The sequence below is a fragment of the Rattus rattus genome, chromosome 12 (genome assembly GCF_011064425.1).
Source record: "Rattus rattus isolate New Zealand chromosome 12, Rrattus_CSIRO_v1, whole genome shotgun sequence".
NCBI classification, from domain to species: Eukaryota; Metazoa; Chordata; class Mammalia; order Rodentia; family Muridae; genus Rattus; species Rattus rattus.
In genome coordinates, this window is record NC_046165.1 from 5,573,767 (window position 1) to 5,717,945 (window position 144,179).

Sequence of the window (144,179 nt, forward strand, 5' to 3'; positions counted from 1 at the left end):
CAACAAAAATATACACTATTTGGCAGGTGCAATTCTTAATAATTTGTAAATATAAATTCACTTGAATTGTACCTAGTTTGTGTGTGAGGAAAGTGATGTATATAGTAGTTAAATCAATTATGTGGAGTTGTTTTATTGCTAAGTTATAATTGGAATTTGAAGTCGACATCTGGCTCATTAGGGCTCCTTTCTATTACAACTTTAGGTTAGACCTGCTATGCCTTAAGATGCAGGGTGGTTGGAGAAAGTTATATGATACTTTTTCAGGGAAAAATGAAGGAACTTGGAATGCAAATGAGTGAGGAAAACACAAATATAGTATCACCTAAAAACAAATATTAGAATTTAATATAGTAGGCCACCCAGAGAGTGATGTCTCCACTAGTTTTTCAAGCAGGTATTCTTTTTCTCTTTTCAAATATTGTCATTTCTAAGAGTTTTGTAGTCAAACTGCATGTCCGAATCTTCCATCTTGTAACTCAAGAACAACAAGGTCTGTAAAAATCTACTTCAGGGGCAAGGGAAAACTAATTCCAAGGATCCATCCTCAAACTCCAGGTGAGGGATCCAGCATCCCCTGCTTAGGTATTCAGCCCAAGCAAACTCTGGCACCAGAGGAAGGACCAGGCTTCCTCACTTAGGCTTCACCTAGACATCCCCTGGAACCTTTCTGTAGATGTATGGCCAATGGCTCTCTGCACCAGACACTCAACATTTAGACAGACTTAAACAGAGGAGACTCTCTTTCCAGTCAACTTTTATAAAGATTTATGGTAGCACTGGGTCCCAAGAATAAAGACAGTTGAGTGCTCATCACTTAAAAACGACATTTATCTGGGTTGGAGAAGGGGAAGAGAGGGGTGTGTGTAAAGTGTGGAGTGGGAGGAGGAGGGCTGCAATCGGGATGTGAAATGAATACATTAATGGAAAAATGACATTTATATCTTTCTCTTAGAGGCTTAAGAAACATTGAAGAAGAAACGTGTGTAAGAACCAGGGATAAGGATGAAGGGCTGTGAAATTTCATCTTCCAAGCAACACTAACTTCAATTGACAGCAACACTGGATGACTGAACTGGGTCTTTATAAGAATGAGCCCATCAACAAACAGGCATGAATGGAGAAAGCACTCACAGATCATGTTCTTTCATGAAAGAACCATTGCTTAGGGACGGATTGAAGGGAAGGCAATCTCTATGTTTAGTTGTGGACCTGCTGCTTACCCCACCTTCTAGGGAGTACAAGAGCCTTGGATGTGAGGGAATGTATATTGTTGAGATGGACACAGCCATGCCGAGGATTACAAGAGGCTCAGAAGGAAGACAAAGCTTTCCACTGGAGTCCAAGTGTCAGTAAGTTATCTGTGTGCTCAAACACTAGACCTGCAGCTTCCTCTCCCTGGGTGTTTATGGTCTGAGACTGCCACCTACAGAGACCTTACTGTTCCCTCTGTGCTGTGCTGTTTAAGCTGAGGTTCTGGATTGCAGTAGAGCAGATGCCACCTGACCCAAGTTTTACTGAATGTGTGTCTGTCCTTTACTCCCTCTCTGCAGCCAGTTAGGGGTCCAGGACCCAAACTCAAGTGTCATAGCATCCTCCAGGATGCAAGTCTAAGGGCCACATGGATGTCTCTGATTAAATTAAATAAGACACACACACACACACACACACACACACACACACACAGTCACAAATCTGCAAAAGAGACAGGGAGAGATCAGGGGTATGGTTGACAGTGGTGGAAATGATTCCATCATGGCAAGGTTGTCTTGAATTGCAGGAATGGGTTCTTTTTCTCTTCAAATTTAAAGAGTAAAAAGACAAGAGAGGCACGGTCTCAGTACTCAGATGAGGTTTATTGAAACTACATGCAGGGTTTGGGGGTGGAGGGAGAGGGAGAGGGAGGACAGAGAGAGGGGGAGATAGATCCAAGATGGGAAGAGGACCCAAAGATAGTGTCTGGGTTTTGTCTGTGAAACTTTTTGGAGGAGGAATAGGTTGATTTTTTCCATCAGAATTGGGTAGTTTGGTCTGTCACTGGTAACTGGATAATTCAAAGATCACTACTCCCAACACACAGGGAGATTTGAAAGTCCTGCCAAACAATTCTTTGGTGGGAAAAAACCTACCCAGACTTTATCTTGGAGAGAGTGAAGAATGAAGAATTCGACAGTCTGAACTGTTGAGGTGAAAAAAAAATACATGAATATAACGAGAGCCTCTTTTGTCTGCCAAAGAATTGAACTTGTGGCTAGTATCTTGTTTCACCCTCTCAGAGGTCACCATAACTGTTGTTGTCAGTTTGGGGTGATGACCTCTCTGGCATCACAGAAAGAATGATGCTGGGGGACAGTAAGTCAGTATTCTCCCAGACTGTGTTCGTCTAAGGGTTGTAGTAAAACATGGTTACTGAGACTGGGGATCCAGGATGAGGAACAGTCATTAGTTGGTGCCATTGTTTTTTTGCATTTTTTTTTTTTTTTTGGCATTTCTTATCCCAGGGCCTGGCGCCTTAGGCAAGCCTACCACTGAGCATCTTCAAAATACATATAATAATGACTGAAGATCTGCCACCCCATGTCCACCCCCGCCCCCCCCCCCGCCCCTGGTATCTAGGCCTGTTGTGCCCTGAGCTGTACTAGAGGGGGAAGCTTAGCCCTGTGAAGGTGAGTGCAGTCACAGGTAATAAACACATTCAGGAACAGCTTAGGAGAACTGGTGCAGTTTATTGTGGGGAAAGGGGATATTTTATGTCCCTGGGAAGGTGGCCAAGGTCTCTGGGGCAGATTTGTGTGGCCCACACCATTGGCTAGGGCATGAATGTTGAAAGATGCTTCATCTCCATACATAGGTTGTAGGGTGGTTATGTTGGGGGGAACTTTAAGTTCAAACAAGGAGTGAAGTCTGATAACTGTCAGGGTAATGAATTCTTACTAGTGTTGATGGTGGGGTAGCCAGCTTTATGGCGCCAGCTTGGGAGTGGGGAGGTAGCCAACTCCTGCCATCCTCATGTTTGAGGTATTTGGGGTTGAAGCTCCCTCGACCATTTCTCTGTAACCCTGGGCCATTATGGTTCTACACAGATCTAACAATTTCTTTCCTTTCTCCTGGAAGCTTAGCCAGAGCCGGCAACACAAAGGAGTCAACCAAAATCCTTCATACATTCAAGAAAAGAAATATTTTACCACACCTATCTTTAATAATATATTTCATGAAGTAACTCACTGGTATGGTTCAGGAGTTTGAGGAGCTATAAAAAGCTCCTGAATTGAGCCTGAATTGAGAATGACTATTGGCTTTCAATAACTCTAACCTCACAGGGGACATCAAGAGATAGGATTAGACAAGTGGTTTCTCTATCTCTAGGTTGACAAATCAAGAGTAACACTTTGTTACACCAGACTTTTGTATATGGGGATGGATGCCTGGAAACTCTACAAGGGAAGTCACTTAAAGGTGAGGCACAACCAGAAATTCATATGTCAATCTTAGAGGTAAATATAATTCTATTGGATTCATGAGCGCCTTACAAGTATCACCTCGAATGATCCCCGCTAAACCTGTGAGTTTGACAACAGATCATCTGGTAACTTCGTTTAATGTTGGGACGTGGCTGGTTAGGTTGTAGAACCGCACATGGCAGCTGTGAGAAGTAATCTTCCAGAGAGTGTTTATTGTTGGATTTCCTCAGATACTGGTAAGCGCTTCAGTGTTAAGTCGAGTCAAGGTCAATATGTCTTATATCTGGAAAGTCTTTTCCTTATCAAGAAGAAAACCATTGCTCAGAAATTGTTGTCTATATAGCATCGCATATGGACTGAATTCTAGTATCTGGTGAGTGAGGTCCCTTGAGCTGTGAACGTATCGACAATTTTAAATTTTGTTTAAATTTTCATGTTTATTATTTAAGAGAGTGCAGGAAGCACAAATATGCCATTTTTATTAGTTATGAAATTGAAGATCTGGCCCTCAGGGATAAGTTGGGTTCTGTTGGGGAGCCTCTAGTTCCTTTATCATCCTTTTACTGGTTGTTACGCCGATGTGAAGGCAAGCCAAAGGCTATTTTAATTTGGACCCTGATTTACTAGGAAGAATAAAGAAAACTTTTCTTCTGTGTTGCTCCTCCTCTTCATAAACTGGACACTGATTAGCGTCCATGTGGCTGAATACCCATGGTTTCTCTGAATGAGAGGACAGGCAGCTCATTAGGGCTCCAAGACTTCTTGATATGTCCCACCGTTTACTGGCACCAAGTTGACTTTGGATTTTACTGTCCAATCATGGCTAACTTGTACCAACCCTCACCTGTATATAGACATAACCTACAGATAAAGGGCAAAATATTTTTCCTTTTAATTGTTCTGGCCTCATTTATATAGACCTCCAAATATGCTTATTGCACGTCAGAGGGCTAGTTACACCAGTCTGGTACTTTTAACTGCTGTGTAATATTTAGAGAAAGCTTAGGCAGAAATCAAATACTTTTAAATGAAACTTAATTAGCACACATTTTTTTGTTCTTTTAATTAAGTACTTGTGTTATCAAGAGCCAACTAATAATGTAAGAAACTTCATTAATTTAAATGGAAATTTGATATTTATGAATTGTAATTCTGACCTTAGAAATTTTAACACCACAACCTTGGTAGTGTGTTTAGACTTTTAATCTTTCTTTCCTATTTACAAGAAACAGCCACATCCTAATCATGATACACAAATCCTTTACTAAAATATATCTATTCTTACATGTTTTTACATTTTTTACTTAGTCTCACCTTTTATTTTACTTGATTTTTAATACCATGAGACATAGGAATATTAAAGAACAGTTTTATTATTTTATTTAAAGAGAGTTAAATACAAACAATATATGTAGCATAATTATTAGAAATAGAATCTTTGTTTTAATATCCAGCATAAATAAACCAAGGAATCCCTATTAAAACTTTATATTGGAGTTACTGGTTGAGGAATTTTTAAGCAGAGATCCTTTCTATCCTCACCATGGATGAGCTTCCCATTAGCTGTCATTTTGACATCTTTATACTCTGAGATGATGAATAATAGCTTCTGTTGGAAATATTCTGCCTGTATCTGTCCCTAAGGTCACAATGGCTTTACTCACAGGCCATTTTGTTGTCCTTTCTTCCTGTCACAGAGTCAGAGAATTGGCATGACTCAGGACAAGATGCATTGGAGGACACTTTGGGACAAACGTGCTTGAATCTGAACTGGGAAGGCAAAATCTGTCTCTAGAGCCAGCTTCTGAGGGAGCTTGCACAGCATGGACAATTTACCAACATAACATACACACAAAACATGGTTCTCTTGTATATGCTGGGCAGGAGACTTGCTGTTGAGTTCAATGTTAATAGGCTAATGTTCAACTCATCTGTCTTATAACCTACATAGATATGTCCAGATAAATCTTGTCATCCACTGGGTCAGGCATTGGTAACCAGGATTGACAGAATTCAGATTTTTATCAGAGACAGAACACTTGATTTGGAAGAGTCATCCTCTCATATTGCTAAATGTTATAATGCCATGAGTTAGTGGCAGCCATCACCTATAATCAAAGAGGATTATTTTGTTAGAAGTGTCTGCCTTTATCAGGGACTTAACTGAGATAGTCCCTGGTTATACTTGGGGTAATTACCTTCTAGAAAACCTATACCTACAATCACGGTGTGTGTGTGTGTGTGTGTGTGTGTGTGTGTGTGTGTGTGTGTGTGTGTAAATAGAAATGAAAAACTTAATAAAGACAAGTACTACGCTTCCTATTTAAAAAAATCTATTTCCTTTGTGCTATGAAGACCTACTTCCCTCCTCTCCCCTACTCAGCTTCCAGTTCTTCAAGAGGTAGGACTCCTTAGGGACAATCATAGAAGCATTGATTTCCATCTTTTGGAAAAAATCAAGTGAGAGAGTTTGGTAGAGTGTCTTTTTATCCCTCTATTTGTAAGCCTGTTGTTAAGAAGGGCATTTCTGGCCATGGGGGAGAGAGATGTCAACATGGCTTCATCTGAGACTGGGACTCACCTTCCTTGGTTGACGAAAAGAGTCAGTACTTCCCTATGGCCCACAATATTGTCCTAATAGCTTTTTAAAAAATGCCCTAGACACCTCTGATCCCTTATGTAATACAAAAACGAGTTTGTGAAAGAGATCGATGGAGGGTCATCTGTTCATCCTGTAACCTTACAGCTCTATGTGCAGAGACATAATCCATGTGCACACAGAGCACAATCTGATTGAATGTCCCTGAGACTGGTTCCTAGGATGCAGTGGCTCGTGCTAACTGAACCACATTGTTCAAGTCCCTGATGTGTTCCCTTTTGATCTGCTTATCTCTTATGCTTCCATTCCCGGAGGTATATGAGCTTCCTCTTAACCCCTTTAGTGAAAGGACAGATAATGTAAGGAGAGCCTGATGCTTGAGAGATAGACCTTCTTATCTTCTTTTGGAGTTTTTTTATGGTGGCTTAGGATCCTATAATTTGGGACAATGTAGACTAAAGTAGACACCCATCCCATGCAGAGGGGTATGGGGGCTCCAGTACACCTCAAATAGTAGCCCGAAAAGTGATGGGTGAATAATAAAGTACTGGACTTCTTAGCCAGAGAGGACCTGGCTGATCTAGAGGGGTAGGGAATTGCTGCCATGGCAAGAGTCACAAAGCAAGACATGAGATTCCTCTGCGTTAGCATCTCCTTGATCCCAGCTGCTCTTTCAGGGTTGCAGAAGGGACAGGGGAAGGATGATAACTTAAATAGGCAGTGTAAACAGAACTAAATATTTGTCTGTCTCTGGGTTAAGAATGACTTAACACATGTCCCGAAAGGATGCAACTGCTCCAATGCTGCTGGGCACAGTATGTCCGTCATTCATTTGACAAACCTCCCCTGATCATTTATTATGAGCACCTGTCATGGTGCTGATAATGTGCCTTCTCGACCCACCAGCCTTTGGTCTTTGATCCAAATGTAATGGAGGCTTTACTCCTTGTAGAACTTAAGTCAGGATTGACCCTAGACAGTGTGAGATTATTCAGCAGTGTGAGGCTGGCCTTAGGACAACAATGTGGCAAGATTTAGTGTTTGTTCAAAGTCTTTGGTATAAGTATCGAGTTCCACCAATAACAGTAAGAGAAAAATTTCACATTCTAAATACCCTGTTGTGGTAGTGTCACATTGAAGAGGAACTTCCTCTTGGGATAATTTAGACTAAGTGCAATCAGATGTGACAAGGTATCACTGTGTCTTCCATTTTGTCCTCTAACAAGGGCTGTTTTCGTTATTTATTGAACAACAGCTAAAACACAGTATTGGAAGGGAATGAGGAATCTTTCTCTAAGGAATATTGATTGCTGTGACAGAAGCAAAAAGTGGAAGTAGAATGGCTGGGCCTAGAAAAGAGCAGGAAAGACAGACAGACAGACAGATCTGGAGGAGTAAAAATCTCCCCAATTCCCCCCTGCCTTTTGTCTGGTCACTACTAGGGTGGCCAAATTCTCTGTTTTCTGGGACGGTCCTAGAATTCAATCTTTGTGATTTTAGGAAGAAGTCAGTCCTCAAACTGGGCACCAGCTGTGCAGTGGTGTATTAAGCTAAAGTCTTCTCAGGTTGTTAAAGCCAAGAGCAAACCTACTCTGAAGTGACCAACTCTCTGTCCCATGTGTCCCTCTGACAAGGGTAATACGTATTTACTGAGTAGCACAAGAAACATGGTTTAGTAAAAGAATAAGGAATCAGTGAATTATTTTAATCAGTTTTCCAAGGTAAGAAGTGACTTTACTGACCCCTACTGACCCAGAATAGCACATACAACTGCAAACTGATGTTACCAATACACCTGTAGCTGACATTTATAGTAATTCATTATTTTAAAAATCTTTTCTAATAGCCAGCACACTTAAGAACCAAATTATCTCTCATCTCAAGATACAACTTTTAAAATTCCAAGTGAGATTAACTTGGACTTGAAGAAACAAAGAAATTTTAAGACAACCTTTGCCAAACCAGAAAAAGAAGACCTTTATGAACATTGTCATTGTTTTAGGCTTGGTCTGTTAATATTTCCATAGTTATGAAAGTACATTTCTTCTTCAAAACTAAATGGAATTACTGCCTCGTGTATGGTACTGATGAAGTAAGGTAAATATGAGTCCTTTAAAAAATTATTCTTTATCGTGTGTTGACTTTTTTATTAAATATTTTATTCATTTACATTTCAAATGCTATCCTGTTTTCCAGTTTCCCCTCCACAAACCCCCTATCGTATTCCCCCTTCCCCTGCTTCTATGAGGGTGCTCCCCCTCTCACCCACCCACTCCTGCCTCGCCGCCCTGGCATTCCCCCTACACTGCAGCATCAAGCCTTCACAGGACCAAGAACCTCTCCTCCCATTGATGCTCGACAATGCCATCCTCTGCTACAAATGCAGTTGAAGCCATGGTACTCATTGGTTGGTTGTTTAGTCCCTGGGAGCTCTGGGTGGTCTGGTTGGCTGGTATTGTTCTTATGGAGTTGCAAACAGTTTAATCTTCCTATTCTAATATCTCCATTATCTCTCCACAACACTATAGCTTTTCATCTTGTTTTGCTACCATAATTTGCTCATTTATCCATTGATTTTTAAATATTTGTTCACTTATTTTAGGAAGGAAATGGATATGCAATTGTGTATATGTGGAGACGAGAAGACATCAGCTGGCGTTTGTCTTATTTTCTATCATGTAGGTTTCGGGGATCAAATTTGGGTCGTCAGGATTGGCTAAAAATGCTCGTACTCACTAAGCATAGCTAGGCTTCATTTGGTCTCCGAGTAAAAGATTTCTAAACTGACTTAATATATTTTTAAAATTCACATTTTTGAGAATTTCCTGAGTATAATATTGACATCATTTTTATCTTTCTCTTCCCCCTCCTATTCCTCTTATGCTCCTTATTCTGACTCAAATTCATGATTCATTCTTTAAATATTATTGCTGTAACTGATGTTGTAAATAATTAATACTAAGAAATTATATGTATGGGTGTTTGGCCTGCAAACATATCTGTGTACCACTTGTTTTTCTGGTACCTACAGAGGCCAGAAGAAGGTCAGATCCTTGAAATTGCATTTGCAGACAATTGTAAGCCACCATGTGGGTTCTGGGATTCAAACGTTGGTCCTCTGGAAGAGCATCTAGTGCGATGAACTGCTGAGCCATCTCTGTAGCCTCTAACACAAGTTTTTAAAACCCTATGCGGCCATTTGTAATTGCACAAGTGTTTTCAAATGCTCCCCAATTTTTTATTCCTAAAATGTTTATTGAGTTTTTTTTACTCTTGAATATTATTTTTCCAGTCTTCCAATCATAAAGTATGAAGAAATTATCCAATATTTAAGTTTTTATAAACAAAATCAACCATGCTTATCAGCTAAGGCATTTAGTTTCAAACACCAGACTCTACTCTGGTCAATTTACATAAAAAAGAAAGAAAGTATTAAATGCTGCTTAGTATTTCAGAGAAACTTCAAATGGGTTGGAAAGACAACATATTGAGAGATTATTTCCAGGGACCAGTGCTCATGCCAAAGAAGCAGCCAACTTGTCATATAGAAAAGCAAGAAAAATACCCTATTTAGGAGCTCAAAACTGCCAAACCATATATGCATTCTCCATTTCAGGATTCCAGCTTGGCTGAACATTTTGGTATTAATAATGCCAATGAAACCTAAGCTCTCTGTAGACAGACACTGTATTGATATGTAGAAGAGTATTATATGGGTTTACCTGATTGAAGGAACTGAGGTCACACTGCTGAGCGATAGACACAAGAAGAACTGGAAAACGTGGGTTCTGTTTCCAGTTTGTGTGGGAGATGTTTACATTGAGAGTTCCACATATACAGAAAACTACTCAAAATGGTATTGGTGGTCATGACAATGATTGATTCATAAAAAGATGCTCCATAATAGAATGTGAAATTACAATAGCCACAATCATCTATTTAAATAAAATAAACATATCACGATATAAGCCAAAGAATAAACCTGCAAACAAGTTGTAATAACTGGTTCTTGCTACCCTAGAAAATAGGACTTGATTATTAAGGAAAATTATGTTCACATTTTAAGTAAACTTTGATACTATACATAATACTCTCATGTTGTAAAAATTGTTTCTGATGCTAATACTGTCTCTGTTTTTAATGATTTATTTATTTATTTTATGTGAGTACACTGTTGCTATCTTCAGACACACTAGAAGAGGACATCAGATCCCATTACAGATGGTTGTGAGCCACCATGTGGTTGCTGGGAATTGAACTCAGGATCTCTGGAAGAGCAGTCAGTGCTCTTAACCGCTGAGCCAGGGTGCTAATACTTTCTGATTATCTGGCTTTACTAGAAAAGAGTCTACATGTACCTTGTTGCAATAGAAAAATCATGGTCATGTGAAACCAAGATGTTCATTAGAAACAGCAAATGATGTCACATGGATATAAGTCACACGATCAAATCCAGATGAAGTCTTTAACTTTGTTTTACATGTAGATCATTTCAAGCCCTATTTTGTATTCACTTTGAGTTCATATTTCATAAGCAAGTACACAGTAAAAAAGTAACATGATGAACTTGAATGTCGACATTATCATTATCTTAGAAATTGGAAGATAATGAAGGATCACTTCTGAGGATTTCTGTAAATTGAATGAAGCAAAATCCTCTCAACCATGGGAGATGGTGATCATTTCAGGTAATACCTTGGAGGCAAGAGTGGAAGCGCTTGTACATGAGGAACAATTATGGCTAAGACTGCATAAGCTATGCCAGCGTCCTAATGGATGCCTTTTATACAGCTAATGGCAGCAGCTCTGTGAACGAAGGAGCAGCCCACAAAGCGACGGCGAGGAGGCGAGCATGTAAGTACAGTACTTATGTTTCTAAAAGCATCGCTTAATAAATTATAAGAAAGACTAAAAGGAAGTCGAGTGACTGAATGGGGAAGCTTGGGCTTATTCCCCTGATGGCCCTAAAAAGACTAGAAGGCAAGGAGGCTGGATATAGATTACGAATGAAATATTTACAAAACAAACCCCTCAGGCAATAATAATTGAATATTTTATGGTTTGACTTATTCAACTTTTATGATTTAATTTTGTTCTTTATTGAGTTTAATTATCTTATCCCTAGGGTCACATGCCTTGAAAACTTTGAAAAAAAAAGTTATTTTGATTACCAGGCAGGATCTCCCAGCTCTCTTTAAACTGAAATAAGTATTTTCTTGATTTCTTTTCCTCAGAGGGTTTCTGTCCAGCATTTCAAAGATGTCTTCAGTCCCATTAGAAAAAGGGTCCTTAATACTTTACCAAATACAGTGCCTTTTAAAATAAACAGTTAAAAAATTTTTATACCTCCTGGTTACTATTTATTATCAAATATGAAAAAACATCTTCATATGGGAAATACAATTATTATTTTGAATATTTTGTAACTTACAAGATCACTGTCAACATCATTCTAATTAGAGAGAAACTCACAGCATTTCCACAAAAATCAGGAATTATCCGAGTATGCTCACTCTCTATATTTATATTCAATATAGTGCTTGAAGTCTTAGCTAAAACAACAAGTCTAATGAAGGTCAGGAAGATACAAAGAGGAAAAGAAGTCAAAAGCATCCCTATTCATAGATGATGTGATTTTACCCTAAAGACTCCACCTGGAAACTTCTACAACTGATAAACACATTCAGCAAAGGGGCAGGACACAAATTAACAAACAAAGTCAGTAACTTCATATATAGAAATGGCAAACATACTGAGAAAAAACAGGGAACAACACCAGTCACAGTAGCTTCAAAAAGAAATACTTTGTAATAAATCTAAATAAGGATTGGAAGACTTGAATAATAAAAACTTCAAGATATTGAAGAAAAAAATAGAAGATACCACAAGATGTAAAGAACTCCTATGCTCATAGATTTGTGTAATCTGTATAATTAAGTTAAAATACCCATTGTATAAGTTTATTGCACATTAAACAAAATCCACATAAAAATTTCAACCTGATTCTTTATAGACATTTAATAGACAGTCTTAAGCTTCATGTAGAAACACAAAAACTCAGAATTGGTGAAATAATCTTGAATAATAGAGGAACTCCTGGGCATGCCACGCTTCCTGATTCTAAGTTATGCTACAGAGATATAGTGATCAAAATGTATGGTACTGGCACTAAAAAATAGATCAACAGAACAGAATAGGGATCAGGATATGATTCTGTTAATCTACAGACAAAGACTTCAACATAAGAGTTGAGACACTGAATCTGATAGAGGAGAAAGTAAAGAGTGTGTGTGAATTCATTGGCATAAGAATAGACTTTCTGAACACAACCCAGACAAACCATTGTCAAATTAGATCACACACATAAAAATTAAAAAATCCTGAGAGACACAGCCTCAAATGGTACCAAACCTGAGAATTGTTGAAGGAGGAACTAGAATCGAGGAAAATGTATACGATACATGGACTGGACCCTGGACTTGACTCAGGTAGGTTAAGAGCACCAGTGGAAGGGGAAACCCTGGGTCTAAGACTGAACAGTGAACAAGAATTAAAAGAAGGGAAAAAGGTTGGTGACCGGAAAGGGAATCATCAAGTTAATAAAAAAAAAATCTAAATTACCTCAAAACAAACCACCATTAGAAGGCAATTAAAATGTATACCTTTTGACAGGGTTAGTATGGAACTGAAAAAGGGGTTCCAAAAAAGGTGTGAAAACCACAAATAACTTATAAACATATGAGCATGCTCAACATCCTTAGCCATCAGGGAAATGCAAATTAAATCTACTCTGAGTCAGAATGGCTGGAAGTAGGAAAAACAATAACCATAAACAGATGACAACAGAAGCTGGCAAAGGTGCGGTGACAGGGAGACACTCATTCACTGCTGGTGAGACTCTAGGTTGGTGCAGCCCCTGTGGAAATCAGTGTGGACATCCCAGGAGAAGACGACAATAGATTTGCCAAAAGATCCAGCTATACAATTCTTGGGCGTATCCCTAAAGTACTATATATTTTGCGATAGAGATACTTGGTCTTCCGTGGTCATTGTTGCCTTATTCACAATAGCCAGAAATTGGAAAGAGCCTTTTTGTTTTTCAGCTGATAAGTGGATAACGAAAATGTGGTCCATTTATACAATAGAATATCATCTATGAAGAAAGATGAAATTTTCAGGTGCTTCATTTGGAAGACCCTAAGAGCTTGTGTAACTTGTGTAACCATGGGAGGAGGGGATTTCTAAGGAGGGGAAATATGATGCAATGTTATATAATAAAGGAAGAATTTTAAACTAAGTGGGACAGTAATGATTAAATGGGGTGGGGGATGGAAGGGCAAGATAGAAGAGACACTATGGGGAGGGATAATTAACACTGAAGACCCTTTGAAGAAAACTTATTGAAACCTATTACTATAGAAGATTCCTAAAAATAAACTACATCTATATAAAGAGTTCACATGGAGTTACCTTATAGTGGGGCGACAATACCACAATTAGGCACAATACCCTACCCAATAAAAAACCCCACTAGTAGGAATGGATAGCTCATCTTTGAGTTGCTGGCTAATAGGGTTCCATGCTCCATAAACATTGCAGAGTATTGACAATGGTTTTAGTTATCCTCCATCATAAGAGTGGGAGGACCCTATTTACGAAGACACCAGATTATTTATTAGAACATGGAAAAAATCAAGCTAGTACCAAAGAATCATCCCCAGTTAGTTTTCATAGCAAGGAAGGGGCTGTCCAAGCTACCAGAGCAGAGAAGGAATCCTTGATCTTCAGCAGCGTGAGCTCTGAGCGCTGCTTTAATACAGGTGAAAATGGTGTGGATGCTGTGTAAGAAGTCGTGCTTTGGTTGCGTTGAAGACCTGCTCCATAAGATGGAAACTATCTGGACACTGCCAATGAGGCCAAGAACCTGTGACTAGATAGGCCATGGGCACTGGGGGAGAGATGGGGTGGAGGGAGAGTGGGAGGCGTAGGGAAAGGGAGGGGGAGGGACACAGACACAGAGACACAGAGAGAGACAGAGACAGACAGTGAGACAGCACCAGAGACACAGAGAGAGACATAAAGAGCATAAAGAAGCATGAAGTGGGTGAGTAGTGAACGAGGAGGTTATAGGAGGAAGTGTTGCATATGCATGTACAGGGCAGAAAGAGGTCAACTTCTGGGGCAATTCCTCAGGAGCCAGCTACTTTGTTTTGTGAAACAAGGTCTCTCAGTGGTACTTGGGCCTGCAGGTGGTACCATGCTCAGCTTTATTTTTTAAAAGGGATGCATATGGCAAGCGTGCTATCAACAGAACTAGGAGTCCTATCATTTTTTTTGGTCACGAATAAATATAGGATGTAATTTTTTTTATAGTTGTCTACCTTTTTGTATTATTTTATTTGGATAAAATGTTTCCCAATGTATTCTTATCCTTACTCATGCTTCATCGATGAATATCTTTTAATTAAAAAGAAAAAGAAGAAATTGGGGCTGGAGTAAAGCCTCAGTGGGTAAAGCATTCACTGTGCAAGCATTCACTAAAAATCCAGATTTGCAGAACCCATGTAAAAATGGGCAGATGTGGTGGCTGCCTGTAATCAGGTCACTTTAGAGGCACAGACAGGGGATACATGGAGATAATAGAACAGCTACACTAGCCAGAAGGATGATCCTTCACTTCCACAAAAGACAATGCCTCAAAAGAGTAGAGAGTGATTGCAGAGGAAGACACTTATGTCAGCTTTAGGCCCCATACAGGAGTGCACTACCCCCACCCTGTGCTCTTACATATAGGAAAACATGCATACATCTATTCACAAATATATACAAAATTATGTTAATTAATCTACTAGTTAATACTGGGACAAAGGCAGGTCCACGGAAAGAGGTGTTTTAAATCATTGACAATGTTATAAAACTTATTACAAGAAGTTTATCTTTTATATTAATGAAGGCACACGCATGCATATATAAGAAGTATATAAGAAGTACTTAGATGAGAAATATACATGTACTTAGCACAAGCATTTCTATTTTGTGTTTTGATTCTCCAGACACATCTATTCCTGCGACTGACTTACTGAACTCTGAAAATGGACTACTACAAATAAGTCCTCACAGACGTCTTTGAGTCTTGGTTCCTTTTCTCATGTAAGCCAGCCAGCCTCTCTCTGTAGAGGCTGTTCTATAGCCTTGTACTCTAACTCTGTTGAAAAATTGCACTGGCCTGCCAAATATCTTAATGACTTTTCTCTCAGCAGTTGGTAATGGTGAAATGTTATTCTAGTAACCGTAATGTCTCCCATAAAACAATTGCATACAATATGTACTGTACTTCTATTTTAGTGAGCTCTTCTGCCAGAACTGTAGTCCTAGTAACCATTTAGCATTTCATAGCAAACCGCTTACCAGTCCTTCAAGGGTAATATTGCAGAAAGAGTGAAGAAATGTGTGATTAAAACATTCACCGTAAGTGGACCGTTTAGTGCAACCCGACATTGCAAAATAAACCAGCCTTCACATATGTAGGTACTCATCATATAAATGACAGTTCTATGTGGTCATTTAATTTTATGATCTCAATTCTCGCATATATTGCTCACATAAATATAGTGTTCTCCTGCAGGGAGGTCTGCTGGGTGTTATAAAATCAGTGAGACCTCAATAGGTTCAGAGGGACATCTTTTATAATTATTGCTATAAAATTTCTTGACAATGCATTTTGTTGTCCAATGGCAAAAAGAAAATGATTTTCCAAAAGAATAGGTTTCAACAATGAGAACCACAGAGTCTGGGAATTCGTTTCTGCATTCAGCCACATTTAAATTACTTTCCTATTCTCACCTATTGGAGGCCTTGCTACTCTTCAGGGTAAGTTTTTAAAATGAGTCTTCACTTAGAGGCCAGCCAGGTTCGGACAGTTTTTAAGTTTCACAAGGCAAGGCGGGCTACCTAGATAGAAGTGTTAATCTCTTGTTAATTAGAATTAAAATCCATTTTCAAGAAATTAAAAACAACCACATATTAGTTCTTTTGTACAGTGTGTTTTGAGCATATTCACCCTTGGAAACACTTTCCAGATCCACTCTCATTTCACGCACACTCAGCTTAGTCCTTTAAAAGAAAATCAAGCCCAATGTCCACTGGAGAATGCTTGCCTTATCAAGCTCTGTTCATAGAGAAAATTGACTGTCTCTCTTCCAGATGCTTCCAGATGTCTATAGCTGCATAGCTAGGAGTGGGAGTTCCGGTTTAATTCTCCTCTGCACACTGGGATTCCATGCGGCCTGGGCTTGGGCTGGTCTGGTGTAACTCATCACAACTGCTGTGAGTCAACACGTATACCTTCCCTTCTGTTTCCACGCAGTCATCGAGCACCTTTGGCTCTCACTCTTTCCATACCCCCTTTTCACAATAAAGATGAGGAAAAAGGATGTGGAAGGGTTTCATAATATCCGAGCTAGAAATGCTTTGAAGAAAACTCCTAGTGATCTTGAAAAGTGATACAATTAGCACTATCATTTGAAGGTTATTGTTACTCTTCTGACTTCTCAGTTGTGTATTTGTAGACCCCCAACCCCCCCTGTGCATCAGGATATCTGATGATCTCTTGGCCTTTGTATTTTTTTCCTAAGATAATAAATTGTGACTGTTGCCTTGTGTGACAAATGCTTAATAGAACACTAAAGGATCTGTGCCCTGATTGCTTTCTTTGTAACCACCCTATGAAATATTTCTTAGTGTGGATATTTAAAAATACAAGAGTTTGGCTATTTCTTGCGAAAAGGAAATGAATTGGTGAATGCATTTTGAATATGGAAATGGAAAAAAGGGAAATGAAGTGCAGGCTATGACCCCGCCATTGTGGAGAGCACAGCAGTGCTGCATGGCACAGATGGAAAAGGAGTGCCCTTGTCCTATGTCAGCACCATGATGCCCTGAAGGAGTCATCTGTCCACTGCTTCTGTTCTGTTTGGCTGGTGCAGTGGTTGAGCAGAATTTGGATGGCGGGGATGTAGCTCTCTCCCAGCCTTACATCTGAGCTCTGGGCATGCCTCCACCTCCATTTGCTGAGATGGGCATGCGGTGTGATCTCGAACCACACAGGAAATTGCATTCTGTTCAACACCATTCTTGGATTACAAGGGACACACACGCAGTCCAAGTAGCTCACAGCATATTTCAGCCATTTTGCAGGAATCAATGGAAAGTAGCAATGCCAATGTGCAAGATTCATCTTGAGGTAGACTTTGCAGGAATTATGAAAAGAGGTTCTCCTTTGCCCTGATTTCATGATGTAGTGAGGTTTGAGACAGAAACTTTCTTATATAAAGAAACAATAAAAAATTTTAAATAGAGAATAGACCATTGATCACCGTTTGAATAATTTATTTAAGAATCATTTAAAACCAAAGCTATCCCCAGAAGATTTTAGCCAAAGCAAATTAAGTTATTTAAAACTTGGCATGGAACACAGGACACATGAAACTCAAGAAGGATGGCCAAAATGTGAATGCTTCACTCCTTCTTTAAAAGAGGAACAAGAATACCCTTGGGAGGGAATAGGAAGGCAAAGTTTAGAACAGAGGCAGAAGGAACACCCATTCAGAGCCTGCCCCACACGTGGCCCATACATATACAGCCACCGAACTAGATAAGATGGATGAAGCAAAGAAGTGCAGGCCGACAGGAACCAGATGTAGATCTCTCCTGAGAGACACACCCAGATTACAGCAAATACATAGGCGAATGCCAGCAGCAAACCACTGAACTGAGAACGGGACCCCCGTTGAAGGAATCAGAGAAAGGACTGGAAGAGCTTGAAGGGGCTGGAGACCCCATATGAACAACAATGCCAACCAACCAGAGCTTCCAGGGACTAAGCTGGACTATAATGGACTATACATGGACTGACCCTGGGCTCCAACCTCATAGGTAGCAATGAATAGCCTAGTAAGAGCACCAGTGGAAGGGAAGCCCTTGGTCCTGCCAAGACTGAACCCCCAGTGAACTAGATTGTTGGGGGGAGGGCGAAAATGGGGGGAGATTGGGGAGGGGAAAACCCATATAGAATTGGAGGGGGAGGGGTTAGGGGGATGTTGCCTGGAAACCGGGAAGGGGAATAACAATCGAAATGTAAATAAGGAATACTCAAGTTAATAAAGATAAAAAAAAAAACTTGGCATGGAGAGAGACTGGATTCTACATGTTCTTAACATTACGTTTCTGATAAAATCAGCAACCATCATATTTTCTTTGCCTGGGATAGCTCAAGTTTAATTTTTGTCACTTGCGACCAAAATGATATCAGTGAATCGTTCTTGGCTAAAACAGTTTCCATCATGGTAGCTGCTGCCTTTCCTGTGTCTATATAGGCAACAAATTAGCTTTCATTCGATTAATAGTTATTCTGATACAGTGGTGTTCATTGAGTGTAGTGTCTTCATGTCCTGTGGATGTAGTCATGTAAAGACATAGGCTTTGTCTTTTTAAGGTAGAGTCTAATGAGACAGATCGTTAGGGAAGCAGTTATAAAAACTGTATGAGAGAACACAACAAGCTTTTACAGGAGACAGAGCTCTTTAACAGACGAGGAAGGGCTGAGAAAACAAGATAGATACACAAATGCCAAGGAAAAGATAAGGAGAAGGAGCTTTCAAAAGTCTGAGGTTCAGAAATAAATGAACATAACTTAGTCACCTGATGTAGAATACATACTGTCTTAGGCTTTTCATCGCTGTGAAGACACACCATGGCCAAGGCAACTTTCATAAGAACATTTAATAGGGGTTGGCTTACAGGTTCTGAGGTTTAGCCCATGGTCGTCATGGTGGGAAGCATGGTAATGTCCAGGCAGGCATGGTGCTGGGGGAGCTGAGATTTCTACATCTTGTTTCAAAGGCAAACAGGAGACCATCTTCCAGACAATTAGGAGGAGGGTCTCAAGGCCTACTCCAACAAGGCCACAACTACTCCAACAAGGCCCCACCTCCTAATAGTGCCACTCTATGGGCCAAGCATATACAAACTCTCACACATACATTGGAGAAATGAGAGCCCTTTACATGGTGCTGGGCACGTGTAGAAGGAAGAAAATGAATTCATATATCTCCTGTAAAAAAAAATCCCATTCAAACTGAATCTAATATCCCAATATAAAATCTAAAACTCTGAGTGTCTTAGGAAAAAAAAAAACAACAGGGAAAGGAATTCAAGACACAAACATAGGCGCAGATTTTGTAAAAACAGTCCCAGTAGCTCAAGGCACAACTCCATTAATTGAATAATGAGATTAAATGAAATAGAAAAGCTTCTTCACAGTCAAGGGATCACCACACCAATTTCTAAAGTGCCTACACCAGTTTGCACCCACCAGTGACTAAAGTTTCTTTTCCCCCACATCCTCACCAGTATCTGCTGTTGTTTGATTTCTTGAAGATAACTATTCTGCATGGGATAAGGCACTCTCAAAGTAGTTTCAATTTGCGTTTATCTGATAGCTGATAATGTTTAAAACTTTAACGTATCTGTTAGATAGTCACATTTTTCTTTTTAAAATGCATTTGTATTTTTAATTTTTTTAAAAAATATTTATTTTATTTATCTGAGTACACTGCATCAGAAGTGCATCAGATCCCATTACAGATGGTTGTGAGCCACCATGTGGTTGCTTGGGAATTGAACTCAGGACCTCTGGAAGAGCAGTCAGTGCTCTTAACCTCTGAGCCATCTCTCCAGTCCCTCCTTTTTTCTTGCTGTATTTTTTTAATTGGATATTTTTATTTACATTTCAAATGTTATCCCTTTTCCCCCACCCAACCACCCACCTCTTCCTGTCTCTCTGCCCTGACATTCTTCTACACTGTGGAGTCCAGCCTTGGCCAGGACCAAGGGCTTCTCTTCCCTTTGGTGCCCAAGAAGGCCATCCTCTGCTATATATGCAGCTGTAGCCAGGGGTCTGTCCATGTGTACTCTTTGGATGGTGGTTTAATCCCTAGGAACTCTGGTTGGTTGGCATTGTTGATCTTATGGGGTTGCAAACCCCTTCAGCTCCTTCAATCCTGTCTTTAACTCCTCCAATGGGGACCCTGTTCTCAGGTCAATGATTGGTTGTGAGCATTCACATCTGTATTTGTCAGGCTCTGGCAGAGCCTCCCAGGAGACAGCTATATCAGTCTCCTGACTTCTTGGCATTAGCAATATTGTCTGGGTTTGGTGGCTATATGAATACAGGTTGGATCCCCAGGAGGGGCAGGCTCTGAATGGCCATTCCTTCAGTCTCTGCTCCTCTCCATATCTCCTCCTATGAATATTTTTGTTCCCTCGTCTAAGAAGGACTGAAGCATTGCTCATTAATGTGGGCTACTTCTGTTTAAACTCCTTTTTAAAAATTATGCTTTTAATTGGCTTATAAACTAGCGGTGTTTTTTTAAATCCTCTTCAAACATCTTTGATCAAGTCACTCTCTACCCTTCTTTTCTCTTACTCCCTATCCCCATTCTTGCTTAAATCTGTGTGTTTTGTGGTACCTGCTTGATTATTTCTACTTTATATAATAGATTTTGTATCACTATTCCTCCTCATCTCTACCCCTTAGACATTTGGGTATACTTTTTTATCTCTTCCCTCTCAAGTCCTATACCATAGTGGTTTGGTTTTCATAAATCCACTCTGCCTAACAACATGGAAGATTTTTTTTCTTCTTCAATTATGATGAATAGTTTTGTCAGAAATTTTAGGTGACATCAGTTCTTTCAGAGTTTGAAGCAGGTCACTCCTAGCTCTCTCTTTTTTTTTTTTTTTTGCTTTCAAAGTTTCCATTTAGGAAGGAAATAGCAAGAGAGCTGGAAGGAATGGAAATCGAATGTCATCAAAGTATTTTATGTATTTGAATGAAGATGATTTAGGAGTGGAAAGAAATAGGATTGAAGTATAGACCATGAGATAACTTGCTTAGGGAAGGGTTTTTAAGCAAGGAAAAGTGACCCTTGCATGAAAACAAATGCGATCTAATATAACCTGAAGTTGATGTGGTGGCGTGACTAATTTTGATTCATCTAACAAGAATGAACACAGACTAAGAAAAAAGACTTTATTTAAGATGGTTGCAATACAGAGATCCAGATAATAGGGTCCAAGGTGATTAGTAGAGTAAGAAGAATTTTCTGATTACATCATTGTATGCAGGTATCTCAAACATCGGCATAAGAGTCCCCCACCCATAGATAGAAGTGAACAAGACTGTAAATCATTGACTGTGGAGAAGTCAGATGAATGATGAGAAGGGCCCCATGTAAATATTTGACTAGAGAATGTTTTATGTTGAGGTCAGACACCTCCTGGGAGAGGCTTTGTATACAGACTGCAATGATGATGGGATAAAAGTCACAAACAAAATTTTGGGGGAGTGAATTTAGTAAACATTTTTGTTCAGATTGACCAGTGGGTACAAAGAGTTTAGACTGTCACTTGTGAGTCACAGAATAAGAATTTGGAGTCTGTGTGGCAATTGTCAAATGTAAGCAAGGGAGGCCACTGTGGGTTTGATCTAAATTATATGGGAAGTGATGGTTCACCACAGGAAGAAGCCATCCTGGGTTATGAAAAGAGTGGAGACATTTCTTCATTGTCTCTGTTTTGTAGGATCATAGTCCTTGTGTAGATTAATTAGTCAAGTCTCAGAAAGAGGAATTTAGTTACATTATGGGGAAGTTGATGGAGGATGAGATGAAATGCAGAAATTACACAATAATTTAAGTATAATAGCCTTGAATCAGTTAGAGACAAGAGTGATTCAAATGTAACAGTCTGAATAAGGTAGAGACTGTAGTGATTCAAGTCTAGCAGCTCCAGACCAGCTAGAGACAATAATTATAAACAAAGAAGGATTGAAAATATTTTAAAAAATCAAATAAAAATACAATAACAAATACTTGGAGGTCTTAGTGTTTGGTTGGACCTGAGAACTGAGCATAACACATTTTTGAAGTCAAAACTCTGTTAGGAATTTAATCCTGTTAACTACAAGTTCCTCGTAAGTTCTTCAGTGGCTTCTTTAGTTTTCATTACACGTGCGATCCTTGAGTCACTGCTTTCCCAAGGCCCTTCCTATGTTTCAGAGACTTCATTTTTCTTAGTATGATTTTTAACCCCTTCATGTCCTATACTCTTGATTCATCTGATTTTTTCATTGCATAACCAAAAATAGAGTGCCATATCTCTTGTTGTTGATCGATTTCTAGTTTTAGAAAATCAATTATTTTATAATTTATCCATACATTGCAGGACAGGAGTGGGAAAGAACGTAAGAACTGGAAGAGGGGAAGAAGGACTTTCAATGTTGTCTTGGCTTGTCAATGAGGACATGGCTTTTTAAAATATAACTCACTGAAGATGAAGCTGTTTGAACCGAGCCTGTGCGCGATAGGCCTTACCAAATATCAGTCATGAATGGCGGGTCTTGAGAGGATCTACTTATTTCTCATGGATTCTGGGAGAGAGGACACCATTTCAGACAAAAATGTTGAGAGAAATTAGTAGGAAAGATAGTTATCAGGTATGGGAAGGAGCTTAGCAGGAGAGATAACAGGAGTCATAAGAATGAATTATATCTGAGTACAAACCTTTCCAACAACAGATTCAATGGATAAAAAGATTCTTTAACCCTAGATCCTTATCTGAGTTAAAATTGTAATATAAATCATGCATCCAAATTATATCAATTCTTGTCTTATTTTTTTCTTCAAAAAAATATATTCAGGGGACTGAAGTGGTTTGCTCAGTGGTTAAGAGTATTTTCTAGAACTTTCCAGCCATCACAGGGTGAGGAGTTGCCACCACATCTGAGCCTCTGCAATGGATGGTCAAGCTCCAGTTTTCTAATTAGGAGGAATACGCGGACATACAGCACCAAGCCCAGTTTTCTGAAGGCCTGAAACTCCTTCCGCAACAAGGGGCTGGTTCGCTGCAATACAGTGGGAGTGGAGCCCGTAGCGGATGGAAAAGGTCATGGTAAGTGGTCATGAAATGCACATCCGGTTAGCGAAAACCAGCCACTTCTTATGTGAGGACCACCATCAAGATTGCAGGGGCGGCCCTCAGCAGTATCCGGCACCTGATCTGCAAGAACAAGTCCCACCTTGATTTGTAATTAGCAAATTGACACCAGCAGGGCCAGTTCCACCTGGGGAAGCCAGAAGCCTGTGGTGGTGAAGATGTAATGGATCCGCTCCACCAAGAACTCCTGAGCCCCAGACCCCGGAAGCAGTAAAGAGTACACTGACTATTCAACACCGCCCTCATCCCCAGGGTTTCCAATCCTTTCAGAAGAGCACAGTTTAGATCCTAGATCCAGGGTCAGGTTGCTCATAACCTCCAGTACTCCAAGCTTCAGGTTATCCGATGCACTTACTGGCCACTGAGGAAATTTGCTCTCACATGCACATCCAGAGAGATAAAATAAATCTTATCATTGAACAGGTGTTCTGATATTCTTTATAGTAATTTAATTTCAATGATGTTTTGAAGTGAAGCCTGTATGCTCAGATCATGGAATAGAATAAATACTTAAAACACCACATTGAGTCAGTTTTGTACTACTTAAAACTACTCTCTATCTTGACATAAATCAACTCTTTGCAGTTTTTGATCTTTATAAAATCGTATAGTATGCAATCTTTTGTGTCTCATTTCTTTCTCTTATTATTACCTTAGTAACATTGTTACTTCTTATCTGTGTATTTCTGTGTATTTCATCCCATCATTTAAATACGTTGTAAATTTTTTATTCTACCATTTAGGGACATTTGGTTTGGTTGTAGTTTCAGTTGAATGAGTAGTGCTATAATAGACATTCTGTAACCATGGATTCTACTGTAGTAATTTAATTCGAAGGGCAATGTTTCATGAAATTCTTTTATGTTCTAGATATGAGAGTAACTGTTTTTGATTTTGCTGTTTTGGATATTATTACCTATTCTGGATTGTAACCATAATCCCAACAGATACTTGAGTTTAATCCCTTTGCTTCCTGATTTTATATCTGTTGTATTTATGAATGTTAACTATTGTTTTACATTACATTTACAGGGAGATTTTATCTTTAGTTGGTTTCCAAGAAGGTTTCTGGCAAAACATTCAACCGAAGGTCTGGGAATTCGATCAGTAAGATTGTAGCGTTATAATTGAAGACCTAAGTTTGAACCCCAGTACCCATTAAAGAGGAAAAATAATTCGGGCATAATTGTGCATGCTGGCAATCCTAGAATTGGGGAGATGGGGAGAGGTGCATTCTTGGGGTTTACTAATCAGCCAGCCTAGATATTTGATGAGTTATAGGCCAGAGAAACCTTGTCTCAACAAACAAACAAACAAACAAACAAACACAAAAACAAACCAACAAAACAAAAGGCAGTGGACTGCATCGTAGGACAGAATACACAGGCTGGGCTCTGGCCTCCACATGCATGTGCATTACATGCATTCTCAGGAGTATGGGTGGGGGGTTACTCACAAGAGGCAAGGGAAAACTTAAAATCAGCTGCATCACCAGAAAGCACACCCTGACATGGATAATGACTCGGAACAGCCCGCAGTTCTGAAACTCTCTACACAGGCATTCAATTACAGGACTCTCCAACCCCCAAAGCCAAGGACTAAACTGAACTCAACGTTCCAGGAAGTCGGTGACTTGGGGACTGCAGAAGAAAAGCCCCTGGCCCAGACTCCAGTCGCCCAGTGGTTTCAAAAAGAAGTAAGACATCCTGAAGTTTTAAAAACAGCTTATCTAAGGAGAACAGCTGACTTCCCCTTTCTGCCCCAACAGATTCCCCTTTCCCCTTTCCTATTCTTATCTACAAAACCCCCAGCTTGAAGCCTGCAGTCAAAATCTGGCCATTGTGTTTCTGAGTCCTCTGCCCTGATCTAGTTGTCTCCAGATCTGAAGGAGCCATCTCTCTGGCATGGGTTAGGGGTTACTTACAAGAGGCAAGGGATAACTTAAAGGCAGCTGCATCACCAGAAACCACAGAAAGTAAAGCCTGCTCCAGTTTCCCAAGTCTTCCAAATTCTCATCTTTTATTTTCTTCTTACAAACTTAATTCGTACATAGTCTTCCGTTGACAGTATTTCCCTCTCCTCCTCCCCCTCCTCCCATCTTCTCCCCCTCCTCCCCTTTCCCCATCTCCCCCTCCTCCCCTCCTCCTTCTCTTCTTTGCAGTTTTTCTTGTTAGACTCTCCACCTTCAGCAATCACCATTTACTTCTCTTTTCACCACTGGGTAGGGCTCTTCAAAAATCTAAGTTTTTCCCAATTCTAGACTTTTTGTTTACTCATAAGGCAGGAGGAACTGTTTGAGTTTAGAAGAAATATTATAATTTTGAAGAATATGGCATATCACACACACACACACACACACACACACACACACACACACACACACACACACACACACACACACCACGATTCACCTACATTGTTAAAAGACTGGCCCTGGAGCTGGAGAGATGATTCAGTGGTGAAGAGTATATGGTGCTCTGGTAGAATTCAATTTCCAGAACCCACATCAGGTTGTTAGCAACTGCCAGAAACTCCAGTGCCAGGGAATCCAACACCTCTTTTGGCCCAGTGGGCACTGTGCTTAAGCCCACACACTCTCACACACATTTACACATAGTTAAAGAATAAAAATTAAATTTTATAAAAGCTTTTCTGTTCAAATAACTTGCCTCATTATAAAATTGATCCCGACATCCTCTTAATGGTTACTTTATTTCTTTGATTTCATTTTATATATTTTGTTTTATTTTTATTCCTCTTATTGAAAATAGATTCTTTTCTTATATAGTATATCCAGATTACAGCTTCTTCTCCCTCTACTCCTCCCAGTTCCTCTCTGCTACCCCTCCCCTCTGGAGCCAACTCCCTTTCTGTCTCTCATTAGAAAAGAACTGGCTTCTGAGAAATAACAACCAAACATAACACAATAAAATATAATAAGATAAAGCGAAACCTACTATATCAAAGTTGGGCATGGCAACCCAACAGGAGGAAAAGAGTCCCAAGAATAGGCAGGCACAAGAGTCAGAGATCCACTCATTTCACAGTCAGGGGCCCCAGAAAATACTATGCCTATTATTCTTAGGTTTGGTCCCAGATTTCCTGTATGTTTTATGTCAGGAGTTTTTAAACTTAGCATTTTCTTTGACTGCTGCATCCATTTCATTTACCATATCTTCAATGCCTGAGGTTCTCTCTTCCATTTGTTGTATTCTGTAGGTTAGGCTTGCCTCTCTAGTTTTGGTTTGAATTCTAAATTTTTCTTCCTTCTGTCTTTCTTTCTTTTCTTTCTTTCTTTCTTTCTTTCTTTCTTTCTTTTCTTTCTTTCTTTTCTTTCTGTCTGTCTGTCTGTCTGTCTCTCTCCTTTCCTTCCTTTCTTCCTTCCTTCCTTCCTTCCTTTCTTTCTTTCTTTCTTTCTTTCTTTCTTTCTTTCTTTCTTTCTTCCTTCCTTCCTTAGAAGGAACGTCTTTGAGCAGCCTACCTGGTTTTCTGGCAGGTGTGGTCTGTAGTTTAGCAGGATGTGCCTGCTGGAGTTGAGGGCTGGAATATAAGCAGGGAGAGGTTAGGAGGAGATGGTGTGCGGGATCCACAAGGGATATAGGCAGAGGGGAAGGAGGGCTGCAGCTGGTGTTCTGTTGCAGAGTTAGGGATGAGACTAGGAGATTGAATTTGGAGGGGAAGAGGGATTGGGAGGGTCTTCAGCTAGACTACTTTTCCCCTGTTCTGCTTAGCGTTCCCAGTGGATGTCTTCTGCGGTTGGAGGCTGGGATAACAGAATGAGTTCGGGGAGAAGATCCTTGTGCTCCACTGGGGATAGAGTCCGAGAGGAAAGAAGACCTGACTTTGTATATTTCATGATTTCATTTTATCTTGTTAAACTCTTGACACATTAGTACTACACCAGGGCCACGTGAAGCAAGCACGACATCATGATAACAGAAGACAGGATTTTTTTTTCCAGACTGCTTGTAACAGATTGAATTGTTCCTCTTCCATAGATGTGGTGAAGACCTAACCTTCAATGTGACTGTTAACGTTGGGTTCATAAGGATGGAACTTTAATCACTTTATCTTAATTCCTTGTGAAAGGAGAAACACTAAGAATGTGTCCACATTGGGAAAAAGTATATGAGAACATAGAAAAAAAAGACAGCTATTTTGCAAGCCAATGAGAGGCCTCAAAAGAGGCACCCAGCTTAGCATCACACCATGCTAAGAGCCACAGGAGCTAATGTGGCACATGCTACAAAGTAATGTTGTCGTTGTATTCAGTGTTGGGACTGGCCTAGCTAGCCAAGTGTTCCATCACTGTGCTATACTCTACCCCAACTTTGTTGTTCTAAGAGCTCAATGCCTTAAAAAGACCTTCCATGTGTAGCATCCCCTCAGAAAGCTTAGGAACCAGGGGAGAATGAAAGTAAGTTTTTGAACCAGACACTAATCGTGTCAGATTCTCACTATTTTATACCTATTGTGCAGTTAACACTGAAAAATGATTTACAACACATCTCAAAAAACATTACATCAGTAATTAATGTCAATAACTTCTGCCTCATCAACAATTTTCCAAATCATTAATTTCCCTGGTTTGACAAAGGAATAAAATGCAAATCAGTTTTTTAACTAAAATACGCAGGTTTTTTTTTGGTAAAAGAATTCGCATGTTATGAACACACGATATTGTCCTTTTCATTTATTTCATCATTAAAGACTACATTAAAATATAGACATCTCTTTTAGCAATTCTGAGTATTGGTATGATTAATTGTTCAATTTATTTATGTTTAAGAACAAGCTTAACCAAATTGCAAACCCACAGGAAGAACAATAGTATCAACTAACTGCCCCCTTTCCCCCTGAGCTCCCAGGGACTAAACCACCAACCAAAGTGTACACATGGAGGGACCCATGGCTCCAGCTGCATATGTAGCAAAGGATGGCCTTATCTGGTATCAATGGGAGGGGAGGCCCTTGGTCCTGTGGAGGCTCGATGCCCCAGTGTAGAGAATGCCAGCACAGTGAGGTGGGAGTGGGCGGGTGGGTGAGCAAGCACCCTCATAGAGCTAGGGGGGAGGGGGATTGGAGTTGGGGGATGGGATAGGAGGTTTGTGAAGGGAATCCAGGAAGGAGACATTTGAAATTTTTTTTATAATTAAAACTTGAATTTCTTTTTTTTCTTTTTTTTTTTTTCTTTTTTTTTTTTTTTTTTTATTTTTATTTGGTTCCTTTTTTTTTTTTTTTTTTTTTTTTTTTATTAACTTGAGTATTTCTTATATACATTTCCAATGTTATTCCCTTTCCCGGTTTCCAGGCCAACATCCCCCTAACCCCTCCCCCTCCCCTTCTATATGGGTGTTCCCCTCCCCACCCTCCCCCCTTGCTTCCCTCTCCCCAACAGTCTAGTTCACTGAAATATTAATAAATAAAATAACCAATAAAAAAGAAAAAGAAATACCTTTTCTTTGAAATATTTTCTATATGGTGCTGAATAGTGACACCAGGCTTCAAGTGTGGTAGGTAATTGCTCTATCATGAGATGCTACCGCAGTTCTGCGGACTGATTTTTATGCGTGTTGGTAGATTTACTCACTTCTGATTCCAGGGAGTGTCTTAAGTCTGCCTTCCCTCAGAAACAGACTGTGAGACAAAATTTGAGTAAGTGTAATTTGTTTGGAAAATGACACAGAAAATGCTGTTGGGGGTGGGAGGATATGCCAAATACGACAGTGCTCATAGTTTTAAAGGATTGTCCATTATTGTTATGGTGGGGAGTGTGGTGGCAGGCAGACAGGCATAACACTGGAGAAATAGCTGAGAAGTCACATCTGATGCAGGTAGGCAACGGAGAGATGACTGTTTTCCATTTAATCTCTAGTCTTTGTCTTTCGGTTGAAGAACCAATACCATTAACATTCAAAGATTTTTATTAAACGACTTAAAGGTATGTGTTAATCCTTAACCCTTGCAATTAATTAATTAAAATTATTTATAAATACAAATTTGTAAATATAAACATAAATTTAAAATAATATGTTAGTATATAAAATATAATATCATTCATTTTTGATTATTATTAATCATTGTTGATTAATTAACATATTTTGCATATTATCATTTTCTGTCCTCATTTTCTCGATTACTTTTCTTTTTTTAAAAATTTTTATTATATATTTCTTTACTTACATTTCAAAGGTTATTCCCCTTCCTGGTTTCCTGCCCCCATTCCTTCCCTTCCCTCTCCCTCATACGGGTATTCCCCCTTTTTGCCTTCCCTCATATTCCCCTGCACTGGGGGTCCAACCTTGGCAAGACCAAGGGCTTTTCCTTCCACTGGTGCCCCAACATAGGCTATTCTCTGCTACATATGCAGTTGGAGCCCAGGGTCAGTCCATGTATAGTCTTTTTGGTAGTGGTTTAGTCCCTGGAAGTTCTGGTTGGTTTGCATTGTTGTTTTTATGGGGTTGCAAGTTCCTTCAACTATTTCAATACTTCCTCTAATTCCCCCCAAGGGGGTCCTATTCTCAGTTCGGTGGTTTGCTGCGAGCATTGACCTCTGTATTGGACATGCTCTGGATGTGTCTCTCAGGGGAGATCTATATCCGGTCCCTTTCAGAATGTATTTTTTAGCTTCATCAATCTTGTCTAGTTTTGGTGGTTGTATGTATATGGGCCACATGCATGTCAGGCTCTGAATGGCCATTCCTGAGTCGCTGCTCTTAACTTTGCTTCCATATCCCCTCCTATAAATATTTTTCCCCCTTTTAAGAAGGAGTGGGAACATCTGCATTTTGGTACTCCTTCTTCCTGAGCTTCCTGTGGTCTGTAGATTGCATCTTGGGTAATTTGAGCTTTTTGGCTAATATCCACTTATCAATGAGTGCATACCAAGTGTGTTTTTCTGTGATTGAGTAACCTCACTCAGGATGATATTTTCTAGTTCATTCCATTTGCCTATGAACTTCATGAAGTCATTGTTTTGGATAGCTGAGTAGTACTCCATTGTGTAGATGTACCACATTTTTTGAATCCATTCCTCTGTTGAAGGTCATCTGGGTTCTTTCCAGCTTCTGGCTATTATAAATAAGGCTGCTATGACCATAGTGGAGCATGTGTCTTTGTTGTATCTTGGGGCATCTTTTGAGTATATTATGTGCAGTAGTCTTACAAGGGTTAGCCACCAGAAATAATGCTAAGGACATTTTGCCCCACTGCTCTCCATCAGGGCCGCAGCTTTCAGATGCAGCATGTGTTCTAGTTGAACCCTAATTAATTCCTACAGGTGCCATGTGGCAGCAACCATGAGAAACTTCTCTTCATCACATGGGAAATCTTAACTCTACATTTCTTTTCGAGAATTTTACCTAGCTGTCTATGGTCCAGGTACTAGGTATGTCAGAGAGATTTCTAGCATTTCTGATATCATCCATACTCTGTGCCCTGGTTGCCCTGTTCTGTACAAACCTAAAGTTCAAGTTTGCACACATCAAGATTCTGCAGGACTAAAGAAGGGTAATCAAAATGGGTATTCTGGCTAACGTGACTAACAGACTTCTTTCCTCTTTCTTCTTTCTCTTCTTCTTCTTCTTCTTCTTCTTCTTCTTCTTCTTCTTCTTCTTCTTCTTCTTCTTCTTCTTCTTCTTCTTCTTCTTTCTCCTCCTCCTCCTTGTCCTTCCCTTCCTCATTGCTTCCCCTCCTCCTCCTCCTTGTCCTTCCCTTCCTCATTTCTTCCCCCTCCTCTTCTTCCTTCTCTTCCTCTTCATCCACCTTCTCCTTTTCTTCCTCCCTCCTCATTTCCTCCTCTTCCTTTTTCTCCTTCTTCTTCTCCCTTCTTCGTCCTCCTCCTCTTCTTTTCATCTTCTTTTTTGTCAATAAGAGAGCTAGATCTTCTGGGTGACAGTGTGTTGATTTAGCCCTGCAAGAGGGGGAAGGAATGAGAGAAGTACATGAACAGAGCTCTTGCTTCATTTCTCTATGTGTGCCGGAACACTTTGTCTCTGCTTGTATCTGTTTCTGAATGAAGATAATTTTGACATGGTCCATCTTGCTAAAGGTATTTTATTTAGTAAACAGTTAACAAACGAAAAATAATGCTCTATTTCAAAGTGAAAATATTTTTGAGATTTGTAAATTTATGGTGTTTCTAATGTATCACTATCTGAATATTTAAGTGATAACATTTTAAAGGAAAAGTCATTATATTTTACTACCTTCAGCGGCATATTTCTATTACAAACAAGGAATATATATATATTAAATATATGTTTATTTAATTTTATACTGAGCCCTGACAAATGTAAGCGAGAAGTTGATAGAACTTACAAAGGAAGAGCGGAAAAGAGGAAATGGGGATAGGGTAGCATTCATGAACGTGTACATGCAGAGAGAGAGAGAGAGAGAGAGAGAGAGAGAGAGAGAGAGAGAGAGAGAGAGAGAGAGGAGAGAGAGGGGGAAAGAGAGACAGAGGGGAGAGAGAGGAGAGAGAGGAAAGAGAGAGAGAGACACAGAGAGACACAGGGAGAGACAGAGAAAGACAGTGAGATAGAGAGACAGAAAGGGGAAAAATGGAAAGAGAGAGGGAGAGAGGTGGACAGAAAGGAAGACAGAGACACATCAAGAGACACATAGAGAGAAACACAGACATACACAGAGTATCTACCACATTAATACTTAAAATTGTCAAAGTACTAAAATGTCTGTAATACAAATATGGAACAAAAATTATTTGCAATATCAGCCAATTATTGCCAGTAACAGTGGCTTTTATGTTGGAATCTTGAGTTATATTGTTAAATATTGAGTGTGCTCTGTGTTCCTGTCTAGTTGTGTTCAACTGTGCTTTGATTTTGATGCCCTTTTCCGACACTTTTATGCCATTACTTAACATTTTGGTAATTGGAGACAAATGTATTTCCTAAGAAGCACCTGAAACAAAAGTCCCCAAGCCGTAGGAAATATGGATCATGTTCTGCATTGTAATCAGAGCTATCAAAGAAAGCCTTATTTATGCAAGAATGCAGTTGGGAGAAAAGTAACAGTCAGTCAATTGCTTTGTCCTTTTGAAAGAATCATTTGTAACAAGCCAATTTCAATCAATTATATGGACATTTTGTAAAATTAATGCTTTTTGTTAGTATTAATAATAAGTGTTCTGCCAGAGCAGGACTGGAAGACGGGAACATTGGGAGTGAGTTACCCTTGCCAAGGAGAGCTGTTGTGAGGTGCAGTGCAGGTAAATGGGCAGTGTGGGTGTTAATGCTGGGAACAAGAATAGAAGAAAGGGCAGGAAGTGAACTGTGGGGAAGGCTCATTAAGTGTTCTTTAAAATGTCAGCAGCTAGAATTTGTTCTTCCAGCTCTGTAGGTATGCACAAGGCAGGGTTTATTCTCTATCCTTGTGATTAAGGAATAATGAGGCAAAGATTATGAAGTAAAACTTTACTTTTCTGGTGATTCTTTCTTAATTTGTTTCATGCTTATTATTAAGTAGAAGATTCTTACTACCATGTTTTTCAGATCAAACACATTTAAAAAAATAACCTTATTATACATATGTGTGTGTGTGTGTGTGGGGGGGTGTTTATGTTTGGGTAAGATGAGATCTCTGTTATACTGTGCCTGGAACTCACTGTGTAGATGAGGATGGCTTCAAATTTGTTGGCAATATTCACTGCTTATGCCTAACAGCATGACTAACTTTTGTACATATGTTGACATATTACGAATTTCATCTACGGTCTTGGAAGCATTGAACAACTGAGGTATAACCTCAGCCATATTCTCATTTCTTCTGTATACTCCACTTCTATATTCTTTCTGAAATTCCAAAGTAGAATCTGTCCAATTTATTGTACTATTTAAAGGAAAGCTTCCTCCATTACTTTAATTTAGAAAGGTTAGGTAACTGCAAATTAAAGAACAATGCAGAGAATAGCAGGAAGAAAGAGAGAACTTATTTATATGCATGTGGCAATGTATAAAAGAAGTGACTCCCGGAATAGAGATTGGTATTTATAACCTGACCTAAGACAAGAGTAGAAAAGGCACTCCTATGGAAAGAATAAATGAGTTTAACAGGATAAGACAAAGGTGCTCTTAGGGAAATGAATAGAAGTTATGACAGTTTTTTTAATAATATTTCTTAATGGCAATTGGGTGCACCAAACTCTGGTGCACCCAACTTCATAAAATAGTACTCCTGGAATTAAAGATAAAGACAATAATAAGAGGTGCTTTAGACATACTGCTTCATCCACTAGACAGAATGAACTGAAAAACCTCAGAACAAATGACATCTTATATTGAGTGGACATAACACATATCTATAGACTATTTCCTCAAAGCAGCAAAGAATATCCAGTCTGTTCAGCAACCCACAGAAACGTCTCTAAAATAGACAGTATATTGGAACACAAAACAAACCTTAATAAATTCATAAAAATTCAACTGATTCTATGTTTTCTATCCATATTCATCTATTGTTACGAAATAGAGCTTAAAACCAACTGTAAACAAACCTGTAACAAGCACACACACTGATGGGGGATTAAAGAATTCATTACTGAAGGATGAATGGGTCAAATTAGAAATTGGGAAGGGAGTAAATTAACTTTCTTCAACCAAATGAAGACAAAAACACAACAAAACAAAACTTCTTGGCTGCGATAAAAGTGTTGTAGAGAGGGAACTTTGTTTCTCCAAGTGGCTATGCTAAAAAAATCAGAAAGAGCATAAATGACTTAATAATGTAAATCAAGAGTTTGGAAAAACAAGAACAAACCAAACTCAAATCCAATAGGTGGCATAAAAAGGTAGAAGTAGGGTGAGTGGGGGAGCACCCTCATAGAGGCCAAGGTAGAGGGTGGTTGGAATGGAGGGGTTGTGGAGGGGTAACTGGGAAGAAGGATCTCATTTGAGATGTAAATGAATAAAATGATTATAAAAATTAAAAAAGAAACAAACAAAAATTCAGTATAAAGTATCAAAGAGTCTAAAAACTGATTTTTTTTTGAGAATATAAAAAGGTTGACAGACCCTTGGCCCAACCAACCAAAATGAAGAATGACATGGCCCAAATGAACAGAATCAGAAATGAACAGGAAACGTTATAACCGACCCTCCCCCCAAGGAAAAAACTCAGAATATTATAAGAGAATAATTTAAAAACCTATACTTCTTTAAATTGGAACTTCTAAAAGAAATGGATGATTTTTTTTATTCACCAAAACAACCAACCAAGGAGAGACCAATACATTTTGTAAAAGTAATGCTTTTAAAAATATACTAATATTATGTGTACCACAGGAGTAGGATTTCCAGTCAGGGAACAGTGGGAGTGAGTTAGAGTAGCAACATCAAACAAATTTATAACAAAGGAGGAGACTGATTTAGTAGTAGTAGTAATAATAATAATAATAATAATAATAATAATAATAATAATAATAAATTTTTACTATTAAAAACCCAGGCCAGATGGGTTCACAGCAGAATTCTACCAAACTTTCAAAGAAAGTCTACAACTGATACTTCTAAATTATTAAAAGTGCCGCCAAACAGAAAGAAAGCCACAGCTGTACACAATGCAGAGATCAATGGATTTTGGGAAGCCCTGTCCCAAGAGACATCTACAAAACTTCTGCATCTAAGGCTCAGGGATCACCAGGCAACAAGGGGTAGAATCAGAGAGCCTGCTCTATGAATGTGTCTTCTAGAGAGAGCTGCCTAAACCCAACATATCAATAGAAGTGCTGATGCAGAGTCTGGAAATCTCAATGGGTACCAAGCCCTAGACAGAGAACTACAGGCCACACATAACTTCAGGGGAGCAACAGTCAATTACCTTGTCCCTTTGAAAGAATCAATTGTAACAAGACAAATGTAATCCATTATATTTGGACGTTTTGTAAAAGTAATGCTTTTACAAAATATATTGATAATATGTGTACCGCAGGAGTGGGATTTCCAGTCAGGGAACAGTGGGAGTGAGTTAGAGTAGCAGAAGGACCCTCTCCCAAGGAAGAGACCTCTAATTGGTTACTTAATACAAAGTGATCAGCCCTGAAATTCTATGCACACACACAATAAGAATGACCCCAGGAGATGGTTTTTTATAGATTTGTGCACAGATACACATCAATATGTATGAAAAGAAAAGAGGTCATCAATTTGAGAAGAAGCGAGAGGGGCATGGGAGAAAGGGACACAGGGAAGGTCAGATGCAGGAAAGTAAAGGGGGAAGTGATGTAATTATATTTTATTAAGAAACAAAAGAAAATGGGACTCCTTTTTTATCTGTTGAAGCTCTTGAAAACCTTCAGTTTAACACCATCATCAATTCTAAGATTCTGTTGTGTTGCCATAGTACTGGTGCAGGGATTAGCCATCTCTCAGGCTATTCAGGATGAATTACTCCACCCCACAATCAACTTTCAACCACACCTCTCATTCCTGTGGTAACTCTAGGAAGGTAAAACACCAGCTTTTCTATGCCTTAGGGTTCAAATTGCTATTCGAAAAGTAGAGGCATTTGTGCTATGTTGAAGCCCATTAAGATAAAGTTACATCCTGTTTGTCAAAAGACTGGAATCTGAGTTCTACCACCAACTCTGTGTAGCGATATGACATTTTAAGCGACCCAAAATGTGACATGCTATGGTCCATTCCTTTTAAGAATGGACAGCCCGGATTGTCAATCACTTTGCGAGGAGACCGTCCTTCAGGAAAGCTGGTTCACTTGAAGCCGTGCTAGTGAGATGAGAGGATTAATTAGCCCTCTAATAAGAGTTATCCTTCCAGAAAGCTCCTCCCCCACGCAGATGGTTTAAGAGAGTCTCTATCAAGTGGCACTCAGGAGCCTGCCCGAGTTCTTTTAAGTTACTCGGATGAACCCGACTTTTTTCCTTTTCTTTTCAGAAATCATTTATTCTTTCAGATAGTGGGCAAAAATCTAACTATGCTGACACTTTGAGCTTTCTCATTCTTTTCCTGAAACCCACCTCTTAGTGCCGCAGTGTGTTGCTTGTTGATCTCCTTTGATGAGCCTGCCTGGTTTCCTGGCCCAACTCAAAACGGCACAGCTTCTCTCTTGGACTCCACCTTGTGGTAACTGCAGAGATTTACAACCTGCCCGCCCAGTATTTGTCTTCCCAAACCCTAAGAAAAGTTGTCCTTCAGTGTTCTTGTAAATCCATTTCTAATTCTTTTATTCATGAGACCAAGAGCCAAATTGACAAGGTTTACTTGTTAACCTTAAAATGCGAGTTGTTTATATAAGACAACATCATTAGATCATTAGAGTCGTAAGATACAAGTTTCATTAAACTGTAAAATTTAATGTTAAATATTTAGAATTTGATAGGATCTCCTGCCAAAATATGTTCTAAATAAATATATATCGATAAAACTTCATTTCATTTGTATAATAGTCATAGGTACCATTAGATCATATGATCTCTTTTTCAAAATATTTTTAATATAAATAAAAATTTCTAGTATGGGTAGGCTACATGTAAAATCTGTGATACGTATGTTTGCTTGGTTTTTCAAAGCTGTCTTTTTGTATGATTATGTATTTATACACTGTTTATGTGTGATTATGTTTCGTACATCATTTAATTTGTATCAAACTGGGCTTATGAGTAAGTTCTCATATAAAATAGAGTAGTTAAATTAGCCCAGCTTCCTTTCAGCTCACAGTGAAACTCAAAGTTTTAGGGAAAAAAAATTCAACTTTAACTGCCCCTGAAAGGCCAAGCGAGCTTGGCCACATGTCCAGTGTGTCAATTAAAGGGACAGAATAATTGCAAACTGTGAAAAGAGGATATTGAGCCAATGTGATCACATTGGTAAAACAAAGACATGGCTAGTGGTCTTAGATCTTTCTTTGGGGAAATTAAAATTAACATAAGTTTTAAAATTTAAATGACAATTTTAAATATTTCTTAAAAGAAAATATATGTATCTAGTCCTGCAGTTCTGTTCAGGATAATGTCTTCTTGATCCTTGCCTCAACTCTGGTTCTCCAGCATGGCTTCTGTCCCCTGAAGGTATACATTAATTTGAAGGATGATTACTCTTGATGCAAGGTAGCATTTTTCCTATCAGAAAATTTCCTTCGTCTGAGATGACCGAGTCATTATTGCAAAGATCAAGATGGTGACTTAGAGCTGAACTTGAACTTTTTGTATGTATGCTTGCGTGCTTAAAAAACAAAATATTTGGGGTTGGGGATTTAACTCAGTGGTAGAGCACTTTTAGCAAGGGCAAGGCCCTGAGTTGGTCCTCAGCTCAAAAAAAAAAAAAAAAAAAAAAAAAAAGGAATATTTAAGGATTTTAAAGATAATTTTATACCACTATTGTCTTTCACAACAACACCACAAAAGTTTTTAAAGCACATCTTAGCCAAGATGATGTAAGCTCTAACTTGAAACATTTGAAAAAAAGACCGTTTGAAAATGTGCTTAAAAATGTACATAAGACATCTTAAAACATCTTAAAGTTTACAGATAATCTTAATGTATTCTGCCATGATAGTATATTTGGAATATTATTCATCTCCTTAAAAGAAAAGCTATTTCAAAGTTCCTGCTATGTTGACTTAAGCCTTTCACAAATAATTATTTAAATTGGTATATTTTATCCATATTATAACTGTTAGATATTTAAAATATCACCTACATGTTTTCTATGTTTTAAGTACAGCCTGTTGCATTCCAACTTAAAATTATCTTATTAAAATTTGTTTGCTAGATCTTACAAAAACAATAACATGACATTGATAAACTGACAGCAATAATATGAAAACTATTATGTTTTTGAAAAGGGGATACAAAGGTTATAGTTATGAGATATAATTGTGGCAATAGAAGTTTAAAAAATGCTTTGTGACAAGAAAGAACTTTGTACTGCAAGATACAGATGATTCCAAAATGAAAATGGATGAGGATAATGTAAGCTATGTATGTATGTTGTAGAAATACTGTGAAAATAAAACTTGAGCCAAGTGAATATGGTTAAAAGTTGAGCATAATACATAGGTTGTTAATTTTTAAGGTCAAATTTTAATATGAGACAAAAATCAATGTTTGAGTCTGTGTTTGAAGCAGTGAGATTTTCTTAAGTATTGATCTAATGTTTATATAAGAAACAGGTTTAGAACAACAAGGGCTTGGTTGTATTCTTTTACTAAAGGAGACATTTAAAACCTTTAGGTTTTTATTTTCCTGTCTTATACTGGACAAAGTTTCTGCTTGTTAGATAGCCATTACCTTATGAATATCTTGGGCAATTCCTACTACATTAACCTAACAATCATGGAACATAGTTTAGTTCACAAATACTTAATCTGTTAATGAATATTAGCCTATTAAGCAAATAATACTAATAAAATGTCAAAATTAAGTAAAGCTTTAGATTCCTCCTAAGATTTACTTTTTGATAGACATTCATAATTCTTTAAAAAGTAAATATTTGACATCTTATAAAATATTAAAATAACATTTTAAAGAAAAAACACTATTATAAAGGATTTTAAAATCTATTTTAACTATGATAACTAAAAATTCAAAATTACTTAAAAATATTTCCTAAAAAAGGGTAAAGAAAGCCAGTTTGCTTCATTAATTGAAAGAAAAGAAGAGCATTGCCTTAGAATCTGGAGGAAAGACTCTCTCCAGGTACTTCTTACTCACTTGACCACTAAAATCACAAGGAAGTGAACTTTTAAATTCATATTTCTCACCTCAGACCAGCTACCTTCAATGTGGACTAAAAGGATATTGGGAAATCTCAATCTTCAAAAACAATAATCAAATATTCCAAGTAAGTAAAAATTTCTCCTACTTATGTTTTTTAAGTCTTTTATAATTAGATGGCTTTAAAAGTGGTCATTGGCTTAGCCAGAGTTTCTAGTGCTGCAATAAAACACAATGCCCACAAAGCAAATTGGGGAGGAAAATATTTATGTGGCTTACACTTCCATATCCTTGTCCATCACCAAAGGAAGTGAGGAGAGGAACTCAAGCAGGACAGGAACATGGAACCAGAGTCCTTGGAGGGATGTTACTTACTGACTTGCTTCCCCATACTCATCCTGCTTTCTTATAGAACCTAGGACCACCAGCCCATGGATGGAACCATCCACAATCGGCTGGGCCCTCCCGCACTGATTAGTAATTAAGAAAATGCCTTACAGCTGGATCTCATGGGGATATTTCTGTAACTAAGGCTTCTTCTTTGATGATTCTAACTTGTGTCAAGTTGACAGAATAGTGATGTATGATATTTAGTATTTTATTTGGTATATTACCTAAGTTATATAGTAATGATAGTCTAGATTTTAACAAAGTTACTGATGAGGATATTAGGTCTTTAATCACACACACACACACACACACACACACACACACACACACACATGGGGAGGGGGTATCAATTGGGATGTAAAATGAATAAATACATAGACTAATGGAGAAAATGGAGAAAAAAAATAAAAACAAGATATATCCAAATTTATGGGACTCAGGGAAGGTAGTTTCAAGAGGCAAATTCATAGCACCTGTATAAGACAATTGGAGAGATATTACACTAGCAACAACATAGAAACAAATAGCAAGATAAAACAAAGCCAATACAAAGAATCACTGAAACAAAGAGTTGGCTCTGAGAAAACTCAATAAGGCAGACAAATCCTTAGCCAAATTTACTGAAAGACAGAGGGAGATTATTGAAGTAGGCAAAATTGGAGAAAAAAAGGGTGAGTTAACAACAGATGTTGAAGGAATCTAGAGAATCATGACATACATTAAAAACCTGTTCTCGACCCAAACAGAAAATCTAAAAGTTATCCTCCTTGGGTTGGAGTTTTCTTCTAGTATTTTCTTTGGGCTGAATTGGTAGACAGATATTGCTTAAATTTGAATTTGTCTTGAAATACCTTCTTTTCTCCATCTATGGTGATTAAGAGTGTTTTGCTGGGTGTAGTAGCTTAGGTTGACATCTGTGTCTTTTACAGAGGTTTTAAGATATCTGTTCAGTCCCTTCCAACTTTTAGAGTCTGTTGAGAAGTCTGGTCTAATTCCCATAGGTCTGCTTTCTCTGTTACCTGGCCTTTGTATGTTACCTCTTTGTATGTGGTAGCGCCTTCTTTTCTGGTTCAGTCTAACTGTTGTTCTTCAAGCTTCCTGTAGGTTTATGTGCATCTCTTGCTTTAAGGTTGGAAATGTTTCTTCTATGACTTTGTTGAGAATATTTTGGAGCTGTGACTGTTCATCTTCTTCTATTCCTGTTCTTCTTAGGTTAGGTCTTTTCATGTTATCCCAGAGCTCTTGGATGTTTTGTGTCTGGAATATTTTAGATTTAATATTTTCTTTGACTGATGTATCGGTTTCTTCTCTTGTGTTTTCTCCTCCTGAGATTCTCTCTCCTATCTCTTGCATTCTGCTGGTGATGCTTCTGATCTGTGGTTCCTGTTCCCTTCCCTAGGTTTTCCATCTCCAGGATCCCCTCAGCTTGTTTTTTATTTATTGCTTCTATTTCCATTTTCAGTCCTGAATAGGTTTATTAATCTCTCTGTTTAATTGTATTTTCCTGTATTTCTTTAAGATCTTTACTCATTTCCTCTTTAAAGGCCTCTATCATCTTTATAAGACTGGATTTAAGGTTATTTTGTGTTGCCGTTGTGTTAGGATATGCTGTATCCTAACTTGTGTTAAGGCATGCTATACTAGGGTAGCTGTGTTCTGATGCTGTCTTACTGCCCTGGCTTTTGTCGATTGTGTTCTTTTGTGAGACTTTATCTATCTGGATGGCTTTGTTCTCTGGATGTTCCTGTTGTAGGTATCAGAACGGGGGCCTAACCTTCGTGACACTGGTGTGGTTGGCCTCTGGTGGATACCATTGGGTTGTAAGGTTCTGGATCAGCAAGTCTGAAGAGGGTGGTCAGAGAGGTGGTGGGAGAATGGTGGTCAGGTGGGGCTAGCAGCCTGGGAAGGGTAGCTGTGCGTGCCCCAGAGGACTCAGTGGACAGGGAAGATGGGTTCAAGGAGAGAATCTAACCTGTATGGTTCTGGATTAGCAGGTCTGATGAAGGTGGGTAGATAGGCGGTATTGGTATGTTATGTCAGGTGTTATATCAAATGCAGAAAAATTTTAAAAATAAGATCTGGATCATAGTGGCTAGTAGACTTTAATGATATGATCCAGGAAAATGTCCCCAAATGTTTTACCATCTTTTTTTTCCTTTCTTGAGGACTGCCTTCTTGCCTCTGTTCAATCTCATTGACAGATGAACAATATCTAATAAATACTATGTGGTCCCTGTATAAAATGTGTTACTTGGCCAACAGGGGCAACTGTAGACAATGGTTCTCAGAAGAAACCTTGTATAAGGTGGATTAACTGATTAGAATTGCAATGTTTGTGATGTTTGTGGAGAATTTGGAATGAGGGTACAGAGTCAAATTATTTTGAGCCAACTTTTGCCTTCATAATAGCCATTTATTTAATAGCAGTGTATTGATCTCTTCTGTTTCTGACTTCACAGCTCTGCAGCTATTAGGTAAATCATTTGGAATGCACAAACAGGATCTGTTTTCCTTTGTGATGTATTAAGTTCCAATTGAAAAGCTAAGAGTGCCTGCTGAGGACTACAAGTGAGTTCTCCCAATTTTTCTGGAACCAGCCCCTCTGATGTGGTCACTGATGTATTTACAAGTGTCTTGATTTATGGCTTCTTTCTCCTTTTTGTTGCTGTTCTGTTACTATTAACAGCTTCATGGAACCATTAACATGTCAAAACATGGGATTTGTGCTAACCTACCCCTGTATTCTCAGGTCAGGATCACTGCTATTTCTCATCTCACCCTTGAGGTGTCAATTTTGTATTGTGTTGCCATTCACATTTTGCCCTGGAAAACATTCTGGACTTCTTAATGGATTACCTCTGCTAATTCTTAGTCTTTGACTCTTAATATAGTATGGTTTCCACCTAGTAGTGGTGGCGAACATTTTAAAAGCTTAAGTCTTGTTATACCCTTCTCTCATTAGAATGCAAAGAAAATTTTTGATCATGCACTCTGCCCCCCAAAACCCTGGCATTCCTTACTTCAGAGTTACTTACCTGTGACTCTCCTTATACTTCAGTTACCCATTAAGATTGTTTCCCCTCAGGTTCTTGAACTTTTCACCTCAAACTGGAACCACCTTGCCAGGCATATTTATAAAACTTTTTAAATTAAATTAAAAATTTCTTTTATTGTTATTACCCAAGTATCTGCAGAATTCCTTTTTTTGTGAGATAAGCTCTCTTGACCACTCTCCCACCATCTTTTTTAAATTTTTACACAATAGTGAAATCAGTAATGACCAATCTGTTTTCACCTAGCTATTGAATACACCACTAAAGAGTCTTTCCTGAAAGATGAAGTATTTTTCTTTTCAATATTCCTACCTTCTTTAATACTCGTTGACATCCAAATATTGTATCCAAATACAAGTATTGATTGAATTAATGAGTGATCAATAGAAACTACACTCTGTAAGAAATCCTTCATGAAGGCAGTGATGAAGAAAAGTTAGGTTTCTCTGAATTAGGACTTATTGAGAACTCATTAGTAGTCTTTGAAATTATTTGAAAACTGTTAGCCCAGAAGTAAAATTCCAGGTAGTATTTAGGCATTTTTCTTATAAGCGATTCATTGCCACTTATCTGCTAACAGATTAAAGTCGTAATTGTCTATAATTCATAGGAAAAATTACAGTGAATATGCTCTATTAGAGTAATGATAAAATGCAATGTTTTTAATTTTAGTAACTTTTCATAAATTGTTAATAAAAATTACTTAAAATGGACAATAGTGACAGCATTCACTTACTGACTACTTGAGATTGGATATTTTATCAGGAAATTCATAACATTTAATTTACTTAAATCTCATAAACAGTCAGTAATGTGTGATATTCTTTTTTTTTTTCATTTAGCCTGTAATGACATGCAGATTCAGAAAACTTAATAAGCCAACCCCAATGTTTTAATATTGTGGTTAACAGAATTATTATTCAAACTGTATTTACAGGTGAAATTACTGATTGAATTTTAACATTCAAAAATACATGTATATAGAAGTACACATGTGGTTTAAGAAGAACCAGACATTCCTGAAAAGGCTACAATCCTGATAAAAATTCTGAAGACTGATTGATTAATGATAACTCCGTAATTGTCAAGAGCCAGAACTTTGCAGATGAAAAGACAGAGTGAACTTGTGCTATCTTATTTCCCTCAAGTGAACTTGTGCTATCTTATTTCCCTCAATAGCCATTGAGCATCCATACTTGCATCTGACCTTTTGATTATTAGGCAGAAACTTTGGAATTTATCAACCCAGTAAACCAGTAGCTCCCACCAATGCAAAAGCTTAAGCATGTCATCAGACAGCCCCAGAAATTAAGAACAGATTCCTCTTTGGGCTTTATCATCTGCCTACGTGGTGTTCCCAACAATGTACTTAGTAAGTGCATTGATTTTTGGCTTTCTCTTCTCTGTGGTTTTAAAAAGTTCATGTAACTTCTTTTCACATCACTTGGGGCAACCCGAATCCCATGTTAGCAGATAATGATCAGATAATATTGGGCTTGGCATAAAATATCTTTCAATTCCTTTAGACTCAGAGCAGTACCCTTTTTCATAGAGCTTTAATTTATAGGCTCAGTAAATTCTTCAAAGGAGAACACATTTGTGTGTATAAAATATCATTTGTAATATAAATTTCATTTGTCTAACTAATGTTTCTTACATTAGACATTCTCCAAAGGCTGTTGGAGTAAAAATCAGTTATGGCAAGGCTGGAATGTTGTAGGTTGCCTTGGACTGTCTTGGGACCTTCAATATCCATTCATTAGTCCGTTATTTCCAGGCGTGACCTAATATCCTGTAGCTATTAGGTAATGTTTTTGAGTGGCAGACCAGATAAAAGGAAGTCCAATGATAAGGATGATTGGAGTTTCTCAGGGGATGCTCTGCTCAGACAGGTTAAGTGAAAATTATTTGCCTAGTTCTGATTTGAGAATAATCTACAAATGGCTACAATGGAAGATATTTAGAAGATGATAACAGAGGAAGAAGGATTTGTTAAAGTTGTTAAGGGTAGATAATGAGGTGCAATAGCCTGGAACTAGACCATTAGGTTAGACATTAGGAAAGTATTTCTAAATGTAGGGTTGATTAGATTTTAGAATAATTTGCTGAGGAGAGGGCACTAAGGTGTCATCCAGTAATACTCAAGAGTAGATTAGATGACTTACATATTGCTAGTTATGGACACAGGGACAAGATCAAACCCACAGTAAAAGAGAACAAATTCTGTGACCCAGGATGCAGTTTCCCTTCTACAATAAGCTCTGCTTGATTTTGCTAACTAGAAAGAATATCATATAATTTGTAATGTTCGTCTCAACTGAGAATGAACACAGCAAGAATATACTCCTTTTTATCTTATTTTCCTCTAATCTAGCTTTCAGAGGGTAGATGTTTACATCAATGACGAGAATGAAAACAGAGCTCATTTTACATTATATGGAATTAATTTGCAGCTGATGTGCTTATATTAACAAATTGCTATTTGGTTAGGAAATAGCCTGAGTGGTACTTTGTCTCCTTAATGGCCCTCTTTAACAATTCAGTTTAGCTGGTTTTGCTTAATTTTCATGCTAATTTTAAGCTACTTCCAGCCTTTTAAGTTTTAACAGTATTTTAAATTTAACAGTGTATTGATGTTTCCATTTAATTTTTGTTTCTGCTTTTTTTCTCCCAGTGACTTGATTGGCATTTGGTCATTTCCTGTGAGTGACAATTGGATGCAGAAAGCCTTCTTTGGTGAGAGCTGTGCTTATCTCTAGGTATGAAGATAAGTATCTAGAATGCAATTAGAAATTATATGGACTTAGCGAACTGGCAACAGCAGTATCCCTTGGACTTGCTAGCCATGAATAGTGGGTAGATTTACCACTTCAGGAGTGAATTCTCCTCTCCAGTGGGCCTTTTGTCCAATTAGACTGCTTCTGGTTACTCTCAGGATATAACCGCTACTGTTGTGTCTTCTGGAATTTCTCGCTGTTCTGAACGCTGTCATTGATCATAGGCCTTACGGCTGAGGAGGACTGTTGATTGCTTTTCTCCCTGGGCAGCTTGCATAACTCCTAGTACTGAGAGTTAGTCCTCAGGGAGGAGTCTTTCAGGCTATTCGGCTTGATCCTTCCAAGTCCTGTGTACATGGAATATTGTCTCTTCAGCTATTGAGTCTTACTTTCAATTTCTGGGAACAATCAGTGGTCATGTCAATAGCCTATAACTTCTGGTGAGATTCTCTTGGTTTCTCTTGACCAACAATTCAAAAGGAGATTAGTCATGCCTGAAAATGTGGTGTTTGTTACATAGCTTATGGATTTTGTGGAAGTATTGTCACCTCTTAATGGAGACTTCTGTCTGTGTCTATATGTCTCTCTGTTGTTCTCTCTGTCTCTCTGTTGTTCTCATTCTCTCTCTCTCTCTCTCTCTCTCTCTCTCTCTCTCACACACACACACACACTACATATATAACTAGATATAAAATAGTATGATTCCCTGTTTCTTTTTCAGACAATCTCACGGTTATTTCCATGTCCTGCATTTTTGTTTCTGTTGCCCTCTGCAGATAATTTTGTCCCATCTCCATTTTTTCCTGTTTCTCTTTCAGAGCACCTGTGTTCTACTATTCCCTTCTGTAGAGCTCCTTTCCTTGGTGGGCCTTGTCCCACCATGCTCTCTGTTTGCTGGTATTCTCAGTTACCCCAAGTTACATGCTTATCTCTAAAAGTTTGGAAGTAGGACCCACCGATAAGAGCAAGCATGCAGTTTTCCTGTGTCTGAGTTACCTCACTCAGTAGAGTTCCTAGTTCCATTCATTTGCAGGTAGGTTTTGTGATTTTATTTTATTATTTTTTAGAGCTGAACAGTATATACACCCTGTGATGGTTTAAGTAAAAGTGCACCACATAAGGTCATATATTTAAACACTTGATCCCCAACTAATGGTGCTGTTTGGGGGCATTTAGGAAGTTCAGTCTTCAGGAAGTACATCACAGGGTAAACACTTCCATGCTTCACCCACGTAAAGGATATGAATACTCAACAACTTGCTTCGGGCACCCAGGTGAATTGCTAGGCTCCCTTCTCCCAGACATAACCAAATTTTATCCCTCTGAAACTGGTCAGGGCAAAGGAACTTTCTCTTCTATGAGTTACCTTGTCCGTGGTGTTTTTATCATCGCAACAGCAAGTAACCAATGCCACGGGTTTCATTATCAGTTAATCAACTGAAGGACATTTAGGCTGTTTCCGGTTCCTGGCCATTTTTATCAGCACACGAATGAAGCTGAGCAAGTGTCTGTGGAGTGGGGTGTGGAGTCCTTGGGGAATATGCCGGGGGGTGGGATTCGAGAGCTGAATCATGTGAGGGAGGTGGAGAGGTGAGGGAGAGGAGAAGAAAAGAGAGAGAATTGTCTAAATTAACCAGTATTGTTAAGAAAAGTTAAGCAAAAATAGGGCTCATGATAAAAATCTTAGCCAACCAGGGAGTTTTCTGGGGAGATTGTTTTGGGCAGAAAGTTGCCCTGAGGAGGGAACTCATGTCGACCACTGGAGAAATAGGATTCGTAGTGGCAGGGATAGCCACGTTGAGGCCCATGAATGCTTCTCAGGCACATTTTATACATAAGAGGAAAAAAGTCCCCACTTTTGCATACCTGCTTGTACTAAGTGTACATTTACTTCCAAAGTCTCCTTCGATGTACTCCAATAACAGTCTTCTATATGTGAAAGATATTACTTTATACTCCCTCTCTACAGGGAGCAGCTCAAATGGTCTAATTTATAGTATTTAAGATGAATACATGGCTCCCTGTTACTCCACACATTCTAAATGCCTACTGTGACAAATACTGCTTGAGGTCTTTATTTAAAGTTCCTCCGAGTCCTAAGGGACTTTGTCATTGCATAAAATTTTAATTTTTCACAATATGAGTGGTTTTTAAGGTAAGCTTAAAAAAATGGATAAATTTACCTTGTGAGAACTGGTATGTGGAGAGTGTTCATTAAAAAGAGCATAGTGCTTCGTTTCAGGGGCCTCTTGCAAAATTACTCAGTGTGGTTAATCACTCGGCATCTGCTCCAGTGAGTGAGACTTCACTAGAATTCACTACTTATCCCCTTTAAATGAATCCATTTCATCTTCACTCGTCCAATTCTCTCCTCACTAGCTCTTCAGGTATTTTAATTTACTTCAATTAGAAGTGTTTAACTAAGACAGACTTACTACCTTTTAAGGGTGTTCATTGTCCATCACTTCTGTCATCCCTGCCTTGAGGTCATTTCACTTAAGCGACAACCTTATTTTCTGAGTTCAAATACGGTGAGTTTTGTGAGAACGAAGATCTATCTACCAGACTGAGACCACTTTCCGGGTTGCATGCTAAATAGAAGGTAAATACGTGCTACTCTGAGCTGAATATAAAACCTGAAATGGGTCAAGGGCTGATATAACAATGTGGGGTGATTGAGACCTTTGGGTAGCGTCAGGGTATAACGATTTCGTCCTTACACATGGGCCAGCGATGCTCTGAAATGTGCTTTGCCGGTGAAGACTCTCTTTGCTCTGCTTCTCTCCCTTGGGAGAGCACCAAGGTCATCCCTGACTTGCTCTGATGCCTGCTGCCATGTGCAGTTGTAACAAGAAGGCCCATCCCAGAGGTTGGCATCCTGATTTTGGAATTCACAGTCTCCAGAACTTTTCTGATTATAGACTTTCTTTCTGCTAACTGCCCAGTCTCTGTTATTTTGTCATAATAAAATGGACTGGTATGTATGGTTAAAATGTAGCAGAGTTAGATGTTTTACAGCAGGAAAATGTTATACGGGGGTCAAAAGGCACAATTGGCTTTTAGCAAGGAGACAAGAATTTAATTCCAAATTGTCTTTCTTTCCTTCCTTCCTTTCTTTTTTGTTGTTGCAGTTTTGTTTTCTTTATAAATTCTTTTAAAATTTAATTTTCCTTTACTAATTCCCTTTACGTCGTGCTCATTGCCCCACTCCCAGTCAGTCATTCCCCCTCACAATCCTTCCCTCCCCTTCTGCCTTTGCTAGTATACCCCTGCCCTGGGTACCCTCCTGCTCAGGCACTTCAAGTCTCTGTGAGGCTAGGCACTTCCTTTCTCATTGAGGCTAGACCAGTCAGCCCAGCTAGAAGAACATAGCCCACGAACAGGCAACAGTTTTGGGGATAGCCCCTGTTCTAGTTGTTTGGAACCCACATGAAGACCAGGCTGCACATCTTCTATATGTGTGAGGAAGCCTAGGTCTGGCCCGTGTAAAGTTCTTCTGTTGGTGGTTCAGACTCTGAGAGTTCCTAGAGTCCAGGCTACCCGAGCTGTTGGTTAAATTCTTAGTAAAATGGCAGAGCTAGTGCTTTGTAAGCTCTGAAGTTAGTCTAAGTCTACTCAAAGCTCACTTCTAGCACTCTGGGTTCGTGCCCTTGGGAAAATAACCTGAAGCTCTGTTGCTTCTGCGAAATCATTTTAAAAATATTAAAATCATATTTACAATATTAACAAGAAAGTATTTCTTCTGGTGTAATCAACTAAACAACTTTAGGAGCTTAAAAGACAAACTTTTTAAAAATTTTCTCTTGTTCTGTGATTTAGGGATTGAGGATGGGTCTAATGCATATAACTCTTGTTTTGATCACAGTGACTAATGTTGCTTTAGAAGCTTGAAATGCTGGGATGGTCTGTCAGGGTCCAGAACAAGAGGTTATTGTTCATTCCATTAATTTATTCCTCTTCAAGTTGCAGTAACAAGAAGGTTGAAACTACAGTGTTCTCCTTAGGAAAGTATTACAAACGCTTGTTCTATAGCAAGTATTGCTGGTTTGGGGTTGCTAAATCTTTAGGAGCTGTGGCCTGGTTGGCAGTAGGTCACTGGGTTCAGACCTTGAAGATTGTTAGTTTGGTTACTATCTCCTTCCTGGTACATCTCCAAATAAACTGTCCATGCTTTCTCTGCTATCATTAACCAAAATCATAAGCTAAAATGACTGTTTTTTCCTTGATGATTTTTATTAGTTACTGTGGTAGAATATCATAGAGCAACAATGTATATACATGCTGGGTCCTGGCCACATGTTTGATGCTTTGATGAAGATGTCTAGAATTATTGAGGATGGGGTAATATCCACGTTTCCTCTTTACTTGCCTTACAGGATTTCTCACAGGATGGTAACCTTCCAGAAGTCAGCTTCATTCATTGGTGCCTGATACATTGCAGGTGGACCCTTCCATGAGCCACTGATGAAACTGAGGGCATCTCATGACTTAGCTAAGATGTTTAAGAAAATTAGAAACTAGGCAAGGCTGCCTACTCTCTCCCTACTTATTCAATATAGCCAGAGCAATCAGACAACAAAAGGAGGTTAAAGGGATACAAATTGGAAAGGAAGAAGTCAAAATACCACTATTTGCAGAGGATATGATAGTATACTTATGTGACCCCCAAAATTCAACCAGAGAACTCCTACAGCTGATAAACAACTTCAGCAAAGTGGATGGACATAAAATTAACTCAAACAAATCAGTAGCCTTCTTCTACTCAAAGGATAAACAGGCTGAGAAAGAAATTAGGGAAATGACATCCTTCATAATAGTCACAAATAATATAAAATACCTCAGTGTGACTCTAACCAACAAATGAAAGATTTGTATGACAAGAACTTCAAGTCTCTGAAGAAAGGAACTGAAGAAGATCTCTGAAGATGGAAAGATCTCCCATGCTCATGGATTGTAAAAAATGGCCATCTCGCCAAAAACAATTTACAGATTCAATGCAATCCCCATCAAAATTCCCATTCAATTCTTCATGGAGGTAGAAAAAGCAATTTGCAAATTCATTTGGAATAAAAAAAAACAAAACAAAACCCAGGATAGTGAAAACTATCCTCAACAATAAAAGGACTACTGGGGGAATCACCATCCCTGACCTCAAGCAGTATTACAGAGCAATAGTGATAAAAATTGTATGGTATAGGTATAGAGACAGGGAGGTAGATCAGTGGAATAGAATTGAAGACCAAGAAATGAACCCACACACCTATGGTCACTTGATCTTTGACAAAGGAGCTAAAATTATCCGGTGAAAAAAAGATAGCATTTTCAACATAGGGTGCTGGTTCAACTGGAGGTCAGCATGTAGAAGAATGCAAATGAATTCATTCCTTTTTTTTTATTTTTTATTTTTTTTAAATGAATTCATTCTTATCACCCTGTACAAAGCTCAAGTCCAAGTGGATCAAAAACCTCCATATAAAATGAGATAAACTGAAACTAATAGAAGAAAAAGTGGGTAAGAGCCTCAAACACATGGGCACTGGGGAAAATTTCCTGAACAGAACATCAATGGCTTATGCTCTAAGACCTCATAAAATGCAAAGCTTCTGTAAAGCAAAGGACACTGTCATTAGGACAAAATGGCAACCAACAGACTGGCAAAAGATCTTTACCAATCCTCCATCTGATAGAGGGCTAATATCCAATACATACAAAGAACTCAAGAAATTAGACTCCAAAGAGCTTATTAAAAGTGGGGCATGGGGCTAAACAAAGAATTCTCAGCTGAGGAATATCGAATGGCTGCGAAGTACATAAAGAAATGTTCAACATCCTTAGTCATCAGGGAAATGCAAATCAAAACAACCCTGAGAGTTCACCTCATACTAGTCAGAATGTCTAAGATAAAAAACTCAGGTGACAACAGATGCTGGTGAAGATATGGAAAAAGAGGAACACTCCTCCATTGCTGGTGGGATTGCAAGCTGGTACAAGCACTCTGGAAATCAGTCTGGAGGTTCCTCAGAAAATTGGCCATTGTACTACCCAAGGAGCTATACCACTCCTGGGCATATATCCAAAAAAAATGCTCTAACATACAACAAGTGCACATGCTCCACTATGTTCATAACAGCCTTATTTATAATAGCCAGAAGCTGGAAAGAACCCATATGTCCTTCAATGGAGAAATGGATACAGAAAATGTGGTACATTTACACAATGGAGTACTACTCAGTTTTCAAAAACAATGACTTCATGAAATTTATAGGCAAATGGAATGAACTAGAAAATATCATCCCGAGTGAGGTAACCCCATCACAGAAAACCACGTATGTTATGCACTCCCTGATAAGTGGATAATTAGCCCAAAAGCTCAGGTTACCGAAGATACAATCCACAGACCACTGGAAGCTCAAGAAGAAGGATGACCGAAGTGTGGATGCTTCAGTCTTTCTTAGAAGGGGGAACAAAACATTCATAGTAGGTGATGTGGAGACAAAGTTTGGAGCAGAGTCTGAAGGAAAGGCCTTTCAGAGACTGCCCCACCTGCTGATCCAACCCATATACAGCCACCAAACCCAGACAATATTGCTGATGCCAAGAAGTTCATGGTGACAGGGGCCTGATATAGCTGTCTCCTGAGAGGCTCTGCCAGAGTCTGACAAATACAGAGGCAGATGCTCACAGCCAACCATTGAACTGATAATGGAATTCCCATTGGAGGAGTTAGAGAAAGGATTGAAGGAGCTGAAGGACTTTGCAACCCCATAAGAACAACAATGCCAACCAACCAGAGCTCCCAGGGACTAAACCACTACCCAAAGACTACACACGGACAGACCTATGGCTCCAACTGCATATGTAGCAGAGGATGGCCTTTTTGGGCCCCAATGGGAGGAGAAGCCCTCGGTCCTGCCAAGGATGGGCCCCCAGTGTAGGGGAATGTCAGGGTGGGGAAGCGAGGAGGGGTGGGTTGTTGGAGGGAAGATAGGATAGGGAGTTTATGGATCAAAAACTGGGAAAGGGAATAACATTTGAAATGCAAATAAAAATACCCAATTAAAAAAAAAAAGAATGTGATTTCTACCACACTGTTATTTCATCCAGTCATCCAGGACATTTCTAGTTCCAAACGAAGAGACAAATAGATAACTTTTCTTATGAAGTAAATGCCCACAAAGGGAAGAATCTTGAAGTGAATGTTAAGATGGAGCTTGCCATACTTCTAATAAAACATTGATGTATTGTCAGTTTATGTGCATTAGTGTGCTGTGTGCAAGCCTGGTGCTTGTGGTACTCAGAATGTACTGGATCCCTTGCAACTGGAGCTGGCTGTGAGCTGCCATGAGCTGACCAACATGGATCCTCTACAAGGGCAGCAAGTGCTCTTTTTTTTTTTTTTCATTTCATTAATTATTTATTTTTTTTATTAACTTGAATATTTCTTATATACATTTCGAGTGTTATTCCCTTTCCCGGTTTCCGGGCAAACATCCCCCTCCCCCCTCCCCTTCCTTATGGGTGTTCCCCTCCCGACCCTCCCCCCATTGCCGCCCTCCCCGCAACAGTCTAGTTCACTCACTGAGCCATCTCTCCAGCCCCGCCACTCCCCCAGGTTGGCCTATTTTTGACAAAATGTTTTGAGAATTGACAGAGCTGTGTAGTCTGTCATTTGTTCAGTAAATGTTGGCGATATTACTGTATGAAAGGTAGTTGTTTTTTTAATGTACTATTTGCAATATGACATTATTATTGTTTAAAGAAAATAAAAGTTTTTCTTTTTAATTCAATAAAGCATTTAATTGCTATATCTTATAACATTCAGATGATAATTATTTCAACTTTAAATGTTAACATTTGACTTCCTACTTTGCATTAGTAAATGGTCTGTCTGATTGTGAAACCAAAGACAGAAAAGAGAGGCGAGCACACCTCTTTCACGCGTCCTTAGCGCACAGAACACCATTCTGCACTAACTCGCTCTTTGGTAATTTAGCGTACTGAAGTACATGAAGAAGTGCCTGGAGGCAGCTGGCACTCAGACAGGTGTCCCTCTGTGAGACATCTGTAGACAATTAATTAATTAGACGAAGTCCAAAGCTACCGAGAACTTGTAATATGTACTACATGTTAGAACTACTACTACATGTAGAAAGATTCTAACACACATTGGAAAAGGACACGATGGAGCTTGTGTGTAAAGGCTTTGATGTTTTGTAATGACAGAACTTTGAGATCCAAGATTGGAAGTTTAGTTTAATAAAATAGAAACTAGGGATTGTCCAAGAAATAGAACCAACAAACTTACACACACACACACACAGACACACACACACACACACACACACACCTCACACACACACACACACATACACACACACCCCCCACAACACAAACAAACACACACACACACACACACACACACACACACACAAACACACACACACACACACAACACACACACACACACACACACACACACACACACACACACACACACACACACACACACACACACACAGGGCAGGCCCAACCCACACCACTGTCAAGGTGTGACAAAAAAAAGTGGCTCTGGCATGCTGGCAAACTAGAGACTCAGAGAAGAGCTCTTCAAACTCCTAACTTGGCCCATAGAGTTCTTTCCTGCAGCAAGCCACAGAGATAACCTGTGTAGGCTGTGATCCTAATCTGCTGAAGTCCACCTCATTATGGAGAGTTATGATATATTCTCAAAGTTGTCTAATTTAAGTATTTGTATTATGTAAAAACATCCTGACAGAAATATTCCAAATAAAGTTATAGCAACTGAAAGAGTCAGATGCAGACATTTCACACAACCAATGGACAGAAGCTGCTGACCTCTTTGGTTGAATTAGGGAAAAGCTGGAAGAAGCTGAGGAGGAGGTCGACCCCATAGAAAGACCAGCAGCAGTCTCAACTGACCTGGGATCTCTCAGACACTCATCCACTAACCAGGCAGCATACACCAGCTGATATGAGGCCCCCAACCCATATACAGCAGAGCACTGCTGGGTCTGGACTCAGAGAAGATGCACTTAACCCTCGAGAGACTTGGGGCCCCAGGGAGTATGGAGGTCTGGTGGGACAGAGGTAGGGTGGACATCCTCTTGGAGACAGAGGGTTCGGAGGTGTGGGATGTGGAACAGTCAGAGGGTGGACTGAGAGGGGGATGAAGTCTGCACTGTAAAAAAAGATTAAAAAATAAAAATAAAAAAAAGAAAAAAGAAAAAAGTATTAGTCATCATGGCCTAGTTGTGTTAAAATGTGAAATTAGCCACTGTAGGGAGCTGTTGGATATTTTTAATGTCAACAGTGATAAAAGGGATGGTTAAATACATTGGTACACTAGTAGTTTCCATGTTGATTTATATAAGAGAGAAGATTCAACGTAGACACATTGAGTAAAGATAGTCTAGCCATTATTTGCATAGAAGTTAAAGAGGATTTGTGCAGCAAATGCAATAGAAACCATTGTGTAGGATACATAATGGTTAATCCCACCCTCCAATTACAGGTTCATTTTTTTAAAATGGATCCTTTAAAAGTTATTTAAATAAACCTGACTAGATTTAGCTCTCTGCCCAACTATACATTTAAATACTTCACAACATTTCTAGGTTTTATGACAATATTGAATTGATTTGAATTCAAGCTTTTCCCTTATAAAGTAATTGTTGAATAGATAAGGAAATATAGTGTACTTAGCATGATAATGCAGTATCATTCTGTTTCTTGAAGTTTCATATACTTAATTATATAGTAGAGAGAGGAGGAAAAGAAGAAGGATGGGAGGGGAGGACGGAGAGAGAGAGAATGGTAACGTTAATATGTCCTTTCCTTCTTGTTTTAACTTGGACATTGGCCTTTACTACCACAGAAGAGAAATTAAAACTATAATACGAACAAAAATATGAAGCTCTTCCTTAACTTCACAAAAATCCACAGAAGTTTAAGGGTAACGGAACAGATTTAAAAAGTAATTTTGACTTGCCAAATTTTTGTTCTACTGATTTCAGAACTGATTCTAAATTTAGCTTTACAATAAATACATTGCGTAAGGTCGATCCTAAATGTTTCATAGAATACCCACTCAAGAAAAGAGACTAAATTACACGACAACCAGTATCAGCATAGTTTCTGGATATGCCTTAGGTTGGCGGTTGCTCCATGTATTCCAGGTTCCTTGATTGTGGAGATGGGCATGGGAGGTCAGCTTAGACTGCGGAAGTTATCTTATTATAGGAATCATCTTGTAGATGGGTGTGGCCATTCTATCTCCTGTTTTCCGCTAACAAACTGGGATTATCCTGCTGGCTTTTTTGTTATGGAATTCTGTTATTACTATGTGACTTATACTGAACTGACTGGCAAAAGTTTTCAAAGGTGAATAAATACCTAATATTTTATAAAGAAAATGTTATGATTAAGGATAAAATAGGTAATTTTCCAAGCCATGATGTAAAGAAATAAAAATTAATAAAATATTGTTATCAGTATTGTTACTCAGATTTAAGCACCACATTTCTCCAGTGTTAAGGTTATTCTTTTCAATACGTCATGTGATCTGGTTCTCCTGCCTTAGTTCTCTTCTGAGCTTTCTTTTTTTTTTTTTTTCTTTAGACTCAAGAGTACATTTATTATTTTTTTTTATTATAACTTGAATATTTCTTATATACATTTCGAGTGTTATTCCCTTTCCCGGTTTCCGGGCAAACATCCCCCTCCCCCCTCCCCTTCCTTATGGGTGTTCCCCTCCCCACCCTCCCCCCATTGCCGCCCTCCCCCCAACAGTCTAGTTCACTGGGGGTTCAGTATTAGCAGGACCCAGGGCTTCCCCTTCCACTGGTGCTCTTACTAGGATATTCATTGCTACCTATGAGGTCAGAGTCCAGGGTCAGTCCATGTATAGTCTTTAGGTAGTGGCTTAGTCCCTGGAAGCTCTGGTTGCTTGGCATTGTTGTACATATGGGGTCTCGAGCCCCTTCAAGCTCTTCCAGTTCTTTCTCTGATTCCTTCAACAGGGGTCCTATTCTCAGTTCAGTGGTTTGCTGCTGACATTCGCCTCTGTATTTGCTGTATTCTGGCTGTGTCTCTCAGGAGCGATCTACACTTCTGCACTTCTTTGCTTCATTCATCTTGTCTAATTGGGTGGCTGTATATATATGGGCCACATGTGGGGCAGGCTCTGAATGGGTGTTCCTTCAGTCTCTGTTTTAATCTTTGCCTCTCTCTTCCCTGCCAAGGGTATTCTTGTTCCCCTTTTAAAGAAGGAGTGAAGCATTCACATTTTGATCATCCGTCTTGAGTTTCATTTGTTCTCTGCATCTAGGGTAATTCAGGCATTTGGGCTAATAGCCACTTATCAATGAGTGCATACCATGTATGTCTTTCTGTGATTGGGTTAGCTCACTCAGGATGATATTTTCCAGTTCCAACCATTTGCCTACAAATTTCATAAACTTCGTTGTTTTTTGATAGCTGAGTAATATTCCATTGTGTAGATGTACCACATTTTCTGTATCCATTCCTCTGTTGAAGGGCATCTGGGTTCTTTCCAGCTTCTGGCTATTATAAATAAGGCTGCGATGAACATAGTGGAGCACGTGTCTTTTTTATATGTTGGGGCATCTTTTGGGTATATGCCCAAGAGAGGTATAGCTGGATCCTCAGGCAGTTCAATGTCCAATTTTCTGAGGAACCTCCAGACTGATTTCCAGAATGGTTGTACCAGTCTGCAATCCCACCAACAATGGAGGAGTGTTCCTCTTTCTCCGCATCCTCGCCAGCATTTGCTGTCACCTGAGTTTTTGATCTTAGCCATTCTCACTGGTGTGAGGTGAAATCTCAGGGTTGTTTTTGATTTGCATTTCCTGATGACTAAAGATGTTGAACATTTCTTTAGGTGTTTCTCAGCCATTCGCATTCCTCAGCTGTGAATTCTTTGTTTAGCTCTGAACCCCATTTTTAATAGGGTTATTTGTCTCCCTCTTGGTCTAACTTTTTGAGTTCTTTTATATTTTAGATATAAGGCCTCTATCTGTTGTAGGATTGGTAAAGATCTTTTCCCATTCTGTTGGTTGCCGTTTTGTCCTAACCACAGTGTCCTTTGCCTTACAGAAGCTTTGCAGTTTTATGAGATCCCATTAATCGATTCTTGATCTTAGAGCATAAGCCATTGGTGTTTTGTTCAGGAAAGTTTTTCCAGTGCCCATGTGTTCCAGATGCTTTCCTAGTTTTTCTTCTATTAGTTTGAGTGTGTCTGGTTTGATGTGGAGGTCCTTGATCCACTTGGACTTAAGCTTTGTACAGGTGATAAGCATGGATCGATCTGCATTCTTCTACATGTTGACCTCCAGTTGAACCAGCACCATTTGCTGAAAATGCTATCTTTTTCCATTGGATGGATTTGGCTCCTTTGTCAAAAATCAAGTGACCATAGGTGTGTGGGTTCATTTCTGGGTCTTCAATTCTGTTCCATTGGTCTATCTGTCTGTCTCTGTACCAATACCATGCAGTTTTTATCACTATTGCTCTGTAATACTGCTTGAGTTCAGGGATAGTGATTCCCCCTGAAGTCCTTTTATTGTTGAGGATAGTTTTAGCTATCCTGGGTTTTTTGTTATTCCAGATGAACTTGCAAATTGTTCTGTCTAACTCTTTGAAGAATTGGATTGGTATTTTGATGGGGATTGCATTGAATCTGTAGATCGCTTTTTTTGGTAAAATGGCCATTTTACTATATTAATCCTGCCAATCCATGAGCATGGAGATCTTTCCACCTTCTGAGGTCTTCTTCAATTTCTTTCTTCAGTGTCTTGAAGTTCTTATTGTACAGATCTTTTACTTGCTTGGTTAAAGTCACACGAGGTATTTTATATTATTTGGGTCTATTATGAAGGGTGTCGTTTCCCTAATTTCTTTCTCGGCTTGTTTCTCTTTTGTGTAGAGGAAGGCTACTGATTTATTTGAGTTAATTTTATACCCAGCCACTTTGCTGAAGTTGTTTATCAGCTTTAGTAGTTCTCTGGTGGAACTTTTGGGATCACTTAAATATACTATCATATCATCTGCAAATAGTGATATTTTGACTTCTTCTTTTCCGATCTGTATCCCCTTGACCTCCTTTTGTTGTCTGATTGCTCTGGCTAGAACTTCAAGAACTATATTGAATAAGTAGGGAGAGAGTGGGCAGCCTTGTCTAGTCCCTGATTTTAGTGGGATTGCTTCAAGTTTCTCTCCATTTAGTTTAATGTTAGCCACTGGTTTGCTGTATATGGCTTTTACTATGTTTAGGTATGGGCCTTGAATTCCTATTCTTTCCAGGACTTTTATCATGAAGGGGTGTTGAATTTTGTCAAATGCTTTCTCAGCATCTAATGAAATGATCATGTGGTTTTGTTCTTTCAGTTTGTTTATATAATGGATCACGTTGATGGTTTTCCGTATATTAAACCATCCTGCATGCCTGGGATGAAGCCTACTTGATCATGGTGGATGATTGTTTTGATGTGCTCTTGGATTCGGTTTGCCAGAATTTTGTTGAGTATTTTTCCGTCAATGTTCATAAGGGAAATTGGTCTGAAGTTCTCTTTCTTTGTTGGGTCTTTGTGTGGTTTAGGTATAAGAGTAATTGTGGCTTCATAGAAGGAATTCGGTAGTGCTCCATCTGTTTCAATTTTGTGGAATAGTTTGGATAATATTGGTACGAGGTCTTCTATGAAGGTCTGATAGAATTCTGCACTAAACCCGTCTGGACCTGGGCTCTGTTTGGTTGGGAGATCTTTAATGACTGCTTCTATTTCCTTAGGAGTTATGGGGTTGTTTAACTGGTTTATCTGTTCCTGATTTAACTTCGGTACCTGGTATCTGTCTAGGAAATTGTCCATTCCTGTAGATTTTCAAGTTTTGTTGAATATAGGCTTTTATAGTAAGATCTGATGATTTTTTGAATTTCCTCTGAATCTGTAGTTATGTCTCCCTTTTCATTTCTGATTTTGTTAATTTGGACACACTCTCTGCGTCCTCTCGTTAGTCTGGCTAAGGGTTTATCTATCTTGTTGATTTTCTCAAAGAACCAACTTTTGGTTCTGTTGATTCTTTCTATGGTTCTTTTTGTTTCTACTTGGTTGATTTCAGCTCTGAGTTTGATTATTTCCTGCCTTCTCCTCCTGGGTGTATTTGCTTCTTTTTGTTCTAGAGCTTTTAGGTGTGCTGTCAAGCTGCTGACATATGCTCTTTCCTGTTTCTTTCTGCAGGCACTCAAGCTATGAGTTTTCCTCTTAGCACAGCTTTCATTGTGTCCCATAAGTTTGGGTATGTTGTACCTTCATTTTCATTAAATTCTAAAAAGTTTTTAATTTCTTTCTTTATTTCTTCCTTGACCAGGTTATCATTGAGTAGAGCATTGTTTCCCTTCCACGTATATGTGGGCATTCTTCCCTTATTGTTATTGAAGACCAGCTTTAGGCCGTGGTGGTCCGACAGCACGCATGGGATTATTTCTATCTTTCTGTACCTGTTGAGGCCCGTTTTTTGACCAATTATATGGTCAATTTTGGAGAAAGTACCATGAGGAGCTGAGAAGAAGGTATATCCTTTTGCTTTAGGGTAGAACGTTCTATAAATATCCGTTAAGTCCATTTGGCTCATGACTTCTCTTAGTCTGTCTACGTCTCTGTTTAATTTCTGTTTCCATGATCTGTCCATTGATGAGAGTGGGGTGTTGAAATCTCCTAATATTATTGTGTGAGGTGCAATGTGTGTTTTGAGCTTTAGTAAGGTTTCTTTTACGTATGTAGGTGTCCTTGTGTTTGGGGCATAGATATTTAGGATTGAGAGTTCATCTTGGTGGATTTTTCCTTTGATGAATATAAAGTGTCCTTCCTTATCTTTTTTGATGACTTTTAGTTGGAAATTGATTTTATTTGATATTAGAATGGCTACTCCAGCTTGCTTCTTCTGACCATTTGCTTGGAAATTTGTTTCCCAGCCTTTCACTCTGAGGTAGTGTCTGTCTTTGTCTCTGAGGTGTGTTTCCTGTAGGCAGCAGAATGTAGGGTCCTCGTTGCGTATCCAGTTTGTTAATCTATGTCTTTTTATTGGGGAGTTGAGGCCATTGATGTTGAGAGATATTAAGGAATAGTGATTTTTGCTTCCTGTTATATTCATATTTGGATGTGAGGTTGTGTTTGTGTGCTTTTTCTTCTCTTTGTTTTGTTGCCAAGACGATTAGTTTCTTGCCTCTTCTTGGGTATAGCTTGCCTCCTTATGTTGGGCTTTACCATTTATTATCCTTTGTAGTGCTGGATTTGTAGAAAGATATTGTGTAAATTTGGTTTTGTCATGGAATATCTTGGTTTCTCCATCTATGTTAATTGAGAGTTTTGCAGGATACAGTAGCCTGGGCTGGCATTTGTGTTCTCTTAGGGTCTGTATGACATCAGTCCAGGATCTTCTGGCCTTCATAGTTTCTGGCGAGAAGTCTGGTGTGATTCTGATAGGTCTGCCTTTATATGTTACTTGACCTTTTTCCCTTACTGCTTTTAATATTCTTTCTTTATTTTGTGCGTTTAGTGTTTTGACTATTATGTGACGGGAGGTGTTTCTTTTCTGGTCCAATCTATTTGGAGTTCTGTAGGCTTCTTGTATGCCTATGGGTATCTCTTTTTTTAGGTTAGGGAAGTTTTCTTCTATGATTTTGTTGAAGATATTTACTGGTCCTTTGAGCTGGGAGTCTTCACTCTCTTCTATACCTATTATCCTTAGGTTTGATCTTCTCATTGAGTCCTGGATTTCCTGTATGTTTTGGACCAGAAGCTTTTTCTGCTTTACATTATCTTTGACAGTTGAGTCAATGATTTCTATGGAATCTTCTGCTCCTGAGATTCTCTCTTCCATCTCTTGTATTCTGTTGGTGAAGCTTGTATCTACAGCTCCTTGTCTCTTCTTTTGGTTTTCTATATCCCGGGTTATTTCCATGTGTTCTTTCTTGATTGCTTCTATTTCCATTTTTAATTCCTTCAACTGTTTGATTGTGTTTTCCTGGAATTCTTTAAGGGATTTTTGCGATTCCTCTCTGTAGGCTTCTACTTGTTCTCTAAGGGAGTTCTTCACGTCTTTCTTGAAGTCCTCCAGCATCATGATCAAATATGATTTTGAAACTAGATCTTGCTTTTCTGGTGTGTTTGGATATTCCATGTTTGATTTGGTGGGAGAATTGGGCTCCGATGATGCCATGTAGTCTTGGTTTCTGTTGCTTGTGTTCCTGCGCTTGCCTCTCGCCATCAGATTATCTCTAGTGTTACTTTGTTCTGCTAATTCTGACAGTGGCTAGACTGTCCTATAAGCCTGTGTGTCAGGAGTGCTGTAGACCTGTTTTTACTGTTTTTCTTTCAGCCAGTTATGGGGACAGAGTGTTCTGCTTTGTGTGTGTAGTTTTGCCCTCTACAGGTCTTCAGCTGTTCCTGTGGGCCTGTGTCTTGAGTTCACCAGGCAGGTCACTTGCAGCAGAAAAGTTGGTCTTACCTGTGGTCCCGAGGCTCAAGTTCGCTCACGGGGTGCTGCCCACGGGCTCTCTGCGGTGGCAGCAACCGGGAAGATCTGTGCCGCCTCTTCCAGGAGCCTCCGTGCACCAGAGTTCCAGATGGCCTCCGGTGTTTTCCTCTGGAATCAGCAATGTGTGCAGAGAGCAGTCTCTTCTGGTTTTGCAGGCGTGTCTGCCTCTCTGAAGGTTTAGCTCTCCCTCCCACGGGATTTGGGTGCAGAGAACTGTTTATCCGGTCTGTTTCCTTCAGGTTCCGGCGGTGTCTCAGGCAGGGCTCCTGCCTCTCCTGGGCCCTCTCCCACGGGAGCCCAGAGGCCTTATACAGTTTCCTCTTGGGCCAGGGATGTGGGCAGGGGTGGGCAGTGTTGGTGGTCTCTTCCGCTCTGCAGCCTCAGGAGTGCCCACCTGACCAGGCGGTAAGGTCTGTCTCCCACGGGCTCTGGGAGCAGAGAGCTGCCTCTTCTGAGCTTTCTTTGCCATTAATTAAGCCTTTACTAATTACCTGTATGCATAAAGCGTTGTAGTGAATTGAGAAAACAGAAGCTGAGCTCCCTCAAGACAGCATGGGAGTATAAATGTGTATGGGCACCTTGATAAGCCCCATCTAACCTTGAATTGTCCAGCTATTTGAGATAAATATTTTTAATTGTAAAAACTAATTGAAATAAATAAAATGCAGTGAATAGAAATGGACACTGGGGAGAAAAGAGATCAAACTAGGCTCTGTGTGGGTAGATTCACTGCTTTACTCTGCCACGGCCATTTTATTTCTCTTTATATTTTTTATTGTGCTCTTTACACAGAAAATATATGGACATCTTGATTTGCTTTGTTAGAGGCTGTAAATGAAACCACAAGCCATCTCCACACACAGTGAAGCAAGGGTGAAAAACATTTTTTTCCTTACTCATTGTTTCTTTTAGTTGAATAAATGTACATTTCTTGCTGACTGCAAAAAAAGCCATTAAAAAGCTGTTCCCAGCTAAAAGGTTCCAACACATGGGAATTATATCTCTTGCTTTACAGATGTGTTATAATAAGCAAATCAAAGAACATTTGTTTGAATGACCTGTAATCAGCACTGCTGCTGTCCGTGGAAGTTGTGAACAGTTGTACAATCATAAAACCCTGTCCCTGGACAATTGGATGCACTGCATTCAATTTAATCATAATCATTATAATGTTAATATTTCCTTAAAATAAAATGATGGGTAACTATCTCAATAATAAGTCTGTCAACTGTGAAACAGGTTCTAACGATCGCAAATGCAATCGGAACAAAAAAAAATGCTAAACGCCAATGTATGAGGAGAAAAAAGGAAAAGCTAACACACGGGAAAAAAAAAAAAAAAAAAAAAAAAGCCAAGCCAGTGAGTTTATTGGTGAACCACAGCAACCAAGACAGAAGAGGGCAGGAACTAGTAACATTGTTACACGATTTTGCCCTCCAAACTGAACAATCTTCTCCCAGAAAAATTGAAATAATATTTCTAGTTACTTTGTTGATACCACATTACCTGAGGTCTCACTTTAAAATAAGTAAAGAATTTTTAAATCAATATATTGCTGTGATAAGTCTGTTCAGCCTAAGAAACTTTAACCTTCTTTATTCTCCATCTTTAGTAAATTGGGTATTTATTTACATTTCAAAAGTTATTCCCTTTCCCGGTTTCCAGGCCAACATCACCCTAACTCCTTCCCCTCCCCTTCTATGTGGGTGTTCCTCTTCCCATCCTCCCTCATTACCGCTCTAGCCTCAACAATCCCATTTACTGGGGATTCCTTGGCAGGACCAAGGGCTTCCCCTTCCACTGGTGCTCTTACTAGGATATTCATCGCTACCTATGAGATTGGAGCCCAGGGTCAGTCCATGTATAGTCTTTGGGTAGTGGCTTAGTCCCTGGAAGCTCTGATTGGTTGGCATAGTTGTTCATATGGGGTCTCAAGCCCCTTCAGCTCTTTCAGTCCTTTCTCTGATTCCTTCAACGGGGGTCCCGTTCTCACTTCAGTAGTTTGCTGCTGGCATTCGCCTATGTATTTGCCGTATTCTGGCTGTGTCTCTCAGGAGAGATCTACATTCGGTTCCTGTCAGCCTGCACCTCTTTGCTTCATCCATTTTATCTAGTTTGGTGGCTGTATATGTATGGGCCACATGTGAGGCAGGCTCTGAATGGGTGTTCCTTCAGTCTCTGTTCTAAACTTTGCCTCCCTATCCCCTCGTAAGGGTATTCTTGTTCCCCTTTTAAAGAAGGAGTGAAGCATTCACATTTTGGTCATCCTTCTTGAGTTTCATGTGTTCTCTGCATCTAGGGTAATTCGAGCATTTGGGCTTATATCCGCTTATCAAAGAGTGCATACCATGTGTGTTTTTCTGTGATTGGGTTCCCTCACTCAGGATATTTTCCATTTCCATCCATTTGCCTATGAATTTCATAAAGTCATTGTTTTTGATAGCTGAGTAGTATTCCATTGTGTAGATGTACCACATTTTCTGTATTCATTCTTCTGTTGACGGGCATCTGGGTTCTTTCCAGCTTCTGGCTATTATAAATAAGGCTGCTATGAACATAGTGGAGCATGTGTCTCTGTTGTATGTTGTAGCATCTTTTGGGTATATGCCCAAGAGAGGTATAGCTGGGTCCTCAGGTAGTGCAATGTCCAGTTTTCTGAGGAACCTCCAGACTGATTTCCAGAATGGTTTTACCAGTCTGCAATCCCACCAACAATAGAGGAGTGTTTTTCTTTCTCCACATCCTTGCCAGCATCTGCTGTCGCTGGAGTGTTTAATCTTAGCCATTCTGACTGGTGTGAGGTAGAATCTCAGGGTTGTTTTGATTTGCATTTCCCTTGTGACTAAAGATGTTGAACATTTCTTTAGGTGCTTCTCAGCCATTCGGCATTCCTCAGCTGAGAATGTTTTGTTTAGCTCTGAACCCCCTTTTTTAATAGGGTTATTTGTCTCCCTGCAGTCTAACTTCTTGAGTTCTTTGTATATTTTGGATATAAGCCCTCTATCAGTTGTAGGATTGGTAAAGATCTTTTCCCAATCTGTTGGTTGCCATTTTGTCCTAATGACAGTGTCTTTTGGAAACTTTAAATCTTAAATGTTAAAGGGGAGACAAGTATACCATCCCCTTTTTAAGCTATTCCAGACATTGTGTTGATGTAAATTATTCTGAGAATTAATATTTACATAATTCAGAGTTTCCTAAAGTTTTTGCCTATATTATTGTTTTTTCTTCACAAAAGCTTTGTGACACGAAAGTGATGAGGCCATCGGTCATTATATTGTAAGGATTGTGTAAAATTGATTTCTATCCATATAAGCTCTCTCTCTACCGATTTGACTCTTTGGAGCCATTCTTTTTCCTAAAAGATACAGATATTCCTAGATATGAACATTCATCCAATAAGGACAGTTTCCCCTGAGGATACTTCTCTGTGTGCAGTAATTTTCATATATACATTTATCTCTTTTTAAAAAAAGGTTTATTTATTTATTTTATATATGAGTACACTGTAACTGTCTTCAGATACACCAGAAGAGGGCATCAGATCTCATTACAGATGGTTGTAAGCCACCATGTGGTTGCTGGGATTTGAGCTCAGGACCTCTGGAAAAGCAGTCAGTGCTCTTAACCACTGAACCATCTCTCCAGCCCTATACATTTCTTTATTTTTTAAAAGCCATTCTCTTTATTTTAACATGTGTTTCTCTTTTTTTTATTGAATATTTTTTAATTTACATTTCTTTTTTCCCCTTTTTTATTGGATATATTTATTTACATTTCAAATGTTATTCGTTTTCTAGGTTTCCTATACATAAGCCCTCTATCCCCTCCCCATCTCCTGTAAGGGTGTTCCCTCCTCTCCCCATCCATCCTCCCTTACCACCCCACCACCCTCCCTGACACTCCCCTGCACTGCGGTTTAATTTACATTTCAAATGTTATCCCTTTCCCAGTTTCCCCATCCATAAACTCCCTATCCCTTCCCTCCTCCCCTCCTTCTATGAGGGTGTTCCCCCATGCAACCACCCACTTCCCCACTCTGACATTCCCCTACACTGGGGTGGTCCAATCTTGGCAAGACCAAGGCCTTCTCCCCCTATTGGAGATGGCTATATCAGTGACTGGTGTGAGGTGGAATCTCAAGGTTGTTTTGATTTGCATTTCCCTGATGACTAAGGATTTTGAACATTTCTTTAAGTACTTCTCAGCCATTTGATATTCCTCAGCTGAGAATTCTTTGTTTAGCTCTATACCCCATATTTTAATAGGATTATTTGACTCTCTGGAGTCTAACTTCTTGAGTTCTTTGCTGAGGTTGTTTATCCGGCTTAGTAGTTCTCTGGTGGAATTTTTGGGGACACTTAAGTATACTATATCATCAGTAAATATAGTGATATTTTGACTTCTTCCTTTCTAATTTGTATCTTTTTGACCTCCTTTTGTTTTCTGATTGCTCTGGCTAGAACTTCAAGAACTATATTGAATAAGTAGGGAGAGAATGGGCAGCCTTGTCTAGTCCCTGATTTTAGTGGGATTGCTTCAAGTTTCTCTACATTTAGTTTGATGTTGGCTACTAGTTTGCTTTTACTATGTTTAGGTATGGGCCTTGAATTCCTGGTTTTTCCAAGACTATTATCATGAAGGGGTGTTGAATTTTTCAAATGCTTTTTTTAAATGGGATATTTTTTATTTACACTTAAAATGTTATTCCCTTTCCTGGTTTCCTGGACATAAGCCTCCTATCCCATTCCCCTCCACTTCTTCTATAAGGGTGTTCCCCTCTCCAACCACTGCTCCTTCCTGCCCCCCCCAACATTCCCCTACACTGGAGGGTCCAACCTTGGCAGTATCAAGGGCTTCTCCTTCCATTGGTGCCCAGCAAGGCCATCCTCTGCTACATATGCAGCTGGAGCCATGGGTCAATCCAGGAATAGTCTTTGGGTAGTGGTTTCATCTCTGGCAGCTCTGGTTGGTTGGCATTGTTGTTCTTATGGGGTTGCAAGTCCCTTAAGCGCTTTCAATCCTTTCTCTAATTTTTCCAACAGGGATCCCCTTCTCAGTTCAATGGTTTGCTGCTAGCTTTCACCTCTGTATTTGACATGTTCTGGCTGTGCCTCTCGGAGACAGCTATATCAGGTACCTGTCAGTATGCACTTAGCTTCATCAATCTTATCTAGTTTTGGTGGCTGGGGATATATGGGCTGTATACCAGGTGGGGCAGGTTCTGAATGGCCATTCCTTTACTCTCTGCTCCAAACTATGCCTCTATATCCCCTCCTATGAATATTTTTGTTCCCCCTTTTAAGAAGTAGTGAAGCATCTGCACTTTGGTCATCCTTCTTCTTGAGTAAAATGCTTTCTCTGCATCTAATGAGATGATCATGTGTTTTTTTTTCTTTGAGTTTGTTTATATAGTGGATTACATTGATAGATTTTCATATATTGAACCATTCTTGCATCCCTGGGATGATGTCTACTTGATCATGATGGATGATAGTTTTGATGCGTTCTTGGATTTGGTTTGCAAGAATTTTATTGAGTAATTTTGAATCAATATTTATGAAGGAAATTGGCCTGAAGTTTTCTTTGGTCTTTGTGTGGTTTAGGTATAAGAATAACGGTGGATTCATAGAAGGAATTAGGTAGTGTTCCTTTTGTTTCTTTTTTTGTGGAATAGTTTTGGAGAGTATTGGTATTAGGTCTTCTATGAAGGTCTGATAGAATTCTGCACTAAACCCATCTGGTCCTGGGCTTTTGTTGGTTTGTAGACTTTAATGACTGCTTCTATTTCTTTAGGAATTACGGGACTGTTTAGATGGTTTATCTGATCCTGATTTAACATTGGTACCTGCTATCTGTCTAGAAAATTTTCTATTTCCTCCAGATTTTCTGGTTTTGTTGAGGCTTTTGTAGTAGGATCTGATAATTTTTTGAATTTCCTCAGTTTGTTATGTCTCCCTTTTCATTCCTTTCTTTCTTTCTTTTTTTAATTTGGATCCTGTTCCTGGGCCCTCTGGCTAGTCTAGCTAAGGGTTTATCTATCTTGTTGATTTTCTCAAAGAACCAGCTCCTGGTGCTGTTCATTCTTTGTATAGTTCTTTTTGTTTCTACTTGGCTGATTTCAGCCCTGAGTTTGATTATTTCCTTCCTTCTACTACTCTTGGGCACATTTACTTCTTTTTGTTCTAGAGCTTTTAGGTGTGTTGTCAAGCTGCTAGTGTATGCTCTCTCCAGTTTCTTTTTTGGAGGCACTCAGAGCTATGAGTTTTGCTCTTAGCACTGTTTGCATTGTGTCTCCTAAGTTTGGGTATGTTGTGCCTTCATTTTCATTAAATTCTAAAAAGTCTTTAATTTCTTTCTTTATTTCTTCTTTGACCAAATTATCATTGGATGGAGCATTGTCCAGATTCCATTTGTATGTGGACTTTCTGTCATTTTTGTTGTTGATGGAGACCATCGTCTTAGTTTATGGTGATCCGATAGGATGCATGGGATCATTTCAATCTTCTTGTATCTGTTGAGGCCTGTTTGTGACTGACCATATGGTCAGTTCTGGAGAAGATACCTTGAGGTGCTGTGAAGAAGGTATATTCTTTTGTTTTAGGATGAAATGTTCTATAGATATCTATTAAATCAATTTGGTTCATAACTTCTGTTAGTTTCTCTGTGTATCAGATCTGTCCATTGCTGAGAGTGGAGTGTTGAAGTCTCCCACTATTATTGTGAGAGGTGCAATGTGTGCTTTGAGCTTTACTAAGGTTTGTTCTATGAATTTAGGTATCCTTGCATTTGAAGCATAGATATTCAGAATTGAGAGTTCATCTTGGTGGATTTTTTCTGATGAATATAAAGTGTCCTTCCTTATCTTTTTTGATATCTTTTGGTTGAAAGTCAATTTTATTCGATATTTGAATGGCTACTACAGCTTGTTTCTTAGGACCATTTGCTTGGAAAATTGTTTTCCAGTCTTTTACTCTGAGTAATATCTTTCAACATCATTGGCCCCAATAAAGAGACATAGACTAACTTATTAGATATGTAAATAGGACCTCCCATTTTGCTGCATACGTGAAACATACCTCAGTGACAAAGACAGACACTATACATTTCTCTTAACTGTAGGAAATAAAACCCAGTCATCTTGTTCACTAGGAGGAGTTGGCTAAGACTAGAACAAGGTGTATCAACTTTGTGAACTCAAGGACTGGGGCACATTTCTATGTTAGGAATTTTCTAAATTAACACATTCCAGGTCTCAGATACTTTGATGCCATTGAATTTAGAAATAGCAGTGAGTGGAGACCTCCATGTCCTTACTTTTTTAGAAAACATGTATTATTTTTTCGTACCATAAGAGTGTTTTATTAAATTATGGCATGTTTTGCAGTAATTAGCAGTAGTTTAGACTATGATTACACTCTGATGAGTCTCAAGGATTTTGTTTGCTTCTCAGGAAGTCAGAATGCTCACCACAATACTTTCCATTAAAAAAAAAGAATATTAAAAGACTGAATGGTTGTGTTGCATAGAGATTAATAATGTGTGAAATTAATGGTTTGGAATTTTTAGTTTATTTAAGCAAAATTGCTTATCTTGAGTTGGCTTACTTTGGTATTTTACATCTCCAATTTTACTACAAATTACAAAACGTTGAGTTATGTGTTCATATAACCATGTTTTCTTATATTTAAATTAATTATGAAAAAGATTAAAAATGTAAGAGGGGAAACAAAAACAGTAAGTGGATTCGTTATTCAAAACTACATCCATGGAATTATGTAGGCAAAATATGCCTCAAGTTTAGTCTGCTGTCACAGTTGTTGCAAAATGTAACATTTCTGTTGCCAAAATAACAGACAATTTTGTGAATATTTCAGAACTTATTGTAGCAGGAGAGTAGGTGTTTGGAAAAAAGAGGCATCAGAATTGACTTGTGAAGCCATTTGGCAGAGAAAACTGGAAACCCCTCTACCTGGGTTATATGTAACAAATGGAGATTGGGCTGGGAAATACACAAAAGCTGATTAGGCAGGTGTTATGCAAATAGAATATAATGCATCAGGACTCAAATGGTTCAGGGCCTTTTGAGTATGCCTTTCCTCAAATCCCCTGCTCACTAGCCCAATTAGTCTATTCAGAGTGCAGTTTCCTTTCTGATAAACTCTCGCTGCTTTTATGAATTATCTTATGATCCTGGTCCTATTTATTGTTTCCGTAATAAGACCCTGGACAGATCACCATGTTCCCACCAAACTCAGATCTGTGTTTATGTTAATGTTAAAAATTGTGAAGAGGGTAGGTAGATGTAAAGGTAGAGAAGATGGAAGTCACTGTGGTGTCTGGTTCTGCATCCCAGCATGCCACAACAGAAAGTAAGCTGAGCATGGAGCCCCCTTTCCATTTTTGTAATTTTATTGAAAATAAATTTTATTGTCATCCAAAACATCCTGACTATAGTTTCTCCTCCCTCTATTCCTCTAATTCCTTCGAGCTTCTCATCACTTCCTCTCCCCTCCAGATCTATTCCCTTCCTGTCTCTCACTAGAACAGGCTTCTAAGTGACAACAATCCAATGTGACAAAAGAAAATATGCTAAAATGAAGCAAAATCCATCATATTAAGTTTGGACATGGCAACCCAACCAGAGGAAAAAAGTTCCAAGAGCTGACACAAGAATTAGGCACCCAGTCGTTTTCAGTCAAGAGCCCAAAACAATACTGAGCTAATTGCTATAATATATATGCAGAGGACCTGGTGCAGACCCATGTAGGTCCTGTGCTTGTTGCTTCAGTCTCTGTGAACTCATAAGCGTCTTGCTTAGTTGATTCAAAGGGCATTGTTCTCCTGCTGTCCTCCTCCTCCTCTGGCTCTTATATACTTCCTGCGGGGTTCCCTGAACTCTGAGGGGAAGCAATTGATGGAGACTCTTTCTCTGTGTAGTGTTTGGCTGTGGATCTCTGCATCTGTTCTCATTTGATGCTGGAGGAAGCGGCTGTGATGATGATTGGATAAGGCAGTGATCTATGAGTATAGATCTATGATGTATGAGTATAGCGCCTCATCAAGAGTCATTTTACTCTGTGTGTGTGTGTGTGTGTGTGTGTGTGTGTGTGTGTGCGTGTGTGTGTGTGCAGGCTATTTAATCACACTCTGAACCATTTTCTGCTTATTGCAAACATGATTAAATAAAGTCAACCATAGATTAAGAGACAGAGCAAGCAAGCAGTTGGCAGGAAGTGGAACATAGCAAAAGTCACACCAAACCAACCAAACCAAACCAAAAAACAACCATAGAGAGTAAGAGGAAGTCAGGAGTATGGATAGAAAGAAGCACAGGAAGTAGAAGGGAAGGACGTTGAGTTTGGGGGTTTTCAGATGGTGTGGAGGAAGAGAACTTCCTTTTGGGATGTTAACTGAAGAGGAAGGTCAGCTGGGTGCTTTTTCTGCATCTTTGAGCTAGCAGGCTTAAACTCCAGTATCTGGTTCCCAAGTCTTTATTGGTAAAACTGAACATTTGATATTTTATTAAAAATAACAATATATTCTACTGAATGTATTATATATAACTAATACATATGTACATATGTCATATATATATACATATACATATATATAATGTCAGGTATGAGTTACTTTTTGTGGAGTGAGTCTTATCTCAAACCATACATTGGTTGGCCACTCCTACAAGTTCTGTGCTACCATTGCCCTCCCATGAAGTGGAAACTTAAGGGTTCTTTGGGAATTCAATTGGTCAAAGGGTGTTTGCTGGGACAAACATGTGAAGAAGTGTTTTCCTGAATCAGACAGGTGAAAGGATGTTTTGCTAAAGCAAACATGTGAAAGGACACATAATGAAAGGATCTTTGTTAATGACACACATGTTTTGATCTGCCTTTCACTGTGTAGTAGAGCTCCACTTGCCATGACTCACAGCAAAACTTCTGGTGGTGTGCTGGCAGCTTCTCATTGTTCCCTGGACTTAGAATGACTGACAGAGTGATGTCAGCTGATATAGACTCACATGGAGTTTTGCTAAGACAGACTCATGTGCTGAGGCAAGACACATCATGAGGCTATTCCTGTGGAGGACGCTCAATGTTTGGATCGTGTATAAATAGGACTCAGTGGACTGCAAGAGGAGCTTGGCTTGTTCACATAGCTAGCTTTGCAATGCTTCTTGGTCTAGTGTCTTACTGAGAGAGGCACAGCAAAGAACTTCTTCTGCTGACTCATGCTGATTCAGCCGATGCCTGGCTGTCTCTGCTAGGTTGTGCTACCACTGCTGATTTGTGTTTGTGAAATTGTATTAGGTTGGCCTTTGTGGGGAACTGTTTTGATTGCCTTAAGTTCTGTGAGAAAGCCCACTTATTTTTGAAGGAGGACACAGAGGAAGGAATATTGCCCCCTTACTTTCTTATCCTTCTCTTTCACAATGGAGTTAATCTACCCTGTTGTTGCTGCCACCAATATCTTTGTTGGTGTCAAAAGTGTCTGGAAGGGGTTGCAGCAGACTGACCAGTGGCTCTCCAGGAACATGCCACACTTTGGGGCCTAGCCTTGTGGACTGCGACATTACTGGGTTCTTGTCATCTGCCGTGTACAATAGCCATTGTTGGACTCCTTCACCTGCTGAGACATTCAGCCTCAAGGATGAAGTGACTATTAAGGGTTCTCAGCCTATCAGGCGAGAGACAACTGTTGTACTCTTTTGATGGTATATTATACAATGATTTAGTAAATCATTTCAAATAGACACACAGACACACACACTTATCAGTTCCTTTTCTTGAGAGAACTCTGATGAACACAGTGACCAATACATCATACAGTCACTAACTATGCCTGCACTTTATTGAGAATCTTCCAAGATTTTTATAACTTCTTTATTTTTCAATTGCTATATTGGACTCCACAATATTCATCATGCAGTACCTAGCAGCAAAGAAAGAAAGAAAGAAAGAAAGAAAGAAAGAAAGAAAGAAGGAGAGAAAGAAAGGAAGGAAGAAAGGAAGGAAGGAAAAACTAGGGAAAAAGAAGTAGGGGCAGAAGTCAGAACATTTAAAGCTTTAAAGCCAAGGTACTTTAAGGTTTTACATCAAGCATGTAAGCAATTCATTCCAGGTGTACCAAGGTAAGGTACGGGAAGCATAGCTTACGCCTGTGCATGTTTCAGTTCATGCAATGTTCATGTTAAAAAGACTAAAAATGGGCTGAAATGGTAGAGTGGATAAATAGGGGTCCTTGCTCCAGTGCCTCATGAATTGGGGGTCCACGTTCAAAGGAGAGGACCAATTCTGGTCTATGGCCTCCAAATATCACACACCACGGTACATGTGCCCACACAAACATCTACACACAAAGTGCAATCAGCTTTCTCTTTCCCGAAAAGGAAAACACGAAATTTGCCAGCACTTTCCAAAGATGTGAAGGGACCATGTGCCATTTTATGGCTGAGAGCTATAAAATTTGTAACTCAGAACTCTAGCAAATTGTTGCTTTTATTGTCAACTACTTTGTATCAATGTACTTTCAAATTACAGTTTCATTATTTATATAGACAACTGTGTATCTTTCTAATAGACTGACAATGGTCTGTAATACCACAAACTCCTGAGAAATTTGACGAGATGGTTTTCTTCTTGAAGAGTCTTCTGTAAGGCACTCCTCTTGTCCTTATATGGGATGGGATGGAATCTTTACTAAACACATGCTCTTCTGCTGAGTTACAACCAAGCACAACCTTGTCCTTTCTCAATGTGTGCGAGGTCTCTTCATGTTCTCAGTATTATTCTGGCACCATCTTATTAACTCATTATCTACAGGTGCCTCACAGAGGGAGGGAACCTGTTTGTGTCCCAGCTGCTTTTGTCCATTCCTTACCAATGAGCGAGTTAAATAGAATGGCATAGTGCGGTCACCTTTCTTTTCCTGTCTTTGATTTCACCACCAGTCAGACCATTTACTAATACAGGGTAAGAGTTTGAATATTGATCCTCTAGAATTGCAGGATACACAACAACAAAATGGATGGACTCCCACAAAAGAACGGCCCCGGGGGAACAGCAGGATGCTGTGACTCATTTTGTAATCAAAAGTAATTTATAATGTCAGAAATTGTAGTTATCTATTAGTTATTGGTGAAAGTTCTTAGTCAGAACTTGCCACAGAAGCCCTTCAGGGCCTGGTTTGTGGCTAGAGTTGTGGAAGAAGAAAATGTGAATTACTTATTAGCAGTTATTTGATTCAAATACAGGCAATACTAATAATATTACAGAAAAACGTAATTGTATTATCAGAAAGTTATCTTTTGTCACTGAAACTTTTGAACAAATTACTTAAAAAATTTTTTAGGTTATAATATAATTATATCATTTTCTCTTTCTTCACTCCAATCTGTTATGTACTCCTCAACCTCTTCTGGCTTTCCTTCAAATCCATTGCCTCTATTTTTTTTTTTTTTTTTTTTTTTACTTTTCCTCTTAATTTTTTTTTTTTAAATTTTTTTATATTTTTTTTATTATTATTAACTTGAGTATTTCTTATATACATTTGAGTGTATTTCCTTGCGGTTCGGCAAACATCCCCTCCTCCCCTTCCTTATGGGTGTTCCCCTCCCAACCCTCCCCCCTTTGCTTCCCTCTCCCCAACAGTCTAGTTCACTGGGGGTTCAGTCTTAGCAGGACCCAGGGCTTCCCCTTCCACTGGTGCTCTTACTAGGATATTCATTGCTACCTATGAGGTCAGAGTCCAGGGTCAGTCCATGTATAGTCTTTGGGTAGTGGCTTAGTCCCTGGAAGCTCTGTTTGGTTGGCATTGCTGTACATATGGGGTCTGAGCTCCTTCAAGCTCTTCCAGTTCTTTCTCTGATTCCTTCAACTGGGGGTCCTGTTCTCAGTTCAGTGGTTTCCTGCTGGCATACGCTCTGTATTTTGCTGTATTCTGGCTGTGTCTCTCAGGAGCGATTTATATGCATTCACTTTTGATCATCCGTCTTGAGTTTCATTTGTTCTAGGCATCTAGGGTAATTCGAGCATTTGGGCTAATAGCCACTTATCAATGAGTACATACCATGTATGTCTTTCTGTGATTGGGTTAGCTCACTCAGGATGATATTTTCCAGTTCCAACCATTTGCCTACGAATTTCATAAACTCATTGTTTTTGATAGCTGAGTAATATTCCATTGTGTAGATGTACCACATTTTCTGTATCCATTCCTCTGTTGAAGGGCATCTGGGTTCTTTCCAGCTTCTGGCTATTATAAATAAGGCTTCGATGAACATAGTGGAGCACGTGTCTTTTTTATATGTTGGGGCATCTTTTGGGTATATGCCCAGGAGAGGTATAGCTGGATCCTCAGGCAGTTCAGTGTCCAATTTTCTGAGGAACCTCCAGACTGATTTCCAGAATGGTTGTACTAGTCTGCAATGCTACCATCAATTGTGGAGTGTTCCTCTTTCTGCACATCCTTGCCAGCATCTGCTGTCACCTGGGTTTTTGTTCTTAGCCATTCTCACTGGTGTGAGGTGAAATCTCAGGGTTGTTTTGATTTGCATTTCCTTATGACTAAAGATGTTGAACATTTCTTTTTTTTTTTTTTTTTTTTATTAACTTGAATATTTTTTATTTTCATTTTTAGGTTTATTCCCTTTTCCGGTTTTCGGGCAAACATCCCTCCCCCCCTCCTTCCTTCTTATGGGGTGTTCCCTCTCATCCTCCCCCATTGTCCCATGACAGTCTAGTTCACTGGGGGTTCAGTATTAGCAGGACCCAGGGCTTCCCCTTCCACTGGTGCTCTTACTAGGATATTCATTGCTACCTATGAGGTCAGAGTCCAGGGTCAGTCCATGTATAGTCTTTAGGTAGTGGCTTAGTCCCTGGAAGCTCTGGTGGCTTGGCATTGTTGTACATATAGGGTCTCGAGCCCCTTCAAGCTCTTCCAGTTCTTTCTCTGATTCCTTCAACGGGGGTCCTATTCTCAGTTCAGAGGTTTGCTGCTGACATTCGCCTCTGTATTTGCTGTATTCTGGCTGTGTCTCTCAGGAGCGGAACATTTCTTTAGGTGTTTCTCGGCCATTCGGTATTCCTCAGCTGTGAATTCTTTGTTTAGCTCTGAACCCCATTTTTTAATAGGGTTATTTGTCTCCCTGCGGTCTAACTTCTTGAGTTCTTTGTATATTTTGGATATAAGCCCTCTATCTGTTGTAGGATTGGTAAAGATCTTTTCCCAATCTGTTGGTTGTCGTTTTGTCCTAACCACAGTGTCCTTTGCCTTACAGAAGCTTTGCAGTTTTATGAGATCCCATTTGTCGATTCTTGATCTTAAAGCATAAGCCATTGGTGTTTTGTTCAGGAAATTTTTTCCAGTGCCCATGTGTTCCAAATGCTTCCCTAGTTTTTCTTCTATTAGTTTGAGTGTATCTGGTTTGATGTGGAGGTCCTTTATCCACTTGGACTTAAGCTTTGTACAGGGTGATAAGCATGGATCGATCTGCATTCTTCTACATGTTGACCTCCAGTTGAACCAGCACCATTTGCTGAAAATGCTATCTTTTTTCCATTGGATGGTTTTGGCTCCTTTGTCAAAAAAAATCATGCCCATAGGTGTGTGGGTTCATTTCTGGGTCTTCAATTCTGTTCCATTGGTCTATCTGTCTGTCTCTGTACCAATACCATGCAGTTTTTATCACTATTGCTCTATAATACTGCTTGAGTTCTGGGATAGTGATTCCCCCTGAAGTCCTTTTATTGTTGAGGATAGTTTTAGCTATCCTGGGTTTTTTGTTATTCCAGATGAATTTGCAAATTGTTCTGTCTAACTCTTTGAAGAATTGGATTGGTATTTTGATGGGGATTGCATTGAATCTGTAGATCGCTTTTGGTAGAATGGCCATTTTTACTATATTAATCCTGCCAATCCATGAGCATGGGAGATCTTTCCATCTTCTGAGATCTTCTTCAATTTCTTTCTTCAGAGTCTTGAAGTTCTTATTGTACAGATCTTTCCCTTGCTTGGTTAAAGTCACACCGAGGTACTTTATATTATTTGGGTCTATTATGAAGGGTGTCATTTCCTAATTTCTTTCTCGGCCTGTTTCTTTTGTGTAGAGGAAGGCTACTTGATTTATTTGAGTTAATTTTATACCCAGCCACTTTGCTGAAGTTGTCTATCAGTAGTTCTCTGGTGGAACTTTTGGGATCACTTAAATATCATCTGGAGGTAGTGATATTTTGACTTCTTCTTTTCCGATCTGTATCCCCTTGACCTCCTTTGTTGTCTGATTGCTCTGGCTAGAACTTCAAGAACTATATTGAATAAGTAGGGAGAGGGCAGCCTTGTCTAGTCCCTGATTTTAGTAGGATTGCTTCAAGTTTCTCTCCATTTAGTTTAATGTTAGCAACTGGTTTGCTGTATATGGCTTTTACTATGTTTAGGTATGGGCCTTGAATTCCTATTCTTTCCAGGACTTTTATCATGAAGGGGTGTTGAATTTTGTCAAATGCTTTCTCAGCATCTAATGAAATGATCATGTGGTTTTGCTCTTTCAGTTTGTTTATATAATGGATCACGTTGATGGTTTTCAGATATTAAACCATCCCTGCATGCCTGGGATGAAGCCTACTTGATCATGGTGGATGATTGTTTTGATGTGCTCTTGGATTCGGTTTGCAGAATTTTATTGAGTATTTTTGCCGATATTCATAAGGGAAATTGGTCTGAAGTTCTCTTTCTTTGTTGGGTCTTTTTGTGGTTTATGTATAAGAGTAATTGTGGCTTCATAGAAGGAATTCGGTAGTGCTCCATCTGTTTCAATTTTGTGGAATAGTTTGGATAATACTGGTACGAGGTCTTCTATGAAGGTCTGATAGAATTCTGCACTAAACCTGTCTGGACCTGGGCTCTTTTTGGTTGGGAGACCTTTAATGACTTCTTCTATTTCCTTAGGAGTTATGGGGTTGTTTAACTGGTTTATCTGTTCCTGATTTAACTTCGGATTGCCTGGTATCTCTGTCTAGGAAATTGTCCATTTCCTGTAGATTTTCAAGTTTTGTTGAATATAGGCTTTTATAGTAAGATCTGATGATTTTTGAATTTCCTCTGAATCTGTAGTTATGTCTCCTTTTCATTTCTGATTTTGTTAATTTGGACACACTCTCTGTGTCCTCCTCGTTAGTCTGGCTAAGGGTTTATCTATCTTGTTGATTTTCTCAAAGAACCAACTTTTGGTTCTGTTGATTCTTTCTATGGTCCTTTTTGTTTCTACTTGGTTGATTTCAGCTCTGAGTTTGATTATTTCCTGCCTTCTACTCCTCCTGGGTGTATTTGCTTCTTTTTGTTCTAGAGCTTTTAGGTGTGCTGTCAAGCTGCTGACATATGCTCTTTCCTGTTTCTTTCTGCAGGCACTCAGCGCTTATGTGTTTTCCTCTTCTTAGCACAGCTTTCATTGTGTCCCATAAGTTTGGGTATGTTGTACCTTCATTTTCATTAAATTCTAAAAAGTTTTTAATTTCTTTCTTTTTATTTCTTCCTTGACCAGGTTATCATTGAATAGAGCATTGTTCAATTTCCACGTATATGTGGGCATTCTTCCCTTATTGTTATTGAAGACCAGTTTTAGGCCGTGGTGGTCTGATAGCAGGCATGGGATTATTTCTATCTTTCTGTACCTGTTGAGGCCCGTTTTTTGACCAATTATATGGTCAATTTTGGAGAAAGTACCATGAGGAGCTGAGAAGAAGGTATATCCTTTTGCTTTAGGATAGAATGTTCTATAAATATCCGTTAAGTCCATTTGGCTCATAACTTCTCTTAGTCTGTCTACATCTCTGTTTAATTTCTGTTTCCATGATCTGTCCATTGATGAGAGTGGGGTGTTGAAATCTCCCACTATTATTGTGTGAGGTGCAATGTGTGTTTTGAGCTTTAGTAAGGTTTCTTTTACGTATGTAGGTGCCCTTGTATTTGGGGCATAGATATTTAGGATTGAGAGTTCATCTTGGTGGATTTTTCCTTTGATGAATATGAAGTGTCCTTCCTTATCTTTTTTGATGACTTTTAGTTGAAAATTGATTTTATCTGATATTAGAATGGCTACTCCAGCTTGCTTCTTCCGACCATTTGCTTGGAAAGTTGTTTTCCAGCCTTTCACTCTGAAGTAGTGTCTGTCTTTGTCTCTGAGGTGTGTTTCCTGTAGGCAGCAGAATGCAGGGTCCTTGTTGCGTATCCAGTTTGTTAATCTATGTCTTTTTATTGGGGAGTTGAGGCCATTGATGTTGAGAGATATTAAGGAATAGTGATTATTGCTTCCGGTTGTATTCATATTTGGATGTGAGGTTATGTTTGTGTGTTTTTCTTCTCTTTGTTTTGTTGCCAAGACGATTAGTTTCTTGCCTCTTCTTGGGTATAGCTTGCCTCCTTATGTTGGGCTTTACCATTTATTATCCTTTGTAGTGCTGGATTTGTAGAAAGATATTGTGTAAATTTGGTTTTGTCATGGAATATCTTGGTTTCTCCATCTATGTTAATTGAGAGTTTTGCAGGATACAGTAACCTGGGCTGGCATTTGTGTTCTCTTAGGGTCTGTATGACATCAGTCCAGGATCTTCTGGCCTTCATAGTTTCTGGCGAAGAGTCTGGTGTGATTCTGATAGGTCTGCCTTTATATGTTACTTGGCCTTTTTCCTTACTTTTTTAATATTCTTTCTTTATTTTGTGCGTTTGGTGTTTTGACTATTATGTGACGGGAGGTGTTTCTTTTTCTGGTCCAATCTATTTGGAGTTCTGTAGGCTTCTTGTATGCCTATGGGTATCTCTTTTTTTAGGTTAGGGATGTTTTCTTCTATGATTTTGTTGAAGATATTTACTGGTCCTTTGAGCTGGGAGTCTTAACTCTCTTCTATACCTATTATCCTTAGGTTTGATCTTCTCATTGAGTCCTGGATTTCCTGTATGTTTTGGACCAGTAGCTTTTTCTGCTTTACATTATCTTTGACAGTTGAGTCAATGATTTCTATGGAATCTTCTGCTCCTGAGATTCTCTCTTCCATCTCTTGTATTCTGTTGGTAAAGCTTGTATCTACAGCTCCTTGTCTCTTCTTTTGGTTTTCTATATCCAGGGTTGTTTCCATGTGTTCTTTCTTGATTGCTTCTATTTCCATTTTTAATTCCTTCAACTGTTTGATTGTGTTTTCCTGAAATTCTTTCAGGGATTTTTGTGTCTCCTCCTATGGGCTTCTACTTGTTTATTTATGTTTTCTGGAATTCTTTCAGGGATTTTTGTGTCTCCCTCTCTGTGGGCTTCTACTTGTTTATTTATATTTTCCTGGAATTCTTTTCAGGCATTTTTACGATTCCTCTCTGTAGGCTTCTTTACTTGTTCTCTAAGGGAGTTCTTCACGTCTTTCTTGAAGTCCTCCAGCATCATGGTCAAATATGATTTTGAATCTAGATCTTGCTTTTCTGGTGTGTTTGGATATTCCATGTTTGTTTTGATGGGAGAATTGGGCTCCGATGGTGCCAGGTAGTCTTGCTTTCTGTTGCTTGGGTTCCTGCGCTTGCCTCTCGCCATCAGATTATCTCTAGTGTTACTTTGTTGTGCTATTTCTGACAGTGCCTAAACTGTCCTATAAGCCTGTGTGTCAGGAGTGCTGTAGACCTGTTTTCCTGTTTTCTTTCAGCCAGTTATGGGGACAGAGTGTTCTGCTTTTGTGTGTGTAGTTTTTCCTCTCTACAGGTCTTCAGCTGTTCCTGTGGACCTGTGTCTTGAGTTCACCAGGCAAGTCACTTGCAGCAGAAAAGTTGGTCTTACCTGTGGACCCGAGGCTCAAGTTCGCTTGCGGGGTGCTGCCCACGGGCTCTCCGCTGCGGCAGCAACCAGGAAGATCTGCGCCGCCCCTTCCGGGAGGTTCCGTGCACCAGGGTTCCAGATATCTTTTGGTGTTTTCCTCTGGGCTCAGTACTGTGTGCAGCGTGCAGTCTCTTCTGGTTTCCCAGGCGTGTCCGCCTCTCTGAAGGTTTAGCTCTCCCTCCCACGGGGTTTGGGTGCAGAGAACTGTTTATCCGGTCGGTCCCTTCAGGTGCGGTGTCTCAGACGCAGTGGACCTGCTGCTCCTGGGCCCTCCTCTACGGGTACCCAGAAGCCGTTAACAGTTTCCTCCTGGGCCAGGGATGTGGGCAGGGGTGGGCAGCGTTGGTGGTCTCCTCCGCTCTCCTGCCTCAGGAGTGCCCGCCCGACCAGGCGTCGAGAACTCCCCTCCAGGCCATTGCCTCTTTTTTATTAATTGTTATTACTTATGTATACATAAGTGCATATATTTACATAAATATAGACATACATAAATATATGTACTGCGTACACACACAGACACACACACACACACACACACACACACACACATTCCTAAATACATAAGTACAACCTGTTCAGTTTGTATGATGCTACCCGTATTGATGTTTTCAGGGATGACCATTTGGTATTGAATGGTGTACCTTGACATTTTCCCATTGGTCTGAGGCTTGGGTCCTTGATATGTCTGTGCCTGTGTCAATAACACACATTTACTCAGAGCTTCCTTTGCTCCCCACATTTCACCTAGTACATGGAAATTTAGATTGCACCGGAGACAAATAGCTTCTCTTTTGGCACCAAGAGCTATTTCTAACCTGAATCTCCTAAGACTTCAGGAATTCCTTCCAGTGGGACATATTCCTTCTGCTTTCCTCTTTACACAAGCACCACTGCATTTCCTTCCTTATTCAACCCGACCTGCTTCAGAAAAGAATGGTGACTAAGGATGCTGAACACCCAAAAAACCATTTCATAGCCATTTGTATTTCTTCTTTTGTGACTTCTGTTTTCTTCTTTGACCCAATTTTTAACTGGAATGATTGTTTTCTTTGTGATTAGTGTTTTGAGTTCCACGTTTATTCTAGACACTAATTCTCTGTCAGATAAATGCCTGGTGAAGATTTTTCCCATCCTGTACTGGATCATAAACTAATTTCACTCAGCTCACTATTTATTTTGCCATGAAAGATCTTTATTTCCACAAGTCCCCTTTTGTCGCTCATCAGCCTTATTTCCTGCACTACCTTATTTCTATTCTGAAATTACCTTACCTCTGCTTGTAAGTTGAAGGACAGTCACCATTTTCTCCTCTATCAGAGTCAGGGTATCAGGTCTTATATGATTCATTCAGAGTTGAGATTTGTGTCAGGGTGAGACAGAGAGCTCTAGTTTCATCCTTCTGTATGAAACCATCCAGTGTACTCAATATTTGTTGGCGATGCTGTCCTTTCTCCAATGTGCATTTTTGGCCTCTGTCAAAAAGCAGGTAGCTGTAGGGGCTTGGGTTTACATGTGTAATTCTATTCCAGTGATCAGTGTGTGTGTGTGTGTGTGTGTGTGTGTGTGTGTGTGTGTGTGTGTGTGTAATTATTCCAGTTTCATGCTGTTTTTATTACCGTGGATCTGTACTATAAGTTGAAATCAGGAATGGCAATATCTCCAGCAGTGTTTTTATTGTTCAGGCTGTGTCAGTTATCGTGAACCTTTTGTATTTCCATATGGATTTTAAGACTGTTTTCAACTTCTGTGAAGAATCATGCTAGAATTTTGTTAGCATGTGTATTAAGTTTGTAGATCGCTTTTGGTAGGACGTCCATTATTAACAATATTAATGCTACTAATATACGGCTCTTTCAAACACTCCGCCACTCTTTTTGTATTGATCTCCCTCTTCCCTTCCTAATTTAAGCACCTCATTATTCCTTTTTATAGATGGGATATATCCCTTGGATCCCGTTAAAATTCTCTATTGCCACCACACATGGTACCCTTTCACTTTCTTGACTTTTTCTGGTATTCTGGGTGACATACTCACATCTAGAGATTTGGAGGTAAGACCACAATGAGAGAAAACATGACACTTGTCCTTCTGGGTCTGTGATATCTCATTAAATAGACTCTTTTTCTAGTTGCGGCCATTGCGCATGTGCACCGCATCACCCATTGTCCATGGAAGGTCGCGTAGGTTGTGTTCATTTCCTAACTATTGTGAGGATCATGGCAATGATTGTGACTGAGCAAGATGCTGGGAGTAGGATGGCAACTCTTTGAGTGTCTGCCAAGGATTGGTGTAGCTGGGTCACATGCAGGTTTATTTTGAAGACCTTGCCACACTGCTTTCTACGATGATTGCATCAGTGTGCAACTACACCAAAGAAGAATGACAAAAGTCATTCATTCCTCCACACCCCCTTTCACCATTAGTTGTCCATTGTTTTGTTGATCTTAGTCATTCTGACTGGGGTAATTTCCCTAATTACTAAGGATGATGAACATTTTTTTGGGAGATATTTCTTAGTCATTTTCTTTTTCTTTTTTTCTTTTTGTCTTTGTTTTTTAAGTTCTTTATATGTTCTGAGTGTTAATCCTCAGTGTCACTTGTAGCTGGCAAAGATTTCCTCCCATACTGTGGGGTTCTTGCTCATCCAGTTGGTTGCTTCCTTAGCTGGGTGAAAGTTTTTCAGTTGTATGAGGTCCCACTTGTCAACTGTTGGTATTACTTCTAAGGCAATGCAGTCCTGTTCAGAAAGCCCTTTCCTATGTCTATATCTTGAAGGGTGCTTCCCATATTTTCTTGAAGTAGTTTTAATGTTCATGTTTCACATTTAGGTCTTTGATCCATTTGGAGTTAGTTTCTGGGAGATATGGGTCTACAGTCATTCCTCTAAATGTAGATATCATGTTTTTCCATCATCATTTGTTAACCAAGGTATCTTTCCATCTTTTCTCTGGTATATAATTTTGGTGTCTTTGTCAAATATCAGAAGGCTTAGATACCTGTACTCATGTTTGGGTCTTTTATTTTTTCCTTACATTTAATATTTAAGAATCACATAGAAAAATTGTATTTTGGTTTTTTATTCAATATTTGAAATCTATTGTTCTCCTTATATGTTTTAATATATAATTTGTTTGCTCACATCTGTAAAATAGGACTATAGTTTAATTTTTCATCATATTATGCATATTTCTGGACTTTACATTTTCTCTTTATATCATACCACTGTGTTCTTTTGTCTTTGATATGACCCCAAACTTCAATGCCCAAGACCTTCAAGTTGCCAATGCCAGTGGTCAGTTTCCACTCTTATCTGACTGATTTTACAGATGTCATTTGAAATAACTCTTCAGCCATTTTAGATTGGTTTCTTTTCTTGTGAGGTTTCACTGTCATTTTCTTTCTCCCCTCTTGACTATGCTGTGTGTGTGCCCTATGTTGGCTACTTCTCATATCCTAAATCTTAAAGTCTTAAGTGTCCCCACTTCCCTTGTTCCACCCTCAAACAGCTAGGTCTTAAAACTTTGTTCTTTTCTATTTATACTCATATCTTAGGTAATTTTTGCAGTTTATTTCTGGGAGCATTATAGTTATGATCTTTTAAAATCTACTTTCTCCAGCTTGGGCTTCACCTAAAAAATATCTAGCTTTGAGACTTCACTAGAAGCTGTAATACTTAAAATCAATCTGTTTTCATCTGCCAATCATTCAGCCCCACCCTAGTCTTGCTGCATTTACTTTTCCTGTTTTTTTTTTATAAGAACTAGTTGTTTCTGAGCAGAACAATAGGTATAGATTCAACTTTCTCTTCTTTCTCCCATTCATGTTAAATATAATTTTCCAAAACCAAAGCATAAAATACAAAGTGTAAAATGAGCATGGAATTGAAGGAGGGCCCAGTAAAACGGAAGGGCATGAACAAATAAATACCAGAAAAAGATTTCCTAGTTAGATATAGAGTTAATTAGTCTCCCAGAGAGACATAATGTAATTTCCCAGCAGACACAAATGATTGGCATCTCTACAGGAATAACTCAGCAAGTTAATATGTAGCTTTATTCAATTTAGCATCCTAGGTCTGCACCCGGATCTGACCCTATGTCACAGCTCTCTGTACCCAGATTCTGCCAGGAGAGATCTGGTCTCTTAGGAGTGTTGACAGGCCTGGAAGCACAGATGAGACCCCCACTTCTGCTCAGAGCAACCGGCCCAGAGCCCTTAGGACATATGAACCAAGAAGTCTGGGACGGGATCATTCCGATTTTTGTCTGTGCCCAGAGCTGTCCCTGTGCCACAGCTTTCAGTTCCAGGATCCTGCTAAGAGATAACTGGTGTCCCAGAAGTGCTGATGCACAGACTTACAGGAGGGTCAACCCACTGTCAGAGTCAGCAAGACTAGCTAACACCAGAGATAACCAGATGGCGAGAGATAATTGCAAGAACCTAAGCAACAGAAACCAAGGCCACTTGGCATCTTCAGAAACTAGTTCTCCCACTTCAGCAAGTTCTGGATACCCCAACACAATGGTAAAGCAAGATTCTGATTTAAAATCACATATCACGATGATGATAAAGGAATTTAAAAAGTACATAAATAACTCCCTTAGAGAAATACAACACAGGTAAACAGGTAGAAGCCCTTAAAAAGAAAACACAAAAGTCCCTTAAAGAAATACAGGAAAACACAACCAAACAGGTAAAGGAATTGAACAAAACTATCCAGGATCTAAAAATGAAATAGAAACAATAAAGAAATCACAAAGGGGGACAACCCTGAGATAGAAATCTTAGGGAAGATAGCAGGAGTCATAGACACAAGCATCACCAACAGAATACAAGAGATAGAAGAGAAAATCTCAGGTGTAGAAGATACCATAAAAACATCGACACAACCATCAAAGAAAACACAAAACACAAAAAGCTCCTAACCCAAAACATCCAGGAAATCTAGGACACAAAGATAAGATCAAACCTAAGTATAATAGTTATAGAAGTCAGCAAAGATTCCCATCTGAAAGGGCTAGTAAATATCTTCATCAAAATTATAGAAGAAAACTTCCCTAACCTAAAGAAAGAGATGCCTATGAGCATACAAGAAGTCTACAGAACTCCAAACAGATTGGACCAGAAAAGAAATTCTTCTTGTCACGTAATAGTCAAAACACCAAATGCACTAAACAAAGAAAGAATATTGAAAGCAATAAGGGAAAAAAGGTCAAGTAACATATAAAGGCAAACGTATCAGAATTACACCAGACTTCTCAACAGAGATTATTAAAGCTGGAGGATCCTGGGCAGATATCATACAGAACCTAAGAGAACACAAATGCCAGTCCAGGCTACTATATCCAGCAAAACTCTCAATTAACGTAGATGGAGAAACCAGGATATTATATGACAAAACCAAATTTACACAATATCTTTCCACAAATCCAGCCCTACAAAGGATAATAAATGGAAAACTCCAACACAAGAAGGGAAATTATACCCTAGAAAAAGTATGAAAGTAATCTTTCAATTAACCCAAAAGCAGATAGCCACACAAACATAATTCCACCTTTAACAACAAAAATAATGGGAACCAACAATCATTACTCCTTAATATCTCTCAATATCAGTGGACTCAATTCTCCATTAAAAAGACATAGACTAACAGATTGTATACTTAAACACATTCTGCTGTATACAGGAAACGCACCTCAGTGACAAAGACAGATACTTCCTCCAAGTAAAAGTCTGGGAAAAATTTTTCCAAGCAAATGATCTCAAAAAACAAGCTGGAGTTGCTATTATAATATCAAATAAAATTGACTTTCAACCAAAAGATATCAAAAAAGATAAGGCAGGACACTATATTCGTCAAAGGAAAAATCCACCAAGATGAACTCTCAATTCTGAATATCTATGCTCCAAATGCAAGGACACCCACATTAATAAAAGAAACTTTACTAAAGCTCCAAGCACACATTGCAACTCACACAATTATAGTGGGAGACTTCAACACCCCACTCATTAATGGACAGATCATGGAATCAGAAAATAAACAGAGACACAGTGAAACAAACAGAGGTCATGAACCAAATGGATTTAATAGATATCTATAGAACATTTCATCCTATCACAAAAGAATATACCTTATTTATTTATTTTTTTTGGTTCTTTTTTTCGGAGCTGGGGACCGAACCCAGGGCCTTGCGCTTCCTAGGCAAGCGCTCTACCACTGAGCTAAATCCCCAACCCCATATACCTTATTTTTAGCACCCCATGGTACCTTCTTTACAATTGACCTATAACTGTTCACAAAACAGACTTCAACAGATACAAGAAGATAGAAATAATCCCGTGAAACCTATCAAATCTCCATGGGTTAAAGCTGGTCTTCAATAACAACAAAAATGTCAGAAAGCCCACATACACGTAGAAACTGAACAGAGCTCTATTCAATGATAACTTGGTTAAGGAAAAAATAAAGAAAGAAATTAAAGACTTTTTAGAATTTAATGACAATAAAGGCACAAAATACCCAAACTTATGGGACACAATGAAAGCAATGCAAAAAGGTAAACTCATGCTCTGAGTGCCTCCAAAGAGAAACTGGAGAAAGCATAAACTAGTAGCTTGACAGCACACCTGAATGCTCTAGAACAAAAAGAAGCAAATACACCCAAGAGGAGTAGAAGGCAGGAAATAATCAAACTCAGGGCTGAAATCAACCAAGTAGAAACACAAAGAACTATACACTGTATTAACAGAACCAAAAGCTGGCTCTTTGAGAAAATCAACAAGATAGATAAATCCTTACCGGACTAAGAAGAGGGTTCAGAGACAGTACCCAAATAAATAAAATTAGAAATGAAAAGGGAGACATAGCAACAGAAACTGAGGAAATTCAAAAAATCATCAGCTCCTACTACAAAAGCCTATATTCAACAAAACTGGAAAATATGGATGAAATGGACAATTTTATAGACATATACTGGGTACAAAAGTTAAATCAGGATCAGATAAACTGTCTAAGCAGTCTCAAAACTCCTAAAGAAATAGAAGCAGTCATTAAAAGTCTCCCAACCAACAAAAGCCCAGGACCAGATGGGTTTAGTGCAGAATTCTATCAGACCTACAGAGAAGACCTCATATCAATACTATCCAAACTATTCCACAAAATAGAAACCTACCCAATTCCTTCTATGAAGCCACAGTTACACTTACACCTAAACCACACAAAACCCAATAAAGAAAGAGAACTTCAGACCAATTTCCCTTATGAATATTGCTGCCAAAATATTCAATAAGATTTTCACAAACTGAATTCAAGAACACATCAAAATGATCATCCATGATTATCAAGTAGGCTTCATTCCAGGGATGCAGGGATGGTTCAGTATATGGAAATCCATCAGTGTAGTCCACTTTATAAATGAACTCAAAGAAAAAAAACCAATGGTCATCTTATTAGATGTTGAGAAAGCATTTGACAAAATTCAACACCTCTTCATGTTAAAAGTCTTGGAAAGATCAGGAATTCAAGGTCCATACCTAAACATAGTAAAAGCCATATACAGTGAACCAGTAGCTAATGTTAAACTAAATGGAAAGTTGAAGCAATCCCACTAAAATCAGGGAGTAGACAAGACTGCCCACTCTCTCCCTACCAACTCAATATAGTACTTGAAGTCCTAGCCAGAGCAATTAGAGGTCAAATGGATACAAATTGGAAAAGAAGAAGTCAAAATATTACTATTTAGATGATAGTATACCTAAGTGACCCCAAAAGTTCTACCCAAAAACTACTAAGCCTGATAAACAACTTAAGCAAAGTGGCTGGGTATAAAATTAACTCAAACAAATCAGTAGCCTTCCTCTACACAAAGGATAAACAGGCTGAGAAAGAAATTAGCGAAAGGACACCCTTCACAATAGTCCCAAATAACATATAATACCTCTGTTTGACTCTAACCAAGCAAGCGAAAGATTTGTATGACAAGAGCTTCAAGTCTCTGAAGGAAGAAATTGAAGATCTCAGAAGATGCAAAATCATGGATTGGCAGGATTAATATATTAAAGATGGCCATTTTGCCGAAAGCAATCTACAGAGTGTATGCAATCGCCATCAAAATCTCACTCAATTCATAACAGAGTTAGAAAGAGCAATTTGCAAATTCATTTTGAATAACAAAAAACCCAGGATAGCAAAAAACTATTCTGAAGAATAAAAGAACTTCGGGGGAATCACCATCCTTGACTTCAAGCAGTATTACAGAGCAATAGTGATAAAAACTGTATGGTATTGGTAGAGAGACAGGCAGGTAGATCTATGGAATAGAATTGAAGACCCAGAAATGAACCCACACACCTATAGTCACTTGATTTTTGACAAAGGAGCTAAAACCATTCATTGGAAAAAAGACAGCATTTTCAAAAAATGGTGCTGGTTCAGCTGGAGGTCAGCATGTAGAAGAATGCAAATCAATCCATTCTCATTACCTTGTACAAAGCTTAAGTCCAAGTGGATCAAGGACCTTTACATAATACCAGATACACTCAAACTGATAGAAGAAAAAGTGGGGAAGAGTCTCAAACACATGGGCACCAGAGAAAATTGTCTGAACAAAATACCAATGGCTTATGCTCTAAGATCAAGAATCAACAAATGGGACTTCGTAAAACTGCAAAGCTTCTGTAAGGCAAAGAACACCTTTATTAAAAATGCCAACCAACAGATTGGGAAACGATCTTTACCAATCATATACCTGATAGAGAGATAATATCCAGTATTTACAAAGAACTCAAGGAGATAGACTCCACAGATTGAAATAACTTGATTAAAAATGTGGTACAGAGCTAAAGAAAAATTCTCAACTGAGGAATATTGAATGGCTGAGAAGCACCTAAAGAAATGTTCAACATCCTTAGTCATCAGGGAAATGCAAATCAAAACAACCCTGAGGTTCCACCTCACACCGGTGAGAATGGCTAAGATCAAAAACTCAGGTGACAGCAGATGCTGGCGAGGATGTGGAGAAAGAGGAACTTTCCTCTCCTTATGGTGGAATTGCATGCTGGTACAGCCACTGTGGAAATCAGTCTGGTGGTTCCTCAGAAAATTGGACATAGTACTACCTGAGGACCAGCTACACCACTCCTGGGCATATACCCAAACGATGTTCCAACATATAACAAGGACATGTGTTCCATCTACTATGTTCATAGCAGCCTTATTTATAATAACCAGAATCTGGGAAGAACCCAGATGTCCTTCAACAGAAGAATGGATTCTGAAAATGTGGTACATTTTCACAATGGAGTACTAATTAGCTATTAAAGACAATGGCTTCATGAAATTCTTAGGCAAATGGATGGAACTAGAAAGTATTATCCTGAGTGAGGTATCCCAATCACAAAATCACACAAATGGTATACACTCACTGATAAGTGAATATTAGCCCAAAAGCTTGGTATACCCAAGATATAATTCACAGACCACATGGAGCTCAAGAAGAAAACCAAAGTGTAGATGCTTCAGACCTTAAAAGGGGGAACTAAAATTCTCACAGGAGAAAATATGGAGACAAAGTGTGGAGCAGAAACTGCCTCACCTGGGGCATTCCATCCCATATACAGCCACCAAACCATTGTGGATGCCAAGAAGTGCATGCTGATAGGAGCCTGTTATAGCTGTCTCCTGAGAGGCTCTGCCAGAGCCTGACAAATACAGACGTGGATGCTTGCAGTCAACCACTGAACTGAGAATGGGTCCCCAATGGAGGTGTTAGAGAAAGGACTGAAGGAGTTGAAGGGGCTTGCAACCCCATAAGAAGAACAACAATATCAACCAACCAGACACCCCAGAGCTCCCAGGGACTAAACCACCATCCCAAGGGTAGAAAGGGATTGACCTATGGCTCCAGCAGCATATTTAGCCTTGTCAGATGGTGGCCTTGTCGGGCATCAATGGTAGGAGAGGCCCTTGGTCCTGTCAAGGTGTGTTGCCCCAGTGTAGGGTATTGTTAGGGCGGGGAGGTGGGAGGGATTGGGTAGGTGGGTGAGGGAGCCCCCTCACTGAAGCGGGGAGGTGAGATGGGATAATGGGTTTCTGGAGGGAAAACCGGAAAAGGGGATCACATTTAAAATGTAAATAAAAAATATTCAATAAAATAAAAAAACTTAAAAAAAAATAGCATCTTAAATCCAAACCAACTAGTTATTCTTAGATTAAAATTTAAGTGCTTGAGTGCTTGATTTAAAATTAAGAGCTTGAGGCTGTGAAGGTCATCAGTATTTTGCCTTAACAACAAGCTTCACATCAATTTTTGACTTTTGGTATGCAATTTATTAATAAATCTTAATAGCTCTGACAAAAATATTGTTGAGACCTGGAGAGATGTAGGACTGGTTCAGAGCAGTTATTGTTCATGCAAACCTGGGTGACTCACAACTGTCCATAACTTCAGTTCTTGGGAACGGACACCCTCTTCTGACCCCCACATCAGACTCTAGGCAAACATATGGTGCCCAGACATAAATATGAGGAAGACACCAATATACAGGAAGCAAAACAAATAAATCTAAGTCAAAAGACTATTTTTTTTAACATCTTCACCCTTATATGCCTACTGCTGCAGGCCAAGCTGCCTTCCCCTTTTGCTTGGATATTGTCACGTGTTTCTTTCTCATTCTTTTGTCCTTGTTTATTCTCTATGCTAAAAGCCAAGTGATCTTGATCTGTTCAAAGCATTCCCATCATTTCCTACCCTGTTTAGGCGAATATTCAAACTCTGTACTTTGCTCTATGACATAATTTTCTTGGTCTGGCAAATGCTCTGCCTTTGTCTCTTCTAGACCATCTCAATCGTTTGATATCCTTTATAAGACAATGTATCTGCTGTAGAAACTTAGCAGGCTGTTTGTAGTCCTAGCTTGCTGCGTGACTCACTGCTTCTCTTCACTTATGGCTCTCAAATGTTACTTATATACACGATCCATCTATTTAGTGGGCTGCTACTCTGTGTCCTGATTTATTTTTCTTTATAACATTTGTCACCATCAAAATTTCTCATGCCTTTAATTTTTAAAATATTTTGCTAGCGTTTTTAAGAATTTCATATGTGTTTTGATTAAATTTACCTTCACCCTAACTCTCTCTAGGTCCACCCCTTTCTCTATCCACACAACATTGTCCTTAAAAAAACAACGTTTGCTTCCAGAGTATTCTTGCATGTGTAGCCTTTCACTGAGAAGAGTTATCTTTTTTTTTTTTCTTCTCTTTTTTTCGGAGCTGGGGACCGAACCCAGGGCCTTGCACTTGCTAGGCAAGCGCTCTACCACTGAGCTAAATCCCCAACGCCGAGAAGAGTTATCTTAATCAGGGACTACACAATTATTAAAAACTGCCCCTTCCCAAAAGTTAACACTTGCCAATATCTCTGTGACCAGGGGAGGAAATTCACGTTCAATTCCTCTCTTCATGTTGGTATTTGGTCTGGTCTTTAGTTTAGCTATCCGTAGGTTCTTGTCCTCAGAATGGTCCCAGATGTTTGGAGCAGGACTTGGATACGTTCAGAAGGTGGATGGTAACATCCGTGATGTTGATGTCACCATTACACTGGTGAACATTTCTTGCAGTCTTTATTGTAGCTTGCAGGATTGACAGATGGGTAAATCTGCCCATTTCTTTTCTTTTTTAAGTATGTGTTTTTATTAATTAACTATTTTATTTATTTACATCCCAAATGCTGCTCCCTCCTGATACTCCCTTACAGAGTTCTTTCTTCTACCCCTCACTCCCACCCCCTTTACCTATACCCCTCTTGTATATCCTACCCGGGGGCATCAAGTCTCTATAGAATTAGGCACATCCTCTCCCACTGAGGCCAGACAAAGCAGTCCTCTGCTACACCTGTGCCAGAGGCCTGGGCCTGCCCATATGTGCTCTTTAGCTGGGTGCCCAGTCTCTGGAAGCTACTGGGGTTCATGGGATGGATCCCAAGTTGGACTGGTCACTGGTTGGCCATTTCTAAGTCTTTGCTCCATTTTTGTTCCTATTTTTTTTTTTTGTTTTTTTTTTTTAGACAGGAGCAATTTTGGGTTGACAATTTTGTAGGTGGGAAGATGTCCCTATGCCTTCACTGGGGGTCCTGTCTGTCTACGGGAGGTGGTCTATTCAGGTCCCACATCCCCATTGTTGGGCATTTCGGCTAAGGTTACCTGCAGTGAGTCCTGGGAGCCTCCCCTTCCTGGGTCTCTGGGACTCCCCCATCCTCCCCCAGCAGCTACATACCAGTAGAGTACATGGTGCCTTCCTCCAAATGATAGCTATCCAATATGGATGGAGCTTCCAGGTTAGCGGCATCATCCCTTTTCTGTTTTCACTGACTCAACTATGTACCATCAACATTTACAGAAAAATCAAGTTATTTTTGACATCAGATTATTTGCCATATATTACACATTCCATGAACACAGAGTCATGCTTTTTTTGCTATGGTCAATCCAGTTGACAGGAGTTGTAGACAATATTTATTTCACAACTTTTATTACTTATTCTATTGAGGGAATAATTGCATATGGGATGTTCTTTGGGAATGATGTAACAAAGACACTTTCATGATTTACATGATCTAACATACTAATAAGGTATTTCAAGCCTTCTAAATTCCTACAAGCCTGTTTTGTACATGTATGCTTATAATAATCATAATTATGAATTCTGTTTCCTCTCTACAAAGTTATCACATAAGAACTACATGCTTTTGTTGTCATTCTGTTTTGGAGTATGCATTGAAATCTAGAATGATATTAAGATGCTATAGTCTAGGAAGCAAGAGAAGGTGCTTTAGGAATCTTACTAGTACAAGATTCGAATGTGAACCCATGTTCATAATGTTCTTAGTGTACGTTGTATGTTAGTGTATGTTGATGCTCTTGCTTCTGTTTTTGCTGCATTTCTCTAAGCCAGTGTAGACCAGCAGTATGCAGATATGTGGAAACTCTGCTAGGAATAGGAATGTTTACCCTGAACTTAAACCTTGCTATCTCCAAAACTCCTAGATGGTCAATATTTTAAGTAGCTTTCCAGACACTCAGATACTTCCTAAGGCAGCTCTACTTCATAGCTTACGAAGCAATGGTTGAGATTGTGCTCAAGGCTTTGAGTCTCAAGTCAAAACTTTATTGTTTCTTAGCCACATGACTTTATCCATCCTACATTGCACATTATTACACTTCTCTGTGTCTCATTTTCTTTATATCAGAACTGTAGATATTAGTGGCACTAACTTTGTAGACATACTATAAACATTACATAAAGTAATAGAACTAAGAGAAACAAGACATTGCCTGGCATATAATAAAAACAATGATCAAGAGAGATATGATAGCATTATTTATCATACATTATATATAATTGTATTATATATAGACAGATATTTCTACTATGTTTTCATTAGTATGTTACAAAATCTTTGGGAGGAAATATAGTTTGTATTTCAACATCCCCATATAACTGACCACAAGGATAATATTAGTCATTTAACTGAGTTCTTACTACTCATGTACCATGGAACGTGCTAAGATCTGTAACTTATTTAATCCAGGGAGTACTATCAATTAGATTTCATTATCATTTCATAATGAGTATCTTCTAGTTTTAAATTATTCTACTGTTTTTTTCAAACTGACAGAAATTAACATTAGTGTACTGTTACTGTTTTTACATCTTTTAGAAACTTTCTTAAATATACTAGTTGCTAATGAGTCTCAACCTTAAATTATATAAAGACAAGTCGCATAATGTACATCTTTTATAGCTTCATTATTTGAATTGTATAGAAATTTTTGTGTATCCATGTATTTATATATCTCATTAGTTTGTTAGAAAGAACAAAATTTGTTAATGCTAAGTCAAATTGCCTGTAAATGACTTAAGGAATATGTTAATGATCTTGCTCCAAATGAATAATTATAAAGCAGGTGCAGTAGAGATGTGATCATTTAACTGACAGCAAACAGCTTCTAATGGCTTCAATAACCAAGGTAGTGGCAATATCAGAGAAGCCTGTTAAACACATTGTTTATACTGTCCATTTAATACAGAAGGTTTTTAAAGCTTGGGGTATCCTTACAGACCTATCTTCTTGCTTATTTAAACAGCAGTTAATTTAAATCCATGCAGATGACAAAATATAAAAATGTCATTATTTTAACACATACCTTATTTTAAAACAATTTTATTCTTCCCTCATGTATTACATCCTGAGTACAGTTTCCCCTTTCTCTCCTCTCCAATCTTTCCCCCATGTCCCCTCTTTTCCAGGTTCACCCCACATTTGCCTCCCCTCAGAAAAGAGCAGGCCTCCCAACACTGCATAACAAGCTACAATAAGATCAGGCACATACCTTCACATCAGGGCTGGAGAAGGCAATCCAGTAGGAAGAAAAGAGTCCCACAAGTAGGCACAAAAGGGTAAGGGACGGCCCTGCTCCCACTGTTAGGATTCCCACAGGAAGACCAAGCTACTGAATCATAATATGTATGCAGAGGACTTAGGTTAGACCCCCTACAAATTCCCTAATCTTTGTGAGACCCCCTGCCAAGTCCCAGTCAGTTGATTCTGTAGACTGTTAGCACATATCTTTGAATAAATTATTCTCCTCAAATAAAAGCACAATTTCTGTGTAATTTTATATATGTTTTATACCACCATTGAGGTTTATCTGCCATAAGTGTTAAAGGCACAAGAAATGTACAAAATGGATAGCATAGATTCTAACCTGAGATTCGAGGCGATGGCTGTGCATGGTCCTCAGATTTCAAAAGGCAAAGAAGCCAGTGAATATTAGCAAAGTTGATAGATTTCACTTACTGTTCTTCTGATCTATAGTCAAACATAACTAATTCTTTTAAAGCTAAACTTACCTTAGTATTAATAATTATAAATAGAAATCTATGGCTAAGTGGATGTCGGCTTATAGCTCATTTTGTTGGAACTTTGAGCTTTCTTTTCTCAGTACAATTCTGGTTATAGATGATAGAAATCGAATTAGCTAATGTAGGCTACTGATTCTAAGGTTTTAAAATCCAGGGTGTGATCTTATGTTAGCATGTCTGGACCCAGAGGCTCAACTTTGTCTTTTGCTTCTTGTCTTTTCTCCAGACAGGTGACCTCTTAATGGAGCGTGATATCCATTGTGTGCACTCTCCATCATGCCAAAGACCAGCACCAGGCAATGTCCGAACCCTCAGCTGAAAAATGGCATCTTTATTATGTATATTGAATTTCTGCTGAAGAACCTGAATCCTTAACTAATTCATACATGAAAGGATGCAGGAAGACTGGAAAATCCTTTTCAACATAAGCATGAAGTCAGTACCTTACTCAAAATATGAACTTGGTTATTGAAATAATAGAAAATGATCCTAGGTATCTCAAAAAAGCACAGTCCTTTGCAGTTTTCTGTCTATATGCACCCCTTTCTTACACATACACTTGAAAATACAAAACACATAGAAACTTCTATATAGATTCCTAGTCTTGCATGTTTCAAATTCTGCATTGTTAGAGATTGGTTCCATTGCTTTGCTTCAATCAGGAATCTGCATGTTCAAACGCTAAAGTTCCTGTCCTCAGTTGGATTTTGATCAGCCAATAAAGAAGCCAATGGTTACTGGTTGGGCACAAGGCAGGACTATTAGAGTTGCGGTGAGGACATAGAGGGGAACAGGAAAGATTCATCATGACTGGGAAAGAAGAATGGGACGCAGTAGTGGTAGGAGATTAAAGAAACCAACCCTGTGAGATTTCAGATAAGTGGCCACTGGCCACTTCCTTGGTTGGGCCTGGGGTAGCAGGGGACGTTTTAATAAGCTAGTGTGTGTGTGTGTGTGTGTGTGTGTGTGTGTGTGTGTGTGTGTGTGTGTGTGCGCGCACGTGTGCGTGTGTTTCATTCAGTGGTCCAAAGATAGTTCCTAGGTGGGTGCCCAGGTGAGATCTGTGGGTAGCAAAGTGCAGTAGCCAAAACTCACCGCTACACTGTATCTATTCTAAAGTTCTTAATTTCTCTGTTTTATGTACATGCTCTCCTCTGGCTAGGATGTGGTCTGATGAATATGCAGCCTTTGTTATCCCTGCTCTGAAGTTACGTCATTTGAACATGTTCATTTCCTATGACAGACATGTGGCTATTGACAGCTCTTACAGTTTGAGTATGACATGCTCCCCAAAATTTAAGCGTCGAGTGCTTTAGTCCCATCTGATCTCACTGTTTTGGAAGGTTCTAGAAAGCTTGGGAGGTAGGGCCTAGCAGGAGGAAGTAAGTCCCTGACAACTGGATCTACCCTACCTACCCCAACATGTTTTCTATAAGTAGCCTCCACGACATGCCTCTTGCTTTGATGTTTACTTTCATTATGGGCCAGGATTAGTGGAGTGGAGGACTCAGGTAGGCAACATTTGAGCCTGGGATAAAATGTATCTTTCCTTTTATTAAGTTTGCCTTTCGGGAAAGTGTAACCTGATGGGCCAAGTCTCACAGCTTTAAATCCTCACAAGTAGTTGAGGATTAAATGAGGTTATGCAGTCAACTGGCTAATAACAGCCACAGGGAGTATGGACTAACTTTTTATATCATAACGCCATTATTCTTTCACCATCTTTATCATGGTCATTATCATTCTCTGTTTTTGACACTCAGATCTTACAACTGGCTTGGTTCAGGCCAGTCAGACCCAGAGAATGAGTTATTTCCAAGATACTTGTACTCTAGTCATAGAACAAGAAGGAACAAATGTAGTAATGTCATATAACCGTAAGCTACATGTGCTCACCATAGCTTCCTTATCAACTACCTTGAGTATTTGCATACTTGAGAAAAGTTTTCTGTTGTCAAAATTTGAAGGTCTCAGTAAATGGCCTAGTTTGGGTTAACTTGACTATTTAAGTATTGTTATATTTATTATATGTTTTCTGTCACTATTAGGAATATTGTTGAGAGTGGCAAGAAAATTTCAATATAATGAAAGTCTGCTTTGAAGTTTGCAAGTGTTAGTTAAATTATGTATATGAATGTATTATTATCTAGAAGTCATTTTAAGATAGGAGCTTGATTTAACTTATTTAAATGTAATTTCAAATTTCAGGTAAATTAATGTGGATGATATGATCTCTCTCGATATATATCCTATTATATTTTTAGCATTTTATATTACTGAAAACTATAATACTATATGGGATGAGGAAGAAAAAAACTTGACTAGGATGAAGATGTCAGCCATGGAGCGCAATAAAACAGGTGTACCCAAACAGGTCTACTAGGAACGTTTTAGTGATTAGCATCCTTTAAATGCTTCTGTTGAGAAACCATGTTTTCATAACAAGGTCGGTGAGTTTGAAACCTGTGATACTTCCTTCTGAGATTGCTACCATTTGCAAAGACAATAAAAACCTGCTAAAAAACATTTATATGTTTTTAAATGTTGCAATCTAGAAATCCCACTGATATTTGTGGTGCAAGATTTGCCGAAGGCTGCATAACCCTGCTTGTACATTGCCAGGACTGCAATCTGTTTTATGACAGAACAGATTCATTTATCTCCAAATAAATAAATTACTTTTGTGAACATTTAGAAACATTTGCATAATTGGGCTGTAAGATCTTAGCAGTCTTTTTCATAATAATTAAACTAATCTAATCTTGGACAGGATAAACAGACTTACTAGGATGAGCGCAGCCTTCAGGCAAGGAACTTACGGGATTCTACAGAAACTGTAAGGCTGCTGATGTCTGTTAATTACGCAAGGCTTTACTCCCCAGTAATAGCGGCGTTCATATTGCCTGAAGCTCAGATAACTACTCCCAGGCACATAAAATTAGACTCTACTTTTTTTTTTGACATTCTCTTAAAATAAAAACAAAGAGATACTTCAAAATGATTACATGCTTTCAAGGAGGAGGGCACTAGCTTCCTACAGATGGATCTGGAGCTGCATACAACTGGCCCATTTTTTAGTCATGTCATCCTGATTTTCTTCAGAACTAGAGTCTTTTCAGACAGTGTACAGATACACAGAGCTGAGGCTCAATGGCAGAATGGCGAATGACTGATTACATTTCAATCCATAGAACTTCCCGGAATCCAAGATTTGAAGAATGATATGACTTTACTAAATAAGCCACTTCAGAGATGGTTCATTTGATTGTCAAATATTAAGTGGTGATAAGGTAAAAATAAATTAACATCTTCTCCTATATGTGAGGGCAGGAATCTAGCAAAACTGTCTCCTGAGAGGCATCACCCAGCAACAGCTAGAAACAGGTGCAGTGACCCACAGCCAAAGTGGTGCAGAGCTCAGGGAGTCTTGTGGAAGGGGGAAGGAAGGATTGAAGAATCCTGAGGGGTCAAGGACAACACAAAAAACTCCAAAGAATCAACTAACCTAGTCCTATAGAGACTCACAGAGCCTGAACAGCAACAAAGGAGCATGCATGGGACAAACCTAGGCCTCCTACATATATGTAACAGTTGTGCAACTTGGTCCTCATGTGGGACAAACCTAGGCCTCCTACAAATTTGTAACAGTTGTGCAGCTTGGTCCTCATGTGGGGCAGACCTAGGCCTCCTACATATATGTAACAGTTGTGCAGCTTGGTCCTCACTTGGGGCAGACCTAGGCCTCCTACATATATGTAACAGTTGTGCAGCTTGGTCCTCATGTGGGGCAGACCTAGGCCTCCTACATATATGTAACAGTTGTGTAGCTGGCCTGCCTTTGGACCCCTTTCTTCTAACTGGGTTGCCTTGTCTAGACTCTAGAGGAATCTTACTGCAACTTGATATGCTAAGGCAGATTGATATCCGTGGGAGGTCTCCCCTTCTCTGAGGAGAAAGGAGGGGGAATAGGAGGACGAGAGAAGGGAAGGAGGGGAGGGTTGGGGAGGAGAGGAGGGAGGAAATTAAAAATAAAACACACACACACACACACACACACACACACACACACACACACAACTTTTTATTAGGCAATTAGGCAGGTTGGTCCATGTAGTAGCTTTATTTGGATCTAACTAAAGAGAACCATTTTCCTGTTCATAGATAGCACATTTTCTGTAAAAATCAAAAACTTAAAAATAATCCATTGCATGGTAACAGATGAATCTCATGGATTAATAGACAAAATTGCATCTACTATTGTGGAGATCACATCCTGGATTTCCCTCAAGTTCCCAGTCTTCAGGATCACTGTCAAAACAACTCAGATGAGAAACACAGAACACAGTAGAATGGAACATTTTATTACAGAGTAAAGTGGAGTGCTCTCAAGGGGTGAGAGTGGGGATGGCCAAAAGCTTACTGCAGTTACTAAAGACTCTAAAACAAGAGCCTACTATTCCTGAGGGACTTTGAACCCTGCAAGTTATTACCAGAAGAGGAAGAGGAGGAAGATGAATAAGAGGAGGAAGAGAAGGAGAAGGAGGGGGGAAGGGGAGAAGGAGAGGAAAGGGAGGAGGAGGAGGAGAAGGAGGTGGGGAATGAGGAGGAGAACATAAATTTTGGGGGAGGCATTTGTAGAAAATACGTCAGTTAATATGACTATAAATATATGAAATACTGAAAGAATAGTTTTTAAAGTATGATCATTAAATTTTAACTAAGCTTTGGATAGATTAGGGCATCAAAATTAGTTATTATAGGGCAGGAAAGATGACTAAATAATCATGCACACTGCTTTTGCAGAGGATCAGATTTCAGTTCCTAGGGTCCTAGTACCCACATCTGTAACTCCACCTCCAGGAAATTCTTTATAGCCAAGGACCAGCCCTGACTTGGAGAGGGGTTCTGAGAAAGCTGTGTCTGGGAGCAGGAAAAAAACCATCAAATCGTGGGTCCAATCTGACAACCTGTGTTTGGTTTGGTAAAGTTTTTCCAGTCTGCTTCTCTCTGGAGATTTCTGTGTTTATCCTGCTTGTTGTGCCAGTTCTCCAAGCACGTCTCTCTTTTAATCCCCCAAATTTTTCTGGATTGCTCATCTCTTGCAGAACACAGGTCCAGTCTTTTATTTTTACATATCAATCCAGTTATTTACTCTGGGTTTCCTTTTGATTATCTTAGGAATCATTCTACTCTTCTGGAGTTCCCATTTATTAGTTGTGGATCCTGATGCTTGTGCTAAGAGTCTTCTGTTCAGAAAGTCCTGTGCTGCATCAATGAGTTCACGGCTACTCTGCTCTTTCTCTTCTGTCAGGCTCAGTGTATCTGGCTTGATGTTGATGTCTTCGATCCATTTGGATTTGAGTTTTGTGCAGAGTAATAGTTATGAATCTGCTTGCAGTCTTCTATATGCGACATCCAGTTTGACTAGCACCTTTTGTTGAAAATACCATCTTTTTCCTAGTGCATATTTCTGGCTTATTTATCAAATATCAGATGTCTATAGGTTTGTGAATTTATGTCTTGGTCTTCAGTTTGATTCTATTGATGAACATATATGTTTTTATGCCAATTCTATGGAGTTTTTGTTACTATAGCCTTGTCATAAACTTAAAATTAGGAATGGTGAGAACCCTAGCAGTTCTTTATAGGAAAGGGTTGTTTTAGCTATCCAGTTTTTTTGTTTGTTTGTTTTGTTCTGTTTTGTGGTGGTTTTTCCATATGAAACTGTAAACTGTCCTTTCAAGATCTGTGAGTAATTGTGTTGGAAATTTGGTGAGGATTGCACTGAATCTGTGGATTGCTTTTGGTTGAACCACCATCTTTACATGTCAATCCTACCAATCTACAAGCATGAAAGATCTTTCCATCTTCCGATATCCTCTTCAATTTCTTCCTTCAACAATTTGAAGCTTTTAATCATATATATCTTTCACTTGATTGGTTACAGTTACTCCAAGATACTTTATACTTTTGGGGGTATTGTGAAAGGTGTTGTTTTGCTGATTTCTTTCTCAGTCCAGTTGTCATTTATATATAGGAGAGCTACTGATTTTTGTGAGTTAATTATATTTACAACTACTTTGCTGAAAGTGTTTATCAGCTGTAGGAGTTTCCTAGTGGAATTTTTAGGGACACTTATACATACTATCTTATTATCTACAAATAATGAAGCTTTGACTTCTTCCTTTCCAACTTTTATCCTTCTGATCTCCTTCAGTTGTCTTATTGCTCTAGCTAAGACTTCTAGTACTATTTGAACAGGTACGGAGAGAGTAGACAACCTTGTCTGTTGGGAGCGATGCCCTTGAAACCCTCCATTATTAATGTTATTATTATGGTTATCGTTAAGTATGACTGGGTTCATGGAAAATCCCCAGCCAGCTGCAGAAGACTAATACAAATCTGGTGGTCAAAATGAATAATAATATGATACGTCAAGATACCCAATGTGATGACCTATAACCTTTCTGAAAGACCAACATCCTGCTGACTAATAGATATGACAAACCTATGACCTTTCTGACATCCTGTCAACATCAGCCTATTCCCTGACCACACGGATATTGTGTCCTTGGCCTGTGTAAATGTTTCTTACTTCCCCCTCCCTCTGTTACCCATGCTATGGTATAAATTCAGCCTTGGGGAAAAATAAATTTGTCGCCTCGATCAGACTCTTGTCTTGGCGTCCTTCTTCATGTCTCTTGTCCCCCATTCTCTTCCAGGTACCCTCTGCACCCCTCATTTACACTTGTCTTGTTCCTCATTTTAGTGGAGTTTGAGTTTCTCTTCATTAAGTTGGTTTTGGCTATGAAGTTGCTGTAAGCTGCTTTTATTGTGTCCCAGTGTGTTCCTAAAATCCCTTATCTCTGACAGACTTTTACCATGAAGGAGATTTGGATTTCGTCAGAGGCCTTTTTCTGTATCTTATGAAATGATCATGTGGGTTTTTTGGTCTTTCAGTTTGTTTATAAAATAGATTATATTTATTGATTTTTTTCATATTAAAACATCCCTGTATCTCGAGGAAGAAGTGTGCTAGATGATCTTTTTGATATGTTCTTAGATTCAGTTTGTAAGTATTGTGTTGAGTATTTTTGCATATTCTCTTTCCTTATTGGGTATTTATGTCGTTTGACTATCAGGGTAACTGGCTTCATAATTTAATGTAATTAAATTAAATTAAACATAAGGGTATTGTTTCTTCTGTTTCTATTTCATGAAATAATTTGTGGAATATGTCATTAACTCTTCTTTGAAAGTCTGTTAGAATTCTGTGCTAAACTTATCTAGCCCTGGGCCTTTTATTGGTTGGGAGATCTTTAACAATTGCTCCTATTTCACTGGGGTTTATAGGTCTGTTTAAATTGCTTATCTGAGCTTTATTTAGCTTTGGTAAGTGGTACTTACTGAGAAAATTATCTATTTCTTTTAGATTTTCCACTTTGGTAGAGTATAGGTTTTTAAGGTATGTTCTTATGATTCTCTGGATTTCCTCAGTGTCTATTGTTATGTCTCCCTTTTCATTTTTGATTTTGTTAATTTGGGTATTCTTTGTCCACCTTTTAGTTAATTTGGATAAGGGTTTGTCCATCTTATTGATTTTCTTAAAGAACCAACTTGTTTTATTGATTCTTTTTATTGGTCTCTTTGTTTCTATCTCATCGATTTCAGCCCTGAGTTTGGTTGTTTCTTGCTGTTTACTTCTTTTGTATGAGATTTCTTTTTGTTCTAGAGCTGTGCTGTTAAGTTGCTAGTATGAGCTCTCTTTCTTTCTCTTTTTAATGTAGGCACTCAGTGCTATGAATTTGTCTCTTAGAACCAGTTTCATTGTGTCCCATAATTTTGGGTATGCTGTATATTCATTTTCACTCAATTGTAGAAATTCTTAAATTTCTTTTTAATTTCTGCCTTGATTAATTTTGGTTTTCCTTTAGCAGAAGATAATTCAGTTTCCATGAGTTTGTGAGCTTTCTGTTGTTTCTGTTGTTGATATATATCTTTAATCTGTGGTGGTCTGATAAGATGCAAAGAGTTCTTTCAGTTTTCTTGTATTTGTTGCAAATTGCCTTGTATCCAAGTATATGGCCAACTATTGTTCCATGAGGTTCAGAGAAGAAGGTATATTCTTTTGTATTTGGGTGAAATGTTCTATAAATATCTGCTAGATCCATTTCATTTATAATGTCTGTTAGCTCCAGCATTTCTCTGTTTAGTTTTTTCTAGAGGACCTGTCTTTGGTGAATGTGGGATATTAAAGTCTCCCACTATCAGTGTATGAGGGTCATAGTGCTGTTTCTCTTACAAATTTGGTTGCCTTTGTGTTTAGGGCATAGAAGTTAAGAATTAAAATGTGTTCTTGGTGGGTTTTTCCTTTGATGAGTATGTGGTTTCTTTTCTTATCTCTTCTGATTAATTTTGGTTTGAAATCTGTTTGTTAGATATTAAAATGGCTGCACCAACTCCAGTATTTTGAACTGGATTTCTTCTCCTGCTTCTATTTCAGTTATTCTTAGATTTGTTTTTTTTTTTTTATAACATCCCAGATTTCTTGGATATTCTGTAACAGAAGGTTTTTTTTAATTTAATGTTTTCTTTGACTAGTGTATTCATTTTTTTATTTGTATCTTTAATGTCTGAGATACTTTCTGCCATCTTTTATATTCTGTTGGTGAGCCTTACCTCTGTAGTTCTTGTTTGAGTTCCCTATCATTTTTATTCAGTCTGTTTTAAGGTCTTTTTATTGGGCTTCAGTTATGTTGCAATAATCAGGACCTGAGATGGGAGGATTCTTGGGCTCCAGTAGCCTTGTGTTTTTATGCTGGTGCCTATGCATCTGGGATTGGGATGATGATGAATCTAAGTGCTGATATCTGGTTTTCTCTTTACTGGGTGATATTTTTACTTCTTGGTTTCCATCTCTCTTCGGATTTTAGAAGAGTATGATAGCTGTGTGTTGATCGGTAGGAAATTTTCTGTGGACTTGTTTGCCTTGTCACCTACTGAGCTGGGTATTACCAGGGAAGGTCTGCTGGTGGTGGAGGCTGGGATAATGGGATGAGTTGTGTTTGGGAAGGCTGGAGGAGAAGATCTGTGTGATCTGTTGGGGATGAGGTCAGAGAGGAAAAGGACACTTCAGCAGGTGTTTTGCTAGAGACCTGGTCATGAAAAGTGGTGACTGGATCAGGAGGAGTAGAGATGAGAATCTAAGTCTGCAATCAGTCTACCTTTTCCCTGCCTAGCACCATGTATTTTCAACAGGAAATCTCACCTGCTGGAACCATTCTAAGCTAATGTTTTGAGTTTGCTTTAATAATTTTTTTAAAAATTTCACTAAATGCATTTATGTGTTGAGCATTGTCTTAGAAATTGAAACTATAACAAGTGAAATGGAAAATAAATTTTTTCCTCATAAACTTATAGCAAGACATTTTTTTTATAAACTCCTTATGTTCTACTGAGGAATAGCTTTTAACAATTTAGTATGAATTAACACCGTGCACTTTAAGAGAGTATCAAGAAAATGAGACTGACAAGAATGACAAAGGCTTTTCCTTGGAGCCATGTTAATCTGACTTCCCTAGATAGTGTCTTCAAGAGCTAGGCTGGGGTTGTAGTGTGTTCTGTCAACCTATTTGATTACAGCCAGTGCTGAAGAGAAACTGCAGAGTTGGGGGAAACTGTGGACATGGCCCTGCCTAGTGCTTTTCCTTCAAGTACTCTAAGGTTTCCCTGAAGGCCAAACTCATTTGTAGATTTTATGTAATATGTCCAAGAGAAACAAGTCCTTGGTAACCCCCAAAACCAAGGCTTAAAAGCCTTCTCCTATCCTATCTCTTTTCCAAGAGTTCAAATAAAATTCAATAATGTGGTTTAGACACTAGGTAGCTACCCAAATCCTTTCAGTTAAAGTAACCCACATTATTTGTAGGAAAGAATTTATATCATAATTTACTTCTGGAATTATACATATTATAGTTGATAAACATCCAAAATATTGCTTATTACACTGTTATCCAGAGTAAAAAATACATAGAAAATCTGTTTCTGACAGATTAATAAGAATCTTGATTAAAATGATATATAATAGAGGTATTTAATTATGCTTAGCATTAATTATATTCAAATGCTGACAGGGAAGACCCCGGTTGTGTAGTTTTTAATTTGAAGAGTTTATACTATTTAGAAAAATATAGAAATGGCTAGAGAGCAAAAGTGAGGTAGGTTCAAATTTTTGTAGCGCCTAGAGATGCACAGTATATGATAGAATGGACTATGAGCAGTAGGACTTCTAATGAGGGTTCCTGAAAGCCTTGTTGTGCATTTACAGAAGAGTAACTGTGAGCCTATTTGAATGTTCATCAAAGCTACAGATAAGTAAGACCTTGGCCAAATGAAGCAAAAATTCATAGCTGGAAGTGACAAATGAGAAACCCATGGCACAAAGTTTTTCTTGAAACAAAAAGAATTCCAAAGGGTCTTTGCTTGGAAAACTCCAACACAAGGAGGGAAACTACACACTAGAAAAAGCAACAAAGTAATCTAATTTCTACTAACACAAAAGAAGGTAGCCACACAAACATAATTCCACCTCTAACAACAAAAATAACAGAAACAACTATCATTGGTCCCTAATATCTCTCAACATCAATGGATTCAATCCCCCCACAAAAAGATGTAGGGCCCAGCATTTTGCTGCATATACTCAGTGACAAAAATAGAAACTACCTCAGAGGAAAAGGCTGGAAAACAGTTTTCTAAGCAAATGGTCCCAAGAAACAAGCTGTAGTAGCCATTCTAATGTTCAATAAAATTGACATTCAACCAAAAGTTATCAAAAAAGATCAGGAAGGACACTTCATATCTATCAAAGAAAAAAAATCTACCAAGATGAACTCTCAATCCTGAATATCTATGGTCCAAATTCACGGGTACCTACATTTATAAAAGAAACCTACTACAGCACAAAGCACACATTGCACCTCATAGAATAACAGTGGGAGTCTTCAACACTCCATTCTCATCAATGGACAGATCGTGGAAACAGAAACTAAATAGAGACACAGAGAAACTAACAGAAGTTATGAATCAAATTGATTTAATAGATATCTAAAGAACATTTCATCCTAAAACAAAAGAATATACCTTCTTCTCAGCACCTCAGGGTACCTTCTCCAATATCGACCATATAATCGGTCACAAAACAAAGATCTCAGCATATACGAGAAGATTGATCCATGCATCCTATCAGGTCACCAAGGACTAAGGATGGTCTTCAATAATAACAAAAATGACAGAGATCCCACATAAACATGGAAGCTGAACAACGCTCTACTCAATGACAACCTGGTCGAGGAAGAAATAAAGAAAGAAATTAAAGACTTTAGAATATAATGAAAATGGAGGTACAACATACCCAAACTTGTGGGACACAATGAAAGCAGAGCTAAGAGGAAAACTCACAGCTTTGAGTGACTCCAAAAAGAAACTGGAGAGAGCATACACTAGCTGCTTGACAGCACACCTAAAAGCTCTAGAACAAAAAGAAGCAAATACACCCAAGAGAAGTAGACAGCAGGAAATAATCAAACTCAGGACTGAAATCAACCAAGCAGAAACAAAAAAGAAATATACAAAGAATCAACAAAACCAGGAGTTGGTTCTTTGAGAAAAATCAACAAGATAGATGAACTCTTAGCCAGACTAACCAGAGGGCACAGAGAGTGTATCCAAGTTAACAAAATCAGAAATGAAAAGGGAGACATAACAACAGAATTTGAAGAAATTAAAAAAAATCATCAGATCCTACTACAAAAGCCTATATTAACCAAAACTGGAAAATCTGGAGGAAATGGACAATTATCTAGACAGATAGCAGGTACCAAAGTTATATCAGAAACAGATAAACCTATAACAGCCCTATAACTCCTAAAGAAATAGAAGTAGTCATTAAAAGTCTCACAACCAAAAAAGTCCAGGACCAAATGGGTTTAATATAGAATTCTATCAGACCTTCATAGAAGACCTAATATCAATACTGTTCAAACTACTCCTCAAAATAGAAACAGAAGGAACATTACCCAATTCCTTCTATGAAGTCACAATTAAACTTAAAACTGAACCACACAAAGACCCAACAAAGAAAAGTAACCTCAGATCAAGTTTCCTTATGATTATCAATGCAAAAATATTCAATAAAATTCTTGCAAACCAAATCCAAGAACACATCAAAACAATCATCTATCATGATCAAGGAAGCTTCATCCCAGGGATGCAGGGATGGCTCATTATATGGAAATTCATCAATGTAATCTACTATATAAACAAACTCAAAGGAAAAAAACCCACATGACTATCTTATTAGATGCTGAAAAAGCATTTGACAAAATTCAATACCCTTTCATGTTAAAAAGTATTGGAAAGAACAACAATTCAAGGACCTTACATAAACATAGTGAAAGTAATATACAGCAAATCAGTAGCCAACATCAAACTAAAGGGAGAGAAACTTGAAGCAATCCCATTAAATTAGGGACTAGACAAATCTGCCCACTCTCTCCCTATTTATTCAATATAGTACTTGAGGTCCTAGCCAGAGCAATCAGTTAACAAAAGGAGGTCAAATGGATACAAATTGGAGAGGAAGAAGTCAATATATCACTATCTGTAGAAGATATGATAGTATTCTTATGTGACCTCAAAAATTCTACCAGAAAATTCCTACAGCTGATAAACAGCTTCAGCAAACTGGATCTATATAAAATTAACTCAAACAAATCAGTAGCCTTCCTCTACTCAAAAGATAGCAGGCTAAGAAAGAAATGAGGGAAACAACACCCTTCAAAATAGTTACAAATAATATAAAATACCTCGGTGTGACTCTAATCAAGCAAGTGAAAGATCTGTATGACAAGAATCTCAAGTCTCTGAAGAAAGAAATCAAAGAAGATCTCAGAAGTCCTCCCATGCTGATGGATTGGCAGGATTAATATAGCAAAAATGGCCATTTTCCCAAAAGCAATCTACAGATTCAATGCAATCCCCATCAAAATTCCAACTCAATTCTTCACAGACTTAGAAAGAGCAATTTGCAAATTCATTTGGAATAACAAAAACAAAACAAAACAAAACCCAGGATAGTGAAAACTATTCTTAATAATAAAAGAACTTTTGGGGGAAATCACTATCCCTGACCTTAAGTTGTATTACAGAGCAATAGTGATAAAAACTCTATGGTATTGGTACAGAAATAGACAGATAGATAAGTGGAATAGAATTGAAGAAGCAGAAATGAACCCACACACCTATGGTCACTTGATCTTTGACAAAGGAACTAAAACCATCTAGTGGAAAAAAGATAGCATTTTCAGCAAATGGTGCTGGTTCAACTGGAGGTCAGCATGTAGAAGAATGCAAGTCAATCCCTTCTAATTTCTTTGTAAAAAGCTCAAGTCCAAGTGGATCTTGGACCTCCACATACAACCAGATGTACTTAATCTAACAGAAGAGGAAGTGGGGAAGGGCCTTGAACACATTGGCACTAGGGAAAATATCCTCACAGAACACCAATGGCTTATGCTCTAAGATAAGAATTGACAAATGGGTCTTCATAAAATTGCAAATCTTCTGTAAGGCAATGGACACTGTCATTAGGACAAAATGATAATGAACAGATTGGGAAAAGATCTTTATCAATCCTACAATCGATAGTGGGTTAATATCCAATATTATATAGACTATACAAAGAACTTAAAAAGTTATACTCCAGAGAATCAAATAATTCTATTAAAAATGGGGTACAGAGCTAAACAAAGAATTCTCAACTGAGGAGTACTGAATGGCTGGAAATGTTCAACAGCCTTAGTCATCAGGGAAATGCAAATCAAAACAACCCTGAGATTCCACCTCACACCATTTAGAATGGCTAAGATCAAAAACTCAGGTTGCAACAGATGCTGGCGAGGATGTGAAGAAAGAAGAACACTCCTCCATTGTTGGTGGGATTGCATGCTGGTACAACCATTCTGGAAATCAGTCTGGAGGTTTCTCAGAAAATTGGACATAGTACTACCTGAGGACTCAGCTATACCACTCCTGAGCATGTACCCAAAAGATACATATCTCAAGGACACATGCTCCACTATGTTCATAGCAGCCTTATTTATAATAGCCAGAAGTTGGAAAGAACCCAGATGTCCTTCAACAGAGGAATGGATACAGAAAATGTGGTACATTTACACAATGAAGTACTACCCAGTTATCAAAACCAATGACTTCAGGAAATTCATAGGCAAATGGATGGAACTAAAAAATATCTTCTTGAGTGAGGTAACCCAATCACCAAAACAACAACAACAAAAAAAAAAAAAAAAAAAAAAAAAAAAAAAAAAAAAAAAAAAAAGAAAAAAAAAAAAAAAAAAAAAAAAAAAACAAAAAAAAAACAAAAAAAAAAAAAAAAAAAAACAAAACAAAAAAAAAAAAAACAAAAACAAACAAAAAACAAACAAAACAAAAAACCCAAAAAAAACAAAGAACAAAACAAGAAACAAACAAACAACCCCCCCCAAAACCCCAAAAAACAAAAAACCACACATGGTATGCCCTCACTGATAAGTGGATTTTGGCTTAAAATCTCGGATTACCCAAGATACAATACACAGACGACGTGAAGCTCAAGAAGGAGGAAGACCAAAGTGTGAATGCTTCAGTTCTTCTTAGAAGGGGAAACAAAAATATTTGTAGGAGGAGATCCAGAGACAAAGTTTGGAGCAGAGACTGAAGAAATGGCCATTCAGAGCCTGCCTCACCTGGGGATCCAGCCCATTTGCACACAGCCACCAAACCTAGTTGTTATTGGGAATGCCAAGCGATGCATGCTGTCATTAACCTAATACAGCTGTCTCCTGAGAGGCTATGTCAGAGCCTGACAAATACAGAGGCAAATGCTTGTAGGCATCCATTGAACTGAGAATGGGACCTCCATTGGAGGGGTTAGAGAAAGGATTGAAGGAGCTGAAGGGGTTTGTAACCCCATAAGAACAACAATACCAACCAACCAGAGCTCCTGCGGACTAAACCACCATCCAGAGTACACAGGGGCAGACCCTTGGCTCCAGCTGCATATGTAGCAGAGGATGGCCTTGTGGGGGAACCAATAGGAGGAGAAGTCCCTGGTCCTGTCAAGTCTGGACCCCCCTCACCCCACAGTGTAGGGGATGTCAGGGAGGGGAGGCAGGAAGGGCTGGGTGTATGGGTGATGGTGGGGAACATGCTCATAGAAGAAGGGGGGATGGGATATGGGAATTATGGATGGGAAATCGGGAAAGGGAATAACATTTGAAATGTAAATAAACAAATACCCAATAAAAAACTAAAACTATTGGACTAATGACTGGTACTGCTAATCAGGGAATTATCAGGTTAGGGTGGAATATGTGTTAATATGTCAATTCTAACTATACTATACAGATATTCTTGTTCCATGGCTAAAGGACCTTGTGATTTTCAATTCCCTTAAGGTTTATAGCCCCTAAGTGTTTCCTCATACCCTTTTACCCCACTGAGCACCTCCCCCACCTTTTGATGTATAAATTCATTTATTATCTTATTCTCATATACTTGTGGCATAAGCAAGGGAAGAATAAGAATAGGGGTTGATTCTTCCCCTGACAGTCTAGGACTAATGTCTCTGGTATTTTGAGGCTGAATAATTATATAGTGTAGGTGGATGCTATTCTGGTTCTGAATTTTAACAATGCATCAAGTTACTTGTCCAAGGTTTCTCTTAAAATCTCTTAGGTCAGTAAGGGTCATCTTTCTCCCCAGTTTTCTCTGCCTCTCTTCATTAGAGAATAAAATCCAAATGCTCTGTAGCATGCTAGTAAGTACTTTATACAAGAAATAAAGCAAACTGCATTCATGTTGTGCATGACAACAATATAATAACAATGTAAAATGACAATGGAATGAAATCAAGACGTTTAAGAAAGGTTTTTCTAATCTTACTGCCTAGTGATACTCTGATAGCATTTCTGATAGTATTTTGTTTCATTAAAATTATTTATTTATTTATGTACTTATATGTGAGAGTATATATGCAAGTATGTACGTGTGTGTATATGTGTGTGAGTGTGTGTGTCTGTGTGAGTGTGTGTGTGTACGTGTGTGTGAGCGTGTGTGTGAGTGTGTGTGTTTATCCATAGACAGAGTCCATAACAGCATTGGAGCTCTCAGTCCTGGAGTTAACAATTATGTGTGGAATGCCTGTCTTTTTATGTGGGTAATGGGATCCAAGCTCCAGTTCCCATGCTAGAGTAGCATTGCCCTTAACCAGTGAGAAATCTCTCTAGTACTTGCTTCCTTTTTTTACAAAATTGTAACTTTGCTCAGATCTTTGTAAACATACAATTTCATAATCTGCTTTTTTCAGTTATTGCAATAATATTTTCTCGTATTATCAGTATTGCAATGTAAGAGTTTAATGGTTATATTATACCAGACTTTATTAATTTATTCATTAATGGAAACTTAAATGGTTTCTCTTTCTTATACTCTAAATGATTTTGTAGTGAGCAATTGTGTGTTTCAGATGCCTACAAGCCACAGTGCATACATATTCAAACATACATATCGTAAGAACATATGAAATGCTTCTCTAAGAATAATACATGAAGAATAGTTCTTTCAGACTTGAGAACCTATTATTATAGAGTAGATATACCAAATAAAATGAATAAAACTTTTATTGCATTTTAGCATGTACTCATTTGATCACTGTTGAGGAAAAACTATCATAGGGTTTTTTTGTTTCTTCTTCTTCTTCTTCTTCTTCTTCTTCTTCTTCTTCTTCTTCTTCTTCTTCTTCTTCTTCTTCTTCTTCTTCTTCTTCTTCTTCTTCTTCTTCTTCTTCTTCCTCCTCTTCCTCTTCTTCGATGTGTACATTGCCTTTTCCTCCCAGGGCTAAACTTCAAACCCCAGGCTTTAAGGATGACGTACACATGCTCTAATACTGTACTACAGCATCAGTTCATATTTTCTGTCTTGTTAGTTGTCATATAAAGGAAGTAAGAGAATAGCCTCTGAGGAAAAAAATGCCTGTCCCGTGGTTCTTCCGTTCTGCTCTCTGTACTCATGATTGATTATTATTGTTGTTACTATGGTCTTACTGTTTTCCTGACCATTACCAGCCCAATTTTCTCCTACTATCCTCTTGGCTGGGTGGGTGGCTGATTGATTTGTCACATCTTTTCTTTTGCTGCTGCAGAAATAAAATTCTGTTTATGACCTTAACGTCCTCATGCTTTCAACCATGACTTCAAAGAAAACACTTTCTTCTTCAATTTAAAACTGCACCAGAAGACAAACACTGCATTTTCTCTCTTGTTTGAAGAACCAGGCTTCAGTTTTTTTTTCTTTTTGTGTTGTTAGCATGGGGTATGGATGGAAACTAGCAAGCTGGGAATGGGTCATTGGCAGGCAGATAGATTCATTTGGGGGGGGGAGATGGTAGAATACAGGTGAAAAAAAAGATGGGAAATATTGGGTACTGAAGGGTTTGAGTAGATGGTGGGGTAATGGGGATGTGGAAATGAGGGGTTTGGCAAGGTGTAACCAAAATGAAGTGTTACTTTGAAACCTATGATCTTGTAATTGAAGTAAAAGTATCAGTAAGGATGTTATGAATCTTGTGGTATGAAAGGATAGAATGTGAATGCAAGGAACTGAATAAAGCTCTCAGTCAGAATGCAGACTATAGTGTGTTAGCCCAAACTAAGGATGTATCATGAAATCCCACAGGTTTGTAAGTTAAAGTATAATTTATTTTTTAAAAAGTGAGTCTGACAGAAGTACCCCCACATTAATAAGTAATGATCCTATCAGAAAGAAATGGGATGTTAAATGAAAATCTCTGGCAGGCACAGGTTACACCCATACAGGTCATTTGTCAGAGTGTCCTCAGGGACACCAGATACAATTCAGGGGATTGCAATTGCTTTTGGTTGTCAGCCATAGCTACCCGGTAAGACTCTATAGCTGTAGAAACTGCACACTTTGGGTGTAGGACATAGAGGGCTATGTCTTGAACTGTTTGACAGCATTCATAGTATTAGAAGATTCTAAGTGGTTTGTAGGGGAGAAGAGACATCAATATTGCTATCCAGCATTGGAGCCTGCATGCTGTAACCCTGACTTGCTAGGTAAGATGTGACCACTGGTACAGACATGGCAAGACTGCTTATAGAAATATGTAACCACTTTATTGATTAAAATGCCTCATAGCATGACATTCATGCCTGATACTGTAAACAGGGCCAAAATCCAGAGAGAGGAAAGTTATAGTTACTAGGGAGAAACTGTTTATATATATATATATATATATATATATATATATATATAAAACATAGCATGATATGTATGTATATCATGCTATCTAGGATGTCTTCATTAACTCTCTCTCTGCAGGGCTCAAGGGATGCACAGAAGAGGAAGCAAAAAGAGTGTAGGAACTGAAAGAGATAGAGGATACTAAGAAAAGAAGGCATTCTAAGCTCAAGAGTCTGGGCCACAAACCTTCCTGATACAACCGGATAGGAGAGTAACCCCCAATTCTAGGTGAAGGGGGTTTATAAAGGAAGAAACAACAAGTGGAGGGTTTCCAAGCCTTGGCATTACGTGAAAGGGTAAAGGAATGTTGGCCTTTAAGCTAATTGGTTTATAGCACCTGGTTAAACCAGAGGAGGAAGCGTACATCCAAAAAGAGTACCTTGACCTGAGAAAGACTTATGTTTTCTTAGCCCACTCTGTTATCAGCTAACTGCAATTGCTATGTCTATTTGGCTACTGCCAGGGACATTTCATGATTTTTCTCATACCTCAAGGGTGGGGGCCATGTCTCTCTATGGGCAAGTTAACTTAGAATGGAGACTTAAAAGTAAAAGGGAATTTATTCTGCTATCTCGGTTCCCTTCACTAACTACTGGATTTTACAGCTATGTCTATTAGGTTTTGCAACATCACCAGAAGTCTTAATGGTAAAACATAGTTTTCACATTCTTGGGAGTTGGCTGAGATTTTTTTCTGGTCTGGACAGGCTGCAGTAGTATTAGAGTAGACCCAGGTCTCAGCTGGAATGAGCAACTTCCATGATGACTCCCCAACATGTTCCTTCCTTATTCATTAGGCTATCCTGTGTACCATGGAAGATTTGAGGAGAGAAGGTTGACTAATAACAATGAACAACAATTGCCAGTAAGCAGACATGATGCAATTATCTCATAATGCTCATTGAACAGATTCTGTTACACAGCCAAGCTCAGACACAGTGACCTTGAACTCAATCATAAGTCTAGGAATGACTAGAAGGAAATTGTGAGCGTATGTGTACACACATATACACATATACCTTCCATTTAAGTGAACTATAAATTACATGACTCAAATGATCATGTACAGACCTCTATCAGACCGTTCACTAGGACAAGAACAAAAAGGACACAGTTTTACACAATCATCTAATTCACATGAGCGAGTACAACTCATTCTCAAGTTAAGGGGCTGGGATCCCTGTGTGTTCATCTAAGAGGTGACTCTGGCCCACTGTGCATGCCACTCATTGCCTTTATTTACATCGTAAATGATCACACTTTAGCTTGTCTACTCCGACATCATTCTCATTGCATCTATTATTTTAATATGATATATTAAAATGAATTAGTAAATAAATGATGACGGCATTATTCATAAAATCTGAAGTGTTTGACCTCAATTTCCAGAAGCAGAGGGATTTTTTAACTGACTAAGCGTCCATCTAGACACTATGATATATGAAGTCTTTTAATTAATTGTGCATGAGATTCTGTTGTAATTGCTGTGGACAGAAATGTTGCTTTAATTCTACTCATTCTTCATGGTAGTGACTGAGTTACACTTAGGACTTCTGGGACTTCTTTTGAAGGTCTTCTTAGAGTGACAGATGCCTGAAAGATTATTGCAGCTCATTTTAAATGCAAGTATTAGAAAGGTTTCCTTAATTGGCCTCATTATATAACTATTTGTAATTTATTCCCCATGTTCACAAAACCAATACAATTTATTGTCTTCCTGTTAGTTCCTCCTGTTAGTATGTACATACACGTTAGAAGCTCCTCAGAGCAAGGGCCACATTTTTTTATGTCATTGCATTTCTTCTCACATCTACTAATCAAATAACTGTCTAGACTAATGCTAGAAGGAAACAACGTATATCATGTCACTGAGGCTACTGTAGTTGTCACCAGAAACATATTGTGCCGCAGTTATGTGAGGACCCATGTTCTCTCTGAGACATGGTGAGAAATTCCAACCTTAACTTCTATCCAATTTCCACTGATTTTTCAGTCTCTTTGCAATTACTTAGCTTCCAGCTGAACAACTCCAGTCACTGCCTTCCCCAGCAGAGGACACAATCAGTGAATCTCTTTGACTTCACACAGCTAGCTGTCTTTTCTTGTCAGGCTCCCCATCATCTTGATTAGTGTCCACCTTGTGCAGTATGAGCTCATCCCAACTATGTATAGGAGGGGTTTATTTCCAAGTGAAGTCACATTCTGAGGTGAAAGAGGTCACTACTGCAGTGCATCCTTTCAGGAAGCACACAACGCAGTCTGAGTAGTAGGTCCTCAATGAGTATTTGCAAAGTAGGAATAAAGCAGGCATTTGACTAGAGAGCTTTTTAAGAGAATAAATGAAGAAATGACATTATTTCCCTGATAATGTCAAAGTCGTGACAATGATATGCAGATTGATGTTATCACAAAGCCCAGACTTTCAAAGCACAGTGTGGAGGTCACAAAATCCCACAGACTCTCATTTTCATGCTATTTGCAGCCCACTTGAATGGCCACTTTTCTTAGGGTTATAGGTGCTTTTTTTCCCCATGGAGCCGTGTTCCCTTCTCATGGTACTTTCTATACCAATATGCACTTTTCTCCTATAAAACCTTGAGACAGTTGTATTTTTAACATTTATTTGTTGGATATTTGATTATTGGGTTGTGCTCTAGGAGGACTTTATGTTTATTCTTTCTATATGCTATGGTATAACACAAGGCCGTAGGCTCACAATAGTTATCTGTTGACAGATCTGCTGACTGATTGAACCAGTGAAATGTGCTGAAGTTCATTATGATCTCTTATAGAAATTATTTGTTTTAAAATTTGTTATAAATGGACAGATATTATTGTATTGTAGATGCACACTATTACATGTTATTGAGATGTTTGTATAAAGAAACAACTATGCTTCTTCCTGAGGCATAGATTCTGTTCTCTGCACTTATTTTTCTGTCTTATAACTCAAGCTCTTGCTTCCTGTATGACCTTGGCCCTTCACTCAATGAATATTTTTTGAGTGTCAAAAAATGCTTGTTATTTTTATTGAGATAATAGCAATGATATAAACATTGTCGCGAAGACAATGTTTACTTAGACAAGCACTATTTCAAGTACTTTGTAAGTACTTGGCTGTATGTAAACATTTAGTATGCTAATTACAATTAGTAATTTATCTATTTACTATATGAATTCTTTCGTGTGGAATCATTTAAGCAATCTAAGTTTTAAGTTAGTATATTCACTGGAAAATACACATATGTATTTTATATTTGTTCTTAGCACGTTGTCTTGTCTTCTTCACAGTCAGTCCAAGTTTTGTATTTCCTGCATACCATAAGTTATAATAGAATATATTTTACACACACACACACACACACACACACACACACACACACTCACACACACCCCTGAGACAGAGTAACACTAATTATTTCTCTTTCAATTCCAGTAAATTATATTCTCTTTAGAATTTATGAAATCACCTTGTTAATCCATGCTGCTAAAAATGAATTAACATGTTCTGATATTTTAGTGAATCTCTAATTATTTAATTATCCCCATTATGTGAATAAAGCTATAGTGAATTCCCTTCCTAGTATGCTCATGTTCCTCCTTGGGAATAAGACTCATTTGGATGTATAGTTAGTTCTTATATACACATCTACACATACACATCATTGTGATGTGTCACAAAACAATTTCAATTCAATTATTGAGAGAATGTGGCTGTTGTTGTTTTTAAAATTATTTTCCTCTGAGCATGATAAGAAGTATTTATGTGCATATTCTATTGGGAGGCCCAGTAAGTGTTAGCTTTCCGTCATTTTCCTGAGACCATGCAAGAGTTCACTGCCAGTTCCTAGCTGGGCTCTTGTGGGAATAGAAATACCATGCTCTTGGCTTGACATTAGTGCTATTTCCAAATGTTACCATGGTGATCACCTATGTAGCATCATTAACCCTTCTCACAACAGCTCAATTTGAGATTCAAGTTTCACATTTCCATGATTATGGGAGGGTAATTATTTCATTACTCCGGGGAAGAAGATTTAGGAGGTAAATAGCTCTTCATTAAATCTTAAACGATCCTACTCTTTTTAGGCTACAGAAGTGCCAAATATTAAAGTGATGAAATTTAAAAGAGTAAAACATGACTGGGAGTTGAAAAGTAAAATAAAATCAGTTTTTATGTAGCGTAACTATAAATATTTTTCTAGTAAAGATATCCGACATAACATTTAACTATTTGTCTCATTAATTCACAGCTTAAAATTATTTTCATGTAAAATAAATCACAAGAAAGTTTGACCATATGCTTGGATAGAAGGACCTCTAACATTTTTGTTGTTGTTATTGTTTGTTTTTGTGTTTTTTTTTTAATGGACCAGGCTTGGAAAGAGGTGGTGTCATGTCCTATAAGAAATATATTTTTCTATGCATTTAATCAGACTATAATTTTAAAAGAAAGGCTTTTCTTTGTATAGATGGTTGTTTTATGAAGAGTGATTTTTTTGATGTTTGAAGATGATGCAGCTGAAATTAAATATTAATGTGTAACATTCTCAAAGTATATTTGCTTTTACCTTCTTATGTGTTTCTCGTGACAAAAAGCCTACCACACGCGCTAAAGGAGAATTAAAAGATCTATGAAGCAAAGATGACTATGCTTGTGACAGGAGTGAAACTGAATATCACAGATGCGATTTGTCTTTTCTTTGGTCTCACCATTGACCGTGTGCATGTACAGAAAGGACAGAAAAGTTTGGCCATTATCATTTTTCCTAAAGAAAGGAGATCCGTTTTAAACCCATTTCCCATTCCTGGATGTTTAATACAGCATAGCTCTTCTCGATTGACAGGATCTTCATTCTTTTAGTTTAGTGGAAGCGAAATTAGTCAGAATTGATTGTTGGGAGGCTTACTGATTAAGTAATTAATTAATTAAAATTTATTCATTCATTCATAAACCTCTGGAGATATGAGATTGGAAGGTGAAGAGGCTCAGAGTGGCTGCAGTCTACAGTGCCTCTTAGCTTGTTATTTCTATCAGATGCAACGCAGTCTTCCCAAGGTGTCCTCATTTGCACAGTTCTTAGAAAATAAAGACTGGGAGATACAAAAGCAGTTAAGAGCTATTGGTTTCCAACAAACTGGCATGATCTGTAGAAACTGATCAGACAGTACATTTTAAAAGTAGATCCCATATTTTAATATCAATAGATTCCATCTGGAAAAGTTTCCTGAGTAAAGCAAGAGGGCCTCTGTGTCAGGGTTTCTTCAAATTTGTTTCAAGGTACATGAGCGCGACAAGTTAAATTTTGCTGCATAGGAAGTAATCTTAGCATCCTAACAGCAAGATTTACTTCTCACTAAGGCAAAGCCTTTTGGGGAATCTGGGTGATAGTTTGGGACAATATTCCTCCTTAGGCTAGTTGTGTGGACTTGCAGCTAATTTTTCTTCTTTCATAAGTACTGTGAAGTTGAGAGAGAGAGGAGAGAGGTCAGGGTTTTGATTGGTTCAGAATTGAAGTGCATGGGTCATTTACATATACATCTTGACAGAAACCCAAGCACATGCTTCATCTGTAGCAATAGCTTACGCTCTGGGAAGGAAATCAGAGTTGACATTCAGAAGTCTTGTGGGAATATAAAAAGCAGATAATTAATACTTAAGAAAGTGGAATGGTTTAAGCCTGAGCAAAAGATGCAATAAAACCAAACCAAACCAAACCAAACCAAACCAAACCAAACCAAACCAAACCAAACCAAACTGAAACAAAACAAACTAAAAAAAGTTTTTAAGGGCTAGAGAGTTGGCATAGTGCCTAAGAGAACTTGCTCTTGTACAGGACCGAGGTTCAATTTCCAGCATCCACACGGTAGCCCACCACCATCTGTAACTCTAGACTGAGGAGATCTGAGACCCTTTTGTGCTCTCCATGGGCATCAGGCATGCATGCGGTACACAGATCCACACATCCACAAAACACTCATAAAATAAATAAATAAAAAAAATTAATTAAAAATTTTATTAGCTATGACAGAATATCTTGCTGTGCTGTGCTTGTGAAGGATGTCACATACGGTGACAGAAAGAAAGGCTCTCTGGAAAACACACCAAGGGCAAGTTCAATGCGTTTCAGCTTGAAAAGGAAAGGGGCGAGAATACAACAATGATTTTAAACAAAGACAATACAATTTCCTGCTTTGAGGTTTTAAAAATCTAGCAAATACCAGAATGTCTACCGAACAAAACACCACAAGGAACATAACACTAATACTTGTCATTCATCCAGGGAGAGTGGATTAACGGCGTCATTTTGAGTCCATGAGCAGAAGGATGTACTTAAATAGTTTCTTAGTTTTGCTTTGTGTTAACAACTGTACCAGCTATCTTAATTAATTGCTTAAAATCTGTTAATAACCATGTCATCATAGACCATCATGTAAATGAGCTTCAAAAAGTAAAATCTGAAGAGCAATCTTGCCTTTCATTTATCTGAACTAATTATAATGTAGGAATCATTCTCTCAGCAGGTGAGAACTGAGAAAAAGCATGCTTTTGCATGAAAGCAAAACATTTTGGATTTTGACATAAAAAGTTTGAGAAGAAATTGAGAGCCTTCTTTTCTGTAAAGCTGAGTATTTTAGGTGTTATTGTTATTATATGCCGAAGATATATTTAAATGAAATATCCATGAAAAAGAAGTAACGGATACTTGCTACCCCCTTTTTATGATGATAATAATGAAATATATCCTAGTATATTAATGAAAAAATAAAGTCCTGAATTTACTAGTTATTGTATTAATAATTTACTACTTTTTAGTAGTAGTGACAACAATGTTACATTCAGGATCAGTTGGTATCAATAAACCAGTTGGTTAATTTTAAGGCCAGTGGTTTGTTACAGAATCCAATATATAATTTTATGTACTGTTTTGTGAGTAAAAGGGATTGCTTCCAAACCCCACCTCCAGATTTAGCTTGAGTTTGAGTTTCCTCCTATTTATAACCCAGAGCAACAAGAACAAGATGAATGTGGAGAGAGGCTAGTGTGGGATGTAATGGGCCCATCATGAATGGTTTTTATAGTTATCCTTTGTGATTCTCTCTCCCTCTCCCCCTCCCTCTTCCTCTCCCTCTCTCCCTCTCCCTTACCGTCCCCCCCTCAATATTTACATTTTCTTGTATTTTATTATCTTTGGTTGTGAGGGAAAACCATGTTTGGGGAAATTTGTTCACCCTACCATGTTAAAAGTGTTTTAAAATTCTTCACATTGATAAAGAAAGGGTTGGTAGTTAAATATTTGAGGAGGTCTAAGTAAGAAGGAGCCGCATAACTCTTCAGAACTAGGCAATGGCTTAAAAAGGCGGCATGCAGTGAATTTACATCTGTACATTTTAAAATTATTCTTTGAAATTTCATATATGTATACAATGTATCCCAGTCATATCCAACTTCACTTCTCCATCCAACTGTCCCCATTGCATCTCCTTCCCAACTTATGACCTTGTTTGTTTGCTTCTAAACCAATGAGTACAGTTATTGCTGTGCATATGCTTGTAGGTATGAGGTCATTCTGGGGTATGGGAACACATCCCCAAAGAGAAATGCCTTTCCTTCCTCATCATTGGGAACACCTCCTTAGTAGATGCTGGAGTGCTTAACTGCCTTGATTCTGTGCAGATCTTACATTGGTAACTACATCTGCTGTAAGGTCATATATGTGACAGCTATGCCATTTCCAGAGGACATAATTACCCAGAATTCCTCTCTGCTTCTTACATTCTTTCAGACTCTTCTTCCTCAACGCCTCATCAGTCTTAGGCTAGGTGGTCAGTACAAATCTGTGCACACAAAGGCAAATATTTAGCAGTCAATTTGATAACATGACCGTTTAAAAAAATAGCATCAATGGTTGTCCCCTAGGGTCCATGCTTCTCCTAATTGTGGGTTTAGAGCCTGTTAACAGAGCCAGGAATGAATTTTCTTCCTTGGAATAAACCTCATTTTTATTTAAGAGAGCGGTTGGCTCTCTCTGTAAACAGTCTTGCCATTACTGCTGGAGTGTGCGTATCTTCCCTGGAAGGTCAGTATTTCAGCCCTCAGAGTTCAGTGCTATATAAGACGATTCACGTCTTTTCTCTTTTAGGAGCCTGCTTATCCACTTATATCTCCTTGAAAACTGGCCAGCAGGAGAACTTCAGTCATCAGTCCAGCACTGGTTTCTTTATGTCCTTCATACAAAGCACGTTGTGTCTCCTACAATAGGGCATAGTCTGGCTCACTTTCTGTTGCAGGACAAACAAGACTAAGCAAGTTTGGAGAAAGGAATTATTTCATCTTAAAATTCTCCATCACTGGAGTGCGTCAGGGCAGGCATTAAATCAGGAACCTGGAGGTAGGTACTAGAGCATGAAGAGCATGAAGAAACACGCCATACTGGCTTGTTTGTTTATGTCTTGCTTGGCTTAATTACTTTTGTAACTCAGGACCATCTTCCCAGTGGTAGCGACTGCCCAGAGTGAGTTTTGTCCTCCTTAACTGTGGCTCTCCCACATCTCTCTTGCTTGCAGGCTAATTTGATGAAGACATTTTCCAAACTTCAGTTTCCTCTTTCCAAATGATACCGGTTTATAATCAGTTGATTATAAAAACTAACCAGGGCAGAGTCTTATCCTGTTGTTATAGCGAGCAACCAAGAGAAATAGCATAGCTTGCATTCTTTGGGCAGTACTGCGATCCATAATTTGTAGAGAGGTAACCGGGCCTGGCCATGAGATTTCTATTTAATAATCCAGATTTTCTGGGGATAATATTATTCATTAAAATGAAGCATCTCTGTTTCAACTACTTCTGAACTTACTTTTATAAATTAGCTTTTCAAGTAGTGGGTTTTCATAAAGTTTCTTCATAATCTGTATTTCGGTTACCAACCACTCATTCCTCCTTTCCCTGGCCATACACATCCCCATCCCTAGTTCAGCCTTCAGCTTTGTGTGAGTGTATATCACACATGTTTTACTATTCCTTTTCGTTACATTTTTAAAAATTTAGATCCCAAACCATAGGTTCCGAAGTAACTTCTTCTTGCACAATGCTGAGATTCTGAAAGACTGGGAACTTTTAAAGTTGGATTAAATGTATTTTTTTCTCATTATGAATAGCCATAAGCCTATGGGAGTCCAGGAAGTGGAATGTGGTTTGATTGAAGATGCTCCCCCGACCCTGCTCATATATTTGAATACTTGGTCCTTAATTGGTAGAACTTTTTGGAATGGGTCAGGAGGTATGGCCTTGCTGGAGGAAGTGTGTCAGTTAGGGGATGAGCTTTGCAGTTTCAAACGCGTACTGTAGGCTCCCCAGTCTTTCTCTTCCCCCTCTTCTGTGCAATTTGAGGACCAGATGCTAGCTCTCAATTACTGCTTTAGTGCCATGACTGCTTGTCTGTTGACATGTTTCCCATGTTGACATTGCCATCATGGAACTGTAAGCAAACCTTCCATTAAGCGCTTCCATTTTGGTCATGGTATCTCTTCACAGCAGTAGGATAGTAACTACGACACTGTGTGGGCAAAGTTGCAGAGTTAAAATAAATGAACAAAAGTCTGATGATTTTACTTTCTTTATGAGAGTATGTTCAAAACAACTTGTTAAATTTGACCAAAGGAAAATTCATGATCAGATCTAGTCTGCCCATTCTGATTTTGGATGGGTAGAAAAATAGCAGAGTATGAGGAATCATAAGGCACAGTTATTTCTCTATTTTTAATAAATAAGAAATGTTACTACTATTATGGTAAACTAGATCTTGCTTTATCTTGATTTCATCAAATGAACATTTGGGGAAAACATAGGTTCATGAATAATTTTATCCAATCCAAACACGTTTCATAAAACATTAATTTATTAAGAAAAAATATCCAAAATTTATAAGTAAGGTGGTTTATTTATAAGTAAAGTAGAGGACACTGGGTGGCTTTCCAATATTTTAATAGTATATACACATTCAACAATTACTTCATGTTACAGGTGAGTGGTCATGTATTCACTTAACAATTTGGCACTCAATTAGATCTACTGTTTCTCATTTACATGTTAATATGTGTGCTTGTGGCGGGTAGAAAAGTTTTGGATCCCTATATGTCACTAGTTGAGTTTGGACTACAGCCAGTGAATGCCAGCAAATCCATCTGAGCACTTTTCAGATAGATCATAAGCATCACTATTTCTCAGCATCTACTTTCTGTTTTTCTATTTTTAGATATTTTTTCAGCATCCACTTTCAACCAGCATTACTATCACCTGGGCTCCATCTTAGTTAACTGACCTGTTTTACCTGGCACTGTTTATTATACATATGTGACCTGTTCTACCTGGCACTGTTTATCATACATATGTGAATCATTTTTTTTTTAATTTTGAAGGTGATGCTTTAATGTCTTTCAGTTTTATGATTGTATATGGCTTTCTAAATGCAGCAAGAAAAGTTGGGATGGAGATAAAATTCTTCCAAAATGGATGGAGTCAATTCTGTTATTAAGTTTCAAAAGTGGCCATAATTTTTTGCACACATGTTGTAAGAACATCAACATCCTTTGTAAATATGTTCTCAGTTATCAAGTAATATATCAAAAAGTTTCTTCTACTCTAGTTTTATGAGATAAGAACATATTTCATAATACAACTTACGATGTGACATAATGCGTGTATGATTGTGTGGGTTACATAGTATATCATGATACACGTGTGATGGCACAGGTTACTGTAGCTGTCTTCAGACACGCCAGCAGAGGGCATCAGATCTCATTACAGATGGTTGTGAGCCACCATGTGGTTGCTGGGAATTGAACTCAGGACCTCTGGAAGAGCAGTCAGTGCTTTTAACTGCTGAGCCATCTCTCCAGCCCATACATGATATATTTTTATAAATCAACATTTTAATAAAGAAAACAGTATATAGCACAGAAAGTTTCTATACTCAAAGCTTGAATTTTCTTTGTATTAATGCTTTTCTTATTACTGTGAGAATGTTACCTGACAGAAACAGTGTGAGACAAGAATTTTTGCTCATGGTTTCAGAGGGTTTCCAGTTAGTCATGGCAGCAATGGGACCATGTGGTGCAAGGTGCTCACATGATAGTAGACAGGAAGCAGAAAGCACATGTTGGAGCCAGGTGTCAGTATTATCTTCAAAGACTTATTACTAGTTACCTGCATCCTCTAGTCAAACTCTACCTCCCAAAAGCTCTACAACCTTGGAAATACTGCTAAAGGCCTAGGATTGAGCATATACGACATGGGGCATTGGATGCTGGATTCTAGATTTAGTACTTTATAGAAATCTATAAGTAGAACTTTTAAAAAGATTTATTTATTTAATTTGTATGAGTACACTGTAGCTGTCTTCAGACACACCAGAGGAGGGCATCAGATCCTACTATAGATGGTTGTGAACCACCATGTGGTTGCTGGGAACTGAACTCGGGATCTCTGGAAGAGCAGTCAGTGCTCTTAACCTCTGAGCCATCTCTGCAGCCCTATAACTAGGACTTGAGAAAATAAAAAAAAATAGGGATAAGACAGTGATAGTCAAGCAAATGGTTGCCTTTTTTCAGAAGCTGACATATCATTTCTGGTCCACACAAGAAATAATTGAGCTGTGTAAGGTAAACCTGATAAAAAAGAAGCCATCTATAAAGTGGTGAACATAGAATATGGAAATCTATAAATGATACTGTAGCCAGTGATGCCAGATGTCTTCTACTTAGTAATGAGGCTTCTGGGAGATGCTGTGACCTTCAGGGGAAGGAGTTGACACTACAGAATGGAAACTTAAAAAAATATTATCATGCTTCTCCTTCCTCCTGTCTTCCTTTCATTTTCCCTAGATACCATAACCTGGGGAAGGCCTCTCAGAAAACAGGCCATCCATTTGGGGCAGCTTCTTCATGCAAAAATAGGCTGAAATGGTGATAGACAATTGGCCTATAGCATATGTGGAGGCTGTCCTACACTTGTAAATACTTAGCGAGTATGCTCATTGCTAGTATGTGATAGAGGAGAGGCCAGGACCAAAGTCTGGCATCGTGGTTTGTGCACTCTACATTGTTAGGTCAAAGGAAATGTAATAATAGATAAGAATGGTGCTTGTCCAGATGTGGAGGCTCCAGTCAGCAATGACAAACAAAACAAAACAAAACAAAACAAAACAAAACAAAACAAAACACCCCAAAACAAAAACCATAGAGTTCATGACTATGGACTTGGACTAAATTAATGTTCTAAGAACAACTGATTTTGTGACAGTGTACTTATCTTTTTGTTTCTTCCAGTTTTACAGCCTTTTCACATGTCAACTAAGAGCTGTAGCAGAATGAATATTTTATTTTCATATAACGTTAAGTGGATGAGCAAAAATAGGAACAAGCCTTTTCATCACTTTTTACATTTCTTACTCCTTTGCAGTGTTTCTCAGAAGAACGACTTAAGGCAGCATCTTTTATGTCCTGTATTATTAGTTATCAATGAATTCTCCCTGGAGGAGGCAATCAACACCAGATTGTTAGGGTCACTTTAATCAGAGCTGTAATGGTTTATTATATGCTATGAAGTTGATATTTACTCCCGATATAATGAGGAAGCAAGACGTGATAAAATGGTCAGCTGAAAGAATTAGGTATTTATATCCCAAATGAGAGGGGATATGCTTACTTTAATTAGATATTCCTCCTAAGTATAAAGGAAAAGGTGAGTTAGTATCTCCATTAGAAGAGAAGCAACCCAAGGTTAAACGATTTGAAAGTGTGCTACTTGACCCGGAGAGGAATGAAGGAGTTGGTGTTTAACCTGAGGCCAGGAGCACTGCTACTTTGGATGGCTTCAAGGCCCTTTCCGAGTTCTCCTGCTGAGGTTGGCTATGCGGCTCAATGCCCCTGTTAGGTAGGTGCATGGTCTGTCCCACATTCTGCAAACCTCTAGCAGCTTTAAAGTGTCCTGAGAGAAAATGAGTGCACTTGATTAATTTCCAGGTACAGTGTCAATATACCATTGATTCATCATCATTAGCACATCTTGTTTTATTTCCTGGAGGCAAGGGTGAGGTAGAGACAGATACAACTTCAAACACTGATGCAACTCACCGGATATATAATGTATACTCCATTTTGGGGTAAGATTCTGCCAAAAATACAATGCTGGAACTATTTATTCTCTCTAAAGATGAACTGTAGAGTTTACAGGCTCCATTGCAAATGGTTAATAGGTATTCTGCCTTATACTAATATTTATGTTTTCATAAAACAGCAGATAAACAAATTATAGTCCATTACATATTAAGCACTTTATTTCCGAGCCTTTGTTTATATAGTTGCTTAATATAATTGTTAGCTTTTAGGGGGAGAGAGCAGGATCGAGAGAAGTGTGGCATCATTTCATTATTTAGGCAGGAGGCTTATGTACAGCAAAACAATTGGCACTAAAGCAAACTTCTGTCAGCCAGCCAAAGCCAGGTGTCTTCTTTGAAGGTCCTTAGAAGGAGTGCAGGGGAGTATTAACCCACGAGGGAGTAGGTAAGGATCCCTTGACACATTACCAAGTTTAGTTGAAGGAGAAGCTAAGGGCTATTTGAAAGGTCTTATGGAAATCAAATATATGAGAGATTTCCATATATATATATATATATATATATATATATATATCACATATCGCACACACATGTCTAACCAAATAGAATGAGAAAATAAAGGAATTAGAAAGCTAGAACCCCATCTGGATATACCTCATCACCAAATGACACTCCCAGCTCTGGAGATGGGTTATATTTAATTGTTGGCTAAATGGAACCCTCCAGCAATCCAGGCTATGACTAAGGCGCCACAAATTGATGATAAGGCCTTTTGCTGAAGACAATACGCAATTCACTGAATAGAGAGAAGTCAACTGATGCCTGCTTAGAGACTGACTAGTGTTCAGGGTACTGGAGAAGGTGCTCTGTACACTAAAGGAGAAAGCTATACACCAACCCAGCTACAACCCCTTTGATCTACAATAGTGACCTGACTGCAAGATGTGCTAAGGCAATAGTGTTGCACACTTGTGGGAGTAAGCAACCCTTATCTAATTAGATTTAAGACTTCTTCCATGATGTAGAACACATACCTGACATTGTTCAGGTGACTAGATAGCCCTGGTACCCAGGGGAAAACCAAAAACTACTATTTTGCTAAAGGAATGTAATAATAAAATGACGCCTAACAATATTCTGCTATAATCATAGAACAGTGTAGCATGTACTTTTAAAAACACACTCTCTCCTGGCTCAGTGCCTCGGCCTGTGCTGCGACCTCTCCTGGTTCCACTAGCTCCAACTTGATCGCAACCATCTTTCCAACCCGGGATATTCAGGAGCTGCTGTCCGCACTCCACCAGTCCCTGTTGGCTAGCTTCGCCAAGCTGCCATCCACAACCTTGGCTGCTCTCTTTCTCCTCTTGCCCACTTTAGCTCTGTGGATGGAAAACGCTAGACAGTTTTATATCTTAAAAGTAGCCAGATAGTACAATGGCTGGGTGAAGAATCTCCTGCCCTAATCTTATCAGCTAACAGTTAGCTCCTGCCAACCTCCGTGGCCCCTGCCCGCTGAGGAGGCTGTATGACCCAGGTGCCCCAAGGCCTTACATGGTGTGCTTCTCCTTCCAAAGCCTGGCTGAAAAGCCTTCCTCTCTCCCTTTAACCCTTCTCTTCCTCCACGAACTCAGAAGTCCCAGTTTTCCCTTCAGCTAGCAATTGGTTTCCGCCGTCTTTATTGGCACAATCAAGAACCAATTAGGGAACCAGATTTTAGTATTAGCTCCTCCCCTTACAGGCCCGTGTCTTGTTCAGCCATCACCAGAGAAGCTTCTTCATTCAGTAGATGAGTACAAATACAGAAACACACACTTGGGTTATGTGAAGAGAGTGAGAGACCTTGACAGACTCAGCCCCAAATGAAATGTCTCCAAATTCTTCCATGGTGAAATCTTTTGGATCTGGGGGCTGGTTCCTGGGAAGCCCAGAGAACATTCTTATGTAAATGGTATTGTATTACATTTTCTAGGAAGACAAGAAAACATTGCTCACCCTAAATAGGAAACCAGTGGCAGTTCAAAAGATGATGCACAAAAGTTCAACTTGATAAATCAAAGAATTTATTGGGGTTACTTTCAGAAGGACTTGTGAGAGGTTACAACTGTTACGTTACTGAAAGGCATGTTCTTAACTTGGAGCAGACTCATGAAAGCTGCAATATTGGAGCTTTCTGTAGGCTACCCAGGTAGCTCAACATTAGGAGATTTATTCACTCAGTAGTCTTTTGTTACTTTATAACCATGGGGAGGTTTAGGTGAAATCCTGACAGTTCCAGAAATTTGGCTTGTGAGTTCTTCATAAGCCTCCTCTCTGGAATGAATGTTTCATTTCAGAAAAACTTAATTGCCATGCACAAGCATTCAAATGGAGACTTTCTCCCCAAACAATGGGCCTACTTAATAAGTAACCTATGGGAATGTGACCTATGGGTATGGTTAGTATGTGGCCTCTGAGATGACACAATGGTTAGACTGTCTTTGTGTCCGAAGAGGAGGAAGGTTGGGCATGCTCTTGTCTTGCTTGCAACTGTCTCTGTTTAGGACCTGAAACCTGGAAAGCCTTTGTCTAGAAAGGACATGTTCCCTGCCCATGTGAAGTGACAGTAAGCATTAAAGAGACAAATTTATTAATATAGCCACAATCATTCATTTTTTTTTATTCAATAGCCCACCCATCGAAGCCTACTCTATTTTATATTAAGCACTAGAAATATAAAGTGGAACAAGTCATGTCTTAGACAGGATCTTTCCAGAGTGGAGAAGTAGCTATAAACAGAAGACGTCTTAATGGTCTTGTTGCATGCTAGGTAATGAGGAGATGTTTACTTTTACTGTGTGATTTCAGAGAAAGTCATGAATATGCCATAGCTCGGGAGATGAATAGAGTTTATATAATACTAAAAATTTAAAAGATAATTGAGGGCAAAGAAAACGGTTTTCTAAAGAAAACTTCATGATTTTAAGGGTTCTCTAAACAGCTGATTATTTCTGAAGCATGCATTTTCAAAGAAGTGATGAGATATTAAGGAGGAAAAGGAAGGGATGGGTAAATTTTAATTTTTTCTTTTACTTTTGAAGAGTGTAATTACATCATTTCCCTGCCCTTTTCTCCCTCCAAACCCTACCATATTCTCCTCCTTGCTCTTTTTCAAAATAATATCCTCTCTTTTTATTAGTTGCTGTTATACGAACACACTCTTTCCCTCTTACTCTCCTCTCTCTCTCCCCCTCTCCTCTCTCTCCCTCTCTCTCTCCTTTCTCTCCCTCTCTCCTTTCTCTCTCCTCTCTCTCTCTCTCTCTCTCTCTCTCTCTCTCTCTCTCTCTCACACACACACACACACACACACACATGCATGCATTTCTAAATGTGTAAGTGTAACCTATTCAGTTCATATGTTACTTTAACTTTTATTAATGTTTTCAGAGTTGAATATTTGGTATTGGATAGCCAATTGGTATGCTTTTCCCTGGGTAAGACACTCTACCTTCATCCCTTAGATACCTGTATTTTTTTTGTATGATTGAGGCCTCCTGCACACCTCTACCCTCATCCATAGAACATGTCTGTTGCCCTTTTACAGTCCCTGATTAGGCAGTTGTGTAGGTGAGATATTTTATGTTTAGCTTCTGACATTCCTAGTTGACACAATCTCACAGCAAACTTTCTGATCTCCTGGGTCTTCCAATATATACTCCCAACCCCTATGCACAATGATCCAATGATCTCTGAGCCCCAGCTGGTGCAGTTGTCTTATGGATTTATCTGCTAGGACTGGGCTCCAAAACTCTGCATTATGATTGACTCTGGTTTTCTGCAATGGTCTCCATCTGTTGTAAAGAGAAGCTTCCTTGATCCAGGGTGAGGACTACCCTACCCTTACCTGTGAGTAGAAGGACAAATATTTAGACTATACTTAGGGATTTTGTTGGTATGGTAAAGTGGTGGTTGTAGTTTCTTCTCTAAGACCGATGATACTAAATATCCCTGGGAGGTAGATTCCAGTACCAGGGGTGATTTCCTTCTTGTTGAGTGGATCTTAAGTTCTATTAGCGATCTGTTGGTTACTGTCAGGTTATGTATGCCACATTTGCACCCTCAGGTTATTGTACCATAATAATCTTTGCTGTGGCTCATAGGCATCGAAGCTCGTTAGTATTTTTGGTTACTCCCTTCCTTTTGGAGACTTGCGTGGTACCTTCTGGCATCATGAAAACTTGTCCTCAGAAAGGAGCCTTTTTGGCCTGTTCCATGTCAGGGCCTCTGGGCCATGTGTCTGAAGTACATGGTGTCTTCCGCAATAGAGACTTACCTTCCACTTCTGGGGCTAAGCCAAAAGCAATAGCAATAGCGATAGCTATAGTGTTTTCTGTCTCTTGGGTGACCCTGGCCAACAACTCAAAAGAAGGCTTCTCATGACTGGTGTTGTGGCTTGTGTTAACTGATCTTAGCTCTTGAAGGGAACACTGCTGACCAGATAGGAAAGTTTCATTTAAACTGTATACACAAACTTGTGTGTGCTTCTTACTGTTAGTACAAGTGGTATGAGTCATTATGAGTTTCTAGACATCCTTCTTGTTATTTATTCTCACTTCTCTTTCCTCTTCCTAACTAGAACTCTTCTCCCCTTTTCCCATTTCCATCAGATGACTTGTACTTTGCTATCCCACTCTTATGGTCCCAGGCCTCCCATCCCAGCATTGGTCTCCTGGACTCTGTGGTTAGCTCAGAATAAGCACATAAATCTGAAGATTTGTAGCTAGGAGCCTCAGATGAGTTGAAATAAAATAAGACGAGACACCTTTCTGGGTCTGGGTTACTTTAAAATGATCTTATATAGCCCCATCCACTTACTGGAAATTTCATTTTCTTTACAGCAGAATAGTATTCTGAATATATATATCATAATACTACAGATAGTAAAATGTGTTATATATTTAAAAATTTCATATATATTATATATGATATGAAAATGTTAATATATTTAATATGTAAATATGAGAACATATAATAAATATATTATTAATATATCTATATTATTATATAACAATTTCATAATAATAATTATTACTATACAATTACAATTGTTAATTATATAATTATAATAAAATAATTTTCATATAGTTATATAATGATTATCATATAATATAATTATAATATACAATTATAATATATTATGTAAAATTATATAATTATAAAATATATAGTTATAATAATAGTATAATTATCTAATTTAAAATAAAATAAATAAATATATAAACATAATAAACTACATCAACATTTTCATTATATATTCATATACAGTCATTCATATATCTTCTTATATATTTATATATGTTACCATTTTCATTTTCTAGTTCATCCTTTGAAGTTCATGAGTTGTTTCTATTTCCTACCTACGGTCATAGAGCATCAGTGAGCATGGCAAAGCTAGAATCTGTGGAGCAGGATGTCAAGTCATCTGGGCATATGACTGATTTATCTGGTGGATTTACTTTTACACTGATTTACACCCAGGCTGAACTAGTCTGTAATCGCACCAACAATGAATGAGAATTTCCTTTTCCCACAATGTCTCCAGTATTAGCTGTTGTTTTTTTGTTTGTTTGTTTTGTTTTGTTTTTGATAATCTTTGTCATTCTGACTTGGTAAAGTGAAATCTCAAAGCTATTTTGTTGTACATTTCCTTAGTTTCTAGGGCCAATAAACATTTTTTGAGACCTTTCTTTCTCGTCTTCCTTTTTGTTTTCAATTATGTAAAACAGTGTTTTGTATGTCTCACAGCCTGGAAATAGTGTTCAGAACCATGACTGCAGACAGGGTGAGTGTGAGCACATGCACCGGTCCCACAATCCCTTAATCTCTTTGTGCTTCTGTTTATTCTTGTGAAATGGAGACGGTGGTCTTCATGCTACCGAGGGTGATTAGAGCACACATCAAGCACGTGTAAAAATACACTGCAATAGCAAACCATCAACAAATGCTGGTGGTCTTGTTTTTATCCTCAAATTCATGTGTCTGCTAGCAGCAGTTAGTTGGGCTTCTGTAGTTTAACCAGTTTTGATTGTTCAAAAAATATCAATTATGCTAATGTAAATGCTTATAGAATCCCCTCCCCTGACATTATGACTTTACAATCTTCCATTGAGTTATTTCTTACACATTGTTTTTCTTCTTCTGTTCGGGTCCTAGACATATTTTTCAAATGAGTCATTTGTGGTTTTGAGTCTTTGTATTTTGAGTTCTTTATATTAATATCTATGGCCTAGATATTAATCCTCTAGATGTCAGATGTATAGCTGCCAAAGATGCTCTCCAGTTATGTGGGTTTCTCCTTTACCTGAGTGTAAGGAATTGTGATCCAGTAATATGCCTCCTCTGGCAAGGGAGCACATCAAAGACCTACGTCCGTGTGATCTGGCTGGAAAGTAGAAATGTCACACACCTTTAATTACTCTGGCTGGAAAAAAGACGCCTTTAGTACACACTTTTAAGGTAAAATTAGTTTATGGAAGAAAATAGCCATGCTTTGAAGTGATGTCTAATTGAGGGGCAAACAAAGGGATGAATCAGAGAAAGATTTGGCAGAATGAATCAGAGATAAGATACTGCCAACTCACAGGAAACAGAACAGGAAAAAGAAGCTATAAGAGCAAAAATATCCATAGGAGGGGATATGGAAGCAAAGTTTAGAGCAGTGACTGAAGGAACGGCCATTCAGAGCCTGCCCCACATGTGGTTCATGTGGCCCATATATATATATATACAGCCACCAAGACTAATAAGATTGATGAAGCTAAAAAGTGCATGCTGAAAGGAATCGGATATAGATCTCTCCTGAGAGACACATCCAGAGCATGTCCAATACAGAGGTCAATGCTAGCAGCAAACCACTGAACTGAGAACAGGACCCCCTTTGGGGGAATTAGAGGAAGGCTTGAAAGAGTTGAAGGAGCTTGCAACCCCATAAACACAACAATGCCAACCAACCAGAGCTTCCGGGGACTAAACCACTACCCAAAGACTATACGTGGACTGACTTAGGGCTCCAACTGCATATATAGCAGAGGATAGCCTTGTTGGGGCACCAGTGGGAGGAGAAGCCCTTGGTCCTGCCAAGGTTGGACCCCCAGTGCAGGAGAATGTTGAGGGGGCGGTAAGGGGAGTAGATGGGGGGATCATGCATGTGGGAGAGGGGGAGGGAATGGGGGGGTTGTGGACAGGAAACCGGGAAAGGGAATAACATTTGAAATGTAAGTAAAGAAATATATCTAATAATAATAAAAAAAAAAGAGAGCAGCTGAGGAAGAGATAGTTAGGAGTCAGTACAGTCAGAACAATGCAGTGGAGTTGAGTTCTTTCATGAGTTCGTGCAGCTCAGTGCAGGTTAACAGAGACAGTTGAAGCCAGAGAATAAGAAGGGTCCAGGAGATTAGGACAAATTGCCAGAGTTACTTTGAGGTCAGGCAGATCAATTCAGTCAGAAGCTGAAAGAAGCCAGATTGAATCAATCAGCTTGGAGAGGAGTTTGAGCCAGAACAGCTGAGAAAGAACTAGAAAGGGTGGGCTCATTCAGCGGTAGCCTCTGACAATTACATCAGGAGAGTGAACGTTACTTTTACACCTGATTGGACGCGTCCCATTCTTCAACTGCTGGTGGTAACTCTGGGGCAAATACAGCTGTATCCATAAGGTCATTTCTTATATGTATATCCTCTTGGGTACTACCTATATTTTCTTCTATTAGTTTCAGTGTTTCAGTCTTACATTTAGGTCTTTGACCATTATTTTCCTTTGCATGCAGGGTGATAGATATGAGCCTAATTTCATTTTTTCTGTATGTGAACATCTAGCTCTTTCAGCATTGTTTGTCCAAGATGTTTATTCCCCCAATAGCATATGTTTCTGGTGTCATCATCAAATATTAAATGGCTGGACGTATGTATACTGATGTTTGGATATTTGATTTTATTCCATTGGACTACATGTCTGTTTTTGTGCCATATATCTATATCCATCTACATCTCCTTATCTCTACCTCTATCTCTATATCTAATCATCTATCTATATCTATAATCTATATATACATATGCACACAACCCATGGCTTTTATTATATCTTAAGATCTCAAATGGAAATCTCTCTAGCATAGTTGCTTTTGCTCAGGATTGTTTTGACTAGCTGATGTCTTTTGTGGTTCCATGTAGATTTTACAATAGGTTTTAAAAATTTATTTATTTATTTATTTGTTTGTTTATTTATTATTTTTGTAAGGAACGAGATGGGTATTTTGAGTGAGATTGCTTTGATTCTGTAAATTGATTTTGGTAAAATGGCCATTTTCACAATATTAATTCTGCCAGTCCATGAGTTTGGGCTATCTTTTCTTTTTTAGTGTTTTTAATCTCTTTCTTCATAGGCTTCAAGTTTTCATTACAGAGGTCCTTCACTTCTTTGATTAATTTTATTCCTAGATATTTTATTTATTTTTGAGGCTATTGTGAATGAGAATGTGTCCACAGTTTCCTTACCCTCTATGCTTGTTGTTTGTGTATTAATAGTCATTGATTTGTGCAAGTTGATTTTTTTTATTCTGCCACATTACTTAATTCGTTTATTTTTTCTAAACATTTACTCACCAAATTTTTGACTTATTTAATTTATACTATCATGTCATCTGCAACTAGGGACTGTTTCCTCTCTAGCCAATGCTTGGAAAGAAGTGGGGAATAATACAATGGAAAGGATAGCACTGTCTTATCCCTGTGGGTTTCTCATATACTGCTTTTTATTATGTTGACATATGTTCCCTGTAATTCTTCCATATCTATTAGGACTTTTACCATGAAGGCATATTGGATTTTTGCCAAAGGCTTTCCCAGAATCTATTGAGATGATCGCCTGATTTTTTTTAAACCTTAAATGCATTTACATGGTTACATTTTATTGAGGAGTATGTTGAACCATTCCTGAATTTTAAGGGTAAAGTCAGCTTTGTCATGGTGGATAAACTTTTGATTTATGGTTGTATTCTGTTTGCAATTATTTTATTAGCACTTTGAATACATGTCCAGCAGGGATATGACACTGTGGTTTTCTTCTAGTGTGTCTTTATCTAGTTTTGGTCTTAGATGCTAGCTTCACAGAAGGTGTTTGGGAGTCATCCTTCTGTTTTTTATCTTATTTTTGAATTGTTTAAGAATGATTGGCCATAGATTTAAAAAAAACTGATAGAATTCTCTTGTTAATACATCTGGCCCTGGACTTAGTTTAGTTGGAAGGTTTTTATTTTTATTACTATTTCCATATCATTTTTACGAGTCATTTAGAAATTTAGATTGTTACTTGATTTAATTTTGGTGGTTTGTCTGAATCTACAAATTCATCCCACCCCCTTTTTTGATTTTCCATCTTAAAGGAATATAGAGCTTTTTAATATTCTCTTATAGTGTTTGGAAATTTTGATGTCTGTTGTAGTGTCTTCCTGTTCCTTTCTGATTCTGTTCATTTGGATTCTCTCTCTCTCTCTCTCTCTCTCTCTCTCTCTCTCTCTCTCTCTCTCTCTCTCATTACTTGGGCCAAAGGTCTATCTTGTTTATATTCTCAAAGAAGCAGCTCTTAGATGCCTCGATTATTTTTATTTTTTCCTTATTTCTATTCATTAATTTCTTTTCTCATTTTTATTATTTCTTGCCTTGACTGGTTTTGGATTTAACTTGCTCTTATTTCCCACAAATTTTGAATCACCTCAGTCAGTTATTTATTTGTGCTTTTTTTGATTTTTTTAATGTAGTCACTTAATGCTATAAACTTCTCTCATAGGATAGCTTTCAGTGTCTCCCAGAAGTTTTGTATTGTTTTTTCATTTTCATTTAGTTCCAAGAAAATTTTCTATTTCTTTCTTATTTATTTTTGAACCATTCATCATTCAGTAGTGAGTTGTTTAATGTCCTTGAGGTTTTTAATTTATCTAAGATTTTTTTTATATCAGTTTTAAGCTCATTTCATTATGATCAGATAGGATGGATGAAGTCAAATCAACCTTTCTGAATTTGTAAAGATTTGTTGTTTGTCCTAGGAGATGGTTTGTTTTTAAAGTATCCTTCATTCTTTGGTATTTGAGTGGAATATTATATATATATATATATATATATATGTTAAGTCCATATCATGTTATCAATTATAATTTTTTAATATGGCAGTGACACTAATCTGTGTCTTGAACTTAGTAGTATGTTTTTGGTGAAATTGGGTGAGTGCACCAGAGTTTGGTGCACATCTATTTATGACGGTGATGCCTTTTTGGGTAGCCATTCCCTTGATTATGTCTTCTGAATAGCTTTAGTTTGAAGTCCTTTTTGTCAAATGTGAGGATAGTGATACCTGCTTACTTCCGGGATCATTTGGTGGAGTGCTTTAGTCATCTTTTACTTTAAACTGGTACCTACTTTTAGAGCTAAATATGTTTTAATGGATAACAAATAGATGGGTTTTTTACTTGAGCCAATTCAGTTGACCTATGTCTTCTGATTGGAGAATTGAGACCATTAATATTAACATTATCATTCAAATGTGTACATTAATTTCACTCATTTCACTGCTGATTTTTGATGTTGTTTGTGTTCCCAGTAGCACTCCATGTTTTAATAATTGCGGCCGTGTATGTCTATGCACAGTATCTCAGCTATCCTCATTCCCTTACTCAGCTGGAATACTGCTTCCTGGATTTCCTTTAGACTTGGTTTGTTGGATATAAATCATTTTAGCCTGTTTATATTATGGAACTTTTTTGCCTTAAACTATGGCAGGTAGTTTTTCTTGGTATATTAGTCTAGGTTGGCCATCACGGTCTTTTAGGACTTAAAGTGCATGGCTTCAAGACTCTTCTGGCTTCCAAAGTTTCCTCTGAGAAATCAGCTGTTATTCTTATGCGTTTTCCTTTTTATGTCACTTATGATTTTTCTCTTCCAGCTTTCAATACACGTTCTTTGTTCTGTATGCAGAATCCTTTAACCATCACATACTATGGGGATTTATTTTTCGGCCTTGTCTATTTGCTGTCGTGTGTACTCCTTGTATCTATGTGGGTATATCTTTTCTTCGTTTGGGAAAGCTTTCTTTTTGATCTTGTTGATGATATTGCCTATGCCATTCACTTGGGTGTTTTTCTCCCTCATCTATGCCTGTACTTCAAAGACAAAGACTACAGACAAAAGATATTTAATGTCAGGTCCACCCTGCAAAGTGGACAGGTTGAGTTGAATAACTAGATGTAGGAGGTGGGTATATGAATAGGGAGGGGCTTTTCGAGTAAAGTTGTGTGCTAAGGAAAGGAGCCCAAACTGTTACTATAAAATGAAATGCTGCTCTGCTAAGGTTGCTGGTTGCTTCAAGCAACTTTGAGCTAGTTGAAGATGTTATAGTGAGGTACGGAGGAATGAGCAGGAGAACTCAACAGGGGAAATGTTCTGTAATCAAACATGCACTAGGAGTGACTTCACAGGGCAGGCATTTTCTTCTGTTTTAATTGGGAGTTCTTTTGGTTTATAGCTCGTCACTACCTTTGTTCATTGATTATCTTAGTGATCTAAAAGGAATCATTGCTGGAAAGTTACTTCCAAGGTCAACTCAGCAATATTAAATTTATATGCACTAGAAATATTAATGTCACCTTGTGTATCTGAAAGATAATAGTTCTGTTTGTTACTGCACTAATGTCCTCTAGATAGTAAGGACTATGACAGGTGAGGTAATGAATACAGCAAAGTGCACATTCCCTCCACTCTCTACCCCAGGTCTGAGGGATGAGTTTATAGTTCTGAGTAATGGAAGTACTCATCCCAGTGGAGTCTATCATTATTAAAATATAAATCAATGCATCAAAGCTTATTGGCTATGGTTGGATATGGGAACAACTAAAAATATCCAATATCTTCTGTAAACAGTTGTGCTTCTGATGCAGCGACTTCTGTTGACTTTCTAAGATTTTATCAATTTTGTTACTATGAGCATATCTATATTATAATAATAGGGATTCTAAACTATTCATTTTATAAAGGCATTGCTACTGTAAAAGTAAAAATTCTGACCAATAATTCCTCTTATCTTTTTCAAAATACAAAGACAATACTGTTAAATATCAGATTAACATAAACTGGATGTTGTTTTAGTTCAAAGGTTTAGACTAGAGTTAAGAAATGTTAAAAGTGCACATGAAAAATCCCACCAACCCCCCAAAACTAACCAATCAATCAACCAACCAAGAAACGAAACAGATAGAACCACGAAACCCATGTCTCTTGTTATTTTCATGGGAAAGGCATTCAACCAACACTTTAGATAACAATATGTTATCACCTACTGACAGTCATAATGATGTGTGAATAGGCCCATGAAGACAAGGAAAGGGGGAGGGTGTGTGAAATGAATGATGTAGGAGACCCGTAGTTGCTCCACTGAAGTAAGCATGGAAAGGTTTAAGAAGACAAGCGAAGGTTTTCCCAGGATTTGAGGCTTTCAGTGCTAAAACTCAGAGAGGCCCCATGCAAGATGGACACAAAACAAAAAACAAAAACAAAAACAAAAACAAACAACACACACACACATCCCAAAACAAAACTGGTCACTGAGTTGTAACTGTCCCTATAATCCTATGTAATCTGAATCAGAATCCCAGGCAAGTGTTCATTTTCTCCTTCTGAAACTCAGAATCTTTAAACCGGCACCTGGCCTGAAAAATTTCTCGTACTTTTGCTTATGTCTACCTGGTGCACATATATTTCTTCACAATGCCACTGAACTATTTATTTTTGTCTATTAAAACCATCATAACTAATTTAATATAGTCATCATGAGCTTTAGAATACCTTCTATTGATTTTTTCTGTTGTTAAAAAAAACCCAGAAAGATCCACCCTTCATAATAACGGTGCCATGTTGTTGTGTGATTCGTTCTGGTTTGGATACCTAGGTAAGTTATTACAGGATAGACGACTTGCGTGGTGGCTTGAATGACATGTCTCTCATAGCCTCAGGTATTTAAATACTGTGTTGGCAGGCAGTTGGTGGCATTATTGTGGGAGGATTATGAGCTGTGGCCTTGCTGGAGGAAGAATGTCACTGGGGTGTGCTTTGAGGTCTCAAAGCCTTAGGTCAGCTGCAGATAGCTCTCTTTGCTCTCTGCTTGTAATGTAAGATGTGAGCCCACAGTTTCTGGTTCAGCCCCCATGCCTGCTACTTTCTGCCATGGTTCCCCACTATGACAAATTTGTCCATTTGTAATGGTAGACCAAATAAATTCTTCCTTCTATATATTGTCTTCTTCATGGTATTGTGTTACAGCAATAGAAAAGTAACTAATACAGCATTCAAAACCCAATATGTGTCAGAACAGGTGGTGATGGATAATGAAAGTGTATTTATTAGGAACCAGACTGAGAAAAAATTGTCTAATTTGGGCAAATTATGTATTTCAATCTGGGCCATCATGGCTACCAGCCTATGCTATCTTTCTTCCTGATCACCTATTAGCTTTTCTTTGATTAAGATATATTTATAAAATAAATCCCCACACAGGTACCAGAGTGACCTGAAAGTACAGATACTTTTTTTCTAATATTACTATCATGCCATTATTACCATTTGGCTAATAAGGAAGTAGACACTTAGACTGAATCGCATAATTGGTATGCTTTTATCAGATGGATAGCAAGTGTTAACCACAACCAGCCTCTTGAGCTAGCAGAGGCCTTTATTCAAAGGCAGAATCAGACTTAGTTAACAGCTCCACAGACAGTTGAGCATTGATACTCACAAGGACTCACATACACACTTAAAAATCCAAAAGAAGATATTTGGCACCTAATGTTCATTCTTGGTAGAAGCAGATACATATGCACATTAAAAAAAAGAAAGCTTTAACCAAATTTAAAACATCACAAATAAGAAATTATGCAAGCCACTTTGTCCCCAGTTCAAAGCATTCCAATAATTCCCCAAACCAGCTGCAGATGCTTCCTGATAGGCCACGTACTTTGAGATGGCTGTTAAATTAGATAAAAGTCTTATCTTAATATTACACTAACAGCATGAATGGATAGCTTGTGACAGATCTACTCTCATTAGTTCTGGATTTTTGTGCAACAAAAATCTTAGCAAACCCTTATTTTTATCATGTGCCCCTATAGACTACTATCTTCAATAGTATCATTCTGCTCCCAGAATGAAATCCAGGTCCTTGGTTGGTACACAGCCAACATCATTCCAAAGTGTTTTTATCATTTTGGTCTTTTAAATAATTTCCTTCACTGCAAAACCACCTCCATTAAAAGGCTTCTTTTTCTTCTTCTTCTTTTTGGTAGGACATGGTTTCTCAAAAGCAACTGAGAACATGGGATTATTGTGAGAACTTCAATTCGTTCAAGATTTATTTGTATTTATTCTCAGTTTATATGCAATAAAATGTCCTAACTTGACTTGACATACATGCCATAGTTGTAACTAGAGAAAAAAGATTTTATGGTACTATTTTACCCATTATCAATCATACATGATTAAAAAAAAACAAGAACAAATACAGTGTAAATGAATGGCTTCAATTAAAGTGTAAATAGGTATTTCATGTGTACATTCAAACGAAAGAGATAAAAATTACACCTACATTTTTCAGAATTCCATGATAAATTTCACAAACAGAATGAAATTAATTAACCCATTACAACAAGGGATATGAATTGGGTCCATAAAATCGACACGATTCAAATATTTATAAATCGTAGAATCAGGGGATAAAACTAATTATATATTAACACATTAAACAAATTAGTTATTTTCCATTTCTCAGGGTAGTACATGCAAGGAAGGATCTGAAGAGAAATATTGACTGGTATAAAGTGTCTATCACACATTAGTTTATTGAGCAGATAAATGAACCATTTAACATTTGCCACATGGTGTGGTTGATACCAGAGACTTATCAGTAAATACAACACAGATCTTGCCATCAAGTTCCCTGTAGCCCAGAGGAAGGCAAATACTTCTCTGAGACTTAAACGTTTGGTATGGAACACTTACCCTTACTTCAAGAAATTGAGAAGACTCTACATAATATATATTTATTGAGCTTCTACTAGGTGCTTGGCATCTGTTGATAAATAGTGTAAATTACTCCCACTATTGCTAAGTGACGGCTAAGTGATGACTACTGGGTTGTACTTTACTGTGCTTTCTTTAATTTGCACAGCTGTATGGCAGTTAAGTGATGGCTAAGTGATGACTATTGGGTTGTACTTTACTGTGCTTTCTTTAGTTAGCACAGCTGTATGGCAGTAGTTGTATGGCCTCGTCATTGCACAGCACTTGTAGTATTAATGTCAAACTAAATTTGTGAAACCTTTTTTTGTTATTAAAATGATGAAACAGGGAGTAATTCTGTGTAGTCTTGCCTCCTCACATTCATTTGTGAGAGAAAGTACATCACTGAGGGTGAGCGTTCAGAGTTCAAAGACTCATGCTTTGAGCTTTTTTCTTTTTACCCTCCCTCTGCTTTCTGATGTGGTTTAAGATGTGAGTCCCCAGCTTCAGGGCCAGTCTCCGTATCTGTTGCTTGTGGCCATGTTTCTCCGCTATGATAGACTCTTATTCTTCTGGAAATATAAGCTCAAATAAAACCTTTTTTTTTATATAAATTGCTTTATTTTCTCAAGGACCCACATACAATTGAACTAAATATTGAGTATTGTGTCACTGTCTGGTAAAACAGAGACCCAATAAATGCTTTTTTCCTTTTTTTAAATTGAACTGAATTGAATTTAAGAGTTATACAGAACACAACTTTAACGAGCAGGAAAAAAAAATGTAATTGGGAAAGAATTGTAACAATAGCAACAACCCAAGACTCCTCTTAAAAACTAACCAGCCTCTTGCACTTGAAAAGTTGACCCCATTGTACTTAAATCTAATCCATCTTCTATGTAGCCAGGCAGTCATTTCTGTTTCACATATGACCTTTGGCCATATATTGAAAATTAAGTTAAGTATGCTGCAAAATGATGTGTTCATGTGGGAATGAAAGGTGTGTGTGTGTGTGTGTGTGTGTGTGTGTGTGTGTGTGCGTATGTGTGTGTGTGTTGTTGTTGTTGATAGTATTATATTACAAAATAACAGTATTCTGGTACTTTTAACACAGAATTATTTTGAGTTTCATTTCATCATATCCAGAAGTTTCTTTAAGATTGTGCTCAATAAATCACTAAGTGTATTAAGGATTAATTTTTAGCCATTCACAATAATTTTCTTGGTACATCTAGAGGAACATATTGTAATATTTTCTGCTTTCCTGCTCTATTATGCAAGGAAGGGAACTAGAAAGAATGTAGGGTCTTGGCTTCCCTTACATGTACTGAGTACAATTGAAAACAGGAATGGGGGTCAATGCCAGGGTGACTTTCCTTCCTTCCTCCATTCCTCCTCCCTCCTTACTTCCCCCTCTCCATCCCTCTGTCCTCTTTCTTTCTTTCTTTCTTTCTTTCTTTCTTTCTTTCTTTCTTTCTCTTTCTCTCTTTCTTTCTTCTCTCTCTCTCTCTCTCTCTCTCTCTCTCTCTCTCTCTCTCCCTTCCTCTCTTTCTTTCTTTCTTTTTTAAAAATTAAGAATTTTAAAGGAAATAGATTCTTCTCTCATATAATACATCCTGACCATAGTTTCTCTTATCTCCACCTTTCCAGCTCCCCCACTTCCCCTTTTCTTCAGATCCACTCCTCCTAGATTTCTAGGTTTTAGAAAAGAACAGGTCTCCAAGAGGACACCAAACATGATAAAATATAACACAAGAAGACAAGGCAAAGGCTCTCATATTGAGGCTGGAAAGGCAACCCAATAAGATGGAAAGATTACCAAAAAAGGCAAAGAGTCTGAGACACCCTGGTTCCCACTGATAGGAGTCCCACAAAACCACCAAGCACTGTAGGCAGAGTACTTGGTACAGACCCTTGCAGGCCCCATGCTTGCTGGTTCAGTTTCTGTGAGCCCATGTAAACCTTGCTTAGTTGCTTAGGCAATGTTTTCCTGGTATCCTCCATCAAACTTAACAATTATTTGGGTTTTTTATCATTTTCACATTAGAATGGCCTTTGTGTCTTACAGAGTCAGTACTGTACCTTTTAAGATATTTACCATCTACTTCTGTGTATAAAGTGATGGATGGGTTGGTTCCCTTCAGTTTGAATACTTTTCCACTTTCCATTTTGAAATTGTTTTGTCAAAAGAGTTCCTAGACCTATAACTGGCAATGTGCTCAGGAACTTGCCTGCTTGTTGGAGACT